At 41.7% G+C, this 136,548-nt stretch overlaps 2 protein-coding genes across 4 annotated transcripts; both read right to left on the bottom strand.

Moving 5' to 3' along the window:
- Positions 1–37,121: 37,121 nt before the first annotated feature.
- LOC130151343 (cytochrome b5 reductase 4) lies at positions 37,122–81,737 on the bottom strand. 3 transcript variants are annotated; one of them, XM_056343494.1, is made up of 16 exons: positions 81,623–81,737; positions 79,785–79,938; positions 76,854–76,954; positions 74,748–74,832; positions 71,148–71,189; positions 65,787–65,841; positions 64,194–64,251; positions 64,002–64,095; positions 63,403–63,435; positions 62,596–62,718; positions 48,195–48,335; positions 46,841–46,993; positions 46,035–46,185; positions 40,172–40,258; positions 38,648–38,812; positions 37,122–37,742 (listed from the first exon to the last, which is right to left on the bottom strand). In XM_056343494.1, the coding sequence occupies exons 2-16, from the start codon at positions 79,909–79,911 to the stop codon at positions 37,688–37,690; spliced, it is 1,470 nt and encodes a 489-aa protein (XP_056199469.1). In that variant the 5' UTR covers positions 79,912–79,938; positions 81,623–81,737; the 3' UTR covers positions 37,122–37,687. The 3 variants fall into 3 exon arrangements, with proteins under 3 accessions (XP_056199469.1, XP_056199467.1, XP_056199468.1); XM_056343492.1 differs by lacking the exon at positions 81,623–81,737 and adding an exon at positions 81,201–81,317; XM_056343493.1 differs by lacking the exons at positions 71,148–71,189; positions 81,623–81,737 and adding an exon at positions 81,201–81,317.
- A 742-nt stretch (positions 81,738–82,479) lies between these two features.
- RIPPLY2 (ripply transcriptional repressor 2) lies at positions 82,480–85,016 on the bottom strand. Its single transcript, XM_056343816.1, is given in 5 exon segments — positions 82,480–82,776; positions 84,481–84,545; positions 84,696–84,919; positions 84,922–84,995; positions 84,997–85,016. Coding segments are annotated over 5 exon segments (549 nt in total). The 3' UTR covers positions 82,480–82,610.
- Positions 85,017–136,548: the final 51,532 nt, after the last annotated feature.

The following is a 136,548-nucleotide window of genomic DNA, read 5'->3' on the forward strand; positions in this document are numbered from 1 at the left end:
ATAGACAAGCCACTATCAGAGGGAGAGGTGCTTACTGAAACCTGGGTCACCAGCTCGCAGGTTAAGCTGTGCCTCAGGCTTTGCAGGACATACAAAATACACCTCTAAACCATTCAGTAGAGCTAAGCATAAGCATTGTCCCAAACTAGCTTACAGCTCACTTTGGACGAATGTCTCCAAAACCTCAGCCTGAAAAACGTTAAAACAAACCTTTTATTCTACTTGAAAAGCCAGCCTAGTGTGGTGGAAGAAGGACCAGCACAGCTAAAGCAGTGAACATTAAGACCTTGCATCTCCTGAGGAAGGGCAAAGCAGGGTGAGCTGGCATGCTAGCAGCCTGCCAGGTGCATTTGCCAGGCTGCACCAGGTCACGGGAGGACTGTGGGGGCCAGATAAGGGCACTTCCCTTCAGGGAAGGAATTCTCCCAGGAGATGCACTCAAGCGCTCTTTCTGCCAGGAATGGACAGCAGTGATTCATCCCACAGCTCTGAGGCATGACAGAAAGCCCCTCTAATTGACCTTGATGGAGGGGTTTTTTGAGACCCACAGGAACTGGTTAAGGCAAATGCAAAAGCCCCTCTGTTGACTTTGATGTGTATGAATGCAGACAGCCTTTCCTCATTCTGGATCTTTTCTTTCGAGAGCAAGTATGGGAGCAACAAAAAGCTTCACTTTGATCACTCAAGAAACCCCAGAGCAGGGCTATGTTCAGCGCTGCCAACCAGGAGATTCAGGCAGGTCACTCCTGGAAACCACAAAGGGCAAGTGTTCACAGCTGCCTTCTGGCACATTGGGTTGCTCTCGGGCAATAATGTCAACAGTGTCCTGGTTTCAGCTGGGACAGAGTTAATTTTCTTCTTAGCAGCTGGTGCAGCGCTGGGTTTGGATTTGGTGCAAGTACAATGCTGACAGCACACTGATGGTTTTGGCTGTTGCCAGGTAGCGTTTATACCAAGTCAAGTACCTTTCAGTTCCTTGGGCCCCACCAGCGAGAGGGCCGGAGGGGCAAAGGAAACAGGGAGGGGACACAGCCAGGACAGGTGACCCAAACTAGCCAAGGGGATATTCCATACCAAAGTGTCATGCTGAGTATATAAGCTGGGGAAATAGAAGGAGGGGGGAGACATTCAGCATTATGGTGTCTGTCTTCCCAAGTAACCATTATGTGTGATGGAGCCCTGCTGTCCTGGAGAAGGCTGAACACCTGCCTGCCGATGGAAAGTAGCGAATGAATTCCTGGTTCTGCTTTGCTTGCGCGTGCAGCTTTTGCTTTGCCTACTAAACTGTCTTTATCTCAGCCCACGAGTTTTCACGCTTTTCCAATCCTCTCCCCCATCCCACTATGGGGGGAGTAAGCGAGCAGCTTGGTTGCTTGACAGGGTTAAACCCACAAACAGGTACCCAGACACCCCCCATGGAGACCCAGCTGCAACTCCTGAAGTTAAATTATACCTTCATTAGAACTCGCTTGTAACCTGTGAGAGTTTGTAAGGTCACAGCTCACACCACCACTGGGGCCACAAAGCCAAGTCTGGTTTTATGTACAGCTAAAACTGACCTTGTAATGTAACCAGCAACAACTACCTCCAAGCCTGACCTGACGCACAAAAATAAATTCATGTGGACTGGTCAATGTACCTACTGTTCATTTCTGGAGCAAAAGAAACTACCAATATGGTAGACACAAGCAACCTGGTAAATTTTCAATCAAAACCTACATTTATTTTCCACATACTTCCATTCTGCTTACTGCCACAGAGTCTAAGCACTTTACAGTCTTCATCGACTAGATGAACAAACCGTTGGCCCTGTTCAAACTGTGAAGACCCCAAAAGCTAGGCAGGGAAAAAAAAAAAAAAAAAAAAAGTAGCAGCATTTCAAACTGTGGGAAGCACTAGCCTGAGAAACCTTAGCACTATGCACTGACACATCAGCTCCATCAGCCAGGCAGTACAATTAACCCAGAAGTTGTTGGCTACGAGAAATTAACAACTCAGGCTGTTCCCATATCCCCTAAGTCCCCATACCAGCAACATTATTCTGCATGGCAGGAAGAGAGAACCAGCCACCACCACATTCCTTTTTACTTCATCCCAAAGATTAAGAGATTAAGTCAGAGGAAAAGTAGTCAATGTAAAAAACAAGCACAAACTTATTCACTCTGCACTGCATCAGCTGAAAGGTAATACAGACCCCATCTTTATACAACCCTACCATGTGTCTATTGCTTTGAACAAGCCGTGCTACTCCCAAGCACCAGCAAGAAGCAAGTCTGCAGGAAATACTTAACCAAATGGCCCTTGCTTCTTGCTAATTCTCAAGATCTTAGATAGGCAGGAATTGAGATCAAGTCTGTGGTCTTTTCAGGGGAATACCCAATCTTCCCACCTGCAATAAAAGAGAGGAAAGCATACTATACAAACCAAGTGAAATTTAGCAAGAAAAATAGAAAGATATCTGAAAACTGACTGTACAATTAAAAATCAATCATATAGGCCAACACCAACTGTGTGATACCTGGGACTTTTCTTGGAGAGAAAAGAAAGTACCAATGTTAACAGTGGTTATGTTTGATTGATGCTCACAAAGAGCATCATCTGCATGAGCTGTTGTACTAAAATAACAAGAATGATGTTAAATTCATCACAAAAGGACTTTATAACAATGCTAAGGAAAACTGTTGATTTAGTCACTGCTTTATCCTGGGAATTAAGAATGAGAAAGGATGAAGTTCCAGACTCATACTACTGTATTACACATCATATAACATACCTTTTTATCCTTATAACTATACAATGTAAACTAGACCCCAACAGTAAACTTCTTATACTCCACACAAATTCTCATGAAAGTGTCTTATTTTCCATGTACTAATGCTTAATATCTTGCGCTGCAATGCAGTGTAAAAGGAGGTCTCCATACCATTGTATACAATTTGGATGCTAATAGAGTAGCTACTGTTTGTACTTAGTTTAAAAGCAATGACACTACGACTTTAAAGTAAAATTTAACAAATAGAAGACCAAAACAGTTTGCCAAGTATTTTCCTAGAGATAATAATGATATAAGTAAACACTAATGCCCACTTAGTACTTCACCTCAGTAGGGGCCACCTAGAAGTTAGGCAGAAACTAATATGAAATCATACCTTACAGTGAGTTCACAGACAACTACATGGATTTGAAAATAGACAGAGCAAATACTATATGAGCTCACTCATAAACCTTGTCTGAGAAGACTGCTGAATTATACTTAACGTAGCATCACAGAAGCTTTGTATTTCTTTTGCTCTCAAAAAGTTTCAGTCCAGCACTGACAGTAAAGGAACATGAACAGTTAGTACAAAGCTACGGGGACTTGCTCCCAAAACACACTGAAGCAAATAGATTAGCCTAAAAAAGCCTTAAAAATCACAGACAGAACATAGAGTCTTGAGACAGTATTATCTACAAATAATAAATGGAATTATGGCTAACATATCTTCATTTCCTGCAGCTAGGGCAGAATTACACAATCAATTCATCATCTGGCTTCAATGTACAAAGGTGAGCTTCAGTTGAGCTCAGAAAACATTTCATTTTGACATTCAGGATGACAAAAACTGATACGTTACAAGAATTCACCCTTCCACCCAAATAATACATCTCTATGCAGGAAAGCCTCCACAAGTTGATAGTTGTTACAGTCACAGTAGAAAACGAGACTAAACCTTTCTTCTAAGTAAAGAAAAGCCTATTTTTTAAGGAGAAAATAAGTTCTAAGTTTCTGAGCATTTTTTAAAGCGGGAAGATTATATTTTCAATAGCCTTCTCCCAGACATGCCCCAGCTGAACCTTTGCTGAACCTAGTTCTGAACATGGCTCGGGAACACTGTTACAGACGCAGCAAGGCTGTGGTCAGAAGAGTGCTCTGGGTATTGCTGAGCCCATTATCCTCTCCCATCTAAAAGTCTACCTCCTCTTTGTTGTGCAGGTATGGCAGCTTCAAAAGCCAAGTTCTCTCAAGACCAACCAGACTAGAAGAAGCCCCATCACTTTTCAGTCCTATAAGGTTACAAATGCTGAGATCAATGATACAATGTAAGTACAGTCAACACTTTCCAAAAGAAAGGCTGCCTTTCCCTCAGGTGTTTGTAATACTGCCAATTCTAACCTTTCACATAGAAATTCTTAACCTTTACCCTTTCAGTAAATACCACAGACAGAGGTCCCAGGCTGATTTGTTACAGAAAACGGGAACTGGAAGAGCTCTGGCATATCTGGCTAATGACATAAGAGTAAACCACAAAGCAAGTTTGCAATTGGCCTGCCCCAAACGCATCTGCTTTTGGGCTGCACTATTTCCCTGAAATTTCCTTGCTTGGCAAAGTAGTCACCTTCTTTCTATTTTATTAAACGTCTCTTTTTATTAGTTTTATTTCCACAGAAATCTCAGTGCCGAGATTCCTTGCTAATCCTAAAGTCTGTCAATCCAATGCCTTATTCTGAATAGAAAGAAAGGAAGCTTCCACATCTCCACAGTCTTGATCAATGATCAGCCCATTGCAGGTCAACTGGAATGGCAACATCAGAAGACGAGTTAGCTGCAAGAGCTGTTTATAAAGTACCTTTTATCTATTATCATGTTAGATACCTATTATCATGTTAGAACCTATGGAAAAAAAACAAACAGCCTCCATAACAGGGACAGAACAAACTTTATTTTTTTTTATAACTAAAAGATGGCATTACATTTGAAAGCAAAAAAAATCTCACTGTGAAGAGAATTTATGTCAATGCATGTTACCCTATGCATAGGGTTACTAGACTAGATTTACTCAAATAAGCTAGTCTGCCAGTCATGAAGAAACACTGGAAGCATAGTACTTGGTGTAGCCAAAAGAACAACTGAATCCAAGAACAGAGGCAGCTGGAAGCATTTCAAATAACCACACCTAAACCAACCATTTATAACAAGGGCAAGGCTGAAAGAAGGAATTACTCCTTCTGGGAAATTCAGCACTGATTAACAGCCAGAATTATCTGGGTTCCCTTCATGTCAGTTACCTGGGCCTGAAGACACCCTGGGCCACGCAGCGGAGGTGCTGCTGCTGCACAGGCCACCCACACCAAGCTTGCGCGGTGCCCCATCGCAACGTGCTGGCCCCCGGGTTCAAATGCAGAGCAGCTCTTCATAGGGTTGCACAGCCCAGAAAACGGATGAGTGGGTTCAGGCCTTATTTCATAGATCTGTTTTGGCTTTGCATCAGTGAAAAAACCACCAAAGCACTGGGGCTGACAAGCAGAGTAGAAGCTGAGTACATTTCCCCTCTCCCATTACAAAGCATGACCCTAATCTTCATGTAATGTCCATCTGGTCTAAGTACAGACCACAGCATGCCCCCATAGCACCTCTTCACTTCTCAGTGATTCTCCCCACAAAACAGTTTTGTTCCTAATCTGCGCTAAAGCCGGCAGAAGATAAACCTGCAGAGATGAAAAAAACCATCCCAGATACAATAGACCGTTTGTTCAGAGCAACTCCCACACTTGGATATCTCACAGCCCCGGTTTGACTGTGCTACGGTGGAAATATCTTTATTTTCTGCTCTCACCCACACAGGGTTTGTAAAGCCACGATCTCTCAGATGCAAAGTTAACGCTCAAGCTTTTCAGTTTGAAAAGTCAGTTATGTATTATATTTCCTCAAGAGCTAACAAAATAAAATGTAAAAATACAGCTTTTCTTGAACACTTCCACACTTGAATGACCAACGTTTTCTGAACTTCTGTAGTTAGCCTACAATTTGATGCAGAAATTTTGCCTTAATTGGTTCAGTGAGAATTTCAGTTGCTGAAATGGTGCTGTTTATTAAAAGTCAAACTGGTCTGGGATTTTTCCAAACCAGAACCGTTTTTTTTTTTTTCCTGTCTTTAGATCTAATTATTCCCTCCAGTGCTGCTGAAGCAGCAAACAATTTATTGTAGCACCTCAAATACAGATTTTATTTCAGGTAAATCAGACACACATCAGGTAAATCAGCAGCACACATCACAATTTTCCCATTCTTAATCCCTGCCACACATCTGTGTTACATCAGGCTACAAACAAGCAACTAGAGACCAAGGAAACATCATTAGAACAGTACAACCAAGGCCCAATGCACTGAGTATTCAGAATATCACCTTCATTTATTTGTACTAAAATTTGTACTACAATTTTGCCAGTAGTACTTTGTATCATTCATTCAAAGACTGGAATTTTGATCTAAACAGTTGAATGAGCTGCAAGAGCACCACCTGTGCTTCACCTTAAAAACCTCTTCTACCACACAGCGTACACTGACAGCCAGCAAAAGAATAGGCAGTAAATTACTTTGTCCAGCTCTAAATATTGTGAATTATACTTTTTTTTAAAAAAAGGGGGAAAAAAAGATTATCTTTTTGGTTGTGATTGATACACCCAGAATGTCTCATTATCTTCAGCAAGAATGGAGCCAGTCAGTGGAGAGCTGCCATTCCCCTGGCATCTTTCCAGGTATTACTCCTGTGTTAAAAAATTATCTTGACTCTCTGATTAGGAACCTCAATAGGAAACCACAAATGGACCAGAGAAAACCAGCAGTATTTGAGACTATTACCTGATTATCTCCAAGCAGAAACCAAAACATCTATTTATTTCCACAGCAGTTATGTAAATCTGCATCCCTTGTATATAGTCTCTGGGGGGCTCAAACAAGAGTAACAGACAGGAGCAGAGGCTCCCAAACACAGCAGTAGGCTAGGAGACACCTGGAAATACAAGTGCCTCAACGTTCTCACAAACAAACCCCAGGCAGCCTCGCCAAGGTAGTTTGAGACAGCATTGCTACTGCTGTCCCATTGCTCTACCAGCTACACCTGTCACAGGAGAAGTGGCAAACTAATGGCATGCCTACGCTTAAAGTCACCATCCAGCATTAAGCACTGGACAAGGTTAACATGCCAGGACGAGCAAGGCAAATGTCAGGGAACAGAGACTGTCCAGAGGGATCGGGGTCACTGGGGTAATCATTGCCAGCAAATGGAAAGGCAGAGGGCTCAGAAGGGACCTCAACTGCCTACTACACCAGTCACTGTCAACAGAGGCTGCTCACCAGAGGATGAGGCTACTAAGTAGGCTGTTAAAAAAGAGACTTTTAAGGGAGAAGGAAGAAATGGGAGGAAGAAAAAAGGAAAAGATAAAAAGAAGTATGAGAATCAGCAGAAGACTAGGGAAAAACACATGGGGGAGGATAGGAAGAGGGCAAGACTGTATAGGAGAAGCAATCTCAGGCTGAATGGAGGACAGATGTTCATCCCTTCAGTCTGAAAGCACAAAGAGAGATATTATCTGGAGAAAAGAAAAAAAAAGGAAAAAAAAAAAAGAGAAACCCCACCACAATAAACGCACCATAAATTTACCTTGTTGGTTGACGGGGGGGGGGGGGGGAGGGAAGGTTACAAACATTTTAGGTTAAATTTTTAAGTTCATTCAAATGCTCGGCATTCAGTGCAAGACACAACAGAGTCTGGGGGGACTGAAAAGAATATCTACGTATTCCAAGCAGCACGGGCTTTCCAGCTGTTTTGATTTTGAACGCAGGCTTCTTAACACGGGAAACAATCACCCCGCTACGAATTCAGGAACGTGACACAAGCTCCTGCAGGGGGCATTTTCCAGACCGCCCGCACGCACAGTGCCACCTCAAGCGTTTTTTAAATAAAATAAGAATTAGAGGAGTACTTCGGACTTCAAGGCTTGCCAAAAAAGTCGGCAGCTCTCGGTTTCGAACCACCCAGCCGTCTGGTAAGGCAGGCTGGGCTACCGCCGCCTGAGGGGGCAGCACCCGCCCCCCCCCCTCCGCGGGCCGCACCGCAGGTCCCACCGCGGGGCAGGCAGGGCCCGGCCGGGCCGCCCCGCTCCCGCCCCCCGCTCGCCCCCCGCCCCCGCCCGGCCTCAGCGCCGTCCCCTCACCGCACTTACCCGCACCGGGCCGGGCCGGGCCGGGCGCGCCACCAGCCCCCTGAGCGCCGCGGCGCCCCGAGGCGAGCGCGGCCCCCCTGGAACGCCCCGGGACGAGGCGGCGCTGAGGGGCCGCCGGGCGGGATGAAGCCGCCGGGCGGTGACGCGCGCTCCCGCCCTCCTACCTGGCCGGGCGGCGGCACCGCCCGCGCCCCCCGACGCCGCACGCGCGCCGCGCCGCGCCGCGCCGAGCCGAGCCGGACCGCGCCTCGCCACAGCCAATGAATCAGCAGCAGCCGCGGCGCGCGGCCCGCCCGGGCGGCATGGCACGGCCACGTGACGCGCGCGGGCCAATGGGCAGCGCGGGCGGGAGCGGCGCCGCGGGCGGCGGCGGGCGGCGGGTCCGGGGTCCGCGGGCGTCGAGCGGAGCGGAGCGGAGCTGGGAGCTGCACGGCTTCTGCAGGGGCGTAGCACCAGCTGGGAGTAACCCCGCTGTGTCAGTTGCCTCGCAGGTGCCAAGGGGGAGCGTTAGTTGTGGGGGCAGAGGCGAGCCGAGAGGGGTGGCTTGCCCGCGCTGGGAGGGGAGGGCCTGGCACCTTTGCACAAGGGTAGGCCCAAGGTCCCCGTGGGGCGACGTTGCAGGTGGGGCAGCCAGGCCCGCTGGCACCAGGCGGGAAGGCTGTGCGAGGCCCTGCCTCCGCTGCCAGGAGGTGAAGGGTGATGCCATAAACCTACAGGAATTGTACAGCCTCTTGCACCGTTTCCATCCCTGTCATCTGCCGCTGCTTAAAACAAAGAGACCTTTAAGAGTATGTGAAATCGGTACCTCACTCTGCTGCTTGCAATTGTTAAAGCACAGGAGACAACAGAATCTTTGAGCATTGGTAGGACATCTGGAGATCATCTAGGCCTGCTGAAACGGGGTCACCTAGAGCATCTTGCTCAGGACATGAGTTGCGTCTTCAGTATATTCAAGGATGGAGGCTACAACCTCTCTGGGCAACCTGTCCTGGTGTTTGATCACACCCACTACAAAAAGACATTTTTGTCATGTTTAATGGAAGTTCCTGTTACTTCAGTTTGTGCCCATTGCCTCTTGTCCTGTCCATGAACACTGCTGGGAAGAATCTCACTCCACTTTCTTTGCTACTGCCATCAGTTATTTATACATATCGGTAAGAGCTCCCTGAGCCTTCTCTAGGCTAAGCAATCACAGCTCTCTTAGTCTCTTCTCATATGTCACACACTCCAGTCACTTCACCATCATTGTGGCTTTTTGATCAGCTTCGTAGCAATCAAGCACTGTAATGCATGACATGACTTAATTTTTCAATCCAGCACTAGGAAACAAGTCTTACACCCCTATCCAATGAAGCCACCAGCTTGCTGCAATACCTGCCTTCAAATGTTATAGAAGTTCCTTGCTAATGCTCCGGCACTTGTCAACATCAGCCTCTCTATGTGGTTGATATTCATTTGTCTTCTTGCATCAAATGCAGGTCATGTGCAAGTTAGGACATCTGTGAAACCACTGGTTTTCACCTGTTTCTTTCCAGGTGAGACAGTGATCTTGGACAGTGTTGTCTCTCTCCAGCAACGGTTATAAAAACTATCAATATAGTCATCTTCACCTTCAAAAACATAGAACTGATGCTTATGCATTGTTGTGGTTATGATCAGAAAACTGAATAAGCACAATGGCAAGTCAGGAACCTCCTATCTCCTGCTAATTCCATTGCTGTTGAAAAGGCAGCATGATTCAGGCTTTTGTTCATTTTTCTTAGCCTTAAAAAAAAAAAAAGCACTCAAATTCCCTCCAAAAGAAAGAAGCCTCATGTAGCATGACCACTTCCACCATATCTCTTGTGCTTTGTCCTTTAAGGAAATATTTTAGAGCTTTTATACCAAATGCAGAAGCCAAACAAAAACAAACCACAGCTAGACTAATGAAACAGAATTGAGGCATTTTCTCAAGATTATTTATTTCATTTCTAACACTTACTAGTGAAAACGCAGAATTAATGACTATTCAGTAATAGCAACATGGCTGAGATTGCAGCAGCAGAAATGCAGTGTTCTTTCCTGACGAGATGTGGAACTGCAGGTGCACAAACACCAAGTGTAGACAAGGGTGATGCACAATCTTTTTTCCATTCCTCCTGTCATTTCATTTTCTGTCTCTTCATGCACATCATTAGTGTCTCGTCCTCCTAATAGAGACAGCAGTGAGAATTTTCAAAAGGCAAAGGAGTTCAGCAGAGGGAAGAAGAGAGGCAGAGCAGGCATTCACATTGCGGCTGACCAGAATGAGGAAGGAGCTTCATCTGCAGCAGCTGCCCTCTTACAGCTCAGCAGCTGCGGCAACAGCCCAGGGTTTAGTGACACACAGCTAGAGACTGCATTTACAATTAAAGCACAATTTTTGCAGAAATTCATTCTAACAGTCCTTCTCACTTGCCAAATCTTTAGATTCATGTGTAGTTAGTAGCTGCCTGGGGTTTAGCAGCCATCTAAAAACCAATAGCAAAGAAAAAAAAAAAACCAAACCCACAACCTCTTCACTGTAGCTTGGTTAGAATTGACCAAAAAAAAAAAACAGTCTTGAAAAGAAGCATAGTTACAGAGTTAAGAGCTTTGCAGTTCTCCCAAATGTGTGGTGCTTTAAATGGAAGGCAAAGAGGGTTTTTTCTGCACCACTTATGACAAGTAGGACTATGTTACAAGAGTGAAGCTGTTTGGTGGTTTCATTTGTATGTTAATAAAAATAGTATAAAGAAACAAACCAGCATATTTTCCATTTTTCCGTATTACACTCTCAAAAAAATCTTCTCAGGGTTGCAGATCCTTGAACAGGATGCCCTAGTCAGTTTCCCAGTGCTGCTGATGGACAAACATACTTACAAATTAAGGGTTCAAAGTTGCCAAAAGTTGATTTTTATTTTCTCTCAAATTCTGTTGAGTTCCTCTGTTTGTCATGTTTTGAAAGAAATCATATCATAGGAGAAAGCATATTTTATATACCATACAACATGAAACTAAATTAAAAGCTTAAACTAAAACATACCTGAATGGACAGTGAAGTTTTAATAGAAGCCATCCATGCAGGTTAGACACAAATCTGCAGATACACGTAACAGTAACAAAAGTGGGTAAGTAATGAACTTTGTTCATATCTTATGGCTATATCACTTTCACAAATGATAATTTAAAAAGTGAAATTAATATTAAGTAGAGGTTGCAGAAAAACTATGAGGGAACTCCATGTTGTGCAAGTGGAGTAGCTTCTGAGAGACCCTCCTTGCCCACAGTAGGGAATCCACCTTCCACCATTGGATCAACTTTCACTGCTCTTACACTCGACTGCTGAAAATGCTGTCTTGTTTCCAATTGGAGTTTGAAGCTCTTAGTACCGTTTTTGTGTTAAAAAGCAAGTTGTTTCCTGGTATATTCTTATGGTAGTTGTGTAATTATAATTAACATTCTTTGGATAAAGTTCATGTCATCATAGAATGGTTTGGGTTGGAAGGGACCTTAAAGATCACCCAGTTCCAACCCCCTGCCATGGGCAGGGACACCTCCCACCAGACCAGGTTGCTCCAAGCCCCATCCAGCCTGGCCCTGAGCACTCCCAGGGATGGGGCAGCCACAGCTTCTCTGGGCAGCCTGTGCCAGTGCCTCACCACCCTCGTAGTGAAGAATTCCTTTCATCTCATCTAAACCTACCCTCTTCCAGTTTAAAGCCATTCCCCCTTGTCTTATCACTACACACCCTTGTAAAAAGTCCCTCTCCAGCTTTCTTACAAGCCCCCTTTAGGTACTGGAAGGCTGCTTTCAGGTCCCCCCACAGCCTTCTCTCTGAACACGGTGCAGATGTTAAATGTAACTTGCAATTATTTTTATGAGCCAAACTTGTGATCTAATTTAAAAATTTCTTTATAATTATTACATAGACCCTAATTCCCTTAAAAATACTAAGTGATACTTCAGCTTTGATTAAACCCATGCCTGTTTTTACTGTCCGTGGTTAAACAATCAGCTCGCTCTGATAGCCAGCAAATATCAGTAATCAGATTCTTGGACAATTATCCCACCCCCCAACACTTGCAGTTACCTCTTAGTCAATTTTAACTTCTGAAAAGAAAGAATATATTGCCTACGATATTTTTAATGTGTGCTTTAATTTATTAGATTAATTCTGTGCCAGTCTTCATGCTCTTTTGCCCACCTGTGGCAAACTATCTAGGCTGTGCCTATGCAGATCCTCTCATCTAAGTCCTTTTGCTGATGTGTTAGCACAACATCCCTTTTTCTTGGTATTTTGATCACAGAATAAAGTCTTTTCAGCTATCAGGTTTCACCCTAATTTGTAGAGCATCTTTCCTTGTTCCTGTAACAGCTCCTGTTTCAGGGAGTAGAGGGGGGAAAAAAAAACTTAAAGGTTTCCAGTTCATTCTTGTATGCAGAGCAAGGAGACAGGGACAGGCAGACTTCATTCCAACAAATTCCAGGTATTGTTTTCTAATTACTATGTTTGATATGAAGCAGCTTTATTCCAACAAAACTACTCATGAGTCACAGATACTACATCCTAGTTTGTATCTTACAGATTACAATTCTGTCATACTTTAGCAAAATAATCTGCAGTGGCCGTCAAGCTCAGCATTAGTAAGTAACAACACAGAAATGTGCTCCTGAAATTTTATAAGCTACAGCATGTAGTTCAAAGCCTTATCAGAAAGCCATGTTTACCATCCGTATTTGATAAGCCATGGCAACTGGTGGAAATCATAAGTATGCCTAACTGGCCTAAGCAATAGCTTTTCAGGTTACATCTACTTTATTTTACAGACTGAGAAACAGGTAAACCTAATTTGCTTTTACTGCACAACTGAGCAGTTCCGCAGCGGAAGCTGAGGCTGTTTCGTCTTTCCAGGGACTGAACTGAAAGGGAAGGAGGGACCCTAGGTTCAGTTCTGCCTTCAGACGTCGGGCTCACAAGGGCTCACAGACCCTTGCACTGAGGTTCAGGTCCCTGAAGTTGTCTGTAAGGAACTGGCTGCTCTGAGGCTGGAGGAAAGGGAATCTCCACTGGAATTAGCCCCAGACTTCCGAGCAAGGGCAGATCTCTCTGCAGCTCTTCTGTTCTCTTTTCACAGATTCATTTTCTTCCCCAGGCAGGGAATATGCCTAGCATATTAATATTGGCATGCCTTGAAGGTATTGACACAGTTTAGATTGTCATAGGCTTGACTTCACCCACTGCCCTTCTCAGTCCATGTTCTCCGTCTTGTAGCTCAAGTCATAGCTCAGGTGGGCCTGAGAGTGGAGCATTCTCATCTGCGAGGGATAGACAGGTGGAGACCACAAAGGCAGAACATGAAAATAGTTCCTCATTCCCTTAGACATGAGAGAGATGATGTTTCGGATAATAATTCTCTGGTCTTATACAAAGGCTGTCATCTTATGTTCAACCCTTAGAGCAAGTTGTGAAGCTTCAGTTTAGCTTAGAATTTGTAGTACTTTCCTTCCTGCTGGCTCCTCCTTATTAAAGGAGAGCACGTAACCTACAGTGGCTATCACTCTGCCAGAAATGTGTTTGCTCTTAGAAGAATAAGTCACTTGTTCACCGCTGTTGAGACGATCTTGACCAATGAGGGCTGCTCCTCTTGAGAAACAACATCATTGAACCACCACACAACTCACCATAAAAAAATATTCCAATACTTTCTGTGAGGCATCATTTGCCGTGAGAGATGATTTCTTTTATTAGATAAACCAATATAATCAGGCAAACTATCATGCACACAGCTCTTCTGGTCTGAAGAAGCTACATCCTCAAAGTTAAGTACAATTTGAATGAGATTTTAACTTGATTTATGTTAATCTCTTAAACAGGTTTGAAAGGTTGCTGATACCTTTAAAACAGAGATGGAGATTAGAAAGACATAAGGCTGTAAAGTTGGTAGCTCCAAAAAATGAGAGAAGCTGTTTACTCCTTTCACAGTAGATCTGTAAGGAGTAAACTAAGACGGCGGGTGGGGGGTGGAAGCTGGCAGAAGCAGTATATACCACAAAACCAGCTTTCTTTTCAGTCTGTGGTTTTCAGTATGCAGCATGGTTATGAACTATAGTTGTCAGACTCTTCTGATTAAGGTAAATACCTTGAGGGTCACGAGAGGTGAGAGGAGCACGTCTCTGAAAATGCTGACAATATGACAGTAAGGAGGTGTTTGTTCTGTGCTGATTGCACAGCAGCAATTCCTTAAAATTCATAGACCAACACACCCACTTCTACAAAAACAGCAGCTGTCCGACATAACCAATACAGATACTGAACAGTCACTGTAATAACAACATCAGTTTAAGAAGGATGTTCCCCTAGGGTTACACATCACGTTTTTGGGGAGCCCCTTATTAGAGCTTACTATATTACAAAACCAAACCCTGTTTATGGTACATGCACAGTTGTCACAGCACCAGTACTGGAGGGTGTACGGAAAAAATATGCAATCAAGAGCGACTCACCATCTATAGTGAAAGAAAAGACCCTCGGTGGGAAGGAATTGCCTCCTTCCTTCAAGGTGATTGATAGAGACCCCTGAAATTTTAACAGTTTCTGTTTCTGTTAGGCACTTACAACACCAAACATAACTTTAGAACTCCTCTCTCATTTAACCTTCAATGAAAATTTTGCTTTATAACAGGTTTGCTGTTTTGAAAAATTATTTTTCAATCCTCAGTTAGCATAAAACTACAGCTCACCGAAGTCTGCATGTAACGTACTGGCTTTTAGCCACCTTCAGCTTTGGGAAATTTTCTTTGATAAAACTAGATGTACTTCCACTATGATCAGTTTTTTAACCTCTAACCTTTGTAAGTCATGTTTCTTCAAAGAAATGATCTTTCTGCTTTGACTAAGATAGGGGTCAGAAATAGCTATTAATATTTAAGTATGTGCTATTTGAATATCAAAGTACTTTTCATCTGGAGGCCTCAGAATTTTGGCCAGCATCAAATCTGACTCTTGAGTTCAGCAGAGTACATTTGAGCTGCCTACTGTGTCAGAGAGAAGACCACAGAATGTTTTATCTTCTGCAAGATGAGAACTAGAGTGCTCCAGAGGCCAAAAAATCTCAGCAGATGAAGAGCATGGAGAACAAGGATGGTCGATACAGGAATCCTGCTGGCCAGCACAAGGACAGGAGCACAGAACTTTTGTCCAGCAACCAAGTGAGGAGCTCCTTTGAATGAGGCTGTCTCCATCATAGCTGGCTTGCTACTAAGTTGAAAAGGCTGAACTTGCTAATCTGCAGGCCTTCCTTCACTGAGGGTCTGGCACCGGGATCATCCAACAGTTTGAAGATTGTTTCACGGTATGGAAAAGTTTTGCTTTGCAGTGTTGAAAATGTTGAAAAGGTATCAAGCAGCCTTACTTCAGTGAAAGTCTCTTGTGTCCGTGGCTATACAAGTGAGGAATTTCTAAGTCTGTACTCAATAAGGAGTTTTTTTATCCATCCAAGATCTTTCTTCGGTAAAACACCTCTTTTCAGCTCACTTAGGTCAAAAGCTCAGTCCAATGATTCTGCCAAACCTCGTACAAGGAACCTTGTGTTTCCAAGTCTGCACCATTCCTGAGATCCTCATTGGCAGGTTGTTCTCAAATGGAACTTAATGGGACAGAGGAGTGAAGGACAGAGGTGGGTGCCACCAGATTCAAGCACCATTCAGACCCCTGCATACTCTGAACAAACATGTGCACAACATTCCCAAGAAAGAGTCAAACAAAACCACTGCCACAAGAACATACTATAGTCAAACATATGGTTTAGAAAGCTAAACTAAATCTTTAATACCGTGTACATTTAAATCGTCTAATATGAAAAAGCCCTCCAGTGACAATAGGCCTGATAAACTAGTTCTCGTGCTGGAGGGGTCTTTGAGAAGGGAATAAAGTTCCAACAGCTCAATAATATAAATAATAGGCAGCTTTATGGAATCACTATACACATCATAACAAAACTAACAAACCTTATCTGTATTCGTCAAAAGAAAATAAAATTGTAGTATTTAAAAAGAACAGAACAGCCATAAATTGACATCAGTTTGACACAGAAATAACTGAAACAATTCACAGTACTGGTTTTATGATTAGTGTGGGTGGAAGTGATATGCCTGAAGTCTTCACATAAGAGAGACAATTAATGTTGAGGTGCTCCAGTAAGAGCTGATTATTAACTTCTTGCCACTTTTGCATATCTTCAGAAAGAATAGGTTTTGGATTACATGGGAGGGAATGAAAACAAAACTGATATAACCCTACATCTTTCTCATAACTCAAGTTCCTGGTGAGCAAGTTATCTTTTAATAAGTCCATTATGACAAAGTGACCCACGTCCTTTGAGCTTGTAGAGTACAGCATCCAGAAAAAAATCTTGACATACAAGAGAAGAGAGCTAAGGAGCTCCAAATGAAGAACTTCAGATCTTCCTTTCCTTTTTTTTTTTTTTTAACATAGGCCTTGGCAATAACTCCAGATACTGAGTTCATTGTAAGAAGTCCATATAATGGGGGAGGCCCTGTCCTGAAGCATGTAGAGGTTAGGGAGGATGTTCTAGCAAGTTGCCCAAAGAGAGAATTGAGAAGCCCAAAGTAGAAAAATATACTACACACTTTGTGTCCAGGAAAGACACCTCAGATATCAGTCCCAAGGGGGACGCATAAAAATGCATTAGAAAATCTGTTCCCCGATTTTACCTTGTGAATATGAGGCAAAATAAGGAATTCATCCACTACTTCCCATCAGCAGGCAGGTGTTTAGCCATTTCCAACAAATCAGAGCTTCAGTCACTTGGGAAGACAAATGTCATAACTCCGAACATTTCCCCCTTCCTCCTTCTTTCCCCAGTTTTTATTGCTGACTGTGACATCATATGAGATGGAACATCTCTCTGGTAAGTTGGGGTCAGCTGTCCTGGCTGTGTCGCCTCCAAAATCCTTGTGCACTCCCAGCCTGCTCACTGGCAGGGCAGCGTGAGAAGCAGAAAAGGCCTTTTTGCTGTGCAAGCACTGCTCAGCAACAGCTAAAACATCCCTGTGTTACCAGCACTGTTTTGGTCACAAATTTAAAACACTGAACTGTAAAAGCTGCTATGAAGAAAATTAACCCCATCCCAGTCAAAATCAGTATTCATGGGGAGAAGGTGAGGCCAGTTAAACACATGTCCACATGCGTTTTGCATGCAAAAAGACCACATTCTGCCTACTCACTAAGTCAACCAGAAGCTATTGGGCCATGACAGCATTGTTGGTGAACATGAGTTAATATCTCTTACGAACTACACAGGTATAGCCTAAGTGAGTGGTTCATGTGCAGCCTGCAGGATAATGTGTCTATCAGTAAGAAGATACAGAGGAAAGCTCCATGTGTTGAATTGCAAGAGCAGAGGCTTTTCACAGTTCTCGAGATGTTTCCAGACATCATCTGTATTCAGCAAGGGTTCAGCCAGTTACAGAATCCACCAAAATGCTCTTGCACCAAGACCTGATTTGAACTCAGTTTCCTTACTTGCATCTTTTGAGATACATATATATAAAGATAATGTAATAGTAATGGTCTTTTCAAACCTTGCGATTGGTATCAGAAAAGAAATAGATGTGGTGGCTGAACTAGCCAGGACAATACTAGCTAGTACTGAAAACTGCAGGAGCCGTGGCACAAAGTCTGTTTCTTGGGTCAGAAGCTGACTCAAAGGTTTCCAACACTGATTGATGACACCAACTAGAATTTATGTCAAGAACAGTATTCATAAGCAAAATACTAGACAACAGCCAAGAAAGATGGAGAAAAGATTGCTAAAGCTTGGAAGTACAAAGTGGACTAAGTATTAAATAGTAGGAGAGTGAAGGAAACAAGTGAGTCAGACAATAAACAAGTGATAGGTGGAGCCCTAAATAAAGTTAATCAGACAGTAAAAATCGTGACAAATTTTGAAGAAGAGTGAAAGGAAAATGCCAAGAGGCTGGAAATGAAATAAAGGTGTGGAGAGAGAGAGTGGTGGATTAAAATTGTCTTAATTTAAAAATTAAACCATAAGGGGAAAATTAATCATTGGACTGGGGAAAAGAGATAAAGAGCTCTCTATCCTCCTTCACTCAGCATGCAATTTGAGCAAGTCAGCTTCAAAGCACAAGAGAAAATGATTTGTAGCCACAATGTGTATGGTTATTTGATCCTGATACTAAGCTTTTCTGTGGCACCCTCCCACTGCCACAGCGCTGGAGCAGGTGGCACGGAGCTGAGGCACAGATCGGAAGGGTCTCTCCCAAGCAGTCCATGGCTAAGCCAGGAGCCAAAACCAGCTGGCATTTGAGAAACCACGAGCTGAAACCGGCAGGCACTTGAGACCATTCTTTCTTGCTCCTGCATGACTCCGGCCTCCATATAGACGTGACTAGAGCGACCGTCCCAAAGCAGCTAGCACTAGAAGACCAGGGCTTTGTAAGTCATTATTTACAGCTGTGGATAGGACCCAGACCCATGCATATGTACCCAGATGCTCATGCCTGTTTATTTTCAGAAGCACTATGACTTTCACCAAAGACAGCTGCTTAGTGTTTGCGCTGGTAGGATTTATGTTGTAAGAGCTGGTTGGCTTTAATGGCTTCAAAGACCTGCTATATACATGCTAAGAATTACTATACTGTCCAGTGCTGTGGAGAACGTGTACTGTTAGGTGTGGAATGAATTCCCTCTGGGAGATGGAAACATTGCAGCCATGCTGGTGTGGCTCTGCGTTAGGAATAATGAGACTTAGTAAGAGACACAGCTAGGGAGTCAGCTTCAGGGCCATGCAGATACAGCTTTGGGGATATAAACTAGTGCTCTGTGTACTTACTAGGTCAGCTGGTACTACCCAAAAGATGCTTAGTAAGGGCAGCAGGGACATAGTGGGATTGTACTGGAGGGACTGTAACTTGGGATCAGTAATTGTTAGCTTCTTTTTTCTTTCTGCTTATTTCAGTTCTTGTATAGGCATGTACACCAGGGCTTCAGAAACTCACACAGCCTGATTTGAAGTGGAAGCTGTCTTCTCAATGCAGCAATGTTGTGTTGTGAGTTTACCCTGGTAGGCAGCTAAGCACCACATAACTGCTCACTTGCTTCCCCCTCCCACCCCCAGTGAGGCAGGGGAAGAGGAAAAGAAGAGTAAAAGCAAGAAAACTTGTGGGTCAAGGTAAATATAGTTTAATAAGTGAAGGAGAAGTGGAAGTAGAGAGAAAGAAAACCAAACAAAAAAATCACTTACCACCTGCCATGGGTGGACTTATGCCCAGCCACGAGCAAAAAAACCTGAAGGCTCATCTCCCTAAACCCCCTCCTGTGTGTTTTGTTGCTGAACATGACATTTATATGGCCTGGAATATTTCTTTGGTTAGTTTGGGTCATCTGCCTGGTTGTGTCCCCTCCCCACTCTTAATCTGTCCACTGGTGGGGGGATGCGCAGAGTGAGAAACCAAGAAGGCCTTGGCACTGTGCAAACACTGTCCAGCAATAGCTAAATGATTGGTGTGTTATCAACACTGTTTTGGTCACAAATCCAAAACAAAGTGTTGTATGAGCTGCCATGAAGAAAATTAAGTCCATTCTAATCAGACCTAGTACATTATGCGAGATGAATGCTGCTTAGAGGGGTGTGTGTTGGAAAGATGCCATTTGACATTAGTCTCCAAGAAGAGCTCCCATGCCAGGTCTGTTCAGCTCACCACACTCCGTACTCTGTATCTCTGACCTCTGCTTGCTCATTGTGTCCTAACAAGACCAGAATGAAGACAACAACATTCTGAAGTAAATGTAAACATAAAACTTATTTTTTGAAGCACAGAGTTATGTAAGTTTCTGAAATACTGGTATGATCTCACCAAGCACTAATACTTTTGTATTCTGGAAGGGGTTAATCTAAATCCCACGTTCAGGCAACTAGTTGAACAGTTGATCTAGGTTTGCCATACAGGGAAAGGGGAGGGAAAGGCGGGACTCCTTGCTGAGTGGAAACATGTCTGTCTGCAATGAGTGCAATGTGTTCTGCAGACACCCTTTCCCATCCTTCTCCCCTTGGCTATACACAGCGGTGAGCTGAACGCCCCGACTTGGCTTCTGGATAGTTAAGGAAGCTGAATCACACCTCTTAACCTTTCTGTCACCCCCAGCTATATATAAAGATAGAAGACCTTTCCATTCATTGATGCTTTTGTTTGAAAGCAGACCAACAATGGCAATTACTGAAAATTTAGATGTGTGGGGTGGGAGAAATTGCATTTCCTACAACATGCTTAATGATGAAGATTGTCCCAGTTCTGGGGCACTCATAATCGGAAGCAGAATGAAAAACTCAGGCTCATGCACTGCATGATAGCAAGCAGATTATATTGCTATGCAACTGATGTGGTGTTTCAGTTCAAATCTTACCCTCCCAGAAGGGTTTTACCTCTGGATGAGCTCCTCGCGTCACCCTGCCATTAGGGATGTTGTAATACTTAAAAAGGAAACAGGGTATGTTGTAGTGCTTACAATTTTCCCGTCCCAAAGTGAGGGAAAATTTTTTGTAAGTTGTGATGTAAAGAAGAAGAAGCTGCAATTCTATTAAGTCATTGCTTTATTACAGTAAAAGCATCTTTTTTTGCCTATCCATCAATGCCAAGTTTAACTCACAGGTATACAGTCTGGGCTTTTCAGCTAATAGATTTATACATAAAGATTTTCTATCCAATTTAACAGCAAACAGCAGCTGTCCATCGTCTGCTTGCTGAATATGATCATTTAACAACCAAGTTAACGGACAGTGTCTGGGTCCTGCCTAATGTATAGCAATGGCAGATTTACAAGTGTTATCTGTCAGAAATAAACTACAGGATACAGCTGACAATAAATAAGAAAAGTCCTGAAGATGTTTAAACCAGCTGTTAGAAAAGGTTAGCTGTATCCTGGCACGTTTTCACTACTTCAGCCTTTTCTTGGCCACATCCTGTCTCCTTGTCCAGACTGGTCTGTTCTGTACTTACTCTTCTCACTCCGGAGAAGACTGTTAAAATTACAGCTGGGAAGGGAACATGGAAATCAGAAGCAACAGCAGTATGCTCCAGGTAAACCATGACAGTTGAATATCTACCCCAAACTAAGGTTCATCTGGTGGCTGAAGGTTCACTGGGGAGCAGACTTCCAGAACGGTTAGCAGGACTCAGTAAAGACACGTTCAATAGTCCATGCTACAGGGCAATGATCAATCTGGAAAAAAATATCTTGTCTTGAAAGAGGGCAGAAAAAAATTAGCTAAAAGGAAACTTCTTGACAATGTCACTCTTCAGTGGCAACCTACCAGCATCTGGTTTAAAAAAGTATCATGCTGCTTAGTAGATAAAATAACAATGTAAATGTAAATATCAAGCTGGTGTTTCAAACAGAACCAATGGCAATACCAGCCAAGTAATTTTATTTATGAGGTGTTTCAGCAAGTGACGTGCACAGGCAGTGAGGACAGGTGCATGGTGTCATTGGCAACTCTGCAATGGTAGGCTGTAGAAGCAAAGAGCAGCATAAAGACGGTCTCAATACGTTTGTCCTGTTAAGTACCTTACTGAGTGATGAGAGTAAGAGAGACACATAGAGTAATTGGAATAAATATAAGACAGCTTTCTAGGAGGTGTAGCCTCAAGGCAGAATAAAGATCTTTTGGATTTAGCCCCTTGCAGAGACACAGAGGCCAACGGTAGGCAGGCAGGACACACAAGATACCCTCCTCAGACTTCCAGGCTCTTTGAACAGATCAGAATTTCTCGGCAGCAGCAATAAAATAAAATATCCAAGAATAGATGCGAAGGAAAGATGGAACATATTACATATGGAAATCTTCCATTTCTCAGCCCAAACACGCCTTACCAGCAGCTATGGCCCTAGGCTGCCTGCTGCCACTGCTCCAGGAGAGCACTGTTTACTATGATCTCAGAGCACTAGCAGAGACTCCGCTTTAGAAGGTGATGTACACAGAGCCTGTTTTCTGCAAATACTGTATATCCATTCAGAACACTGCACGTACCTGCAACAAAAGCTGAAACGAAGGCCCCACACCCACATCTCCCTGGGGTTCACACAAATGAGTACGTGTCTGCTTTGCAATGCTCCTTGGGATAAGGCACCAGCCACCAAAGAACTGAATTTGTTTTAAGAAGTCTGCACTTCCTGAATAATGGGAATGCTTGTAATCATTAGTTCCTTTTATTCCATGAGATAAAGAACTTAAATTATGCAACTCTGACAGTGTCTGTGGTAATTACACCTCTGCAATACAGAACAGATTATTTTCACAGACAAGGTAGTTTTTACTAAAAAAACAGTTTTGGGATTTGTTTTCAGCAGCAACCTAGACTTGAGCAAAACTGTCATCCTTACAAAAGAAAGAGGGGAGATCTGAAGCAAATTAAGAATTCAATTAAATTCTGTCATGCCAAATATATTTTTGCCCAACGGGAAGAAGGGAAAGAGTAGACATACATTTACTGCTTATGTTCATCGAAAGAGTCCCCTGCAGGCCCAGATGACAGCAGGAGAATATACATTCAGGGCCTGACCTTGGGCTCACTGAAACCAAAGGGAAAAAGAAGAAGACAACATTTTGTACCTTGGCATCACCGGTGGATTTCTGCAGGCACATTACAGAATTTCATGCTGGTTTCGTTTACTTTTTCAAACACTTCCGAGAGCACCACATCCCCATCTCTAAACACTCTTGTGAATATGTCAGCAAAATAACACCCGCCGGTCAAAACATTTACATTTAGCTCAGCTCTTTTCTTTGGCATTTTTTGAAGCCGTGCTATGAGGCACTCTGAAATCGGGGGTTGTATCAAGTTCGTGTTTTCCTTAACACCTGTATTTCTCTATTATGCTGCCATTTCTTCTCTTCGGTGAAGGCTGAGGTGGGGGAGGAAGAGAGAACAAATACAATATCTGCTGCCCTGCATCTCCACCAACACACAGAATCGTTTCAAGCTAGCAGTAAGACAGTGGGCACTTTTTTCAAGTCCACATTTTCATAAGTGGTGACAGATACTGAAGAGCCCAAGCCAACTTCAGGTAAGGGCACTGCAGCTCTCATTGTTTCATTCTAATTTTAACTACCGTTCAGGCTGGGTAGTACACTCAGATCCAGCACAGACATCTACACAGTCACTTGTGTTTCTCAAAAAAGGCTTCACCAAAACCGGTGTGCTCAGCAGGAGACGAGCTAGCTGATGATCCCATAGATGCACATGAAGCCAGCCCCTCTCAAGAAGGCACTACGTGAGGGAACACCACACCTACTAAGGAGTCAGAGCCATGGCACCTCACCTGAACATAGCTCTCTCTGTCTCAGCCAGCACAGCCCCAGGACAGAAGCCACACTTGGAGCGTTTTGAGGTCACAGGATAGTCACTGCTGCCCTACAGCTCAGTGGCCAGGACTGCTCTGAGAAGCACGGCATGCCGATCCCGTTCCTCCACAAGCAGAAGGGACTAAAGGTCTCCCACATTTAAGGACACTACCCTGCTCACTGGTGGCTAATAAGTTTCCTACCCCAAAGAAGGAACAGTTTTCAGACTAAGCAGTTTCACAAGTACTAGGATGGAAACTACCACAGTGCCAGCCAGAAGTAGTTTTTTCCAGTGCCTGGGGATTCACATTCTAGTTGCTGGTGGCACCATTGCTAATACTATTTTCACCACATTGCAACACACAAACCTGGACTGGAAAGAAGAGTTCACTCACTAAACCTTACGATCAGGTGCACCTTTTGGTTCCAAAGGGATGGATGACTAGTGGCCATAGAAGTAGGCTAAGCCAATTATAGCTTAGTTGGCTTTTCCAACAGTCTGAAGCCAAAGGATCTGCTGAGGTACACAAAACATAGGCTGCATCTGTATTTGGTCAAAACCATCCTTTTCTGAAAATGGTGCAAAAGAAGAAGTGTGGGCCAGCCTTATCTTCCGTCATATAGAGCAATGAGCACAACAGCTGCTCCACCAAACTCTTGAGTAATTTTTATTTCCAGCAGAAACAGGTCGGGCAGTTTTGCTGAGCAACTGTGTTAATTGTCTTCTTTGGACTAATGGAAGCAGTCTTTAACAAGCCTAGGGCAAAGGCCTTCTCTACAACAGGGCTGTCTTTGAGGACCCTCCTCCCAAGAAACTACCTGCCTTCTTCATACTAAAATCTTTGCCCGGGGCTTGGTTCCCAAACTGTTTGTGTAAGTTCTCCGACAGGATGCAGGTCCCGCCCTGCATGACCAGTGGATATAGAAGTAGGCAAAGCCAATCGTACCCTGCAAGCTGCCTTACAGAGGGCTCTTACATTTTTGGCATCCTCGCAAAGCTCCGCAGGACCTGCTGGGCAAGGGATGGCCAGTGGTTTTCCATTTTGTGAGGAACAAGTTGCCGATTTGATGAGGGAAGTTTGAGAAGACTGAATCATTTTCATTAAACCAAGGTCTCAGCCTAGCTTTGAATCTGTAACATGAGCAGAAGATCGGGACTGAGGATGAAAGAGGAAAGTCCTGTTGATGCTGTGGTCTCACAAAAGACCAGCCAGGTCAGAAGACCCCATCAGAGTGGGGACACTTGCTTCCTAGACTCAATGTGCCTTGAGCTAAATGTGCAGAGAGTCCCAGCCTAAACAAGGGGACTTTCTGAAGCTGCAGGATCGGTCACCTTCAATGTATAACAGGAAAGGAGAAACCCCCATGCCTGAGTGATGGATGTATCCTGCATGAGGCACATGCTTACCTGTCAATCATGATTGAGATTGATTATCAAGCATGCATTGAGAGATACTTCCAGGTAACCCCGCTTCTCTGGGTCTTCGTCTGTCAGCTCCTTTTGCTAGTGTTCATGTTGTGTGAGCATCCCAATACACAATTTACAAGCATTGTTGCCATGCTTAACTCTTAATAGCTTTACCAAGAGGAGATTCCACTGGATCAAAAAATGTATATAACCATTATTTATTGAGTAAAAATTCACTGTATTTGGGTTTCAGCGTACACAGCTTAAAAGGATATAAATTCTGAACTAGCCTCACACTCTATTCTCTCAAGTACACAAAATGTATTTGCAAACACTGCCCCAACACCAGTGTATTTGAAAGAGGAAATAAAAGCTAACACACTTTCACTTAGGAAGCCAATTCCATGTATATAAGGCAGTTGAGCCCTTAACCTGGAGGTAGTAGGTGCCAAGAGACATTTTGAGACAACAGCACTGATGAGGTGAGCTAAGCTAGAGATTAGTCTCACTGGACAAAGGGATGGATGAACAAGTCTGAAAAACAATTCACCGAACATCCCGTATAAGCAGAAACCAGTATGTTATCTATCGAAACAGAATTCCCTTCTTTGCCCTTGCTCACTGACCACTTGTGGCTCTGCAGGGCATGGTTGCAAAGGCCTGATCAAAGCTCCGCTTGAGTGGAGTTTTTGAGAGGCTATGTCTCAAATATAGACAAAGAAAGTCTTGCCATGCAAGCTAAAGCTCAGACAAGATCCTAGCTGCTTTCATCGTAATGCTACTGTCCTGCAAAAAGAGGAGAAGCAAGGTAAACGATTTCCTTCTGAAAGGGGCTTGATACAAGTCCAGAACCATGGTGGATTACCCAGGCTTCTCAGCCTGCTTCTTCTCCCACACAGCACGTAAAGCCCTCTCAACAGCTCTTGCCTACCCCAATGGGGTTTAGCCAGTTCAGAGGATTCAGTCCTGTATATGCAAGAAGACAAGAAAACCCACTATGGAAATTTCCCAGATCTTGTCTTTTAATGTTAGGTAAACAGTATAATTTGTAAAACTATCTCAGATTGTCCTTGTGAGAGTCTAGGAGATGAGTTCAAAAGGCAATCAAACCCTCACAGGTTCACATTTAAAACAACCCACTCTTTTTTTTAATGTGAGTAAAATACATGATAAGGCCTTGGTAGCTCCTTGCATCACCGACCAAGAGAAATGCGAGAACAAGCTGACTCCAATTAGAAGACCAAAGCTATATGACTGAAAATCCACTAGGTCTGCTCTTTTGGAGGAACACGTGGTTTGCTTAAACCAGAGTACACGTTGGGCCAAACTCCTGCTCTGCACACTGGCTCTCTACAGGAGCTGACACACTCCATGTGTTCCCCAGCATGCACAGGTCCATAGCCTCCGGGGTCAGCAGGATGAGCCCTGCACTTCTCCTTAGGCAACTGACCACCCTTTGGTAGATGCAAGAGGAGGTGCAAAGTTTGCAAAAGCATTTTGGCAGTGCCCATCTTTACTGTATTCCCGAAGTCCAAAGTTAGTGGAGTAGCAGCCCTACAGCACGAGCATCCCTCAAGTTAAGAGCCTGAACAGAGCTAAAGCACCCTCCACTGAGCTGTGTGGTTTCCAGGATGCAAGCTGGGGAGGGCTGGTCAAGTCCTTGGCTGTTTCTCAAGGACAGCAGGAATTCAGCATGTGAACTCTGAAGCTTAAATGTCAAGTTTTCTAAGGTTTGTGAAAAAGCAGCCGGAAAGATATTAGTGAACTTGTTTCAATAGTTTCAAATTATGCAGAGGAATCTCTGCATATAAGTCCTACTACCCATGAAGTCTGTTATTTATGATTTCAATATTCAGTATTTTTTACGTATTTAAAAATATGTAATTAAATAATTAAATAATTTCAGAGGATTTTCTGCACTGGAAAAGAACACTGTTCATTTAGGAAGTGTACTGAACGAAATCCTGCTCACAGACTTATTTTTCCTAAGAGGAAAGGTATAGAGTCTCGAAGGGACAGTAGATGGAATTAAGATGGTTATTTAAATACTTTTTTTGGACTTAAACATGCTGCCATATAGAATCTACTCTGCTTTCATTCATTCACCTTGTTGAATGGCTAAGGGCAGAGGTTAGGTGAACACCACCTCACTTAAAACTCACAGTGATGGTGGCATTTAGGAGCAAACCCCACTGCTCCAAATGGTCTGAGCTATCTGAGGCATCGGATGCACTTTTGAACAGCGGTTCAGCCTGCTGCAGAGGTGGGAGATAGCTCTTCTTTAAGACACATGTGACAATTGCCCAAGCCGGTGGGCGCTGAGGTGCTCAGCTGTTATTTGTGCCTTGTAGTTAGCTTTCCTGCCTCTGCACTTAGGTACCTACCTTCAGGTTCCTAATTTTTAGAAGTCTTGCCCCCAAAATTCAATACCTTTATGTACCCTTCTTTTTCTCTCCTCCCAGAGGTCTAAGAGCATCTGTGAAGGCCCTTCATCATTTAGAGCACTGACAACTGTATGGAACATTCAGCACAGTAAGGCTTTTTTTTTTTTTTTTTTCATTTTATACTACACAGAAACCCTAGATCGTAACCTTCCTGGCCATAATTTCTTTCCTTTCATCTTCAAGACAGCTGACATTCAAAGCTATCACTCATATCTCCTTTATTGCCATCTCGGAGCACGTGTCAGAGCAGCACCACCCCTGCATGCTTTTCTTCGCAGTGATCACCATTCGGGGTGCAGCTTTCACAACTTCTAACTGAAGCAGACTCCCCTCTAAAATGGTTTGACTCTCCTTCACCTTTTTTGGAGCTGATACTCAAAATTTTGCTTTGTGTTCTGCACTGCACTACGCGTAATCGAGACACCGGTCAAAGCAGAGATCAACAAGGCCAGAACGGGGAGCAAGACGACCCCGTCCTCCCCATCCTAGGCTGCTCAATCCGTTTAGCAACCTTTTTGCATCTTTACTGGGAATGAGCCAAGCATGTCTTCTGACTTGGTGAGGAGAAAGTTCGTATCATACTGTGCTTTAACTAACATACCTGGCTTTAAATACACATTGGCAAAAGCTTCTCTTGCATGACTAACAGTCTAGTCAATTCGAGCAGCGTGAAGTTATTTCTCTGCCACATGATCTCAAGTCTCTTCCCCACCCCCCCATTTTCTGGATATATATATATCTGTGTGTCTTCCACAAGGGAATCAAACTTATTGGTTTGCTTGCTTTTAAATTCACAGTGGTTAGATCTTCCTCACCTCATCTCAATGTATTTTAAATGGATTCTTCGTTTCAAATAGGAGAAAATATTTCCAACAGGACCTTGTTTTCTGAACCGCAGACACAAATACAGACAGGATTGCCAGCATGTACATTTCAATTAGAAACATTTGCAAGTTGATGACAAAACCCAGACATTCCTTTCAGACCTCTACAAGCCCAATCATCAATAATGGAATCAATAAATCCCTTGGGAAGCTATGAAACACACCAGGCAAGTGTGCTCCTTATGGATAAATGCAGAATGATACCCAAGCTGGGAGGAATATTCTGCCATTCTAAGGTTTAATACCATCACCTGCATCCTAAGGAACTCTTCACTCCCTTCTGGGGCATCCAGCACTGGCTTCTGGCAGATGCCAGATGCTCGGACTTAGCAGCCAGCACAGGCTTGACACTTTTCTGCACCTACTAGAATTTCTTACCTGTGTTGCCACAGCAACTCAGCATGCCCAGTTTGTGTGAAGACAGTAATCTGTTTCCATAGGAACAAAACATCCAAACCTGCACTGAAACTTCAGCTTGGGAAACCATGAAATTTGGCCAATAAAAGGAAAATCAAAGAATGAAAGGCAGGTGGTTAACTAAGGGGAGAATCTGTGATGCATACACAGAAGACTGGAGAGGCAAGCTAGGGAATATTTACTCTGGCCCAGGACTAAGTAAATTTGGACTCTGACTAGAATGTTAAGTCACTGATCACACACGCTAAGACAGCTCTATAAAAACATTGACTGCTTCCCCCCCCCCAGCGACTGGCAACTTTAATATTTACAATATCTGCTCAAGAAGCTGCAATGTGGGGCTGGGCTATTGAGAGTCTGGGGGTTTTTTTCAGTAAAAATTTCTCCATATTTATGCTGCTAGCCTAGGAAAATCACACAGCTCCTGTTCAGAGTAGATTTATGTACCTGTAGAAAAAAATAAAATGAAACAAGATTATTCTTGCTAATGATTATGTGAAAAGACTTATGTTAATAAGACCATTTAAAGTAAGATCAGGAAAGTCATAAAACTGTTAATCTTTCAGTAGTGTATATTTTTTTTTTTAAAATATATGTACAGTAAAACCTGCATTGATTTTTACAAAAATATAAAAAAAAAAAAAAAAGAAAGCAAGCAAGCCTAAACCTGATCTCACAACACTTTGTAAGTACTGTCACAGAAAGACTCCAAAGGATACATCCAGATTACAGCTATGTTAGGAAAAAACTCTGCTTCAGTTCCAATCAGATAATATTACTTTACATCACTAGTGATCAAAGACCCAAGTAATGAGACAGGAGATTTAGGCAGCAAACTGGGCTTCAGGCGCGTAGGCATGACAGGCATAAACTGAAGGAAAAGAGAGAAAAAAAAAGACCCTGTACGTAGGTCTGGCTTGCCACTGAACATCTCAAATGGCACTGGGCACCCTGAATCACACACCCAGCTCAGCTGAACCAGCTCTTGGTAACACACATGGTGATATTCATCTAACTGCAGAACATGTACACACACACACACACACACACACACAAGTGCCATCGATCAAAGCACAAGTAAAAAGCAGAACATGCATTGCATTTGCTTGCCTGCTGCTAGTTTTTCTGCCTTTAACTCTTTGGAATCAAACCTTCCTGGGCTCATGATGAACTTGATCAGACTGACCATGGATCCTAGTGCTGGGAAAGCCTCAGATGAGCTTGGTGATGGGACCACCTTGCCTAAAAATCGGCTGCTGCCAAGAGGACAGGTTCTGCCTGACCAGGGGGTGGCAAGAGCTACAGCACACCAGTTCTAAGCATGAAAATTAAATTCACGATTTAATTACAGCTGTGGTGTAGCAGAGTATCAGTGCACTTGAACCTCTTGTAATTGAACAGTTGAAATTAACTTACTTGTTGTTACAGGAGGTCAGTGGATGGGAATTTGGGACAGTTCTTGGAATTCCCCCCAAAAGCTCCCACTGCATCTCATCCAGTTTGTGTGCATAAACATGTCGATTAACATCAGGGGTGGTCCCTGCTACAGAACCGATCAACTTGTGCGTAGGTAAAATGTTTCTAATTAGTTAATAGAAGTTGTTCCTACAGAAACAGTAACATAAGACCAAGGACTGTCTTTTCTGCATAGTTAAGACATTTAAGAGATGCTTTGTCTGTGCTGCTGACAATCAATAGCAATACATTGTGCACGTTCTGGAGCGTTCATGCAGGAACTGAGTTCGTTAGAAGGACAGAGCAGAACTGGTCCTGCAAGCCTCCCCTGGCCCAGCTGACAACGCTGCGGCAAAGCCCACTGCAACAGAAACTCATCGCCATCCAGTCAGCAGCTGGCTGTCCTGGCTGGGAAACCTGACTCCCCACTGGGAGCCAAGTTTGAGCTACATTACGTTTTCTTTTTCAGCAAACGCTGCCTACGAGTATCTGAGCAACCCCAGCTACATACTTCACCCTCCCCCTTGCATCAGCCTTGATACTCATCTCACTCCTCTTGGTGAGCTGAATCAACTCAAGGTGGTAGCGAACTTACCTAGAAGAAGAAACAGATGACAAAGCAATAGTTGAAGGAGCTACATGACCTCCCGAAGGTCCTTCACTGAGCAGAGTTGTCCACAGCTTGCAGGAGAGGCTGTGGGGGACAGCACCACCCCTTTCCCCGGCACCCAACCCGCAGCCACATGGGTAAACCCAGGCAGCCGTTCCCAGCGGCGGCTCATTGCCGTGGGTCCCCACTAATGGTTGTCTTTGCTTTCACCTACGCATTAAAGGTGCACACGATTTACCCTTCACTGTTTTACCAAAGGAAAACTGTTCAGCTGAGACCAGTGACTTCACTGATAAGGCTTCCCCCCCTTTCTTTGTAATAGATGAGTATATTTCATATAAACTAACACATTGCAAGCTTTCACCTGTAATCTCTATAATCACCCAGTTCCGGTCTATTAGGATTTCCTTTCGTAAAAACCTCTCATCAGAATAAACAGTACCTACATTCTATTACTTTCAGCAAAGACAAAATGATGTGAATTGTGAATTCTTGTTTTTAAAAAATTTCCCTAAAGAATACTTCTCTACCTTCTATTAACCTTTCTACCTCTAAACTAATTAAACATGATACATAGTCTTAATCTGATTTGCAGGTATTAAAAAAGAGTAAACAAAACAGAGACAGCCACTGAATATCCCTACAACTCTAAATCATAAGAATTCTTCCTGTTTAATGAATATAATTTTTCCTAAGTAAACTAGTTATCCTACCACAAGTAAAGGGATGGTATGGAAAAAACTGCTGGATACTCACGTATACAAATTTACAACTTTTGTCCAGTAATCCAATACTATAGGCAAAGCTGCTTATTATTTATTTACAAAAACACACATATGGGTACAACATGCCAACAGCTGTATGCTTCAAGGAAAAAATCAGCTACTGCTGTTGTCATCCTTACTGCAAAACAACAGGTTAAGTGAATAGACATGAAAAATTATGATAAACAGAGGAGGTATGTGGTCTTGAGTATGTGATGGGTGGGTTAATGCTCTTCTACAACAGAATCTGCATGAAACTAAACGATGGATTAACAGGAATTGACACCAAGAAAAAGTAAGTTTGCGGACATATTCATAGAAACCAAGGATAATTTGGGTATGAAGCAACCTCAAGAAGTCTCTAGTCCAGACCAGGCTGCTCAGGGCTGCATCCAGTCAGGTCTGGAAAGCTCCTGAGAGCAGATACTGTACCACCTCTCTCCAGCAGGCCCTTCCAGCCAAAGTTTCCACAGAATCCTATTCAAGAACTGTGCTGGAAGCATTCATCTGAAGTACTTCATTTCTCTGGCATATTTTATAAGTCACAGAAGCTGCTTTGCAATACACCTTATAAACACCAGCTCCCACAGGAACGCAGAACAGTTGCAGGAATGTGCCTGTTTGATCACATCACCATCAACAAAGGTCAATTACAAGGGAAAACCAGACTGTCAGCAGCTCCATTTTACCAGCCAGATAAGGCCATGATGCTACCTAATGCAAACAGGCAGACCGAGAGCATCACTGCCTTCAAAAAATCATTTTCCCTTGTTAATATATATTAGCCTTGATTTTTATGTCCATTGCTTTAGGAATTTATTATGAAATTTATAATCTGCAACAAGTCTTTGAAGTATTAGAGCAATATAAATAAAAATTAAAGTTTCACTTCAGCTACTTGTAACAAATAATGTATCTTGATTAGAAAGTTGAAATAATGTCCAGTGGCCGTTTGCTGCTAAGCTACTCATGCAAAGGAAGTTACTAGTAATAACAGATCTATTCAAAACTTCAAAGGAAATCAGAGGCTTTTAGAAGTATGACAATTCATCCTAGATTGCAGCTTAAAAGTCCTCACAGTGCCTGAAGTATTGAGAGCCTATCTCGGGGGAAAAAAGCAACTCTGCTCATCTCACCAGAAAGTCCACTTCGGAACTTGGGAATGAGTATCCCTCCACTTGACCCCACCACAGATGTCAAGTTATGACTGCTCTCAACTACACATTTGGATGGGATCTGATTTCAGTTGTTGCAAAAAGATGCTTAAATAGGTATTTTCCCAATTGGAAATGTAGCATGCCATGCTTAAAGAGGTCCTCCTGAAGTGGTCTAGAAGGAATCATTGTAGGGATATCATCCTTGCCAAGGTCAGATCAATCAAGACTGCAGGTGGAATCAAAACATTCAGGGACTATTCTCCTTTCTCTAAACCATGCAGCTCAAAGAGCCACATTACAAACCTCTCTGCAAGAGAAGGATGGCGAGAGGAAATACCTCAGTCTTCTACAACAGCATTTTATGAGATAGTGAGTTAATAAAACCCAGTTTGTTTCTGAAAATTCCCATTCAAATTGTGATTTAATGTGCAGATTTCATGGGTATAACTTCCACAGATCTGTGTGGTGGGGTTATGTTTTAATTTGTTTTTGGTTGGTTGGTTCTTAAAACCGAAAAATCAGGATGCAGCAGTCTGATGTAAAAGGCAGAAGATTTATTTCCAAAATATTGATAATATACCTTCTTGTGATGGAGAAGAAGAAAGTGTTTATTTCAACTCCATGTAGCAAGAGCCACTGACGTTAAGAGGTCACTAATGCATAAAGTTTATGACTGTCTTTTAAAATAAGGTGGGTGTTGCACAGTTTTTTAATGCAGGAATTTCAGTACAAAAGCAACTAAGGATTAGTATGATAAAAGATACAACTACATGGATGCTTCTGTGGCTTCTCCCAAAAATCAATTTAACTCCAAAAAACCAAATGCATGGGAGGAGACAACATAGCAAATTTTCCCACTGTACTATGCAATGAATCCCCTCAGAAGAGTTGGAATGACTGATGCAGGGGAATAAACAACACTGTGTAAACAAAACATTTGAATTTGGCGCAGGGGGGGGAGGGTGTTTGGTTAGTGAAGACCTACTGAATGCATTCTTCAAATTTTTTATATTTGCTGTGTGGTTTTATTAAGGATGCTTTTCTATAAACAGTTCTCTCTTAATGAACAAATATCTCCTCGATCAGCAGCAGAGAAATGATCAACTACGCCACTTCACGCTGGCTCCTCTGACCTTGTTTTAATCAGTCTTTGAATACATAAAATTCCAGAGCTAGAACTGATACATTTGCAAGCTGGGTTTTCCTATAAGCAATTCTTTTCCTCACATTTACTAAAGGCAACAAAACCCACGGAACTGAGTTTTAAAAAACACAACTGGCAAATAATGTGACAATTTCTCATCCCTTTTCACTATCAGCAGCATGCAGCAGCTAGCTATAAAGCAGTCTTACTAATGGATTACAATGTATAATTGGGATTTCAATCTGTATGTCTTCAACAACAAAATGCAATATAAAAACTGTATTAACTATTGTAGTTTTCATGTTTCTCATGTGTGGACAAACAAATATTTTATGAATAGTCTCTTAGCAAGCATACATTCCAAACAAAGAGTGGGAGACTGCAGATGTTCCTTTTTCCCTCACAAATGATTTTCCATAAAAGTTCCTTTGATAACCTGACAACGCAGTAATTAAGCCAGTGCCTTTGGTAAATGTTTCGCATTTCCTTTCAGAAAACTAAAAAGAGCTTGTTTCTCGATGAACTACCAACCAGAGATGGCACAAGAGCATCAATTCAAGAGACTGTTTATCTGACATTAATCAGGTAATAGGGGAATATTCTTCTGATGTAATTTTCTACTTTTCATCCTATTTCCTAGGAAAATGCAGCTTTTCCCCAGTCAGTTCCTGCACAGCACATGAGACCTATTCCCTCTCCTCGTCCCATATCCAGTAACTGAATCTGCAGGCCAGCTTCACAGGTATTCTATCATTTTGCTGAGCACAAACGTACTGTAAAAGTAATTTTACAAACTGAAAGCTTATGGGAAAGCCCATTCGATTTCAACAACGCAAGTCACTGAACCAATGTTAAAGAACTGGAAGCTGTACGAGTACACGGCAAAAAAAACCCCATTTTTCAGGAAATTAACATGTTGCATCTCCAGAGATGGGTTAAGCTGACTGGATAACCAAGGCCAAAGAGTGGTGGTGAATGGAGTTATATCCAGGTGGCAGCTGGTCACAAGCGGTGTTGCCCAGGGCTCAGCACTGGGGCCAGTCCTGTTCAATGTCTTTATTCATGATCTGGATGAGGGGATCGAGTGCACCCTCAGTAAGTTTGCAGATGATGCCAAGTTGCAGGGGGAGTGTTGATCTGCTGGAGGGCAGGAAGGCTCTGCAGGGGGCTCTGGACAGGCTGGACACACAGGCCAGGGCCAGCTGTACGAAGTTCAACAAGGCTCAGTGCTGGGTCTTGCACTTGGGTCACCACCGCCCCAGGCAGCGCTACAGGCCTGGGGAAGGGTGGCTGGGAACTGCCTGGGGGAAAGGACCTGGGGGTGCTGGTCAACAGCCGGCTGAACATGAGCCAGCAGTGTGCCCGGGTGGCCGAGGGGGCCGACAGCATCCTGGCTTGTGTCAGACACAGTGTGGCCGGCAGGACCAGGGCAGTGACTGTCCCCCTGTACTGGGCACTGGTGAGGCCGCCCCTCGAACCCTGGGTTCAGGTTTGGGCCCCTCACTACCAGACAGACGCTGAGGTGCTGGAGCGTGTCCAGGGAAGGGCAACGGAGCTGGGGAAGGGGCTGGAGCACAAGTCTGACGAGCAGCAGCTGAGGGAACTGGGGGTGTTTAGCCTGGAGGGAAGGAGGCTGAGGGGAGACCTTATCGCTCTCTACAGCTGCCTGAAAGGAGGCTGTAGGCAGGTGGGGGTGGGTCTCTTCTCCCAGATAACAAGTCATGGGACAAGAGGAAACAGCCTCAAGTTACACCGGGGAAGTTTAGATTGGATATTAGGAAAAGTTTCTTCACTGAGGGGGTGGTTAAGCATTGGAACAGGCTGCCCAGGGAGGTGGTAGAATCTCCATTCCTACAGATATTTAAAAAACACGTAGATGTGGTGCTTAGGGCCATGGTTTAGTGGTGGACTTGGCAGTCCTGGGTTAACGGTTGGACTTGACAATCCGAAAGGTCTTTTCCAACCTAAATGATTCTATGATATTTAATGTATTTAGGATCCATATGCCTTACGATACTAAACATAACTGATCGTGTCAGGGTCTTCCTTACTTCAGGATGACAGTGCTAAAGTCTCCAAGAGCACAACTTCCTTCAAGCTGCAACTGTGAACAGCAGATACCAACAGTACACCAGACTGGAAACAAACTTTCAGAAGACAAAGGGGTTGTGTATTAACTGCAGACTCCACAAGCTTCTAGAGCTACTCTGAAGTAGTTCCACACCCATGATCACCACCTGGACCACACTAAGCTTTCATCATCTCTTGACAAATGTGGCCTACCTAAGGCAAAGGGTAAAATCACTGACGTACTGTCAGAAAAGCTACTTACCCAAAACAGTTTCTTTTGTCCCTCTCATTAAAGGCAGATAAGGACAATCAAAGCACAATGGCCAGAATACTGGCAAAGTAACCTGTTAAAACCAAAAAGCCTGAGATGGAGGCAATTAATGAAGTTCTCATACACAGGAGATCATCCCATCAGATCCTGGTTGATGGGAAAAAGAGGAATTCCTCAGCATCCTATGGAAGATGAAAGTTTGTCATTAACACCAAAATGCCTTTCAAGTCACCACAGTAATCTTGTGTTTGTGACGGAAAAAATAATAAAATTCAGTGACTGTTTTGTTTTTCCAGCATAGCACTGATGCTTCTGCTTACAGAAGACAAACCTGTTCAGAGCTTTTTCGTACAAATCTCCACAAATAAATCACTGCAAAATTATAACTGAAAACATTTAGATCCTTCTAGATGACAAAGTGATGACACCATCACAGTCTTTTCTGAAATAACTTGTGACCTATGGGCAATGACTGACAACCAGATCCTTTTCTAACTTCAAGTCAAATAAATGAGAGGGCACTGAAGAGATGACAGCTCAGTTTAGCATAGCCAGTCCCTGTCAGATAGCATTTAACCTTTTAAAATTGTATTATTAAAATATGTTTCATGAATGCTTAAGTATTAATGCCACAACTGCAAGCCCGGCTGCTTCGGATGAAGAAACACCCATTCAACACAACACGAGGCTATAAAAAGCACTAGTTGTCATATGAGACAATGCCTACACATATTACTGACAACACACAGAAGGCTTTGGTTTTTTCTCCAAGCTACTATTAGACAACAAATCACTGCCTCATGATAACATACTTTTAATAAAGGAGTAAAAAAAAAAAAAAAAGAATCTGATTCAAATAACCTCATTAATACTACCACAACCTATCAAATAGTTTTAGGTGCTTCTATGGTCCTCACCCTGGTATCTGCAGGCCGTAAGCTGCAAGGTTTTTACCTCAGAAGGTCTTGTAACAAGGGGTGCCTGGTATCAGTGAGGCCACACACAGTTTTGTGGGAGACCAAGACTCTGTGCCTCTGTTCTGAATTCCCAGCTAGTGCCCTAAGCTTGTGCAAACCTTTCTGTGTGACATTATCAACCGAAAATACAAATAATTTACAAAAATGCATAAAGTAATGTAAAATTATTTATTATTATTTTTATTTGATGTAAATTTTGTATTTTACCAAAGGTACTTTTGTTTTTTGTTTACAAAGCCAAAAATGTATCTGGATCACTAGTAAGTCAGAAAGAAATATCAGATGAAAAAGAACATTTTTTTAATGACCAGTTACCTGAGTTACAGTGCAATATTTAATTTCAGACAGTATTGCTCTTAAGACTTCTTACAGTAAGAAACAATAAGCGTTTTCAAGTCAAAACCTAAATCAGTGCTTGTCATAAATTTAAGAACTCTCATGAACCAACACCACCAAGCATCTTACATGATGTATACTCTACATTTTTGCTTGCTTCTGCAATAAATTAATACCCTGGATAACTTAAGTATTAGTAAAAATATTTACAAAAAGAAGATAAAACACAGTATAAAATTTTTTCAAAGATACATTTCTTCCAAGAAACAGTTTGGTACCAAGAGTGAAATTTCAAGTCTTACAAAATTGCTTCTCACTTATTTAAATTCATGAAGGTAAATAAATAAGATTGAAATATACAAACACTGATATCCTCATATGGGTTTATGCAGTAAAAGCGTGTATCTCTTCTTGAGAGTATCCGAGATCCTTCAGGTATCTGAAAGTCAGAAATCAAGTCAGTAATATTATTATTCAGAACCCCAAATCCACCACAGACACAGCTGAGGCATCACTTCAGCACCACTATCTTGTTTTTATTCAGACATGCACAGCAAAGTTTACCTTTGCAAATACATTCAGAAAACAATTCATGCCTAGGAGCTCATATGTACTACATGATCTTTTAGGATATTGAAAAGATTTGTAAAAATAAATACAGATATCATTTGAATTGTCTCAGATTTCTCAAAAGGTAGCATAATTATTGGCCAATTCCATCCTCCATTAGATCCATGCACCTGACTTCAGCAGGGCTGCAGAAATGCAAGTGTCATCTATATTGGTTCAATATTTTGAAGCTGGGCAAAAGGAATTGAGAGGGCCTTTTATCTTTAAATATATGGCATATAAAATAAGGAAAGTATTAGGTACAGACAAAAATAAATGAATGCACTAATTAAAAAAATAAAATCAAGATATACACTTATGATGGAAGAACGGCTTTGAATTTTACAACTTGATTTGTCAAGCTAACATCAACATAGAAAACTTATTTCCTATTAAAGAACCTTATCTATGAACATCAAATTAAAAGCAGCATTTACAATCTTGGAGAAAAAAAGTCATTGTTAAAGAGACAGTCTTGGAAAGTTTTGGACAACTTACTGGAACACATGAATTTTACATATTGCTGATACTTAGCTACACACTAAATATACTCTTCAATTGTTGGGGGGTTTTTTTGTTTGTTTGTTTGGGTTTTTGTATTATTTAAAAGTTTTCTTGCAAGGCAGAAAATGTAAAGTTGTTTTTGAAAGACTACCAAGTCAGAAACACTGTAGCTGGTTATATGATCAAACTTTAAAATTCCTTGTTCTCTAGTTCATGATTTAAAATACTCACTCTACTCCTTGTTCTGTAAAAGGTGTTGGACCACAGATGCAGATAAGCACTTTGGAGTCCTTTCTGTTTCTTTTCACAAACTCAGAGAGAAGAGACGGAGAAATCTTCCCCTGTTTACCCACCCAGTCCTTTGTTGGTTGTGAAAGAATGAATTGAACCTCAAACCTGGTAAGCAGAAGAATATTTCATAAATATTGCCTCTGATCAGAAATCTGCTACACTAAATGCTAGTGACCAAATCCTAGGATTACTTTCCTGTTCTGTTCAGCTCCCACTGCACAATAGCAGATGTCACAGACATTTAATTGTTCCTACCAAGTCAATCAAATCACCTCCAGTATTGTGTGTTTGATTATTTAACCCAATCTTACAATCTTAATTTTAGCTGTATATTTCACCTTACAAAGAAAAACATCTGGTACCAATGAAGATACTAAAGCACAGATTTTACTGTTCTGTTATTCACTCATACAAATGTTGGTGTAGCTCAATACGTAAGTAGTAAAATAAGAATGCTTAGCCAAACCTGCAAGAATGTCAGTGCAACTTCTTTAATGAGAAAATACTGTAACTGGCTTTAAAAAACCCATTAACAGAGTAGTTACTGAATAAAAAACAAACACTCTTGTGTATCTGAAGCTCCTCTTGAAAGGGACAAAGGGTTTTTATTGTAAGTTTACACAATGTCTAGACTATCAAGCTTTGAATGTGCCAGACATCACCAGGTAATCAAATAATATTGATTTTTCACTTCAATATTGTGAAGGAACAAGTGAAATTAATTTGTTCACACAATTTCAACTAAGAATTAGGTAAGCATAAACAAAATGTACTTCTATTGTGTAAAACCTAGGCAGTGACAATTTCTTTAGTGATAAAAGCAAGGGTAATAAAATTAAAAGGCAACCTGATATTCCTGTGTCTCCTGACTGAACTACAGCCTGCTAAACAAAGCTGACATTACATGTGCACTTGCACATTTTAACCTGCAATATTATAATTGAGGAAAACAATGCAACAATTAGACCGTAAGTAAAAATGAAAGTAACAGGCTTAATTTAAACTTCGAATTTCTGATTAAGTATTTTCTCAACTAAGTAACACCAAAGAGACTTTTCAAGACTTAAATTCAGAACGTTGCTTCCAGGGTACACTATCCTTTCTCTATCACTTCTTTGCTTCTCTTTGCATATCTGTACTTTCTATTACTAAGGCTAATTTTCTTTACTTCCAGAAAGCTTCTCAGACAGTCTTAAAGATCATCTCATCTAACATACTGTCTCCAATAAACTCCTATTAAACGCTGTCAAATCAAATCGTAGGCTTCCTATGGGACCTACAGAACAAACGGCATAGCCTGCTGCTATGCAGCTGCGACCAATAAAAGCACATCTCCTTCCACTCCCTAAGTCTCATTAAATTCTTAGCTAAGAGTTTCCAGAATCAGGATCTGTCTAAGCCCCAAGCCTTGTTCTCCTATACACTGGGATGGTACGAGCTGTTCTCTACAAGACTTTTGAATACCTTTCATCTTTAAGAGCTAATTGCTCTAGTTGGTTTCTCCAAAGTATATCATCTTCTGTTTTGTTGAAGAAGATCAGCTTCACTGTCCTTAAAAAAGAATAAAAAATTAACTGCAGATTGTTTCTTTATTTGAAAAAAATATTAAAGAACCAGAACTTACTGCATTATACAGAAACATTTCACATTTTTTGCTTGGGTTTTTTTTACAACTCTGCAATCCTCAAATCTTTTTGCCGCTAACCCAGTATAGTTTCTTTCTTGCTGTACCTGAAATTCGGTTGGATTTGTGACCTCTCTCCTAAATGTCATAACCCTGTCTGTGGCTGTAAGCCCTAGCTCAGGAACTGCTGTCCTAAGAAAAAATAAAGTCTCTTGAAGTTACTAAGACATGACTGAAATTACAATATAGCTTGCCAAGTTTTATCTAGTGGTTTCTCAATATTGTTTGAGCACTACAATTAATAGCTGATATATAGACTCAGTACACTTGTTTAATATAGGTGAAACTAGAATTTCAGGAAGGTTATGTCAATATTAATTTCATAAAGATGGAATCTAAACACATAGAAGTAAGATAAAATTACCTCGTATCTTGAAGAGCAAACTACAGCTCTGTACAAGGTCATCTTATTCCTACTTTACTTGTTGGTTTAGAAAATCTACCTGGAAAGCTACTATTTGCAAGCATTATATTTGCCAGATAGTTAACATAAAAAAATAAATGCTCTGTCATTACGGTCAGTGCTATTATCTCTTCAGATTTTTACGCTACAGTAGAGGTAAAACACAAAAAGACCGACTTTACAAAACAGAATTTACCATTTGATGAAGTCGCACAAACCTAACTTCTCCTTTATAACTAACGACAGACTAATATCCTGGGGACAGGTGATATAAGGCAGATGATGTGCTGTTAAATGCAAGCGGTTCCTGAATACACCCCACAGGGCCTTAAGTGACTGTTGGGTCTTTTCTACTCAAGCACAGCTCCGAGCGGAGAGAGCTGTGGTTGCTGCGGTGCCAGAAGCAGTAAGCTCAGTGCCCTGCTTGCAGGGAGCCGGAGCACTGGGATACTGCGCACAGGAGCACGTGCAGAGCCGGATGGGTACCCGTCAGCTAAGCCTGCTGGTCCTGTACGCCACACAGCCCTGCAATTCCAGTTCCGTAACATGGCACTCCACGGCCCAGCGTCCCTTTTACACATGGCTGACTCTGCTTCCAAGGTGCTACACACAGTTTATATGACGCTGCTCAAACGATTAATTCCCACCTCCACCTCCTCTGTACCCTGCAGAGAGCCACCTTTCACGCATGCTTCTCAGATATGCTAGGGTTTCTGCAGGGAGTTTGTGTTCTCCACCTGTTCTTCAACTGCAATTTAAAAGGCTATATTCTCCCAGTCTGAAGATACCACATTTTTTCTGACTTCTGATCTGTCATGGTCAACCAGAAACTAAGTACCACACAGCTGCTCACTTGCTCAATCCCTCCCCCCCCAAGGGATGGGGAAGAAAATCAGAAAGGAATGTATAACTTGAGCATTGAGATAAGGACAATTTAATAATTAAAATAAAATAGGAGGATAAAACCCCCAAACCATAACAATAATATAAATTATAATGAAAAGGAGGGAGAAGGCGAAAGGAATAAAATCCAAAGGGAAGGGAGGAAAAACAAGTGATGCAAAATACAACTGCTCGCCACCCACTGACCGATGCCCAGCCAGTCCTCCAGCAGTGATCTGCAGGCCCTGGCCAGCTCCCCCCAGTTTATATACCGAGCATGACGTTCTATGGTATGGAATATCCCTCTGGCTACTTCTGGCCAGCACAGCTGTCCTGGCTGTGTCCCCTCTCAGTTTCTTGTGCCCCTCCAGCCCCTCTCGCTGGCAGGACCTGAGAAGCTGAAAAGCCCTTGACTTAGTATAAACATGACCCTGCAACAACTAAAACCATCCGTGTGCTGTCAGCACTGGTCTCACACTAAATCCAAAACCCAGCACTGCACCAGCTACTAAAAAGAAAATCAACTCTATCCCAGCCGAAACCAGGACATAACCTTTTCCCCTTCTGCAGTTTAGTAGCACTTCAAGGTATCAGGAAACCTCTTACAAGCTACATCAGATGCCAAAGATAAGAGATCATCATCTACTTATGAGAAGCACGTTCATTTCTCGCTGCCAAAAAATAAAACTGAGGCATGACCGCTGTATATAATACACATCATCAGCAGCATTATTGAGAGAAAGAAGTTCCAGATGCAGTACAGCTCAAAATAAGTTACAACATACAAGCTTTGGAAAACTTGCCTGGTATAGGACAAAACAGTCTCCAAATCAGCTATGCTGCATCTATAAATACTAAAATCATCTTATTCAGAAGCCAGCATGTGCCAAAAATTTAGGTTGCTTACATGCTTCCCAGGGCCCACTTCCCTGAAAACATGGAAAATAAAGCTCACTTGAAGAATGTAGTGCTGTCAAAGCTGGCATGGTGCACCACAGCATCAAGTGTTACTCAGATGGGGGAAAAATGGTCAATTAAAAAGTCAATAGGAAAGCTATATGTTTTGTTCATTGGGCACAGAGGTAGAAATTGGTTATTTGGAGAATAATGCTTTGAGACATCCCTCGCTGATACTCCCCAGTGTAGATAAATGTATCTGCTGCAGTACTGCTCAGTACTCAGCACTATAAGAGAACAAAAAGAAAACAAACCCTCAAAGCTTGAAATGAACTGGTAACAGTTTTGTGAGAGATGAGGGAGAAAACAGCTAAAAGGAAGGGGTGGAGATTTAGATACGCTCCCCACCAGTACAGAAGAGTTGGTTGACAGAATGATAACCAAAGTTTAGGTAACGTATGAGAAACTTCATCAGCCCTTTGGAAGGAAATAGGGAGAATCTAACATACTGGAAACTACTTCAAGGGATGTAGATTTTGATAAACTCAAAAAAACGGGTATGCAAGGTCTTATAGAAAGCTGTACAGAGACAGGAGTTAACGAGATCCTTAAAGGAGTTTAACACAGAGGAAACAGGTAGAAAAAGTTATAAAATCACCTTCAAAACAAGAATGATGAGGAAAGTGGGACACTATATTGAAACTGAATATAAGAACAGAGTGGTTACTTAGGAATGAGAAGCTGGAGACACAACAAGATACAACTACCATGGAGAATCAAGAATAGACTGCAAGATCCCGTACTTACTAGGGAAAAGCGTTAGCCCTCTACCTAGTGTTTAGTGCCTTTATGCCTCAGTCTTCTTTAAGAAACATATCCACCTGATTGCAGTTATACACCACCAGTAAAAAGGAGCAAAAATATCTCATCTTGAAAAGGAAAAAACAGCACAGAAGACCAATATTCTTTTTTAATTACTACTTTGGTCAAATACATTTTGGACTATAAGAGAGAAACAAGGCTGAAAGGAAGAGCATTATGACTTCATGCACAAAAGGATACTGCAGACAGGAAACTTTTTTTTTTTTTTTTTTACATTTACCACAGGCAAGAAATAACAGACTTAAAAGATAATAGGGAGACTTTGGCTAGACAGCAAGAATGGCAATCTAATGATCCAAGCCTGCTACATCACAGCAAATGCTGCCTAGGGAAGCTGCAGATACTCCAGCGTTCACAGTGCAGCCCCAGAGGTTCAGCAGCACTTGCCCAGCGCTGCAGACACCAGCTGCTTCTGCACCCTCAGGTGCCAAGGCAGTCATTCAAATCCTTCCTCAACTTTCTGCAATTCACATTCTAGCATGTGCAATCCAAGTTTACAGCAATTTTACTTTTCACGGTAAGATAATTTAATGCAAATTTATATTGTTTATATATACATATAGTCTCATGTACATAAATAGTATATATAAATACATATATACACACACATATTAAAGACATTTGTAGTATTTTGACAGAATCACAAAACGGTCAGGGTTAGAAGGGACCTCTGGAGTTCCCGAAGAGAAAGTGAGGGTTAAAGAGCAAATCTAAGGCCAAGAAACCAAGTTGCCTAGAGCAGTCAGAAAATCTAAGCTTTAAGAGTCTGCATATAAACAGAACCTGTACCAGATCAAGTTGCTTCAGCACCTAACAAGCCTCCACAGCCAGAATTCATTTACTTTGACTAGTAAGAAAAAAGATGTTGCTCCATCCTAAGCTAACTGTGAGCATTCAATTCCCCTAAGAAATTCTGCTGAAGAGAGTTAAAATGAGCCACTCCGAAGGACAGAGTATATATAAACACCATTTGTGTAACGGTAGTCTTTCACACGTTATCTACTCAGCTTATTCTGGATATGAACGAAATGTCAAGATTTGCAACTTTTACTATGCCCTCCCTAGTTTTACTTTCATATTATCACAACTACCTCGACCTGACAATACTAGTTTTCCCGTTCAGAAGAAGAAAAAAAAAGTATTCCAAATTCACTTAGTAGTGCTTCCCCAGCACTGTGTCAGTTGATAGGTTTATTTTTTAGATTCACAAAGCTATCCAGCCACCTGTTATTTGCTACTAACAATACAGGATGCTTTGGAACAGCCAAACAGCACACAGTCTCTCTGCTCACAAAACAGGATTATACGTAATTGCTGAACAATAAACAAGACAAGAATGATGTCTGGATTTAGATTTTTTTTTTTTCTAGAAACAGATTTCTGCAGTACGTGTCATCCTTTTTAGCTCTACTATGGAGACTAGTGTCCAATTAATCTCTCTATGTTGTTTCAAAATGTGCTTCATAAAGACATAATGAACCAAAACATCCCGTGCTTATATTGCATAAACCTCAGTATTCGAAATAAATCCCTATTACAAGAGTTCAAATTGAAATGGTACAGGAAAACAATAGCATGTTTGTTGAACTGTTCTCTGCAACAGCTTTAAAGAAAATACAGTTCAGGTATATTTTTCATTTTTATACTCTCCCGAATTCAATAGTTTAACATTGACAAAAATCTAACCTGCTAAGGAATTCTGCAAGATGTGATTCTAGAGGAATATTTTTTCTAAAAGCAAGGCAAGCACACCTCATCTCTATCAAAGTATGCCCCTACAGTAACTCTTTGCATTTCCTTCTGAAGTTGAGCTATTGTATACTCCCTTACAATTGTAAATGTACAGTCAGATCAAGCATAACTACTAGTTCTGGGGTTCTGAAGGACCTAAGGAGCCAAAACACCCTGTTCACTTGACCAAGAACAAGTAATGCTTCCTTCTGTAAATTTTACAGTCAGAGTACAGAATGCACAAGCAATACACAGCTTTTTATCCATTTGAATATACATAATACTATGCTTACATAAGTTGCAATTTTGTGAAAACTGGAACTCATCTAGTAAAAATGTGCTACTGTTGCTTAGCAGGTGAAAACAATATATAAGTATGCTACCTACTCCAGTATATTAAAGAGAAGCCATAACTAAACAGTTCTAAGCCTCCTCGGTCCAAAAAAAAGTATCTACATTGAAATATTTCAATACTAAAAAAGGTACTCAAATGCAAAGCTAGTTTAAAACAAACAAAACAAAACACTCACAAAAAAAAAAAGCGCAACACCAATCCTGCCCCCCTCACAAGTTTCTATTTGGTGAGCTCATTTGTATCATAACTAAAATCCAAGATGCAAATCAGTCCATTTTGTTGATGGTAGCCAATACCCAAATGTGTGTGAGTCGCCTAAGAGTCTGACAGACTCTTCCCTAACGAATGCCAGCTTTTGGTATAAGTTGAAGAAAAATGCTTTTGTGCCTTTTTTTGTTATTTTTTTTTTATTAACACTGAGGCCTGCCGATTACATTTCATTCTTCCTATGTATTTCTCTAGCTTGGGGTTAAATCATAAGAAGCATACATACCGGACACAACTAACTTCGGTCAGAGCAAAATTCATCAGTTTAACCATTGGTGTGAAGCCTGTGCCTGCTGCCAGTAGAAAGAGATCTTCTGAAGTCTGAACCTGTGACTTCTTGAAGTTACCTTCAGGACTGCTGACAGAAATATAGTCTCCTTTGTAGGGAAAAAAACCCCAAACAACAAACAATGGTAAATGTTAATGAGATGAAAACATGCTAATTAGTATTCTGATTTTTTTAAAGGCCCCTTCATCTTGCCTTCATCTTTGCAGTATTATGGTTCCTTTCAGAAAGGTACTATGCATTTCACACAAGGATCATTCGTTAAAAGCACAGATGTTCAAGTTAAATATCTTGCCTTGATAGATTTTACACTATATGAGTACACAAGCATTTTTGAAGTCAGTGTTAAAAGATCTGCCTCCATATCTGAAACAGAAAAGGAAGTGCACCTTAAGTCTCATAAAACAGACCTAGCTTTCTTTATCTGAAAGTACAAAGAGTGGCTCTAAGAGTCTATACAATCAAAGTGGTCAACTGTAATTGTAATACAGTTGACACATCTGAACAGTTAAACAGGACTGATTTGGAAGATCAGTCAGAAGAACTTTATATAATGGGCAACTCCCAGTTGCAGTGAGGATAAGCCTGTACATTCAGGACATGGAGAATAAAATTGAGAAAAAAAAAAAAAAAGTTATGCCCCAACGTATAAGTAGATAAGCACATTACAATACCCAGACAGTAAATCTGAAAGAACAAAGCAATCACTACAAAACCAAACACAAAAATCCCCAGCATACACTTACCAATTTGTAGGTGGTCAAGTGCCTGTGTGAACAGCCCACAAGAATAAATTTTAATCATTAAATATATATGTTCACCATCACGGCGAGATGGCTCTTTGAAATCCAGTGGCAAAAAAGGCAATACAGGTGTGTATGGTTTTACTACTTCTGTCCCTAGACAGAAGACAAAAAGATAGCTTAATATGGAAAGTACTCTACATCCAACAAATTTACCACAAATGCCAAAATAAACAAACAGTAAACAAATAATCTGTTTATCCCATAAAAATAACACGATCACATGCTTTTACACAAGCATGTTACTTTCCACTGCACCAGTTCTTATTACAGTAGCCTTCCACTTCCAATGAAAACCTTCAGGCCACTGTATCGTATGTTATTTCTACACTACTTAGCAATTCAAAACATTGGAAGAAAAGATCTAGAGTCATCCCCAAAGAATATGAAAATCTGAACATTTTTATTTCATTTCAAGTACCGCAGTTTGTTTTTTTCTAAATTGGAATATCAGATTTTTAGTACTGCTTTAGTACTGATCATATCTTCTTCCATTATAACTTCAAAAAGCTACTGTATAATGATAGAAAGATTGCAAGACTTCGACACCAGCAAAAAAATTAGGTAGGGAGGAAAAGGGAGGACAAAACAGTTTGCAATTAAAGGATATTTAAAAATTCTTCTGAGAAATCTCTACCATGCTTAGTTCAGCGCAAGTAAAATGACCATCATAAGCATTAATATGCAAATTTTTAAAAGTACCCTTAAAAAAGAATAAACCAGCTGTTTCTTTGACTTCCCATTTTATTTTTTTTAGGTTCACCTTTTACAAAATTTTGAAGAATAGCGCTTAAACAATGCTTTTCAAGATGCATTCCTCTCACAATCTCATGTTATCCATTAACATCTTGCAACTGGAGTGTAAAGTAGTGTTACCATGACTACTATAAATCCCTCAGAAGAGGGAAAAAAAAACCAAGGCAAAATTCAAACACAACCCTTCACATGCCAAAAAGCTGCAAACTAAAAGGAACTGACTAATCATACATAACACACATACAATGGGCTCCCCCCCCCCTCCTACAAAGTAAACAAACACCACTTCAGTAGAATGTTTTAAAGGAAGAGTAGAAAGAAGAGGCATTAAGGTCACTAGTGAATGCCAGCCACCTTGAGAGTTAGCTTTCCAGCAATATTAATCCAGTCAGTTCATTATTAAGCACCGATTGCTATGCTGGAAGCAGAGACCTTCTAACTACAACCAGGGAATTAGTGACCATGGACTTGGCATTCTCCCAGGACTATGAAAAGGGATTTATGTTAATATATCCATGGCCGCATTTTCAATTTTTCTTACCTGCAATGATTTGCTTGAGGTAAACATGTTGTCCAGTGGGAACGTGGAGACGTGTGCTCTTAGGCAACATTAAGCAGAACAGCTTGGTGTCGTGGGTAACTTCCATCTTAGAAACCAACTTGCACTTTCTGTAGAACAGTCCTAAAATCATGGTTTTACTTGTTACTTAAGTCTCAATCTGTCTTTCTATTCTTATACATATTTAAATAAGAGATAGAAGAAAGGTATGTATTTCACTATATACAGTTATAAAAAGACTATGAACAGATACTTCTTACATACTTACAATTATTTCTCTAATTTCAGACTAAGGACTCATTTATAGCCTTACACTAAGCTTACAACAGACTGAATCTGTGTTACCAGCATTGACTGGGAAAAAGTAAAACCCACCAAACACCAGCAGAAGACAATAGCCCTTGTACCACACTGCATGAGCAATGAATTCACCGTACAAATACAGCACAAATATACGTATGCAGACTAAAACCAGCTTGGGTGATGCAAATGAAACCGAAGCTAGGCACAGCACCGCAGTCCTCAGTTACAGATTATCTACACCCACCCAGCAACCCAGGTATTTACTGGCCTGACCGCATGTGGTGGTTCAACGCTGGCCTGCAACCAAGCACCCCACAGCCGCTCGCTCACCCCCACACACACCCAGAGGGGTGGGGAGGAGAATTGGAAAGGAAGAGGGTTGAGATAAGAACAATTTAATAACTTAAACAGAATAAAGAGGTAAGAACGCCACCTCCACGAACACCAACAGTTATAATGGAAAGGTGGGGAACAGGATAAAATCCAAAGGAAAAGGGGGAAAGGAAAACAAGTGATGCACCATACAACTGCTTACCACCCTCTGACCACTGCCCAGCCAGTCCTGCAGCAGCGCTTCCCACCCCCCAGCTAACCCCCCAAGTTTATAGGCCAAGCATGACGTCCCATGGTCTGGAATACCTCTTTGACTGGTTCAGCCCAGCTGTCCTGGCCATGTCCCCTCCCAGTCTCCCGTGCCCCTCCAGCATTCTGGCTGGCAGGGCCCAAGAAATGAAGTCCTTGACTTAGTATAAACATTACCCAGTAACAACTAAAAACATCGGTGGTTATCACATTGTTCTCGTATCAGAGCCAAACACAGCACTGGACTAACGACCAAGAAGAAAGTTAACTCCATCCCAGCTGAAACCAGGACACCGCCCCACATTGCTGCACTTTCACTGCTATTAGCACAATGAGAATTTGATAAAGCTTTGCAGAATTTTTCAGGTACACAACACTGATACTTAAATGCTTACACACAACAAAATTAAATTTAACATCGGTGCCTACGCAGGCAGCACACACTTCAGCATTATCCGTAAATATTTTAGACACGAATGGGTGCTTTTTGGCTAACTAGAAATTAGGAACTCCACTTGTACATTCACATGCTTACTTAAAACAACTACAAGGTCATATGTACAGCACAAATTTTTGTTGAAACAGCTGTTTTGGAGGTGAGGACACAGATTTCAAGTACAGTGCTTTTCAACTTGTGCATCAACTAAATGCTGGGCAAAAGGTAACTGCAAAAAAGAAAGCATTAAAAGAAAAGAAAAAATCACTATGCAAGGCCTGCATTTCCACCAATGTTTTTCAAGAAACTGAGAAAGAAATCAGGGAAAACACATGGCTAATCAAAATAACTATAATCCCTTCTACATTCTTATTAGCAATGGGGATTAAAAAGCCAAAAACAAGGACAGTGGGGAAAAAGGGAAGGAACACCCTGGTATACTTAGCTTTGTTCAGAACAAAAGCAAAAAAATATTTCACCAACACCTTATAGAAACTTAAAGTACTGTGTTTTCCCTATACCCACAACAGGCTCCAAGCCAGATAAGCCATTCACTCTACCTCTATGAAAGGAGCAATAACCCGTCACTCACGCTGGAAACTATCTCTGTGGCAAAGCACTCGGTGTAAGGCTGGCAAGATGTGGACCTGTTTTAACTAAGCAGCCATGCTGAGCTATGTAATCTGCATCATTACAACGCTTCACAGTCTAAAAGAGGATTTGAAAACACAGTGGAGGCCTATGCCCTGCTGATTACAGCCAGAGGCGGGGGATCATAAGTAGGGATAAAGCAGCACTGAAGTACTTCAAAGAACAAAGGGCATAGATGCAAACCTGACCATTTAGTAGCTTTCTCTCTGGAAAGAAAAATGCTTACAAAGGTTAATTTAACAACAAATGCCAAATATTGGAAGGTGTTCCTCAACTCTCAGCTATAATACTCTATTAACTGACATAGGCCTGTTGCCATTGCCACAACAGGTTAGTGCTTGCCTACTTGGGAACAAATAGTAGTTTTTTGCCTCAGCCTTCACCAGCAAGTGCTCCAGCCACACCACCCAAGATGCAGAAAGCAAAGGCAGGGACTGGGGGAACGAAGAACTGCCCACTGTAGGAGAAGATTAGGTTCAAGACCATTTCAAGGACCTGAAGGTGCACAAGTCCATGGGACCTGATGAGATGCATCCACAGGTCCTGAGGGACTGGCAGATGAAGTGGCTAAACCTCTATCCATCAAATCTGAGAAGTTGTGGCAGTTCAGTGAAGTTCCCACCAACTGGAAAAGGGGAAACAGGGAGACCCAATGAACTACAGGCCAGTCAGTCTCACTTCTGTGCCCAGCAAGATCAGGGAGCAGATCCTCCTGCAAACTATGCTAAAGGCACATGGAAAATAAGGAGGCGATGTGGCAGCATGCTCTTCCCCCAAACCCATGCTGATCTTCTTAACAATGATCAAGTGATAACCACCAATAGTGGTTGTAATTCATGTGGCTGGGTGTGATGGGTGTATCCAACTCAAAGTGGATTTGGGGGAGGCAGACAATGACAGGACAGCAAAGGGCTAACTTGAACAATGCGGCCACCCAAGAGTGCTGGTCAAGGTCCAACTCAAGCCAAGTCTGAAAGTAACTTCTGTAGTTGGTATGCACATATGACTATGAGTTAATTATCTTACTTCATAAATATGGATAGTCCAGAGCCTGTTAGTTTCTCCTGCACAGCAACAAGCGGCATAACAGAATCTCCCCTTGAGCAGGGCTGCATCTCAAGGTTACACTTCGAGGCTGAGATCCCTTACCACAACAGAATCTCAGTAGAGTGATTAACAGCATGCTAAACTTTGAAATCTTAGCCAAGTGGTAGAAAGGCTTGATTGTGCAATGTAATCCTTTGATACAAACCACTGACCAAGTCTGAGACTAAGTCTGATCTAGTTGCACCTAAACTACCCTCTGAGGAAGAGTTTAGAATGCGAGGGGGTCCTTTCTGAACCTCATGACTCAACAGAAGGGTCTCCCTGACAGTTTTGTCTGACCACGTCCTCTGTGCAGTAAATACTCAAGCATACCTTGCCACTAAATCTTGCCATACTACTGTCACATTTACTATCAAACTTTGGTAAACTGCTAGTTTATACCAATAAACATATTGCTGCTCCTCTTTTACAAGTGAAGTCTGTCTCTCTATCCATGACAGGTGATTGGTGACAACCAACATGGCTTCACTAAGGCCAAACTGTGCCTGACCAATTTGGTGGCCTTCAACAACGGGGTTACGGCATTGGTAAATAAGGGAAGAGCAACTGATGTCATCTACCTGGGCTAGTGCAAAGCATTTGACACTGTCCTGCACATTCTAAATTGGAGACACATGGATTTGATGGATGGACAGGCTACTCAGTAGATCAGGAATTGGCTGGATGGTCACTCTCAAAGAGTTGCACTCAACAGCTTGATGTCCAAGTGGAGACCGGTGACGAGTGGCATTCCTCAGGGGTTGGTACTGGGACCAGCACTGTTTAATGTCTTTGTCAGCAACATGGACACCGGGATTGAATGCACCCTCAGCAAGACTCTCAACAACACCAAGCAGTGTGGTGCAGTGAATGCCACCCAGAGGGATCTTGGCAGGTTTGAGAGGTAGGCCCACGTGAACCTCATGAAGTTCAACAAGGCCACGTGCCAGGTCCTGCATGTGGGTCAGGGCAATCCCAAGCACAAATACAGGCTGGGCAAAGAATGGATTGACTGTTGCCCTGAGGAGAAAGACTTGGGGGTGTCAGTTGATGAGAAACTCAGCGTGGCCCAGAAAGCCAACCATCTCCAGGGCTGCATCAAAAGAAGCACGGCCAGCAGGCTGAGGGAACCAATTCTCCCACTCTGCTCCACTCTCGCAAGACCCCACCTGGAGTAGTGCATCCAGCGCTGGGGCCCCCAGCATAAGAAGGACATGGACCTGTTGGAGTGAGTCCAGACAAGGCCCGTGAAGATGATCAGAGGGCTGAAGCACCTCTCCTATGAACACAGGCTTAGAGTTGGGGTTGCTCAGCCTGGAGAAGAGAAGGCTGTGCAGGGACCTGAAAGGAGCTTTCTAGTACCTGAAGGGGGCTTGTAAGAAAGCTGGAGAGGGACTTTTTACAAGGGTGTGTAGTGATAAGACAAGGGGGAATGGCTTTAAACTGGAAGAGGGTAGGTTTAGATGAGATGAAAGGAATTCTTCACTACGAGGGTGCTGAGGCACTGGCACAGGCTGCCCAGAGCAGCTGTGGCTGCCCCATCCCTGGGAGTGCTCAGGGCCAGGCTGGACGGGGCTTGGAGCAACCTGGTCTGGTGGAAGGTGGAAGGTGTCCCTGCCCATGGCAGGGGGTTGGAACTGGGTGATCCTTAAGGTCCCTTCCAACCCAAATCATTCTATGATTCTATAAATGTTATTCCCATCAGTATTTTAGAAAAGCTGGGATAATTGCTGTACAAGATAAGTGACAGCATACTGTACAAATCTAGACACAAAACTGGAGGTATTAATTGAAGATGACCAGGAATAATTTTTCCTTTTCTATCTAGAGAAGAGCATTTTTCAGCTACGCCTTTGTTTCAGCACTGCAGTATTTAAGCTCTAACCTGAAACATCAGCATGACTGTAGTATCATACTGCCTAAACAAGCCTGTAACTCAAGGGAAGTTTCATGGGATATAAGATATTGGAAGCTCAGCCCAGCAGAGAAAAAAAAAAAGCAGCAAGCTATAAAATCCCATGAGCAGGAGTACCTAAACTTCCAAAACGAGCCAAAAGAAAAAAAAAAGCAAACAGAAGAAGCCTCTTCCCTACAATCATTTCACCATTCCAGGTTTGTAACCAGTCCCAGTGAATTTTTTCATGTAAAGCCTCTCAAAATTTGACAGGTTCATATATGAGAATACTTGAGCATGACATCCTTCTAACAACACTTTCTGCGCTGAAGCAATTTCAGTGAAGCAACATTTCTTCTCCCCTCTTTTTTTCATGTTATTGAAAAATACTCAAGTCACTAGCATAAATAGTTGAGCTACTCTTGAAACAGAATGAGATGCAAAGGACATAAGCTGCAACTTAGGAAATTCCAGCTAGACATCACCATGAGATGGTCTGGTCAGACACTGGGGCAGGCTACTCAGAGAGTCTCTGTCCTTGGAGATACTGAAACGTTGACTGGAGAGCTTTGAGCAGGAGGTTGGACCACATGTCTTCCAGAGTTCCCTTTCAGCTAAGTTACTCTACGATTCTACTATTTCTTTAGGTCTTAAAGTAGAAGCACCTTGACTTTTTGTATTTTGCCACTGCACCAGCAGACACTTCTTTACTTCCTGACTTTTATCACTTGGTGATTCTTTTGAATAGGAATGGACTACAAGAAAATGTGTAATAAGTGTACATCACTTGTACATGGCCTAAATACCCAAGTCAGCCAAAATTCCTTCTTGAGTCAACACAACAACTCCTCTTAAGAGAGTCCTGCCTGACAGAGGGTTTTTGCAAGTTTCCAGTGAAGTCTTCATCAAATGCAAGAGAGAACATCAAGGAAATTTAAGCATTGCTGCAGCTCAAGTGAGCACTGCCACTGCAGTTAACTTTATCCTTAACTAGGGCTACAGTTCGAGAACAGGCACCAATTGCTGGACTTAAACAGAACAAAGCTTGAGAGGGTCTCAGTAAGCTAGCTGGCCCACTCCCCTTCCCCAGTGTTCTCCAAGAGTCGCTTAAAGACCACTTTGAGTGTTTCAGTAATTTTATCTAATTATCTTATAATAATTAAGTAACTAATAATTAACTAAGTAACTTATCTGTACTGCAGTTTCCTCATTGCAGCATTATTAGCCCAAACATTTTGTTATTCCCAGATATTCTGGATACAGTCAAAAAGCTAAAGACAGCTGGAGACTAGTTACAGAGTGCTCTGACACAATGCCCTCAATTACTGCCTGAAGGAACAGCCTTCACTATTAACATTCTCTTCTTCAGTAAGTACAGGAGCACAACCTGTCAATTCAACCACAACAGAAACAAAAGAATTTTAAACACAGAAAAGCTTTCAAACAACCAGTAATTATCCACAAAATGCCTAAAAGTTAAAGGTTTAAATGAGATGGTCCAGCTCAGCCACCCTTCTTTCTAATTGGCTTTATTTCCAAGGGTATAAATAAACCCTGCTAGAATGATCAAGCATCTAAATACACGTAGTAATGTCTGGAAATATACATTCAGGTTACTAAATCTCAACTGCGTATGCAATTTATGCATGGACTAAATTAGGATCAAATTCATTACATTGCCACAGTAGGTGGTCATAGTATTTTTCTGCATATACTCGTTTTCTTAAATTATTAAAATACCTACTAGTGAGTTATCCACTATAAATGCCTGCAGAGACATGATGTAAAGCCTCTGACATGGAATAAATCTTTATTAATAATTTTCTCAAATGTTCCATCTAACATCCTACAAACTGCTCATTTTGAATGAGCAAACATCTCAGATATACCAAAAGAATGCCTACAGCCCTGAAAAATGAAAGGTAATAATTCCATTTCATACTAATCTAGAATTAAAGCATATCAGCAAGCGTCCAGCTCTATGGGATAGGAGGAGCAGAATAAAGTCCCCACAGTCCAGGAGGAAATGGTCAGTGACCTGCTACTCCACTTAAACATGCACAAGTCTGTGGGGCAGGATGGGATCCACCCAAGGGCACCGATGGAGAAGGTGCAAGAGCTTGCCAAGCAGCTCTCGGTAATTCATCAAACGGTCCTGGCAAACTGGAGAGGCCCCAGCAGACTGGCGGTTAGCCAATGTGACAGCCACCCACAGGAAAGGCAGGAAGGAGGGTTCAGGGAGCTACAGGCCTGTCAGCCTGACCTCGGTGCTGGGGAACATTGTGGAGCAGATAATCCTGAGTGCCATCATGCAGGACAAGCAGGGGATCAGGCCCAGTCAGCAGGGGTTTATGAAAGGCAGATTCTGCTTGGCAAACCTGATCTCCTCCTGTGACAAGTTGACCCAGCAACTGGATGAGGGAAAGTCTGTGGATGTTTTCTTTACCTAGACTTTAGTAAATCCTTTGACACTGTTTCCCACAGCATGCTCCCAGAGAAACTGGCTGCTCACAGCTTGGATGGGTGCACTCTACGCTAGGTTGAAAGCTGACTGGATGGCCGAGCCCAAAGAGTGGTGGCAAACGGAGTTAACTCCAGCTGGCAGCTGGTCACAAGTGGTGTTACCCAGGGCTCAGTCCTGTTTCATGTCTTTATCAATCATCTGAATGAGGGGATCGAGTGCACCCTCAGTAAGTTTGCAAATGACAACAAGTTGAAGGGGAGTGTTGATCTGCTGGAGGGCAGGAAGGCTCTGCAGGGGGCTCTGGACAGGCTGGACAGACAGGCCGAGGCCAGCTGTATGAGCTCCAACAAGGCTCAGTGCTGGGTCCTGCCCTTGGGTCACACCAGCCCCAGGCAGCGCTACAGGCCTGGGGAAGGGTGGCTGGGAACTGCCTGGGGGAAAGGACCTGGGGGTGCTGGTCAACAGCCGGCTGAACATGAGCCAGCAGTGTGCCCAGGTGGCCGAGGGGGCCAACAGCATCCTGGCTTGTATCAGCAACAGTGTGGCCGGCAGGACCAGGGCAGTGACTGTCCCCCTGTACTGGGCACTGGTGAGGCCGCCCCTCGAACCCTGGGTTCAGGTTTGGGCCCCTCACTGCCAGACAGACGCTGAGGTGCTGGAGCGTGTCCAGAGCAGGGCAGCGGAGCTGGGGAAGGGGCTGGAGCACAAGTCTGACGAGCAGCAGCTGAGGGAACTGGGGGTGTTTAGTCTGGAGGGAAGGAGGCTGAGGGGAGACCTTATCGCTCTCTACAGCTGCCTGAAAGGAGGTTGTAGGCAGGTGGGGTGGGTCAGTTTTCCCAGACAACAAGCCACAGGACAAGAGGAAACAGCCTCGGGAGGTTTAGATTGGATATTAGGAAAAATTTCTTCACTGAGAGGGTTATCAAGCATTGGAACAGGCTGCCCAGGGAGGTGGTAGAATCACCATGGTGCTCAGGGCCATGGTTTTGTGGTAGACCTGGCAGTCCTGGGCTAATAATGGTTGGACTTGACAATCCGAAAGGTCTTTTCCAACCTAAATGATTATATATAGAAAAACTTTCTATAAAAGTGAGTTTGTTGTAATTTGTTTTTCTACAATTCTTTTGAAAAATAATACATGCTAAGATTGCAAAGTACAGTATATAAATAAACTAAGATTGCTGTCAATTCTGCAGACTTAAGAATTATTTGAAAGGATATAGGAGGTCAGTAATATAGTCCACAACACTGATCAGCTAATACTCTTCCAGATATTTGGGAGTGGAGAGAGAAGTTTAAAAAACTGATTCGCTGTTTCCTGACAATTTTCTGACCTTTCCAACCTGAACAACTTCCAACCTTTTCCACATGTAACATACTAACCTCTGCCCTCCTTTTTCGTTTTGATTTGCCATATGGAACTTTTGTCCCAGTTCATCCAATTTTTGAAAACAGAGACCTCTCTAGGTCTAAGCAAACCCCTAGTTTCAATTGTCATCTTGCTATATTAACTAAAATGATTTCATTGTCAGTGGTCCCATGGGCAAAACCAATTGGCAACGTAGAAAAGCCTTTCAACAAAAGAACACCAGCCTCCACTAGCAAGCTGAAGGAGAACAGTTGCTTTCAGCAGCCCATGAAGCCAAGTTAACTGTCAGATGCCAAAGACACATGATTTGCTATTATACATAAGCAAAAGGCACTGCTCTCTCAATTTTGGAGCGTGGTGCAAGTGCCCAGCTGCAAATCCTAATTTTCAAAGTAAAGGAAGTACTTTGTGATGAGGTTAGGTTTGATCAAACTTTCTGCAGACATCAAGTGTCAGCATCACAGTTCCTGATCTCTTCTCTGAGAAGCCACCCCTGCAGCCTCCCTGCTACCAAAACTGTGCCACGTAAACCCAACACAATCACAGGCTAGAAACGTCGCTCACTGAACTCAACTTCTTCTGCTGGAATTAAGAACTACAGCACCTTGATTCATATGCATATGAAGTGAGTTTTACTAACTAAGCTGCTGCACAAATAATGCCTTTTAGAGAGTATCTTCCTTTTCCCTACTGTTCTTCCTCATTATGAAAGGGATTTTAATTTAAGATTTTTTCTTTGAATGATGGATGTTTCTTGCTTTTCTTCAATGATAAGACTTCAGTGACAATTCTTATTTCTTCTTACTTGTTAGTCATAATCCTAGTAATAATCCTACGGCAGCAATGTTAGCCTGTTTGCTTGGGATACAGAGCTTCAAACTATAAAAGCCACATCATTCTACTGCCCCTCCATCTCTGGTAGAGGAGTTCCACCCAACCCTCAGCAAGCATGTACCACCCAGCAGTGTCTGTCAGGCAGCTGAAAGTTAACCTTTTTTTTTTTTTTTTTCAGGTTACTTGATTATGGAGCCTCACGTACTGTCAGTGCTAACAAAATGGAGATTAGACTACACAGCTGAAGGAAAGTGGCTGCCTATCATTCCCAGCAGCATCCCAGTCTTGGAGTTAAGACAACCACAAACCCTTAATGCTGACCACCAACTTACCGGTACCCTCAAATGCTTCCAGTTAATTCCTAGATTTCACAAACTTGCTCCTATTAACCAAAGACGTCAGCCATGCTCTTCCCAGATGGTCTCCCTCTCTTCCCAAAACAAAGTTTCCGTTGAATCAATGCCTTCTGTACATTCCCTGGTTATGCAGCAAATAGCAGCCTGTTGCAGCACAGTCCTGGCCTACACACCTTAAGTGCTGTGTCAGCATTCTGTTCTATTACTTCCAACAAAGAAAGTCCATGAACTTCCACTTAATGTGTACTAAAAGCACTGCACAAAACTGTAAAATTACATCCTATTTCAGTACACACAGGCAACAACAACTTGATTCTTTACTGAACCCTCTAAGCATCTGCCAGTAGTTGCACACAACTGCCAATAGTTTCACACTCTTTAGGAAGAGCAGAAGTTGGTGAATAGGTTACTTTCCAAAACAGGGATCTGAGTAGAAGTTCAAAATCATTTTCAGAAAGAAGATGCTTATTCTCCATGGGGAAAAAAATACACACACACCCCGCCCCATAAGTCATCCCTACTTATGTCATTTTTCAGTTGCATATGGTTACTGCTTTTATACACATAGTCATTCCAAACCATTTTCGTAACTGGCATACAAAGTACTTAGAAATTTGTTTCTACACAGTAAAAGTGAAATTTAAAGGAAAAACTGATCAAAGAGATTTCGTATTATCACATACAGTCCCAACATCAGTTGCTTATTCTATTGGCTAAAGCTGCTAAGAAACCACAAGACATACAAAAAATTGTGATTCATTCAAATAAGTCCAAGTTTCACTTTCTGTTGACCACAACTACAGTTGTGCAGCTAACCACAAGTGAAAAACAAAAGCCTTAGATACACAGAAATACTCCTTTGTGCACATGCAATGTTTTCTTACCTCATTCAGAACAAAAAGTCTTTTGAAGGCGCATCATGAACAGATTTGTACTCAACAATGAAGTTTTATTTAAGCGGTCAGTGATGAAGGTCTTGATTTTTTTTTTAGATTTGGTAGAATTCAGTTTTTCTACAAAAACAACTACCACACTAATACAGACAAACTGAAGTCAAAAGATCTGTTTTTTCAGCTAAGATGAACAAATCTGGCTGAAATTCAAGTTCATTTAAAAAAAAAAAATAGTTCCACAACAAAAACTGATTTTAAAACATTTTTCTGTTGGTGTCTTTTTAAACAATCTTTGATAAACTGCAGGTCTATGTAACATTATTATAGTGCTTGCCTGTCACCTCCAAGACTTGGCTGCAATTTCACCTTGATATAGAAGCATGATACGCAGTGGTGATCACAACCTATCCCCTCATGAGTGGGTTTCCATATCTTAATTCCCAGAAAAGGCACCTACAAGAAAATCAAGTCTTAATACCTACGAGAAAAACTGCACTCTATCACTGTGTTGTGTGGTTTGGGGTTTTTTTATGTGGTTTTTGTTTGGTTGGTTGGGTGGGGTTTGGGTTTTTTTGTTGAGAAACTTCTACCTTTTTTTTAATACTGCACTTAAATTTCACAGGATGCTGACACTACAACCATTAGTTTTTGGTTTTGCTTTCTAGTGACCAGTTTCATAATAGCTACTTAAGAGTAATGTCACCAACTTCCCTACACTAACAAACTAATTATATCGAATCGTGCTTCCTATGCAATACTGTTGGGTATAAATAATTATTCCTCCAGGAAACTAAGCACTCAATCCTTTTTAAGAGCAGAAGCAATATTGAATATTCTTCTGAATCTACTGATCCACCCTAAGATACGGTGTAGAACCCTGAAATTACAGTGATTTTTTTAAAATATCCCCCTCAATTTAGAAGAAATTCCATGATTTTGTTCTTGTTCTTTCTTCCAAATTAACTAACAGATACACTGGGCAAAACGTTAGACTAAACTCAGCAGCAATTTGAGAGTCCACAGGCAATTTATCTGGGAGTATGACTTTCCCAGCTTAAGGGGAAAAAACTAAGGGCTTACGTTAATTATTTCTTCATAACAAAGCTACCATAGGCTTCCAGTATCATATCTGCATTATATCATTGTCTCTGAAGAAAGAGTTTCATCACTTTTTTGTAAAATTCAGAATTGGCTGTTGTAAAAATAAAAATTAAACAAAAGTATAGAGGCTTGGAGGAGTGTGGTGGCACACTAGGAGAGCTCCTACTGTGGGCACAAGTAAATAGGCAAACCACATGCATACAACCTTGATAATACTACTACTGTCCCACCATGCAAATTAAACTAAAGCTTAATTTGCATTATGGAGAGCCTCTCTATCTGCAACATACTTCATAGTATGCATTTCTGCAGTTTATCAAAGAACAATCTAATATTCTCTTCAAAGACCTATTTAACTTCATATATAAAGTGCATCAATTCATTTATGAGGTCAGAATTACTTAGCAGGCTGGAAGTCTTGATTATTTTATTTCTGGAATAAAGTGATACTGCTTCAGAAAAAGTAGTTTTGCATACAAAACCAACTGCACGCCCAAAGACGAGGAAATTACCCAGAGTTGTGAATTACTGTTTCTGTGTTTACACTGTGCAAGGTACCAGTTTCTTCACCCGTAACATTATTTTGCTCCTACAGAACTGGAAGCAAAATTGACAACACTGCAATTTACAGTAAGGGAGCACAATCCCAAGCAGAAAACAGGGTGGCTACCTAAGACTAAACTGAGGCAACAGAAGCCTCCAGCACGTAGATTTTATGGCCGAGCTCAAAGCACAGGGTTGGAATAAAGGAAAGACATCTAGCCTGAACATTCTTCCTCTATAAACCTTCTGGCATGTTCAATTTTAAATTAAAATTAAAAATAAAAATTAAAAAACCTGCAGAACAGAAGTTTCTGGAGTAGAGATTTAAAAGCCATAGGTATCAATATATTTGCTAGATTCATCATCTTTGTAATCAGGGAACCGAAGAAACTTGCGCTCAGCAAGTCCTTTAACTTAAGTTTTCTGGAGATTCAATCTAAACTGATCTGAACTCAGTCAGTGATACGTAATAAACTTGTCCAAGACCTGTAACAATTCTCTGCATAAAAGACAAATACTATGAAGAACAACTTCTTAGAAAAAACCCGCAGAATAATCATCTAGGAAGCACTGATGAATGCTCAACTCTAATACTCAATCTGGATTTTTGCCAAGCGCATCTGTCATCCTTGCCTTCCACATTTGCAAAGGACCTACAAAGCAAGTATATTCTGCACTTTATTCTTTCAGGTTATTTTCTCATTTTGTTCTCTGTAATCATGAAAAGTGATAAGGAGGGAGGAAATGAGCAATAGACTGTGGACAACATATCAGTCGAGGCGTATCCCATTCAATATAGAGGATTATATTGAAAAATATCTAGTATTACAGTGGATGACTCAACAGTTTCTGAAACTCTCATAAGGAGAACTACATTCTACATTAGCTAAAGGCAGCTAAAGAGACGTGCTTTTATGCTGTCGGTCTTCCTTTTTGTGCCACAGTAATGTCTCAACTTTTAAAGGCCCAAGTGGCATAACTGAGAGCCAATAAGAGGTATACAACATAGTGATCAACATTTAATTAGCTCTTAAAAGTGTACAGCTTTGCTTTCACGCATAAGGCAGACTAACATCAAACAGTCAATTTTTGAGCATTACTAAAGGGCCAAGAGGGCTTTTGCGAAACTGGACAGCTGCAATAACATCAAGAACGTGCTTATATTATATAATGTAATTGTGCAGAAATTTTTGGTTTTTAACGTCTAAATAAAAACCACACTGATCAGGGTAAAGTTAGGTGCTGCATCGAGTTCATACTATTCTGTTACCACAAAATGAACACCTCTATAGAATCTACTGCTTTTTGCGGACACATCGACCTGCTTAGAGCTGGCTTCGATACCTACACATGGCTTGAAGACACTTATTTAATCACAGTTCAGGTTACAAGGATGCAGTGGGCTGGAACAACATTACAGTGTTGAAAGATGTTACTGCATCTACAGTAACAGTTGGAAGTGGAGGGGTTTGTTTCTTCACTACAGGTACCCCTATAATGACTGACACAATCCATGCACTATCTCCTCAGGGTCTACTGAGTTTTTCATATGGACAGAAACCATGTTAAGCACACAGGTAGCCATGAGACGGAACAACACTCCAGCAGTCTTCACCTTCTCCTATTAGGTAGTTCCAGTCTTTCTGCAAGCCTGGAAGACCTCCGGTTCCATTGCTGGACAAAACAAAACCACACCTCTAAGCTGAACCCTCTCAAGGGGAATTCCCGAGCAGCTTTCAACAAGACCAGAAAACATTCCTGAAACAAATGAAGGTATAACTACGGAAGAAGAAAATCCTGGAAGAAAACACATATGACTAAGAAGCTCAAAAAAGTTTCAAAACAGATGGCATGGCCACGAAACTGCTTACCTCTGTCCGAGTGTTTGACAAATGTATTATGACTCTCCAAGGGCCGTCCCAGTGTTTTCCAGTTAATCTTATCCTTTTTTTTTAAGGTAATCTCTACTTTCCCAACTTTCTCAGAAATATTTACTAAAAGGGAAAAGGTTTCACACTGTTACTTTTAGTTAAATTTCGTTTAAAACCCCCATATTTTACTACTCCATTATAATGAATTTTTAGAATTAGTAATTTCTCAAAACACATGGAATTAATCTATTTTAATTAAAATACCAAATTAAATGTACTTCTAGCTATCTCTTTGTAATGTTTTACATCACATTTAAAAGAACAAGCACTAACTCACTATGCATAATAGTATCTTACTTACTAAATACATTGTGAAACACTTCACAGCCCACCACCTGGTCAAAAAAAAAGTACTCATGAATTCAGAGTCCTCATTTACTGGAAACTGGTAACCACTGCTATTTACTACTTCCTTTCTTTTCAAGGACATTTGAATGAATAATTAAATCCAAGAAAATCCCACTCTAAGCAAAGAACAGTTTACAAATATGTAACAGAACTAACTTCTAATTATTTTAACATTTAGTCATGCTCAGAGGAATTACAGAACCATCAATTTATTACTTTCACAGGCCCAAATGCCACAATTAAAAAATAGTTATTATTCAGTGTTATGGTTTGATTTGACTGCATCAAAACCTGGTGGTAAGCAAAACCGTAAAGTATCTGATGAGTGAGAAAAATAAATTGAAGTTCCACATTCTGATATTAAAGGAATACAGAAGTGCTGCAAAAGGCAGAATTTACCAGCCATGTCTTCTTGAACTGCATGATCCAAGTCTGAAATGAAGAGAAACAAACTCCATGTTAAGCAAAAACAAAATTACGTTCTCATTGTCATATACATACAGTAAAGCTAGGAATACCGAGTGAACCAATGAGCTTGGAACCCCACACATCTTTTACCTGGCCCTGAAATTTCACTCGTGACTTCTGCAGGCCTAACACAGCATTAAGAAAGGCATCATCTTCCCCATTACTTTTAACAAGGACTCATGTAAAGCTACCGATCTGCATTTATGTAAACTATTCCACTTGCCCTTTTTGAATAAGGGCATTTTAATAACCATCAAAAACATACTTGAAAAATTTTACACAAGTTTTACATCAATTTCTTACTACACTTATTCCACATATGAAAAATTCAGTGCATACTAAACAAATGACAATTTGAATTGATAAACAATGTAACTCCTTTACATCAAGGTACATTAAAGTAATCATCTCTAATGAAAGAGTAATAAAATATTAATTGCTATATGTAAAATACATATGGTCTGATGAGAGGGTTTCAATAAAGTAGAACTAAAATTCAGTACTTTCAACTGCAAAATTACAGTACCTACCAACTTCTACAAGATATGAGTGTTCATCCACGATGATCTCTCCCCTTAATCGTTTTTCTTGACAGTCAACTATCACCAACTCTGCATTCATATTCTCTCATAGGCAAGGAAAAAAAATAATTAACTTCGCCCAGAATTCAAGCTGGATTACAACTGCATCTTGTAATTCTTCCTTTCATAAAATACGCTTACCTTCTGCTTAGTATATATGACAATGGTGATCGAACTATCTGTTTGAAACCAGTCATAACTGTAAAACAAAAAAATACAGTAAAGAAAAAAAATATACACACTTTCTTTTGGCATACCAAAATATATGTAACCAGCAGTTTTGAAACAGAGCTTACTTCATGAATTTACAAGCCAAATACATTATTACTATTTTTTGAAGAAAGAAGTCCAGACCAAATAAATTTGAAAATACTATTAAAATAGAACCAGTCTAATTATGCATTCTGATAGCCAGCACATTGTAGCTAAAATTATATGGCATTGGTTTTCCTTAAAAAGCACGTGTATCCTCTTTGCAGGACATGAACCTTCCTAACAAGATGATTAAAATCTCGACTCCAGACAAAAGTAGTGGTTTCCAAGAGTTATAAATTACATGAACAAACCACAAAACCACAGCTCCCTTTCACCTCCCCAAATCAAGATTTTATATTCCTGTGTTCCCAAGCTGCCAACACCTCGCAATAAATACAGGGTAAGGTAAGAAACAGAAAGCCTTCAAATGCTAATTGTCTGTATGGCCTTACACTTCCAAGAAGCAACTTGCCCACCCTATCCCAGAAAAGCTATTCCTTTCTCTACCTGTTTTCACAATCTCGTGCCTGGCTCTCCACCATAGACACCTTAGTCCTCACTTCCAGCTGGGTTGCAATCCCAGCCAGTGAAAGCTAATTCTGTCCGCACAACAAAGCTAACACCTCACATCTACGCTACTGCTGTCTTTTGCCTTCCCCAATGTCCTAACCACTTCTGTCCACTTTTTGGACTCCTGGACCAGAAAAAGCAGGCAGAGGGGGAGGATGCTCTGCACACCATCCAGTCACAACATACACCAGAACATGAAAGACACACAGGAAGAAAGGCAGCACAGTTTGGGGAGCACTCCAGAAGATAAGCCACGTTCCAGTTGCTCATAGGCCACAATATTTCATATGACTGCGTGTAACTGGCCCAAAGATTACACATTCACAGGAGATTTTAATGCCAAGTGAGAAACCAAACCGTGGCAACTCAAGGCACCATGGAGTAAAATGATACCTCAGTGACAACAGCAGGCATATCACAGTGGGGGTTTAGGACCTGCTTTACTTTGCATATTGTAGAAACCTGAATACAGCTGTGACATCTTAATCTATTCCAGCTTGAAGTACTCTTCCAAGGCATGCCAACTCAGCTGTTTACGGACAAAGTAACTGAAGTCAAAAAAGTAATCAGCTTGGTTGCAATCACTTTGCAGGACTTTCTCAGGAAGCAAGGCTGAGGAGCCTGCAAATATAAGCCATATGTTTATATACGAGGCAAGGCAGTGCAAGTGTTAGAAACCAACAGAGCAAGCCAGAAACCTTGCATCATCATCTGCCTGTACAGACAATATGACATTTGGCAAGTTGTTTAAACCTGAACCTCAACTGTTCTATTTACAAGAGGATGGTACATACTCATTTGGCTGAAGCATCAAGAACAAACCCATGGAAGAAGTTGCCTGCATTTACTACGAACTGCAGAGAACTATTAAACAGTATGTACAACAGAGAATGAAAGACAAAGGTTTACCTTGGAGTTAAATCTTTAGCAGAAGCACCCAGTACTTTCCTCTCAGGAAGCATGCCTACGAAGAGCAGAGAGTCGTTAAATTATTTGCTGTGATGCTTGCTTAATACAAAACATAATCAGAGATGTTTTAGTGGTTTTAAATTGAATGTTCTAAACACTCCCTCCACAATATTTATTTCCACAGGCAGCCAGAAGTATCCATGTACTTTTTTCATTTGTTTTTACTCAGCACTTTCTCTTGGAGGGCAAGCTCCTAGAACATGAAGTTCTGCTTCAGAAATAAAGAGTTCCATACGCCACAGAACCTGTGTGTGCTGCCCTTCTGGTACATGTAGCTTGGTCTGATTTTCACCTGTTATTAGCTTGTGTTTTCATATTTTTTGATAGTGAAGCACAGAAAAAAGGGTATCTGAATTAATGTCCTTTAACAGAACTATTTGTTTATACATCCAGATGAACAAATTAAACTGAGGACACGTGGTGTAACCTAATTCACAAGTAAAATTTCACATCAGTCAGGTGAAAATACCAGTCTTAATCTCTCTACTTTGCTAGGAATTTTCATAGAATTCAGCTAGTCACTTTAATTATTAAACAATATTGAACAGTCTGAAAAAGCCTTTGCTGGAAGGTAATACTTGGTCAGTCTTTGAAAATGTCAACTGTACTAATCTCTGACCTAATCCAGACTGAACATACTTGGCAAAAACTTGAGCAGAGATGACAGATAAAAGCAATGGCAATCCTTCATCCATTTTAACACCAAAGTTACACAGAATCACCATGGAGGAAGCTGAACAGACTGAAATATAGTAGCACTTGTAACAGCACATGAACAGCAGGATTTTTCCTGGACCGTGGTTAGGCAGAGGTCTAAGACAGCAGTTGGTGACTGCTGCTTTCAAGCTCATTCAAAGGCAAACCTTGCAAATTTGAAATGGCTTTGCATGAAATAATTAACGTACAAATTCTCAGTTACCTAGATGACTACCTTCTAAATGCCAGTAAGTTTTGTAGCTTGACTACAACGTTAAACACTGTAATTGAGAGGGTCCACAGTGTAGAAAGCAGATAAAAAACAAGACAGCACGGCTCTGGTCTAATCCAATCTGTCAAAACTATTTGATCATCCAGATGGGGGAATTAACCCAAAGCAATTAAAACTCGTTGGAATTACTTATTCTTTGATCCTTAATTACCCTTAAGTACATACCATCTGCAGCTGCCAAGGAAGCTAAATGGCAGAGCCTTCAGGTCATAGCAAAAGAAAACCAACTGCCTAACAATAAAAAGCCTTCTCAAAGGCTAAGCCTTTCTTGAGGACATATATCATATGCTTAGGTTGGCCTCCGTGGATAAGAGGAATTCATGGTCATACATGCTCCTGTTTGCTTTTGCAGGTCAACAGAAATACATGAACAGCCACAATAAAATAGAATGTTCTGGCAAACCAAGTTATTTATGAATTATTCTGAAATACTGTAAGATGCTATGTGAAAACAAGAAGCCACACTGCAATAAGATGACAATGATTCAGGTGATCAATGAACCAATTAAAGTGCTCTACCTGTCACGGTGTTCACAAACAAAAAAAAGCTGATGGTGATGACAAAGGCTGATGGCAGACATGAAATTAAGGAGTTTAAGGTGACCAGGAAGAACAGCAGAATTACAACTCTGAATCTCATGAGAGCAAACTTCAGCTTGGTCTGGGAACTGCTTTGCTGAATCCCATGGAATAACAAAGCTAGTGATAGAATTTCTCATGTTATCCTTGTACGCACATCGGAGAAACCTGGATTTGACAGGTGGATTATAATCTGGATAGAAAATTAATAGACCTGCTAGTCACAAAATGCATGATCAGCAGTACGATGTCCAACTGGTGGCTAGTTACAGCTGGTATTCCCTAGGGAACAGGGAATTCCGATACCATTTGACACTGTCATTAGCAGCCTGAAGGGCACACACTGTCTCACTGTCAGGAAGTATGTGAGCAGTAACAAATCATGGGAAGCAGTTGAAACCCAAAAGGTTATGGCTACCATTCAAAGAGACCCAGAGAGACTGAAGAAATGGGCTGACAAAAGCTCCACAAAGCTCAAAAGCAAATGCAAAATTCTGCACTTGAGGAAAAAAATAAATAATATCTGATACAACGAAACAAGTGGGAGGCCTGACTGGATAGAAAGGAGCTTTGCAGAAGACCTTCCAAGGGCTTAGTAGACAAGCCTAACTTGGGTAGATACTTCATCTTTGTGGTGATGAAGGCCAACTTTATCCTGGGCAAGAGCACAGTAATGAGTTCAAGGGAAGCAAGTCTTCATCTCTGTTCAGCATTTGCGAGACCACATCTGGAGTACTCTGTCCAGTTTTGGCTCTCCAGTGCTGGACAGACGTTGATACACCAGATCGAGTCCAGGGAAAGACCACCAAAATGGCCAGTAGCTGGACCACAGGATATATGAAAAAGGAAGCTGAGGAAACTGTGTGTGCTCAGCCTGCAGAAAAAAAGGCTAAGGGGGAAAATCCAGCTGCACTCTTCCAACTACCTACAGAGAAGGGGGTGGGAGAGAAGGAAATATAGAGAAGACTGTCCTTCTCTGAGATACTCTGGCTAAGACAAGTAACAGCAAAATTTCTGCTTATGTATATGGTGGGGAAGAAAAAACAAAACACCATACCTCTTTGCTTCCCATGGGGGGTGTGTGTGTGTGTGTGTGTGTGCTCATGAGCACTCTGATCTAGTATTGAACTTTACCCTGCTTTGAGCAGGAGACTGGGCTGAACAAGCTCCAGATGTTCCTTCCATTCTAAACTATTTTAGGATGCTCTGAAGGCTTTCTGTACCTATTGTTTTCTTTGTTCTTACAAGGCCCAGAACGAGCATGACCCGTATGTAAAGTCCAAATATTGCTAAGAAAAATAGGAACACCTATATTACTTATGCTAAAGAATTCCAGCTGGTTCAACCTCAAAGTTCAGCTTTCTGTACTTGAAACTCTAGCTCAAACTCCCCTCTGATCATCCTTTTCCAGACTGTAAGATTTTTCAAGGTCTGATGTGCATATGCTCGAACAGCAGCTTGTTTTCAGATGGTGGAACTCCCCAACTAATTTTTTTTTTTAGTTAATACTACTATTACAAAAATCATCATCATAGTAGTTTGGACAAAAGAAAAATTAACTTTAGCTCAAAAGTGCAAAGCTGAAAAAGTAATTTTTAAAATATATCTTTGATACACATCTATTCTCAAACAAATATGAAGTTTTTAGGCATGCTTTGGTAATGGCAGCGTTTTGAAATGTTTATGTCTTTAGTTTGAAACTCAAGTATGAACAGATGTTGAAGAGCACATTAGGCTACACCTACACTGCTATCACTAGCAATATATTCTGAAAACTTCAGCTTTAACTGCCACTAACATTACCTACAACCGATGCGCACAAAAATCAAGGATACATTTAAGTTGATGATCTGAGCACGCTCCAAATATAATTATTATTTATTCATTTTAGATTGGTAAGACAAACACATCTTCACTAGTGCCAACAACTTCCAAAGAAGCCTATGGCATGGGCTCTGGTTTTCTTGCCCACTTTCAGTGGTGCTTACTTCTAAAGTAATTATTCTGACTTAAATTTACAAGAGCTAAGCACAGAGACACAACAACTGAATATGAAACACCTCATGGAAGGTAACCTCAGGAAATGATCTCTCCAATTTTGGAGAAAGTCTTGCCAAATAGGTAAAGTAAATACAACAAGCAAGCATCAGTATTTGGCAATTTCACTGGAAACTACCATCAGAATCATACCCTATGTCTCCTGACACATCTGGACAAGAAATGCTATTGGTAAGAGCGGGGAGAAAGCAAGATGGAAGAGAAACGGAACGTCACTTATTTCTGTTTACCTGGATTCACTGTGAATATGAAAGATGCATAGGAAAGCTCTGCGACAGCTAGACAAGCACAAAACCTAAAGAACTGGTGAACCAAAGTAACCAAGAGAAGAACATTGAAATAGATGGTAAAATCAGTTACTTGAATACAAAATATTTATCATGTATTAATGTGTACTAGCTGCTACCGATATCATTCCAATAGAGTAAAGCGGAGTTTATTTTCTAATCCCCCCAGTTCTTCAAAGCCAGATTAACAGGTTGCAGCAACTTGATCGTTGCTGAAGAGAAAAAGGTAGTCAGGCAGCAGACCCTCTCAAAGTTTAGTTTAACATCTTACAAGGCTATAGAGTAAAACAGGAACAAATAAAATCAGTCTTGCTTATATGATGTATGTTCAACTTTTTGTGTAGCCCAATACTTGTAGCACACTAAAAGGTAAACTGCCTTTTAGAAGTCAGATACAACATTCACAGAACACAATGAGAGTGCAAGCAAGAGGTATGAGAAAAAAGAAAACAAATGGGAACTCAAATTCGCCAGAGAAAGCATGATCAATTTATCTCCCCCTCACTGTGCCTGGACTTGCTGGGACATCACCCTGAGAATTCTCTGGCTTCACCTTAAGACATACCTAGGTTTCTACTCTTCCTGCCACTCCAAAATTTGACTGCTCTAGACTCCTTTTCCAAAGTTTCAGCCCAGACCTTTCCATGACCAATTTGCACCTGTTCCCTTTCATGCCAACAGGTCAGCCTTCGAATTCAAATTGTATTATTTCCCTCCACAGATGTTCATCATATTTGCTCCACCAACACTCTGCCATCATATGCCAGTTGATGGGACTTCATAAGCCATATTCTTTCAGGAAACCTCTTATACTAATAAGACTAATCAGTCTCTAATATCTCCCTAAAATCATCAAAATCAAATGCACAGTTCTTGATCACTAGCAATGAAATCTACCTCCAGTACTCAAGGAAGGGTTCAGTGAAGGCTTGAATGCTTCCCCATCTCTACAAGGACTACCTCCCAGTACACTCACAGGACTTTTTTAGTAAAGCTTTTAGTAGTGACTTACTAATTCTAAGTGTTCCCCAAAATTTTGTCTTGTCTCTGCTACTCCAGTCCCATGGCAACGTAGCTTTTCTGATACAGAGAAGGATCAAAAAGACTGGCAATTTTGTAGTGACAGATTTCATAGCACACAGTATTTTGTGACCTATCTTGTCTGACTTGAGCAGAAATCTTGTTCACCTCATGCCCACTTTATCTATACTGCAGTCTTATAACACTTTTAAACACTGAATTCACAAAGCCTGATTAGGATTTTGCCTTCTGTAATTTCCACAGATCACTAGAGCCTGAACATCAGATGTCTGTATAAAAAATATTAACTTGATAATATTCAAATAAGTATAAGATTCACTCCCCACCTCACTCCAGGTAAATACTTACCATTAAGCTGTTTCTTCTCTTCAGACAGAGTAGAGGAAAACTCTACAAGCATTAAGAAAAAGCAACAAGCATGACAGTAAGAAGTTACAGCAAAGTACTTGCATGCATCATACTAAATAAATAAGCCAAAGCAAGAATCTCCAAATAAAACTTCCATAACACTAATAGATTGACCAGGATGCTTCAGGTATCAAGAGGTCACAAATAAATGCAGCACTGATTACCACTCCAAAAGATTAGGGATCATTAAAGAAACACTACGTTAAAAATGCCAAAAGTTGCACAGCACTAAAGGATAGGAAACGTAAGAACTCTGGCACTTCAAACGTCACAGATTATCTTGTGCAATTACAAACTTCATGGCTAAGAAGCTCACTAGATCTGTCAGACTTCCAATGACACTTGCCTCATGACAACATATAGCGGGCACTGAATCTGACCAACACAATCCTTGGAAGTCTAAACTCACTCCTTGGCAGAAACCCAGGAAAAAGAAAATCTTTCTATAAGCTCCTTCTGTCAAATGATTTTATTTTGACAAGTTATTGTCTTGAGTTTTTCCTTAAATCTACAGTAAGCTGCAAGTATTCCACACAAACAAATACTACCAGGAAAAAACAAAGAAGATAAAGACCAAGCAGGTGAATTACCTAGCGTGGATTCATATGTAACATGCTCAACTCCAGGGGAAAGGCACTGCACCTCTCAGCCACAAATACTTCTGCTCATAGCAAATCTGAGGGAAAACCAGTCCTCTGGATGCACGCAGGCCCCTTTCTGCCTTCTCTACATTGCACATCTCAGAATGTCTCAATATGAAGGCCCATTTTATACTCTCTTTTATGAGAGCCAGGTTTGGGGAAGTGAGAGAGACCAGTTTGTTCTTCCTGCTCCCTTTTACGAAAACTAAAACGTGAACGTTTTTCCCCCGTTCTAAATCCCTCCTAGTGCTATACATCACAGCAGCCAGTGTTAGAGGGGGAAAATGCCATTGTGAGAGAACTGAAGAAAGGCTACCGGAACAAAGCACCAAGCAGACAGTATTGCCACCAATTCACACCACTTCAAGCTTTCTGCCAGGACAGGCAAGTCATTCACAAAAACTTGTTTCTTATTACAGGCAATTTTTTGTGTTCAAAAGGCTACACTCATTTCACTACACTTTAGCTCACATGCTGAAATTGGCATTGCAATTTTAAGGATAGCTTGAGGCATTTTCAAGACACAGCCCTACCTCTCTTCCTCAGATGACACCATAGCTCTCAGTCTAATCTCACTGAATTAACAGTAGTACAGCATGTGTTCTGACTCCCAAGTTATGTTACCACTGAGGTAACACAGGACATATACTAACACGTGTCTATGAGAAACATTAGCAGTATTAAAAGATGGTAGATGGCAAACTAGTGCCCGTATTAGTGTTCACAGCTGCGTACCCTGACAGGAAGGCAAGCAGTTTAATGCTGTATGGGTTTGTTGAGGGAGATACTGAAACCATCTCTTACATGCCTGGGTACTGCTGCAGTTACTGCACTGGCCTTCTCAGCAAGTACAAACACTACACATTTTTCAACACACAGCTCCACTGTAACACCACTGAAGGGACACTTCAGAATTTCCCATTAGTGAACACCATGCCATCAAGCAGCATTCCCAAAAGACAAGATGACAAAACATTAACTATCACCAGTGTTTTCAAAAGACTCTTCTTAAAAAAAAACACCACCCTAGAGCATTCAAGGACAAGCTTCAGATTCCTTAAACAGTTCAGTAAGCAAATAATTGTACCATTTTCCAAAAAAACACCAGAACACAGGAAACAAAAGCTAAGATAAACAACCACAAATCTTCCAGCAATGCCCCAACAAACCTACATCTGCCTTACCTGCCCTGTACTGAGCCTGTAGCATCAAGGACTGATGCTTGCCCTACTGCCAAACACTCACCCTCTGCCACAAAGAGAAACCCATGTATTCCATAATTCGAAGTCCTGTCTTTCCTCTATACTTATGGGCCCATTTAATCCTGTATTTAAAACCATGCACCTTAACTTAGTATTTTATTCTTCTATTTTTCAAATGCAAACTTTGCTTAATATGGTCTTCTGGAAGGATGGAAGACTAGAATTATGGCTGGCTGACAGTGAAGTCAATCACTTTTTTGGATAATTCAGAAAAGGAGGATACATAAACCTATCAAGAATCAAAGTAAACTAACAACTCTACAGTGAAGAATTTCAGCAAATCCAGTCCCATCGGTTTGGTGCTTAATTAATGAAATTACATTTTTTTCCAAGCCTGAAATGGCTAAAAGACACAAAGGCAACAGAACTGGTTTTATAAAGCCAACAAACGTCATCCTGCAAATATTACTACAGCAAGATAGACAGAACAGTCCTTTAATAGAGAGAAGCAGAAAAAGTGAACAGCAGAAAATGGACTGTCATAGCTGGCAGGGGCAAAGATATTTATTTTTTACTGACTGGCTGTCACAAAAATTCCCTCCAGTTGCAGAAAAGTTAGATTAAAGAAATCAGCAAAAGTCAGGGTTACTTTTAAATTGCTAACTCAGCTGACAGAGTAGCTGTAACTTATCTGTAATACCTCAACTCCATGAAGCAGATATGCTGTCAAGGTTTCTTCATACTTTGCAGCATTTACCTTAAAAGCTCCATACTGGAATTAGCTACCTAGCAACACGGAGGTGTAAAATACTATTCCCCTTCATGTATAGGCCAAACTCAACTGTTAGGCAATGTGATCTAAGCACTAAGCAAGCATGCAGTGCACCTTGTCAGAAGCTGAAAAGCTACAAGACGTGGCTGAATTTGTGAACTAAAGGATGCCACAGAATTTGAGAATAATAGTTGCAGCCATTAATTCTTTCATTTTTTCAATTCAGTTTTGCTAAGGGTCAATATTCAGTAACAGCATCTGCTTCCTAGGTATAGGAAATTTTTGCTGTGTCCTACAAACCAAAACAAATACCGAAGGTTAAAGTCTCTGGAAACTACTGCCGGTATTTTAAGACAATAAACTACGTCTCTTGCTATTCTGACTGGGAGGAGTCTTGTATCAGCAAAATTTTCTCTAAGTAAATTCAAACTAATGGACCCAACAAAGTGTTCAGAAAGGATAACTGCTCATAAAATGTATTCAAATAGCTTAACACATATGCGACCTGCCAAACCCATGTCTGGTGCTGAAATCACCAGACTGAAAATACTGACTTTTATTTCAAGATCTGAGAGCTGCCTACGACAGTTTGTCCCCTGGGATCAGAAGAAGAAAGAGGTATCTTGGGGGAAAAAGAATAAATTTATTTATAGATATATATACACGCATAACACAGACATGTCTGTTTTCTGATGACTAAGAACAAAAGAAATGTAGCAGTACATTACTTATACAAGTCTTAATGCATAAAATAGTTTCATCTTCAGGTGTCTCCTGTAAAAAGACTGAATATATGCAACAGCCTTCATCTCTATGCAAGAACAGAGACTCTCCTCATAAATAGGATAATTTAGGATTTCTCATAATTTCCAGATAACTTTGGAGTAAAGCACAACAGAATTTTTTTCATTCTTAAAAACCTCACCTTTTGGAGCAGCAACAGACTTGACAGCCATTCTCCCAACAAGACATTCCTTCAGCATTGATTCATAATTGACCCAACGATGAACCTATATTAACAAAATATGTTTTCACAAAATCTGTAATTCTTACTGTGTTGTCCTATGAACTACAACAGAAAAGTTCATTTTTGTACAGTGGCTAATGTAATTAATTTAGCAGATTTTTTTTTAAACAGTCGCTGTTACATTGTTCAGTACTCATTTTTACTTCTATTCCAGATGGCACATAATTAAGTGAAAAAGTGATAATAGTTTTATTTATTCACTCTATGCTTTGCAGTATCTGAACATCATAACCTTGAGCTACGGAAAATATTTCAGAAAAGCATTTTTATGACATGTGCTACACAATTAGCAGAATAAAGACCTTGTCTTTACCACAAGGGTAATTAGTCTTGTTTAGATGCAACTGAAGGGATAAAGGAAACAAAGATAAAAGAACAGTGGTTTAGACACACAAACGCGTCCTACCAAGATGGCATATTTCTGTTTCTGTCTTAGTATCAGTGAATTATTTGGAAATTTTCGATTATTGAAAGTCAAACAAAGTGATGAAAAAAGCAACAGCTTTACAGATCAGAACTGGAAAACTTGCAGAGAAAATGGATAGCAGAAAAGCCAATTCTGATACGGCATCCACGATAACATCACAAGAAGAGAAAAGGAATCAAAGTGCTGCACAACAAATTTGAACGCTATCTAGAGATTTTAAAATAAAAAACTTAAACTGGACAATCCAAGGATAGGAGATAAAGAACCCCACCCACAAGTTGTAGTTTCCTCAACAGAGATAACAAAGAAATGAAGAAATTTTGAATGACAGTTAATTTTCCCAGAAATTTGACAAACACTAACAACGTACCAAACTCTTAAAGAGATCAATATCCAACAGACACAGAGTGCTAAAGCAGAGGGGATAACAACAGAAATGTCTACAGAACAGGAAAGGCATGTGAACAAGAGTATTTTAAAGATCTGAACACTGCTTTCCATTCCCATGACAAAACAAACAAAAAATAGAATAAAATGTAGCAAGTATGTATCTCAACTTATTACCAACTTGACGGGCTTCCCCAAATACTCCTGATGTCAAGACTCCTGTTTCAGAGTACAATATACAATGATGCAGCCACAGAATTCCAGGCCAGAAGTTGATGCTGGATGAACTTTCAGGAGAGAAACCCCAAATTCCTTGAAACCAAAGAATTATGCCCAAATCCAGCACTCCATTTGTGAAAGGATTAACCAAAGACAAACTTAAAGCTAAAACTTCACCACATCTTTATTTACCTTGCTAAAAACATTTTTTGCGATTAAAGGCATAACATACTGTGATCCACAAACGGTAAAGAAGTAACAGATTTCCTTTCAGAAACAGAGGAGGTTTCTTTTCTGCTCTTTCTCCATTTCTCAGATGAGCCAAGGAGACTAAAGCAATGTCTCTTGCTAAAAACCACCAACTCAGTGAATCATCTTTTGCAGCATTAGGCTTGCAAGTGATTCCTTACAGAAAGCAGACCCTTTACTTTTCGAGTCTTTTCAAAATGTTTAAAAAAAAATGGTAAACCAAGAAAAGACCAATCGTCATCTTGTGATTTGTTCACAACCAGTTAACGGCAGCTCCAGCATTTTTTCTTAGTACTTTGTTCACCGATAACGCAGCGGCCAAGTTACTACTACAAGCACTTTTCAAAAAGTGAAAGTTCTGAGAAGAAAATGCCTCTCAAATGGCAGCAATTAGTCCTCATAGTAATTTATTAAGAGGGCAGTATCTCAAGTTGTTGCTAGCTTTATTGCTATTTCTGCTAAAAAAATAGTAAAATAGTTCAATTGAAGCATCATTACAACAACACAAAGGGAAATTTTCATTATTGTCTTTTGGTACAAAGTTTAAACCACATGCCTCTTTCAGCACATGCCATTCTAAAAAGTAACTCATTGCCTTTCCTTAGACCTGGAAAAGTTCAAATGACTGTTTCCACTGCAATGCTCTAAAAATAATCAGAAACCATACATTTTTCAAAATACCTTTCAGTAAGCAAGTGTCGTTCATAGCTAGCTGTTCTCACCTGGTCAAAGAGATCTGTACCATCAGTTCCTGCTGCCTTCATTAGTTCATCCTCACCACCGGGATGATATTCCATGTACGGTGTGACATTATATACAAATCCTGTAGAAAATTAAATATAAAAACATATGAGCAGCATTTATATAACCACTACAACTGCCCCTATCTCCAAAACCATCAGAAAGTTTGGCTTATATTAAATGGTGCAATGGCAAAGAGTAGGTATCATTGAAACAAACAGTATGACTTCAGAAAACCAGAAACATCAGTTATACAATTGTATAGAGCACAAGACACATCACATGGAGATGCCAATCCTACAATGCCACACCACTTGTCCCAGCGAACATCTGAGGAAACCTACAGGGTTAAGAGGTTAAAACTTCAAGCCTGAAGACAAACACGATGTACCCTAGCTAGGAGGTAAAAGAACCAGAGACTGGTTTAAAAGGAAACAAAAAATTGAGCCAGTTAGTGCACAGAATTGTTTTCACTCTCTCTTTAACTAAGTTACCACCCATCACCTACAGAATAAAATGCCTATGGGAATGAACTGTCTCCCATAAGGAAAAACTGCTGCCACAAGCAAAAAAACCTTCCGTACTTCAGATTCAGCAATATAAAAGACTTTATATAGCCTATGCTCGTTAGAGGTTCGCAATGCTGGTACCAAATTTGTCCCAGTAAAAGGGCTCAGCATTCTTTCTACATAAGTACTACTCTTAGTATTTCCAGGGAGATAAAACAATGATTCTTAACAGGTCTGAAACTGATAAAGTCTAATTATTGTTGCTATGCAACCAGAGCAATTAGAGCCTGGAGAATGCAGCTATAAACAAATTTAACAGGACTACTGCAGACCTACCTAGCACAACATTTGAAGATATATAACATTATCAAAATAAGAAGCTACCACAAGTGGAAATGGGCCAGTGTTTTCATAAGCAGCTTCTAACACATTAAGTGTATGTTAATTACTTCACAAGGAGAGGTAGGCATTCAGCACTGAGCCGGGGTGGGGCGGGGAGGTGGGGGGTGAGACATACCTGGGACAATCCTAGCTGGTCAGAACAACCATCCCAGACAACAAAGGCAGGATCTTTGCATATCTTACTGACCTGATCATCTGATGGATGCATTCACTATGCCATCTTGTGTGCAGCACTGATTACTGCACACAGTAAAATACAAGTATCTACATAGTTAGGACCTCCTAAATATTAGTCATATGTTCAATTTACCATCAAACTTGCAGAGGCAAGAGTAATTTCATTTATATACCCTTCACACTTTTTTAAACTCCCTTGACAGTCCACTTATATATAAATTTGTGGCCTACGACAACATTGGTGATCATCATACTGGGGTTTTGAACAAAGTTTGCTTTTGTTCCTCCTTTACTTCACACTCCTCTCACCAATTTCTGCTCTTTCTTATAGTGACACAGTCTAACTACCAACACAGAGACCTCATTTAGCTTTTCCACAGTGGTGTTATTTTACTGCCTGTCCACGTATCAGGTCTACAGATACTCTTAACAGTATTCTCAGTTATGCTGTTTTTTTTCATCAGTAGTCCAAGAAAAAAGGAAAGAGATGGAAAAATGTAAAGACAGATACAGACACAGCATGATGGAATTCTTGTAAAAACCAACCTCAGAGATGCAGTCAAGGGGAATAAGAGATTAAAAACAAAACAGAAACATTTTTAAGCAGTGATTCTGTCTGCAGTAGTAATGTCCCTTTTTGAGAGAGAGAAAAGAACAGACCTCCACAGTAAAAAGCTTGCTTTAGCTTTCCTCCCACTATAGTTTTGCTAGCATGTGCAAAAGCAGCGCACAGAGCATTAACAATCCTATTATCTTCTTCAAAAGCCAGTACTGAATAACATTTTACCCTTACTTTCACCCTCATCCCCTTCAACACCCAATAAAAACGCAGTCACCCTCACAGAGAAATTCTTAACTTTCTTTTGCTGGAGTTCAGAGATGACATTACGTCAAATATTAATGCTGCTCCTTAACAGATCAGTTGCCACTAAATGAACCACTCTTCCTAGAGAAATGTCACAATAGCTCCTCTGATCTTCTTAGTCTGCTTCATAGAAGTGACGTTACCTCACAGCAAATTTAAGGCAATATTAATGTATTTTAGTTTCTGAATGATCAAACTAGAGAGCGAATATTTTACTGCTTTCTGCAGGACAACAACAAACTTCATTTTCAGCACTGCAAATACTCTTCTAGCCATGGCTACTGCTCCAAACCACCTCTCACACATTGTAAACTTATAACATATGATACTTCCAACTACTGAGCTAAAGTTCCATTAATACCATACATAGAATAGCTTAGTTACCACAGATATTTTTTATGCTAGATCGGGATTACAACTGTTCTATGCGGCCACTGCCACTTGCCTCAGTTTTATGAAGTAATATGTGGGCTTGCACACTTATTTCCCAAAGACCATTCTACGGGTTAAGTAACATTTTTAATATTTTTGTGTCTCTGGAAGCTTTACAGCAATCACTAAAAATGGTCAACTGCTAAGGATAATAAACTCTCCAAGACTGAGGAGTGTAAGTACATGACAACATTTTTAATGCCTTATTCTTGCTAAGCCCTTGTTATCTGAGGCATCACCTACAATCTTCTACTTTACATCTGCATATAGAAATAATAACATATGAGTAAAATATGCCCACTTGGAAGACTTCTTAAGAAAGGCTTGAAAGTAGAAAAAATATTGGTGACAAAATCTTTAAGAACAAAGTTGTGTCCAGTTATATTACACCTGCCCTAAACACAGAAGGCGCATAGTTTGTTCTGGCATGTGGGTTTTGTTGTTGTTGTTGTTGGTAGGTTTTTGTTGCTTCTCCTTTCAGTACAGAAGAGAGAAGCAAGGCTAGAAGCAATATCACAGCAACCAACCTCTTATACATATCCAGCAGTCCTCCTTTTTGTTGTGTTTAGCAAGCTCATCTTCGGTCACTTCAATTAGCCTCCCTTTTAAACCAGTCAAGTCCTTCCCACTTTTAGTTAGTCGAATCCAATCCATAAGACTCCTTCCTGGTTTTAAAGGTACCTGAAAAATAACAAATGTACAAACATTATTAAACACTAAAGGAAGAAAAGAGCGCTTCAATACACTTCTCCAAACTCCCTAGAAGGACTCAGACAAAAGAAGAAATAACACAACCTGTATTCTTTGCTGATATTTGGGAGCTTTACTCAGCAGTAAGGGTGCTTAAGGAAGCGTCCTATCTAGTAACCCAGACAAGGGTATTAATGAACATCAACAAACATTTAGATGACTCTTCCCAAAGCAAACTGCAGATACCAAGTGCTCCTGTGGTGGTAAAGAGTTTTTGTCAGCATCATTTGAGATACAGCCTAGAAACCTGTAAGCAACACAGAAGAGAGATTTGAAAATCGTGGCCAGATAGGACAAGGTAGGGAAGTTCACCTTCGCAGCACCCATAAAGACTTTCTGCAAGCCCTACAGCAACTGGAAATCTCATCCAGAGAAAGCTGGGACTGACGTCTTCCAGCTTACCAGGGATGTATTAGCCATAGCCAAAGCGAGATCTTCAGGGTGTCTAGTACCTTTCTTTTCAACATCACCACAGGCTGGGAATCCCTGTGACCCAAACTCTAACACCAGGGAAGAGGGTTAAAGAATCGCAGTCCTACAAAATCGCAGCAAAACCAGAAGCAAGACATCTAAAGAGCACATCGAACCATATTGTGTGATGCCACTTTAGCCTAAGTAGGCCTTTGCTTTCCGAGTGAGGTCTGCAGACACCAAATGCCCCCCAAACCACTCCAAAGACGAAACCCCAACACGTAAAACATAAACTGCATGCAACAATTTTCAGGCTGAAAGTCTCCGTCCCTGCACAGGAGGAACCCGAGACAGCCCAGGAGGGCAGCGCAGGAAGCGCCACCGCCACCACCACCTAAAAGGAGAAGCACGAAGCCTTTTTGAGCGACGCAGCGAAGTCAGCCCCTCGCCCGGCGGCCCTGCCGCAGCCGCCGCGGCCCCTCCGCGGTTGCTGGAGCCTGGGACCTTCCGAAGGAAGGGGCCAGAAGCACCCTTGCCCCTGGCCCCTGCCCCAGCCGCGGCCGGGAACCGCCGGCAAGCCGCGGCAGCTCCGCCGACAGCAAGCCAGGCCACGCAGCCGGCCGGAAAGAAGCGGCGAAAACGCTGACCCCCGCGGGCCGGGGCCCCGGCCTCACCCGCGCTCTCCACCCCCCCAAGCCGCAGCCACCGGCAGCCCCGCCGCGCTCCGAGCCGCGGCGCCGGGGAAGGCCCGGACCCCGCGGCGGCGGCCGAGCCGGCCCTACCTTGGCGCGGCCGCCCGCAGCCACCCGCTGCTGGGAGCCGGGCGCGGGGAAGGCCTGCGGCGGCACGTTCAGCATCCTGCCGGGCCGCGGCCTGCGCCCCGGCGGGCGGGCGGAGCGCTCCGGCACAGGGCGCAGGCGCGGCGGCGGGCGGGGGCGGGCCCGGGCCGGGGCGCGGTGCGGCAGGGGCCTACCGTTGCCGGCCTACGGCTAGCGGCCCGGCCGCGTCGCCTGGCGGGGGGGTCTCGGTGGAACCCCCCGGGACTAGGCGTCCCTGCTGGCACACCTCGGGGCCTGGGGGTCCCGGCGCGGGGCGGGGGCGGGCTGCCCCGGGGCAGCGCGGGCGGGCGTTGAGGAGAGCGCGCCGCGCCCCGCGCCCGGCCTCCCCGGGGAGCTGTCTTCCCTGGCACTAAGGCCGGGTTTACCTGCAGGTGTCCCAGCGCCAGGCACGGTGCTCCAGCGTTATCCCGGCGGGCACAGCCGGCCGCTGCCACCCGCGCTGCCAGGGAAGAGCGGCGGCGAGCGGGGCCCGCGCCTCCTGCCGCGTCCCCCGGGAGCGGGCGTGGGGGCAGCCGCGCCGGGGGCTGCGGGCACGGAGCCAGCCCCGCCCGAGCAGCGCACACCCCCCAGCATCGGCCAGGGCTGCCCCGGGCAGAAGCCCTGGCGTTTGAATTAACGTTTTGCATTTTTTTTTTGTTGTTTGTTTTTATCTTTAGAGGGTTTGGCCTGCATGATGATTCATACCAAACTTCAGTTATCAAAACTAAACGCACCATCAAACTGACTCACGTTAGACCTTTTTCCTCATGTCTACTGTACAAGCAAAACTGACAGGTTCCACACTGTATTTATATAGAACAGTGTAGCTCATGTACATCAGAGCACCTGAGTGACACAAGTGAAACCCCTTCTTTAAAAGCAAAAACCAGAGTAAAACTTGGACCCTTCTCTCCATCCGGAAGACAGCTGTATCATTTCTCTTTCCATGTTTGAAACTGTTGTAATAGCTGGCATAACATCGGGGTACTTAGTCTGATGATTCCTTGATACGCTTCCAGAGGGAGCCTACCAAATCACAGTAAAAATGCTTTCCTTGTGTCCTCCAACCTTTGAGAAAGTCACATAACCACAGAGCCCTTTAAAACAAGGCATCCATGCTCTGCTCCTAGAATTTATATTTTATATATAAATATATATAATAAGACCTGAAGTTAAAAAATACCAATGAATACTGTCCCTGCCTATAGCAGGACAGGAAAAGAACAAAGGGAAAAGGCTCAGATGAAATTACAAGACATTTCAGTTTTATTAAGAATAATTTACATACAAATAAATTATCTTTAAAAATACTATAATATATTTTTATAATAAGTTTAATTTAAGTCTTAGAAATTGCATTGCCCTTTGCTGCAATCAGCAATCTGATTCTGTTCTTGAATCTTGTTCCAGATCATCTTCATCATCTTCGCTATCAGAGTCTTCATAAAAGGAGATTGTAGCTTGGACTGGGAAGTTCTTCAGAAGTGCTTCAGCTTCCTGATATAAATAATCATAGCACCTTGATTTGGGCCAAAATAGTCTGAAACAAGTACACAATAGGTTTGCTTATTGCTATTACATAGTCTGCTTGGAGGCTGACAGACAAGAAACAGCAGTGAAATTCTGTTAAGACAAGCATCCTACAAAGCTCTTCCTCACATGCTCAACTGCTAAACCACTTTCTACATTTAAATAGGAAAGAAAATATTCTCCGAATTCTGTATTTTCTTCTGAATATATAAAGATGCACAAAGTGCCAGTTTTGCAGCACAACTACTCTAATCTGAAACTTCCCACTATGGTACCTTGTTAACAGTATTATGTGGGGATCTGATCCAAGTACTGCCCCCATTGGAACTATTCCTGGGGAATATAATGGGCGTCAAACAGGATCCCCAATATACTTTGAGTTCATTTTGTTACTGAATGTCCCCAGCCTAGGTAGTTGTTTACAGTGCCGTGAGACAAATCTCAAAGTGAAGGGAATGATTAAGGCCTGGGGGGAATCAGACCTTGATATTTCACCCATCTTTCCAAGAAGAATCATCTAACAGATTGTGTTGTACCTGGAAATTAACATAAAAAATTGCTGATAATAACACAGCAAGGGCTATCAGCTAGTGACACATTATACTGTAATTACTGTTAATATACTCCACCGTTCCCGTTCCTTTTCATCTAGCATCCTCTTTTGCTTACAGTTTTGAAAGTAGCTGAAGAAACAGACAGTAGAAGCTCCAAGAGCTAAGAGACTAACAACTTGCAACATAATAAAACACTGATTACAGATTGTTTATAATAGAAATACATTAAGAAACAGAACTAGATTGTTTTCTAGAGATTGCAAGTAGTGCTTCCTAGGCTACTGTTTAACTGTACTGTAAAAGAACACTGCTTCTTTTGCAGCACAAAGTAACTGACACTTGCTTTATAACATGTCTCCATTCCCAGTGTTCCCTGCAACATTCTCTAAGAAATTGTAAAGACTGACATCACTGACTGCTCCGGTGCTTTGGCATGAGGGAGTCTGTGCATCAGCCTAGATTTGGGAGAAAGCTGCATCCCGTCTGGAACAACTACCCATGCAATTACTTCAAGCGCCTTGCAACACCTACTAGTACTTCTGAACATAGACTCTCCTGCAGATGCAACCATAGTTATTTTATTTGCTTTTCAGAAATGACAGTGCAGGTACTACCATTAGTTTCACCACTAAAACAGTAGCTACACCAGTATTTTCTTCGGCAACGCTGGCTTGGTCAGCCCATGCCCGCTCCTCCTGCCACACTTTTCCATGCCTGCCCCTGCTTCCCTGCACCAGCACACTGGAGGCTCGCACAGCAAAGCAGCCTAGGAGCCACAACCTCCCCAAACTCCCCTTCCTTTTTTAATTCTGAGCATGGGAATGAGCAGCAAGGTGCTCCAGCCAACACTGCCACCACACACACACAAAGAAAAACAACAAGAAAAAAACCCACCCAACACACCACAACACAAAACAACAACAAAAAACCACAAACAAACACCCCACCCAACACATTAACAGTGCGATATGCCCAAGTCCCACACCACAGAAGCACTTCAACGTCTCAAAGGTCTGGTAAACCCGCAAGTGGCGGCCCGGTTTGCCCAGGGACCCGCCAGCTCAGCAGCGCTCACTCCGAGGCACTTTCCCACCTACAGACACGTTATGGGTGGGAACAAGCGGGGCGGGGGGGAGCGCGGGGCCCGGCGGCGGCGTTACCTGACGGGGTGCGTGTACTGCGCCAGCTTCCGGGGGGCTCCGGCCGGCCCGCGGGGGCTGTGAGGCTGTGGGGAGAGAGCAGAGGTCAGCCCGCCGGCACGGGCACGGCACACGGCACGGGGGGCCCACCCGAGCAGCCGCCGCCCCGCCGGCGCTGCCTGGGCGCTACGGCGGCACTGCCGGCGGCAGGCGCTGCGCCGCGCCGCCCCACTCACCGCCGCGGGGCCGCTCGGCCGGGCCGCCTCGCCCGGCGCGGGCACCCAGGGTCTCCAGAAGGGCGCGGGCCTGCGGGCCGAGGGCAGGGCCGTGAGGGCAGGGCCGGGCCGCGCCCCGCACCGGGGCGAGCGGGAGAGGGGCGAGCAGCCCCGGGGGGGCAGCGCCGCCGAGGGCGGGCGGGGGCCGCCGCGCCCCGTCCTGCCGCCCTCCATCCTCCGCCGGTCGCGGCCGCTCGCCTGGCCCTACCCGCCCCGGGCCCGCAGGCTTTTATAGCCGGCGGCGGCCGCTGCGCGCCACGGCGCCCACCTCCCCCGGCTCATTTGCCAGCGCCATCAGCAAAAAGGCTCCGCGCGAAGGCGCCGCTGTGTAAACACGGGGTGCGGACGCGTGCAAGCCCCAAATGGCCGGGGGGGGATGTGGCGGGTCGGTGTTAATCGCACTTGAGCCGACACATGGCAGCTGCCGGGCGGGGGGCTCCCTGTGGGAACGGGGCGGGGGGCGCGGGGCGAGGCGAGGGGAGGCAGCCCCGGGGACGTGCCCGGCCGCTCTCCCGCCCCGGCGGCGGGGGTCAGGCCGCCCCAAGCGCGGCGTTTCGTTGTTAAACCCCCGTTAGCCGCCCCCTCCGGCGGCACGGCGTGCGGGGAGGCAGAGCCACCGCCGGGCACGGCCCGCGGGCGTAGGGATGCGGGCGGCAGGGACCCCGCGGCGCGCGCGGCACAAGGGCACGTCACCCTGGGGTGGGGGACATAGCGACCTTCCTTAGGGGGGTGCTCGTTTCGGAGCGCGCCACCTCCCAACGCTCTCCGTGCCGTGTTCCCCTCGAGATAAGACTGCTTCCCTAGCATAATGGCTGGGGTTTTGTTTGCTGGTTTTTGTTTGGGGGTTTTTTTGTGTGTGTTTTTGGTTGGTTGTTGGGGTTTTTTTTGTTTATTTTGTTGTTTGTTGTTTTCTTTTTAAAGGTATTTTTACCTAGGAGTCGTGCTGCCAGCATCAGATGCTGTTGCTACAGGTGGAAGGTTTCGTGCCAAAGTCATCCGTTTCCACGTTCCCCAGCACCATGGGAGCTCTTTTTGGTTTGGGTTGTTTCGGGTTTTTTTCTCTCTCTTCTTTCGGAGATTGCAGTCGCTGATGCATGTGATGGGGATGGAAACAGTGATTGTATATAAGAGTAGTAAACAGTAATAATATCAGCTCTGGGGAGGCTAGGAGGTTGGTGGGATAGAGCTGCCCTAGATGCTGAAGGAGGGCTTCAAACCCACGTAATCTTTTGTCTCTTTAAAGACTCATATTACTGAGGCACCATGAAGACTGAGGCACTGTACTCTTTGAAATAATATTTTTTTCCTTTTTTGAGCATAGCCATAAGGAGTGTGTCTGCCTCAGCACTGCCCAAGAACACCTGCAGATAGGTTACTGGTGTCTTCTCCACAGGATCTTCAGCACAATCCATTTCACTAAATAGTGTCAGCAGTACCAGTTGTAAAAAAATTTTTACATGTTAGAAGCTATTTGGGAATGTAATCAGATTAATAGCATTAGATTAATAGCATTTTTTTTTTTCAGATCTTTAAGTCAAAACCAGATGTAGACTGAATTGCCTTTCTGAAGAAAAGCAACCTCTTTCTTTGGAAGAGAAATAGGTGGAAGAGTGCATGCATTTAGGCTTGCACACGCTGTTAAGCATACACTCCAGCTTTGTCAGTGGATGTATTGTCATTTTTGAAGTTTCTGCCGCTTCATCACTTGAAAAAAATTGATAATTAGGACTTTAATAGTTATTAAAGGAAAATGTATTTCACAGTGAAAAGCCCGATTTAGTAGGACATTAGGGTTAAGCCAAATGGTTAAAAGAGTAAGATTTCCAGAGTAATTTTACTACACTGTGATGCTTGTAGCTGTTTGCGGTTTTTTCCTACCTCATTTTCACTGTGGCCTACAGTTAGATTAATTAAAATCAGGGTGAACAAAAGGCTCAGACTCCCAGTAAATAGTCATCTTACAGTTAAGAAATGGAGAATAGAGCCAAGTAGCTTGTGCAATAAGCTGAGTTCTATCATAAGCAAAATTGTATCTCTTTTTCCTTTGTTTCCAAATGGCTATTGTGAAACCTTGTCAGATGAGGTAAAGCGTAAAACAGATGTTTAAAAGCTGTCTGATGGTAGATTCTTCTTTTGCCTAAATGAAGTGAGAGCAATAATTTTTGTAGTTGGTATTTCTCTTTTGAGAAATATAACACAGGCTGTGTAGAAAAAAAAAATAGAAGCTAGGTTTGTTACCTAAAAAAGAAAAGCAGAAACATCCTCCATCACATTAGTAGTTACACAGGGCTAAGAGAACAGAACAGCTTTATCTGTTTGATAAAGCATAAAACCGAGTTTCAACATCTACAGTAAAAGCAAAAAAGAAGGGGTGCCTGTAGCTCAGGATTCTTTTCAGTACCTGTCTGAAATGAGAAAAATGGCCTAGGGAGAAAGTGTGATTTACCCATTAGAGAGCAAACTGAAACAGAGGTGTTGAAAGGATAAGGAGAAAATAATGACTAACAGCTGTTGTTCCCCTGCATATTTTCACACTATATGACTCTTCTTGGCTTTACAGTTTAGTAATACGGTTCTGTTTATTGAGAGAAATACAAATGTCTGTCTTTGCAATAATAACTTGTTATCATTGATGCCATAAAAATCCCCCCAAAATCCCTAACATTTTGCCATCTTCCCACTGGCCTTGAAACATAGGCTAGAAATCGTTAGATCAAGGCTAGAAGATTCTTTGGTAGGGCTGTCTTGTCTTTTTCAGTTTGTGCATAGAGCAAGAGTAGCACTAACTGTTACCATCCGAGCCACAGTGTAATTGTGCTAAAACCTTTGTAGGCAGGAGCTACATACAGCTGCTGAGCAAATACTTGGTCAAACAGGAGTGATGGAACACACTTAAAACTGTTTTTTTACCTATAGTAGTGAAAAGCATAGTTCTGAATTCAGCATAAAGTCTGATAGAGGCAGTTCCCTCATGCATTCTTGACTCATCTAATTAAAATGGTGTTCTCCTTTCTGTACCTCAGTTCCTGCTTTTTTTGTATTTCAGCTTTTAAAAAAGCAGTGTAACTCCTGAGCGGAAGGTTGTTATTGGTTGTACATAAATAACTAGACTGCCTTTAGTAAAGCAAGGCTGGATTCAAGATCTAATACACTGTGCTTTAAATATTATAGTGAAATTAAACTGAAATATGATTTGCTCTCTTACGCAATAATAAAAATACCTAGGCATTCCATCAATTCTCAGCTTCTTGAAAATTTCTCTCAAGATCATTCTTTTTTTAAATTTCCTTATACCACATTCCAAGCAGGTCATAGCTGGCAGTTTACAGGGTTCAACTCTGTTTAGCCACAGTTTGATTTTTATAGAAATTTTTGTATAATTGCAGTTGAAAAATTTCAAATGCATTACAAATATTTCTTGTACAGTCACTCTGGATTTACAGCAGTAGAACCAAAACCCGGTTTTGTTTTCTCAGAATATATACCAAGCAGTATTTATCCAGAATGAAAGTACTTCACTTGGTTTGATTTAGATTGATTAAAAGTGCTTTTGTGGCTTTCTGCAGTATGACAACTCGAAATGTGATGCACTGTTAATAGGATACGCAGAAGAGCAAACACAGAAGTCTGTGCAGATTGGAGTGTGCTAGTATAAACAAAGAAGGTGTTCACAAATGGTTTAGAGCTAAATTTGACAAGACAGTGCTAATCACACATGGACATGGGAATATCTGGACAGAGGACACTCAGCTGGCTTCATATTAGCCTCTCTGAAGGCAGTGACAACTCTCACTTATTAGTAAAACAGGGACATTTTGTGAAAATTTGCGTGAGTTAATACAGGGAGAGAACTGGATTGGTCTTGTTAGGACTTTGTTTTAGTGAGAAAGGCAAGGTCAGATGTGGAACTGCTCCTCTGCTTACTGAGACTGGACTGAGGAAACTGCTTAACAGACAAAATTTGATCTTGAGTATTTTCTAGCCTACCTTCATCTTGATGCTTCCAATTTTGGCCACACTTTAGGGCTGGGTTTTGGAAATTAAGCGTATGCCTGGCTTTTCCATACAGATACTGACTGTACATGCGTACGTTGCTTATTTATGTTTGGTTTATTAGCCCATAAATGGGTCGGGGTTTTGCCAGTAAGTGCAGAGTTTGCATAGGAGATTTATGTGCACAGCTTTGGTAGAGGTTCATCTGTGTGCAATTATAATCACTTTACTGGAAACTTTGCAGTCATGTCTTTATGAGGCATCAAGCATTTTTTAGTTGTGTTACGATATTTAGGGCATTTTTTTCTGTTATAATTTGAATGTAAAACATCAGTTTGTAAAGAACAAAGAACAAAGATGGTTTTATCAACCTCCATCCTCACCATTATTTATTTTTTATACAGTATTTTCAATATCACCAATGTACCTGAAAGTGGGCTTGGCTCAACATTTCCACAACATGAATTTTTTTGTCAGTAAATAATATGTGATCCAAATTAAGTCCTAAGAAATAAAATAAATACAAATTAATTTTCCTTATGGGGGAAAAAAAAAAAAAAAGGAACAGAGCTTAATCAGCAGATTGGTCTATTCACATTACCAATGGCTATAAAACTACTGCTCTGGCTAATAAAGACCATGCTTGTCCTATTGCTGTTGTGTGTTTTTTCCATCTTATCTATATACAAAAATGCAGCATATATTCAGTGTAATTCCACTTAACCCAAGTGCCTGGTGTTTCCTACAGAGGAGTACGTTTGAAGTCCTAAGGATGGAATGCTCTTTCGTGGAGACATCCCACTTCTCACCATCTCTCTGGATTTTGACTAGGCTGTCACAGTATTAGCCAACATTCTTTCATTTTATGGAGAAAATTATTCTTCCCTTTCCTGTATTCAAGTGGACATGAAGGGTTGCAGGAACACTGGAAGGAAAACTCTTTGAAAAGGAGGGCTGCATTTCCAGGAAAGCACGTGTCCTTTTGCCCTCTTTGTGCTATTGGGAACCTAGTTGCTGGTGACTTAGGGTTGGAGGGTTCAACAGCAAAGATGCACAGCTTTACAGTCCGCTCTGTCACTGAGGCTGAAAACCTCCACCTTTCCCAGACTGATCTCGGCCCTGATGTCATTACAAACTTTGTGGTCACGTGAGCATGTTGGGGTGATCGTTGGCATCTGCTGGGGAATAAGCAATGCATTTGTGTTTGTGTGCGTGGTACATGCACACCTGCTCGAGGCCCCTGCACATCCATGTGGCAAGGTGTTGGGCTTCTGCATTTCCCTCCCCCATTGCACTCCGTTCCCAGGCCCAGGCTGGCAAATGGTAAAGGATAACATATCCACATGGGGAAGCGACACATTAAGGGACTGAGAATGTGTAATGGGATCAGCCACCGGCTACAGGGATCTTTTAAAAAATAGGAATATAATTTGCTGTTGAGTTATGGGCACTTCAAATTCTGTGCAGATAAGGAACGGAGACATCAGTGCTAAACACCAATCTTGTAACTCTTTTTAATAGAATGGAAGTCAGTGAAACACTGATACATCATTAATGCTGGGGCTCAGCAGAAGCGTCTGGCTGGCTCAGCATAATGCAGCATAATGTCACAGCGTTTGCTGCAGTTGGAGCGCGTGGCACTGCAGCGTGGCACTGGCAGGGTTTGCCCCCTTGCCTCTAAAAAGAAGTGAGAGGCAGCCAAATGAAATGAAGTCACTGTTGCTCAACAGCTATTGACAGGAGAGATGAAGAAATTAGATAGTCATTGGAATGTCCTGATCCGACTCCTCTGGTAATACAGTCCCTTAGCAGTGATCTCTCCTCTTGCAACGTTCCATCCAATTAACTGTTTCTTCAGATTTATTGCTTTCCTGGCTAAAAAGATAGCCATGGAAGCAGAGTGGTGGTTTTTCAATTTCTCCTGTGTCTCTAAGACATCAGCACAGCATCAGGTCTCAAAAAGGATGCATGCCGCTAAGCTGGTGATGTATATAGTGCAGCATTTAACATCTAGCAGGAGGGAATGAATTCCAAGAACCAGTGATGTGCGAGCTGTACCTCTGACAAACAAGCACCTGAGAAAGGCAACGTGAGTCCTAATGACAGCAGTGGCAGCGCTGAGGAGTACACACAGTACACTCGTACCGCACTGCGGGGATGTCAGAGCTCTTACACAGGCGCCAGGAGACAAGCGCTGACAGAGACCACCTAGCCCTGTGGTTCCTCCCTGGCTTCTGGTGACGGATGTTTGGAAGCTGCAAATTCCATTATGATGGAATTTCAGTACTTCTTCATTGCATGTTCGCATCCCAGTGATCCTTAACAGTAGCATTGAACACAGGGAATATGGAGCTTGGTGTATGGGCTGGTAGTCTGCCTGTCTTAATGAAGCTGCAGATACATGACAGGGGTACCAGAGGTAAATATTGGTGCCGCTTATTTTTAAGGCTGCCTGTCAGTACCCTTAAAAATCACAATTTACATTGCTTATAGCTTTCCAGATTTTTTTTTTTTTTTTTTTTTTTTTTACTAAATTTTCCCATAGTAGATTTATTCAGGCTTAGTTTTTGGGGAAACTATGATCTAAATAAGATGGCTCAAACTTCATTGAACCATTTCCAAGAATGAGGGAGAAATGGTAGAGACATCATCTTGCAACATAAAAAACTTACAGTGCCTTTTTTGAGGAGGAGTTTAACAAGTACAGGAGCACTGCATGGTTTTGGACCATGAAGTTTGCTATTGCACCAGGTTTTTGCCTTTTGTTTTTTTCTCTGAAAATCCACTCATATTCAGCCAGTTTCCAGGTCTATAAAAATGATAGTTTGAGTGGCTCACTGAAATGACTTTGAAGAGTTTACTTACTAAATTCCTCGAAGAATTAAATCTGCCTAGGGCTTATTTCACCCAGAACTGACCAAGGCTATCCTTGCAACATAAGTTTTGTGTTGCTGGAGGCTGGGGTAGGTTTTGAAGCAAGTTCTCCAAACTGGGAGGCGCTTGCTCTTCTTCTGCTCTCTTCCACTTCCTTTGCATGGCTCAAACACTTGGGCTGCAGAAAGAGGAGGGTGACAGAAAGATGAGGAGGAGGAGAAGGAAGAGGAGGAGGAGGAGGAGGAGGAGGAGGGGAAGAAGTGGACAAGTGCTGTGGGGGCACACACACACTGGGAAGTGGGGCTGAGGTGGCGGTTTGTGGGATACTGAGAATCAGGACTAGAAATGATGTTCAGTGGAGGCAGTAGGGAGGTTTAATTAGCCCAGTGGAAGACTAAGCCTGGAAAAGGAGATGAAGAGGAACTCGGTCTGCAGCCTCTCTTGTCTCCATTCCTCTGCTTACAAGAAAAAGACCTTTTTTTTTTTTTTTCACTTGAAGCAAGCAGCAATACATTGCTTAGGAGCCATGGCAGACACCAGTCCCCAGCCATTGCACCTGCAGCCAGGCATGGTGGCTGCTGGAGGACACCACCTGATCACTTGGGCAGACAGGTGGCCCAGAGTGTGGGCTGATGTAGTTGATTACATCCTGGCCTGCGAGACCTATGCCCACACCAGTGGCCTCTGCAAAGGCCCCGGGGCTCTGGGAGACCCTCTCCCCTCCTGCCCATCTGTGGCAGCTTGCACCCAGAGGTTTCACAGTACACCTGTCCCCTCACAGGGGAATACAACCATTCTGGTAGTGGTGGACCTGTTTGCCAAGGCAGCTCGATTTTTCACCTTCAAGGTGTTACCTGTGGCCCTGTTGACTGCCTGACTTCCTACCACGTTTTCCCGTGACATGGCCTCCCACACTGTATCATTACTGATCAGGGGAGCCTGTTCACAGATTTTGGAAGGAGCTTGTGGGCTTCTTTTAAGGCCAACTCACCTCTCCTACTCACACCACCCCCATCCCACAGACAGACCGACAGAGACAGTGAGATCCTGGAGCAAACCCCCCAGGGTCACAGCAACTTCTTCCATGTGAAGTGGGTCACCCTTCCCTCTCCAGCATGCTCCCATACCTGCATGGCAGAGCCTGTTGGTGCACCCAGAGCCCTGAAACTGGAACCAGGCTGGGTGTGGAGAGAGGTGAGGAGAAAAGGAGACCCGTGTGTGCTGAGCCCAGGGGACAAATGGACTAGGGCTTGAGCTCACGAGCGACATTGTGTCCGGCTGATCAAAGAGCTTAAGTCCTGGGGAGGCATCCTGGAGGAGCTTGCTCCAGTAGATGTGGGGAAAGATGTGGGGAGAACAGACCGTGTTTGAACAAGGAGACTGGATCCAATTCCCTAACGGGCAGTGGAGAACAGGAGGAGGGAAGGAGCAGGACAAGTCACCAAGGAGTGAGGCTGCAGAGGCAAAGCAAGAACGGCTAGAAAAGGAGCTGGAAAAAGAAAGCACTGAGCATGGGAAGAACAATTTGGACTGGAAAAGAGGAATGTCGTGATGCCAGAGAAGAATAGGTTCTGTGTTAAGGGTGAAAGATAGATGGGAAGAGAAACTGGAAGAGAGAAATAGCACTAACAGGATAAGAAGAATGGGGTAAAGGACTGAGGACAGGAAGAGGTCTAAGTGCTGACAAATGGGGAAAAGACTGGGAAAACAAAGGGCGTGAGACAGGTTCTTCCTAATGAATGACATTGGGCCTGGATGTCTTGGTCTCAGAGGCAGTCTGGAGAGAGGCCTGTAGAGCGGAGTCTGGGACCTGTAAGTAAGAAGTGAGATGAAGAGCTAAAACTGGGAAGAGACATGACTAAAATATTAATACATTTGAGGGGAAGGGAGAGAAGCAGCAAGTCTGGAAAAGAATAGGTATAGTAGTTGTGGGCCCAGTGTCCGTGTGCTTCCCAAAGCCTTGGGGGCTTTCCACGGACCTTGGGAGACCCTACCACAGCAAAGCCTGAGAGAGCTGCTGGCAAGGTTCCATCACCACCTAGGGAGGCTCCAGGCTGGTACTCTGTTAGTTCAAGTAACAGGAGCCTGCATCGCAGACCTGACATTTTCTTATCTAGGTACTACTATTGCATTACCTGACGATTTTTCGCCCCCTCAGTCGTTCTGTTTGCATTTGTATAAACATAGGAATTCACCTGCAGACTGTGATGGGGAATACTTTTTAACACCACAAAGTCTATCACTCAAAAATCCCGAAACTTTTGGAGGGAAAAAAAAAAATCGGTGAGGTTCACATGTGAGTTATGTCTCATCCAATTTAAGTGTTCAATGGTTAAACATTACGTCTAACAGCTAAGATCTAAGTGTAAAACATCTAAGTCTAAGACAGTGAATTCAGGATGCCATTAGATAGGAACCTTCAGAGGACAACTGATTTCATCCTAAGATGAGTTGTCTGTCTGAAATGTACAGGGCAGGCAAGACGACAAAGTCTGTGGCACAGTCTATGACTCTCTACTGACTCTAAAAGATGACTGCTTTAACTTAGAAACGTTTAGCTGAACTAGTTTAGCTTGAAAATAGCTTTTAGGTGTCTCAGGCTGGGTGATGTGAATCCCAACGTGTTTCTATATTTGTGTGTCTGATACAAGAGTCTGCAGTACGATTTGTAGAAGTGTTTACGTCCAGCCCTCCCAGGGTTTGAAGTGCAAATTCCCCCTTGCATTTGTGTGTCCTAAATAGGTTGGACACTATGGATCTAAGGCTTATGACAGCAGCTGAAATTAATGAGAATCTTGCCTCATAATTCAAGGCTATGGAAAAACAAGATCATCATTATCTCAAACTGGCCAGCCAGGTTTAAAGAGCCTTTTTAACATTAGGATGTGTCCTTAATTACCTATGTATAAAATGGCAGCAGTAGTAAGGCACGCCCAATCCTTAAAGGCCCTGTGAACTTTGTTCATTTATTCTTGCAGCCACCATGGTTACTGGCACTGCAGAAAACCCATCAGAGCAGCATTTTGAAATCCGGTCTGTAAGTTTTTGCTATGCAAGAAAACCGTTGGAGCGTGCAGGCTGTACAGAGAACAAATGATATATTGAACAGCAATTCAATACATTGTCATCACCTATTCTGGGCACTGCGAGGGGGAAGGAGCTTGTGAAAAACAGAAGATGGTGATGCCATTGACTGCCTTAATGCGTATACGCACGTGAACTGAATCTGTGTAGACAACGATGATTCTGGTATTTTTCTAACTTCTTGGTGCTCACTATCACAGTCTTAATAATGTTGTTTTGACACATGATTGTCTGTGAGTGTGAGACAATTGTGTCTGTGGTTTATTCCATCTGGAGATTTTGCCTCAGATCCTCCCCTTTTTAATTTCCCTCAAAAACTTCTGTGCATGTCTTTATATGCCCCACCTTAATATTCGAGATATTAGAGTATCCACAATAAAATATATGAAAATATTCAATATATTTTATATTGGGTGATAAACTAGGAGGTGCAATGTTTGGTTTTGATATAAATATATGTATATACCAATTACTACAGGGAAAATTTCTAAAGTAGATAATAGCAAATTTTCTCTGACGGGCATAAATTTGTCATTTCCAAAGAATCCAAAGACCACTATCACAATGTTTTTAAAGCTGCATCCTCAATATTTTTATCAGCTTCCTCTACTCAGCATTTTATTTATTTATTTCCTCTCTGACCTGCAGCACAGTCTCATTATCACACATTGCATTCTTGTACATCCTAGCATTCACGATACAAAGTACAGAATAGCAAATCATTGTGATATCACATTATTGGAAATTTTCTTGTCTCATTTTTTAAATTTTCTCCTGATGGATTTTCTTCATTAGCGCCCTTTAAGAACTCCACAGATCTCATTTTCCAAGTTACTGATGTGGCTTTACTCCGTGGAACAGAAGTCTCCAAATAATTAGTATTTTGTTAGTCGGCCAAGTATCTCACTGGCCTCCAGGCATTGCTGGAGCATAAGTATAAAAAAAAAGTCTGAATTTTTTCCATTACATTTACCTCCTGTCTTCTTAAACTGGTTCTTTCACCAAAATATCAGTTCATATCACACACTTTTTGTTGTTGTTGTTGTTATTGAAATACTTTATGGCTGTACTAGGCATTGTAAATTCTTGCCTTTTGGTTTTCCTTACCTTCAAAGACCATATATTTATATCTATATCTATATTTATATTTATACTGTGAAAATACATTCTATATAAAATATATATAATATAGATCTATTCTTACCATCTCATAACACGTATATATATATTATATAGATAAATACTGTGAATACATATATGGTATGTTTATTTTTATATATATATATATATGAAATACATACTAAATTAACTTTTACCTGAACTTATATGACCTAGTTGGAAACTGACACATAACAAATCTAAACATTGTTATATATCTCTTCCTAAGTATGTAAGTTTTGACAAATATATATTTTTTAAAATAGTGCTGCTACTAAGAAGAAACGACTTAAAATGCAAAGTATGTTCAGAGGGTTTTCCAGATGAAATGCAGAGCTCATCATGGAAATGATTGCCTTGGGTATTCATTATCTCAGCACTGCAAGAGATCATTCATATTGTCTGTGACATTAGTGTTCAGCAAATGCTCCAAAATAAAATGTTGTCTGACATGTGCACCAAGTAGGTTTTTGCCTGAAATAAATATTTTAAGTAAATTGAAACATATATATTTGATGGTGGGTTTAATTATTTACTGTTTTTCTTAGAGAGGATTCAGAGGACATGAATAGAGAGTGCTAGGCATAATTTGTACAAATACTAAGTGAACGCTCTGTTAAAGCAATTTCTATACATATACATTCTTAAGTGCCTTGTTGAAACAGTCTTTTTCTTTGAATTTGGACCCATATTAGTAACAGATAAAAACCAGGGCTATGTAGTAACTGCAGAATAGTTGAGGACTTCATTTCCTGGTGCATTTTTTGCCTTTCTCAGAAAAAAACCCTCATGTTGACTGGCAGCGCTTTGGCGATCTAGAAGGGATTCAATGGCCTCAAAAGGAAATACGGTTTTAAAGCCTGCCCTGACTCCTTCTGAAACCTGCGGTGACTTTACTTTGAACCACAAGGGAGTTGTATCGATTCTCAGCAGATGCCGCAGTGCCAATAAACACCTTCCCACTGGAGGGAGGGAGAGAAAGCATGTCTTGACATTGCAAGACCTGGGCCTGCTCAACCAGACAAAGAGAAAACACCATCTTCTGAGGATCCATCCTTTCATTTCAGTTCTTCAAAGAACTGTAGAGCTGAGATGCTATTCACAAGATTGCTTATATACATGAGCAAGGGAACAGTGGAAGAGCTGTGCTTTTTTCTCCCCACACTGAGGCCAAGAAAAAAATTGTTTGAAGAAAAACCGACAGAGTTTTTCTAAAGAGGTTACTATTTTTCTTCCCTTTCCTGCTGCAGCCTGTGTTCTCTCTCACTGCTCTCTTTCTGTGGCAGGAGAGCAGGTGCAAGGCAGACGCTTTGGCAGATAAAGATGTTCCAGTACTATAATTATAATCAACATTTCTGTGTAAAATACCCAAGGGTTTCTGCATGCACAACACACATAGGAAGTTTCACACAGAGTTTTCAGCTCCTTGCTCTCAGTCATCATATCATAAATGCTAATAGCTTTAATCTTCTGGAGAATTCCAGATTTGGGGGGTGTGGGGTGGGGTGTCTGTAGGTAATATGCCTGAGAAGTACTGGCTTGACCAGGCTTAAACCTCCCTTGCATCCAAGATGCCCTTGGCATAGTGGAATGAGAGAGGAGGCACTGGGAATGCTCTGCAAAGACTTGTATCGATGAACAGCCTCAGCCTCCCCAGCACATCCTTTATGTGTGTGTGTGAGGCTGATGGTGGAGAAAGAGCAGAGGCACGCATGGCATAAGGCTTTGTTATTTCATGGGCTTTACCTGGACATGGGATTCCCTATCACAGGCCAAGCAGCAGGACAAATCTGGACAGATGTCAAGGACAGAAAGGAGCAGCAGTGTAAGCTTTCTGGGAGCGCTCCCTGGAGAAGGAGGATGTGGGTTTTGCATCCTCCTCTGTGCTACACATGCAAACGATAGTGACAGTCGGGGTCACGGCTTTCTGAGTCAGACACAAGAAATTAGCTCAGTTTAATAGCACACCTCAGTGATCACTGGAACTGAGGGTATAATTTTCAATAAATCATTTACTCCAAAAGGTTAATCTCTGTGTGCGCAGGTGTGCGTGTTCCTTTATTTTCATATGACTGAGAACAGGCTGAGAAATACTTGAATATTGTTTATTTTTAAAAATGCATCTCTGTTTTTAATAAATTTGGTTTTGAAGTTCCTCCTAACCATACTGAGCTGTGTCGAGGAAGTCTGTCAGCAAGACGGACAGACTCATCACACCTCTCTGCTCCCTTTGTTGAATTGGACTGCTATGATCAAGTTTCCCCTTGAGGACGTTACACACATTCATAATAATCAGTTAAGATTTCTGTTCCCTGAATATCTCCAGTACTATCTTTGTTTACATAAACCGGCATTCTGGCAAACAGAATAAAGGCAAACACAGCCCCCAGCTTTCAAGGTGGAGTGGAAGGAGCCTCCTAACACTCAAGATGCAAAAACATATTGTAGGAGCGTTTTTAAATGGAGGACTGAGGACAAGGCGACAGGTGCAGGAGAGCATGCCGGTTGGACTAACTCATTATGAAAAGAGTGAAATTAAAAACACCCTGCGTGCCTGAGAGAAGACGACAAAATCCAGATAGGAAACAATCAAGATCAGTGCAAACAATCCAAAGAAAATAGGCCATACAAAAAGCAATTAGATCAATATACCACATAAAAGCACTTTGTGGGACTGCTGGGAGTCTAAGGATGGAGATTAGTGAACTGGAACATTTAATTTTAAAAGTTTGCAATAGTAGGCATCTGCTAGAAAATAATCAATGGGATACTGTAATAGAGTAGAGTACAAATATATCTGAATAACAGAGAAGATTACACCATTAGAGAGAGGAGCAGAAGCAGTTGTTAAGAGAAAGCTAAGTTTCAAATTAGTAACAACGAAAATATGCTGTAAAATCCATTTGGGTTGAAATTCCCTATCCAAGAAGGAGCAGTAGTGAAACACCTGTTGTCCTGTACTCGGAGGTCAGACCAGCCTATCTAGAAGACAGCCCACCCCATCCCGAGACAGGGCTCCACATAGGTGGAACCAGCCCCCCTCTGCAAGTGCCCATCCCTCCCTGCTGACAACGAGCTCAGGAGCCTGCCTGGCAAGCTCTGAGAAAATGTTTGCCTGTTCAGCGGGTAAAGTTAAGCATGTAAATTCACCTGATGGTCAAGGCTGTGGTGCTAGTGACTTGACTGGTGACAACAGCTGCAAAACACCCTCAGATTAAAGGCTACAAAGGTTGGGTAGGTGCAGTGGGAGACTTCAGCTGTCTGCAGGGGCATTAGGAAATGTTCAGAGCATGGTATTATTTGGACATGACAGTTGTAGACAGTTTTACTTCTTGGCCTAACTAGTCAGTTGATCCGCAAGAGGAAAAGCCGCTCTAGGTTTAATCCTGAGAAGTCTGCAGGAGCTATTTCCACATAGGACTACAGAGGAATAACTCTGTAGCAACGAGCCCGAGGTACTCAAATCCAGTATCCCTGCAAAAATGGAAAAGGCATCAACATCCCAAGTTCAGGGAGGGAGCTGCTTACAAATGGTGAAGTTAGTCAAATGTTAATGACAAGAGTCATAAAAGAATGAAGAAAAGGTAAATGTTTTATATGTGAAGAAGTAAGCATGGCTTGTAAAGGTTGAAGTCACGTTTCACCAATGCACTAGACCTTGTTTAAGGTATCAACAACTCATTAAGTGAAGATATCAAAATGAAACAAACCCCATAATTATACCACCCTGTGAGCCATTGGTGAAACTGTCTCTTGAGTATTGCGTGGACTTTGCTCCACTGATAAAATATAACTAGAAAAGATACAGAAAGGCAGCAATTAGAATCAGAGACTGGAAACAGTGCTGGGGCAAGGGGACTAAACATTATAGGACTCTTCAGCTTAGAAAAAAGGTGACATAAATAATTATATTGCATCTCTGCAAATTATTAATGATACAGAGATAGTGAACAGCTATTTCTCATAACCCAAGATCTAGAAGCACCGTATAAAGTTGCATATAGCAGGCTTAAAGTTAACAGAATATGCTTTTTCATACATTGTGTAAATAAGCTGAGAAACTCATTGCCACAAGGTGCCATACAGACCAAAAGCATAGAGAAGTTTTAAAAAGTATCAGACATAGATAAGGCAGATACATTCCATCCTTTTCAGCATGCACTGTCAGAATCGTGCCTGGACAGGCGCCCTACCTAGCCAGGGGTAGCTGCTATTATATTCTGACCAAAGTAATTTAAAAGTTGGAGGAAAACCCAAGTTACTATTTTCTCCACTTCTACACGTCAGATAATAACCTTTGATTATTGCAAACTGGGCTGGATTCCAAGTGATAATTTCCAGACGAACAGCTCCAGCTAAGTTATCATATCCCAGGGGCTTTCATTTGTAAGTGGAAAATAAACATGAATACCAAGTCTTCCTTAACTGAATGAAGCACAGCAACCCCCTGTCTGGTTATTTCAATGAGGATAAACATCTTTAATTCATATGAAATATATCCCTCTCAATGCACAGCTCAATTATTTCCACCTTCGCATTCTTCTGTTATAGTGAGAATTTGGTAAGAAAAAATGTTAACAGTAATAGAGTTATTTTCAGACTGATACTTCCCCTCGTTGCAGTTGGTTACTCAGAAAACATGGAAAATGTGGTTGTGCTTATCTGCCTTTTTCTGATGGCTCAGTGCATTCTGTGACTTGTCTTGAGACACCATGAGGCAGGAGTGATAAATTTAATTAAGCTCCTTAAGCAACAGTGTTCTGACTCAGTAAACATTAACACTTCCCATTATGCCTGAGCAAACACAAAGATCTGGTCTCAGCTTGGGAATAGCTCAGAGTGCTAATACAAACAACACAGCTTCAGCTATTTTTACAAATGGTCCTGCAAGTTTTTCTAGCAAGTGTTGATCACGCTTCTTACTTAGGAAGGAGTGGAGTGGAATGACTTGTGTGACTACATGAAATCATTTCTTTGGGATAAGGAGGGGGATCTATGCTGAGAAGCTTCTAAATGGTCCTCCCATAATTAAACCAAACCAAACCAAACCAAACCAAACCAAACCAAACCAAACCAAACCAAAACCAAACCAAACCAAACCAAACCAAACCAAACCAAACCAAACCAAACCAAACCAAAACCAAACCAAACCCAACCAAACCAAACCAAACCAAACCAAACCAAACCAAACCAAAACCAAACCAAACCAAACCAAACCAAAACAAAACAAAACAAACCAAACCAAACCAAAACAAAACAAGACCCACAATGAAACCCAGCTCCCTGAGTAACTAGAACTTAAGTCTGCAGATATTTCCCAATGACAGGGAGTAGCTTGGATTTTTTGCAGACCCCCTGCCACAGTCTGGAGGAGTTCGAGTTACTTTTGTCCAAGTTTGTATCCCCCCAATCTACCTTTTACACAGATATGTAAAAGGCACACGTACACAGGCATGTGCATCGTTATAAATGAGTTTGTATATTGACCAACAGGGGCCAACACTAGCAGAGCAGCGTTTCCTAGAAATTTCAGGTGGCCTTATCAGCACAGGGATTGCATCTCTGTGCCAGTCCAATCACTTGCTCACACTGCCCCAGCAGACCCTCCTCCCCATCTGAGGGGCTGTGTAACACTCCACTCTTCAGAATTCACTTTATTTGTGTTGGTTTTTGAACCGCTGACTGGTGTTTGAGGTGGGCAGTTGGGGGCACAGGGGAACCATGTGCAGGAATTGTCCATGCTGATGCTGTGGAAGTGCCATATGATCGCACAGGTTTGGAGCTGATGGGTCTCTTGGGAAAGGAGGGCTCTGCTCAGGGCGTACTCAGAGGAACGGCATTGCAGCCATCAACTCTTCAACTCGTTCACAAGAAGGGGGATTTGAAAACAACGATGCGATAGAGCAATGGCTTACCAGTGGCAGCACAGCTGAGGTCCTGTGGGTCTGCTGGAGGATCTGTGATGCTTCCCTAGGGGTTTTGGGTAAGGTAGCTTTGGAGCACTGCGGGGATCTGTGCCTTGCGCGCTGGCCCAGTGATGCATCAGAAATGCAATAATTTGAACTTGGAGTTAATGAGACTGAGCAATGAAGTTGGATCTTGTTTCTCTTTGTAATTAAGCCATGTTTAATCTCAGCAGTGAAAATATGGTAAAATGGGATTTTTGTTGTTGTTTCTTATGCTTTTGAATACTATGTAGAAAGAGAAAGCTCAAGGGGTTTCTAAACTGTCAGTATTTCTGCAAAAGGAAACAAGAACACCTGCATCCATTTGCACTGGAAGACATCAGGCCTTGGCCTGGTTACTTGCCATGGTACTCTTTATTATTTCTATTTCATACAAACTGGACGCAGAAAAAACAGGTTGACTTACTAAGTTTTTGTACTTGCCATTTTGTGTTCTATTGCTAAGTGGCAAAATCTGTGTTGTAAAATCTGAAAATAGGGAAATGCTTGCATCCAAGATTATTTTTCATTTGAAATGCAGGCTAGAAATATATTTAAATAAGTCTTTGAAGTTTTATGAGCACTGAAGGCTGAATTGACCCCATTAATGTTCCATTCAGCCAACACATCATCTAGACCTTACCCTTTTCCTGCCTCCAAACTACATCTTGTTTACACATGCATACATGTTTAGCCATCAGACTCTCTGGCCTATGTGAATTTTGTGTGTTGTAGGTTCTGCGGGAAAATGCCAGCTGGTTTAAAGGATCCCTATTATTTCACTATCTTTGTTTGCAACTGTGTTTTGTTTCCTCTTAGAAGTCCCACTCTCATTCATCACATTTCTTTTGTTCCCTTTTATTATCAGGCTGTTGTCTCAGAGAACATGAGCTAAACACCAAACGCCCCTTTGTTAGTTAGTTGTCCTTATCGTTATCATCAGGATCAGTTCCCTTTACATTTTCACATCTGACCAGCCTTCCTGAAAGTCCAAATTATATTACAATTAGAAATGCCGTAGACGTAATGTGCACAGGAACTTCCTATTCATATCCACAGAGTTGTGTATCTTGAACTGAACAGAAAAACAAATCGCTGTGTTTGGAGGCCTAAATTCAGGGATAGGACAGGGTGAACCATGGACTGCTGTGGGATATGTCCATTTTATCTGCCTTATTTGTCAGCTGAAGAGGGGTTGGTGAGTCTTGTAAACCAGCCGGGAGATCTCAGCTGAGTTCTGCCCCAGGATATATCTGTTTAACTGTTATGCCAGGCTGAAAGAATTGAAGCTCAGGTCTTCAACTTTCCCAGAAAATAGCCTAATCAGGAGGCAACAGGCCATCCTGATGGGGGAGGGAGAAGGTTTCTAACTCTTGTGAGGACATTTTTTCTGTTGTCCAGAAAATATTTCAGGATTCACTGAATCACATATGATAGCATCCCCTGAATCGCATATGATAGCATCCCCTGAATCTGCAGAGGCGAACAAATCACGAGTGGGCAAGAGGAGCCCAAGCCCTCTCAACACATCAGCTACATCAGCTGGGGACATGGGTGTAAGGAGTGGAACACAGGGAAAAGCACCTAAGGGGGGGTCAGGGGAAAAGCCAGCAGAGAGGGAGCAGAGGCACTGGGCTGGCAGGAGGAGGACACAGCTGTCGGGTGTGAGTGCCTTACTGCTGAAACCTCCGCCTGCAGCCCACGTGAGGAGGTTGCTGTCAGGTGCCTAAACGTAATTTATGTCTATTGGCATGATTATCCTGGGAGTAGGAAAGTCACACTATTCTCAAGATCCTCACGCACAGCTTAGGTAGTTAAAATGTATTTTGTAGCTCATATATATATCTATTTTTACTTGGCTTTCAAGGCTTCCTTGTGCAGAAGCATTTCCAACGCCGTCTCTTTTCGTCCTTGAGGACCTCCCTTGTCAACTGTGTCACTGATACAGTGTCTTTCAGCGCTGATTTTACCTCATTCTCCTGCTCACTCACCTCCCCTACATTCAGCGCAGGGTTTCTCAGTTCCAATTTTAACGCTCCCTGTCGGCATTTCTTCAGAATGAGAATGACCTGCCTTTCCCCCAGAGATCAGCGGAGAAAAGCTGAATGCGTGCTGTCTGAATCTCTTCCCTCATTAGCTCAGCTGTTAGTGTGAAACCTCCAATTTTTTCCTTCTTCACTGTAAACCTTGAGAGTGTATTTTGATAACCTTGGCAATTTTCCGAGCAGATCTGGCTCCACCTTCAATCGACACAATGCACAAAATGAGGCAAGGAAAGCACAGAGTTTGCAGGTATGATCACTTGCAAGTATAGAGAATTGCTTGTCTTGGGCAGAACCTATGGAGAGACTCAAGGTGAGCTGTCCTTTAGAGGATGATCTTTACGTACACGGAGATTCTGTGTAACTTCTTAGTTACTTTTGTGTCTTCTTAGGCTGCATATTTCCATAATGTAAAATAAAAAGAGGTTGAAAGTACATTCCTTGCTCCAGGTGCACAAAAAGCATAGTGGGAAATCTGCAGATCGTTGCGTTGCACCCAGTACCCTGTATATTGTTACTCATACAGCATTTCCTTTCTATTAAATATCCTCTGTGTCTATAAGAAAAGTTCTGTACAGTTATTGATGTTTTGATTTCTCTCTTTCCATTTTTTTAATAGATCAAGGTTAGATGCCAACATTCATAAGCCAAGTTTCACTGCCTTTGCACCTATTGATTTAACAAGAGGGCAGTGGGGGAAAACAGCGATCGGGACTGAATAAGGTCAAGACTTCTTCGTGATGAAATGATATCAAAACTGGGGTCACACCCTGACAAGAAAGCAAATGACATAAGGCTGGTCCTGGGGATTCATTCAGTCCCCAGAGCATCTCTCTGCGTTGCCATGAGCTGTGCTACGCTGAGCAGTGCTGGTGCCTCTCTGACTGGGGGATCCTGCTCCACTGCAGATCACATGCTTCTGCAGGACAGTTTGCACAATCTTATGCAGAAAGCATAGAGCCCAGAATGAAATTTTTGTTCATAGTCTCTGATATTGTGTTTCTCAATCCTGAGGAGCCTTACATAAGATATTCAAACGCCTTGAGCCTGGTGAATAAACTATCTTTCAGTAAGTAAGGGATGCTGAACACTTTTTAAAAATGCCTGACACAGAAACAGATAAATTTGAGAGTATTTTTCTTATACCTAGAACATTCTGCTTATTCTTCTTATCTGAGAGTGGAGTATTTTACTTTTTTTTCCCATTTGATGACTTAGGGCTGACTCTATATCATGTAAACTGAGGAAAAAGATTACACAATGTGGTTGCCTGTGTTCCTAAGTCAAAAGGAGTTTTGCCGTCAGTGAGAATGGCTTAATATCATAATTCCCACGACAGACTGTGATGACAAACAGGATTACAATCTGCAGCTTAGTATAGGAAAGAAATAGTGGAAGGAAACAAAGTCTTAAGAAACAAAGATCCTGTTTTCTTTCAGCTAGATTTATCAGCACAAAATAAAGAAATGTCCTGAGAATTTCACTTTGGGGGTCCCTGGCAGGCATTTTATCCTGAAGTTTTTCATCATCTCACATTTGTCACAATCCCTGAAGATTCAAAATCGGAGTTTGCTGGTTGTTACATTTAATGATATGAAGGAAGATAAACAAGAACTTGAAAAATGAAAGCCTAATAACTAAATCTAAGGTAGAAGAAAAAAAATGTAGGTCTTAGACCTGTGATTAAATCTCCCCTAGTTAACTTCAGTAGAGACCAGGCCTCACAGGGGTATTGGAGCACCTAAGGTAACAAAAGCTCTGCAATGTCACAAATCAGGATCCATCGTTTTGACTTCTTAGCCATGCAGAAAGCCTCAGAAATGCCCATTCAGCCTGTTGTAGCACAGACTGACTTACACTGGACACTTGACTAACAAACCTTGTTAATGATAATGTTTCATTTGAGCATGTGTTGTACTTTAATGCTTATTCTCTTTTCCTGCTCTACTAGCTGAGACATGTTAGAGAGTAATATCCTTTTTTTAAACTTACTACAATGAAATCTTTGGTTCAGAACCAACTACCAGTGAGGAGTAACTCCTGAGTTAGTCTCACGTCTTTTAAGTAAAGCACTGCCATTTAAATAAGTTGTACCATATTATAGCTATAATTCCTGTGTGGTATACCCTGGGAAAGCATCATAAAAAAGATATTATTCTTCCTGTACTCAGATCAGCTCACTGAAAGAAACTGCTTTTGGTTTCAGAGTTTGCTGATCTGTCACTCAAAGCATTCTTGGGGATTGCTGTTGTTTCAGGCTGAGGTGCTGTGCCGACTGCAGAAGTCCCGTGCCCTGTTAAGAGGATCTGGGAGCAAAACCTCTCTGTCACTTGCCATCTTCTGTAGCTCTACTTGAGCACTGTAAATTTTTGCATCCTCCATGCTACCCACATAAGGAAGTAAGTGATGGTTTGGAAAGCTAATTGCATTTCTAACAAGAGGCCAGAGAAATAGATATTCTCTTCTCAAACTGCATGGTGTTTCATTTGATATTTTCATTGTTCCCTCTGTGTCTTTTGGAAAAAGGAGTGGAGGAGCTCCTACACAAAGCAAACGCATTTACATATTTGCTTTATAATAAAAGCAGTGCTTTCCCAGGCATACACTAACAGTTTTATTGCCCTGTGAATGCACGTGTGACTCGTGTTAATGTACCCACGGAATCACTGCTTGTCTAGGGAACCTGCAACTGTCATGTATAAAAAGTAGAGTGATGTAAAAAGGCTTAGTTGTGATATTTAGTGGTTTTGATGCTATGCATCTTTAATATTTTAACAAAACCACAGCTCAGCTGAAAGAAGCGCCAGGCTTCTTTGGTGGACCACTAACTACTCTTAGCCTGTGCATGGATCCAATGTCAGTGACAGTTCCCACGTTTTGCAGTTCCTTGAAAGGCTGGCTTGGTTCCTTTAGGATGAAGACTTCACCTTTATGTTTATGATTATATTGATCTTCAGCTGTTTCACATGCTTGCCCAACATCAGCCAGCATTTAATCAACATATTTTAGCATTTCTCACCTGTACTGGCAACATAGCTATTAATTATAAAAAATAGGTTCATGTTTAATATTTCCCCTTAGTATTATATAACTTCCTTGAGAATGTGTCTCACTTAACATGACTGAGAGATCATATATGAACTCTCTAACACATTAAAAATTAAGTAAGCTCACACATGTATGCCTTCAAAGGCAAGTTAACTCAGAAAGATGTTGTCGGGTAATTGATGTCCAAATTAATGTAACCCAATATTTAAGTATATCCGAGCATATCTCTTTCTCTTAGCTGAACATGGTTTTGTCGACCTGCTTAGCTCTCGTGGACAATTTGCTTAAAGCATCAGAAGTGTTTCACAAAACCAACTGACAGCAGAAAGCCATCAGTATTTACTATTAATATTTCAGTTAACACAGCTGGTGCTTAGGTTCACATCCATAGTACACTGAGAACCAAACCAGTTCCTGGCACTTTCATCTCATGCCATGAATTTTGTCCTTCAGGTTAAGCAAAACTTTCTGAAGCTTCTGGAACAGGTTGCCCAGACAGGTGATAGGTGTCCCATCCCTGGAAACATTCAAAGTCAGGTTGGATGGGGCTCTGAGCAACCTGATCTAGTTGAAAATGTCCCTGCTCATTGCAGAGGGGTTGGACTAGACGGCCTTTAAAGGTCCCTTCCAACCCAAACCATTCTATGATTCTATGAAACAGCAAGCTTTTAATTGTTATTTTTCACTAGCAATGATAGTCCAGAGGAAAAAAACCAGCCAACTACTGGCTTTCATTCTGCAATGTGACAAGAAAGAAACAACTGAAGATGGCTGTAGCTCATGTGGAAACCTCTGGAGTACACAGAGTGATCTCAAACCACTCCAGCAATCACTTGGTCAGGGTTACTGTGGCCAAACTGTGATGTGTCCCCAAAGTCCACTCCAGTGGTAGATGTAAGCTGGCCATGGGAAGCCTATTTCCACACCTAAGGCAAAGTGATTTAAATCATCTGCTCCAATTTATGTAATGTAAAATTCAATATACTAAAAATGATAATTAGTATTTCGTGCAATCTGAGAGCAAAATGCCCTGCCTCAACAGAGAGGCAGAGCTCCCAAAACACAGTCATCAATAACATCAATATCAGTTAGGGTCTGTAGGGGAAGGCCTGTTATAGGTATCATAAGTAATAACTCTGGAGAGAAAATAAGACTAGTAATGCAATCACGGCAAGATAGATGGTAACTGCTTTGTAATCTGCTAAAATTTGTAGGGTTTAAATGCACCCTGAAGATCAGAATTAAGTGTTGGGGAGAGAAAAGCTGTAGAGCAGGGGGGAAGTAAATGCACAGCATGTCATTAAACTGTAGTTAGAGTACTAAAACCAGAAACGCTGCTTTCTTTGTAACTCTCTGAATGCTTAGAAAAATCATCTGGTGAATCACATGGTAGCTGATCAGGATGTAAATCCAAAACCTGCAAATCATGTAGCTGAAAGGGAATTCAGAAGATGGAATAGCCATGAGTGCTGTGCGTGTTGGTGAACGTGGCAGGTACCAAGGGATGTGTGGTGCAGTGGGCAGCCCTGAACACCCCCTGCCACAGTGGAGGGAGGGTTCCCTGAAGCTGCTGCCTAAAAGCTTTCAGGTGAAGTTCTCACATGAGACTCAGATTTGCTCCATAGACTTCAGGGGTATTAAACAACCAGCTCTCTGCTCAGCCTATGTAGTGAAAAAGAAAAACACAAACCACAGCAACATTTTTTCAGCTGGCACAGAAACTTTCTTTTCTATTTTTATAAAATTAACACAGGAGAACGCAAAGTGGTACCTACTAAAACATTTTCAAGTGCACAGGTCTAGAGATTTCACACCAAGGACTTCAAAGGAAGTATACGAAGAGATCTTATAACCACTAACAGTAATATCTCAAGGTATTGAAATATTTCAATGTATTCATTTGCAATATTAAAAAGAGGGGAAAATATATGGAAGGTAACAGGCAAAACACTGGAATGATTTCTGTAAGACTGTAGGAGCAAAGAGGTAGAGGCTGAAAATAGAAGTAATAAATGTCGTGGTTTCATGGAAGGTAGATCTTAAATGAAATTTCACTGTCTTTGACTCGGTTACAGTTTGGGCAATAGCAACAATGTGTCAATGCAATCTACATGGGTTTCCACAGAGCATTTCTATATAAAAAATACATATTTATATTTGAAATATAGTTATTTTTTAAATATAATTTTATATTTCTATTTAGATCTAAAAGCTGTTATCTGGTGAAATTAAGAAGGCAAGTGGTAAATCCAGATGTTCACAGACAGGTCTCAAGCTAGATGAGAACAGAGACCTCTGATGAACCAGGCTGGTTTTGCTGGGTCTCCCAGCGTTCAGTTTCTAGTCCAAGGCTACTCAGCATTTATGCTGATGATTCACAGGGTGAGTCACAAAGCCTTTGCTGACAAGATTTTGGATCTCAGAAGACTGCATCGGTAATATGTACTAGGAATTGGCTACATAGTTCTCTGGATCTGATGCGTACATGGTCCTGATGCAGTAGGGTTTCTTCTAACATCTACAAAAGTAAGAACCAGTTATTGGGGGCAAAAGGGTATTTCTACACATTCTCAGTGTGAAAAAATATGCTGGAAATGAGCGGCTCTGAGGAGAACAAAATGGGAAAGGGAAATGTGGGGGAGAAGACAAATTGTGGTACAGCACTGCTTCTAGAAGCAGCCGCAGGGAAGGAGAGGTCGCCTGGGGAGGGAGGTGGCCTGTGAGTGAGGAGGTACACCTGCCCCCCATGCAACCCAGCTGGGAGAGCACCTACACTGCACCGGCCTGGAGGATAGACCCAGAAATAACACAGAGATTAGGAAAATCCTTTCATGAGAAGAAGCTGGGAGGTGACTCGATAACCTTGTCTCATATGGAGAAGCTGGGATCATTTCATCCTTGGAAACAGGAGCAAAACGCGGTCCAGCAATTATCAGCTGAGCTTAGATGAAATTAAAATACTTTAAAAAGAAAGAGGAGTGAATGACTGAACACTTTACCCAGGAAAGCAATAGATGCTGCTCATGTACTTTCAGGTGAATTAGCTCTCTCCCTCCTGCCTGAGGGCATGGTAGGGAAAGCTGTGTGTGTTGTCTGCACATGTGTGCATTTGAAATCTGGGGCTTACTTTATATACCCACTGGTGATCTTCTATAGAGAAAAGGAAACTCGCTGCTGTGTTCTTAACGCTCATAAATTTTGCAGCTCTGCAATAGGACAATGATTATAATCAAATCTCATGCTTCAAGGCTTCAGGGTCAGGAAAAAGAAACACCCTCCATGCCACCACCAGCACATGCTCCAAATCTCTCCGGGACCTGACTCTTTTCATTTTCCACGAGCTCAGACATGCTGGGGACCTTGGGAACTTTCTACCTGCCTGTGCATAATGGAGATGGTTTTACTGCCTGAGATCATACTAACCCACCCCTAGCGCTGCTAGGTTCTGGGAAACGGGTAACACTCAGCCTATCTAAAATGCATCAGTTTGATATTAGGTGTCCTGGGATCTGCAGGAAGGCAGGTGGATTTATGTGGTACTCTGCTTTAGAATTAATTTATGTGAAGGAGATGACAGAAAATAAATTTCAAAATGAAGCTGAAAACATTCTTTTTTTATATGAATATTAATTCAGGAGGGGTCATTGGTAATACAGAAAAGCAAATCAGAAGAAAAAAAGAAAAAGACTGAAAGGTTAAAAGGAATGGAAGGACGGATAAGGTTCAGGGAAAGTTTTTAATTCATAAAATAAAATTGCTATTACGTTATTAAACAAACAGAAAGAAGGATAGAAAATGTTGGTTTAATTCCACCTGGCTCAGATAAAGGCCAGTCTAGTCATACCATCTCTCCTTTCTGTTTTCCTGTAGTGAGCTGATATAAATCAGCATTTCATTCTGTTGGACAGAAATGTACTTTAAATATGAAAATATACTAATATGAATTGCAGAAAGCTTGTGAATATGGACTACAACTGTTATTTGGACATATCACAGTTATCATGTATGACCAATAGCAAATACGGTAGAAAAGGGATGCTTAGGTTAATTTACTTTGTGCTAAGTGAGAGAAGAAGCTGTGATATCAGAGTCTGGATATAAATTTATCTATTTTACATAGAATTTGTGCATCTGCTCAAGTAAATGTTGGTGTTAATCAGAAGCCTTGAGACTATATTAGCTTTGCCTCCACCACCTGGTCAAAAGGAAAGAAACACGTCAGGGACGTGAAACATTTTACTACAATGTTGAGACGAGTTGAGTGCAAGCAGAATACAAACCAGAGCAAGAGCCAGACTCTTGAAAGCTGCAGATGTAAAGCACTATCCCTTTACATTCCCCCTGTCCTTTTGCCTTCTCCTAGGATGAAGACCCTATATGAATTATTGGGCTGAGCCAGTTGAGCCTTTTTTATGTTCTAGTTCCGTACTTTGTGTTCAATCTTTACTGAGGCAAAACTCCCAACAGAATTGTTATTGTTTTCATAGCTAAATTGTGCTACAGAATACAGAAGACAATCCTTGATTTCTGGAGCTTATAATCTATGTTTAATGAGAGACCTGTGCTGAACAAAGTCTTAAAAATTCAAATTTGTGTTTACAAAATGAATTTGCCCATCCTGTTTTCATATCCACGTGGCACTTTCCCCTTTTTAGTCCCAGAAAAGGTCACTCAGTATCCGTCAATGCTCATTGACTAAAATGAAATGGAAATGTAATGAAGGGCAAGGAGTCCTCTCAGAGGTAACACTGCACATCTGAGCTGAGGATTATGAAAGCAGACCTTCAGACCCAGCAACATGCCAACTTCCCAGCCCCTGTTCTTAACTATACACAAAACTTCACTTCAGTACGTGCATTTAAGTTTGCAAAAAGAGTAGTAGAGATAGGCCAAAGCATAGTAGCTATGGCTGGGGACAAATTGCCCCCCTCTGGGCAAGTGAACACCCAGTGTTGTCAGTACACCTGTTTGTTGGTTAATCTTACTTATTTTCAGTTTCCTCTTTCCAAAATAAGTTACCTATTTCAGAGAGGAGGGACGCCTGCGTGGACCTCTGCAAAGTATTTACTAAGGCCTCCACACAGGAAAAATATTAGCTTAACTGTACAAGGAAGGCATGGTGAGGGGAGTTTCCAGGCGTCCATAGCTGAGGTGGAGGGAAGGAGAAGGAGGGATGGAGAATAACAGCACATTGTGCTTGAGGGCAAGCAAATGGTTTGAAGGAGGGTGCTCTGGGAAATGCTGCAGGATCACCATGGGGATCCAGTTTAACTGTCAAGTTTGGCGAATGAGTGGTCACCAAGGTGCACACAGCTGCAGGATGCCAGCGGGTCAGGAGAGCATCTGGTTAGCAAGCTGTAGGAGACTGATGACCCTAATGGCAAGACTCCAGGACAACAGGCAATAGCATGAAGTGAATTGAGAAGGGCCTTGACCTCACACGTGGTCCACAATGCCTGTTTTCTAGCCTTTGTGGTAGTCTCATAATAGGTAGTGACAGAAGCCTCCAAAGCTAGTTGAGAGACGCAATCTCCCCCAAGCCATCTGCACCAGCGCTCAACCTCATTGCCCCTTCTCCAGAGATCTCATCCCCTCACTTCTTTCCTTGCTTGTTTACTCCTTACTCATCTTTCCCCTGTTCTCACCTGGCTCATGCCCTCCGAATGGCCCTCATCAAGCTGACGTCCTTATAAGCCCTTTACCCGGCCTGCAATGCTCTAGTCCCAGTGTCAGCTGAGCCAAGGAGGGAAAAGCTCTGGGCATATCTTCAGGGTAGAGAGATGAAGGCTAAAAGAGCACATGTCTTCCTCCCAAGCCAGTGAGCCCATGGCTGGGAGTCATGGAGTCTAATGGCTCTGATGGGAAGCAGGAGGTACCAGGTAGGGAGGAGAGCTGTTTAAGTTAAAGCACAGTGTTGGTACAGGAATGAAATAGGATAATATGTCCATGAATTAATCTAGGTTGGAAATTAAAACCTTTCTAAGTTTTGGAGAAGCACAGGAGCAAAACGCCACCCCAATAACTGTTGTGAGAATAAAAACCAGTAACTAGATTTTAAGATAGAGCTTCATCAGTTTATGAACAGAATTACTTCCCCTAAGTGCTTACAAAAGCAAAAATTAGGCTTCATGACGTACAATCCTATGCAGCAGTCTGCTAGGTCTTCAGACCAGCAATGGTCCATTCCTGTGCTCTTTCAAAGTGCCAACATACTACATCCATGACTGTGATAGGGCTTTTTTTTGTGCTGCTGTAATTAAAGAAAAAAACTACTAGGGGAGGGGTGGTGGTGGTGGAATTAAACAGGAACAAATGATTGTGAAGCTCAGAAAGGCTATATGATTTTGAGGGGATATACAGGATGGTGTCTTGGCAGCAGAAGTTGTGAAATTTCTAGGCTCTCATGGCATACAGTCTGTTGCTGGGGCTGCCCGGGGTGCAGCAGCAAGCCAGCAGCCTCAGCCAGGCTGCTCCAGCAGCAGGAAGGGATTGCTCTGCTCGTGGTTGTCTGGTGCCATCTACGGCCAGATACTCGTTCACACATCCCAGGATTATTTTAGGAAGGCAAGCATGCAGATGTGTTTTAATGAGATCAGCAACTACACTGATATGCAATGCATCTATAAATATGTCTATGGATATTCATGTATCACTTCTCTACCAGCTGTTGGACACTACCAGTGAGCTCCTAAAGGCTTCTGGAGTTGCTAAATACTTTTCAGATTGGCCTTCACAGCCAAGCACAATATATTAATTTGGGGTTTGGAGTTAGGAAACTTTACTGGAGAAGAGGAAACATGGTGCTACAGCATCTGGTTTTGTACACAAATGATGTATTCATTACAGACATTAGTTGCTGTGTCATCCCCTTCTTACTCCCATGCATCCTCAAGGATGGGCACCAGCCAGTGCCATGGCCAGTGGTTGCTGTGTTCTTTTGGGGGATGCTGTCTGGCTGTGACCATGGCTTTGCAAAGACAACTCAGATGTAAAGACTACTGAGTAGCTAAACAGAGGCCTTGACAGCATCGTTCATCCCCGACAATGCTGCAGCACGTCTGTGTGCCCATCTCTTGGCAAGCAATGCCAGCCGTGCTGCCTACCGGCTCCCTTCCCAGCAGTAGCTCTTCTGCAGGGGGCAGCCAGCAGTGCCAGAAAGGGCATGTGCACAAACTCAGCGCCGCCTGGAGAGCTTCTGTGTCCCAAGGAAGAGGTCTGTGTCTCTTCTCTCTGCCCTCTGGGTTCAGCCGCACTGTCTGACTGCATTTGTGGGCAGCTCTGAGTTTTCCCAAAGAAATTCTGGAGAAATTTAGGGCACATCAAGGCTAGGACCAACCTTGGGTGTTGCTAAACAACCTCTTGAAATTAGTCTGTCTTCTAGATGACACACAGTGAAGGATGCAAACACCTGCACATAGATGTCTGCATCTAGGTCTACATGTGGGCCAAGTGTCCAAACTCCCACCGCCTCTGAAAGAGGGCATGAGTGGGATGCAGCGCCCACGCCCAGGCACCTTGTGCAAGGTGCCCTTGCTTATCTCACTCTTCCACACAGAGCTGCCACATATGACAGTGGGACCTGCAGGAGTCCCAAACCATTCTGCAGCAGGAGCTCGTGGCCCAGCAGGACAGTCAAGGGATGTTCACAAAGCTCTAGATGCCTGTGTGGCGACAACAGTAGGCACTTAAATTCAGGTGTGTTGACCTGGAACTGAATCCCATTGAGTGCATTGCTATCTTTTCAGAGCTACTGACAGCACACGACCAGCTGGTGCAGTCTTTGTATAAAACAGACCTCTGAATCTCCTCCAATAACTCATAATATTGAGCCAATAATTCCTACTGACCTAATTAACGGCTGCAATGCTGGTTAGTCAGTTTGGGTTGTGGGAACTTCTACTGAATTTAAAAGAAGAGGATATCTTAACTGATTTTTTAAATAGCCAAATGACTCAAAAATTGTCTACAGATCCATATCTATAGTCTCAGTCATCTGATGTTTACTAATGCAGGGCATCTCCTGACAGCATCAGTGAGGTTTCTGGTGTAGTACTCGAGTGAAGAAGGTGGTGTGCATCTGCATGTTTGTGAGCCAGAGAAGGGGGCTGGGAGATTCATTCCCATATTTTGACTAAGATCAGCTGTTTCGCATTGATAATAAGATTGTTCTAGATTACACAAGCCAGAATTTTACTAGCCAGGGGTTTGAAGGCTCAGAATTTGAAAGTACCACACCACTGGTGATTTTTACTTTGCTAATAGGCTGTAAATGACTTTGTTGGATTTAAGAAAATGACAATACTTAGAAAGAGGTATTGCTTCCAAGTATTCCAGCATCTGTAGAAACCAAATGTAATGAACCAATGGTAGTTACCTAAACTGTTTAAGGTATATATATATATATATAAGGAAAGCAATAAATGTAGGTGGGGAGTAGGAAAAAAAAAAGAAAGAAAATACATACAAATGACATACAAAATACACAAAAAAATTAAAGAGACCCCCCCCCAACTGTGAATATAGCATAAGTATCTGCAGGATGACTGAAAGAGAGTTGAATACGATGAAGCTGTCAAATGGCAACATTGTGCTGCTGGGACCTTTTCTTCTCAAGGCGAGTAGGTGTAACGTCACAGCAGCACTTATAAAGAATTTTGATGGCTTTTGTAATATCAAAAGTACAGGCAATAGGATTGCATATGGCACTGTTAAGAGTGTCTGAATTTGGTCAGTGATAGTAAAACTATCCCCTGATAGTCTAACAACCATAGGAATTTCTTAAGAGGTCTTTTACTCAACTATCCTCTTCCTTCCCAATTTAGGCTGGAGGCAGAAGTAAGGCTGGACCAGGCAGACCTCTCTGACATGCTGTCATTCTCTTGCCACCTGACAGAAAAGGGAAAAACAGAAGAGGGGAAAACAAGGTACAATGAACTTTAAAAATACAATTATTTTCATGGAAGTGACCCAGTTGGCATGGCACAATTGGCATTGTTTGTGGTTTGAGTATGGTGTATAGAAGCCTTGAAGAGGTGTCTGGCTTTGGAAAATCAAACTGATCAATAAATAGCCAGAGAAATAACATTTTAAGCTTTACAAGTGCAATTACTTTAAGGGTAGTAAACATTGTGGCCAGCCTCAGCCACATACATCTGAAATGATGAGTTTGCTCTTCTTCAGACGACAGGATTGTAATACTTGGCACTTACAAACGCACTTATTTCAACAGGAAGGAAAACCTTTTATGGTTTTGGATAAGGAGATGAAGCAGCACTGACACTAAGTGAATCCTTTAGATCATAGGTCATTTCAGAAAGAGCAATGCAGAATTCATACATCCCGGGTCTAATTATCATGAAAAAACACAGTGATTTTATGCAAATCAAACAGGTGAAAGTGAATGCCAGTATATGAATGCTGCGTTGTCTTCATTTCCCTTTGGACCTCAGCATATTCATACCATTTTTTTGTTAGGCTGTTCACTGCAGGATAAAGAGGTTCTAAGTCCTTGCATTATAGGTCATAGAATTTCTTTTCTGGATTTATGGCCTGACATCTACATTCCTGTGATTAGATGATAGATTTTTAGCCTCACCATTTATAAGGAATTTATAATTTGTTTCTTTTGCATGAGGGCGTTCCAATCTGGGATCTGTAGCCCCAGCAGAGACTCACAGTAGATCATGCAATGATACAACCTCCACTGGTTCTTTCACGACATCACTTTTAATGAAGGCTACCCTTCTTTTGACCTTTTTTTCACACAACAGTCCCATAAGAGGATGGAGGAGGGTTTTTCACATTGCTTCGGTGCAGTGACTTAAGTTGGCTGTCTTGTCTTCCTAAGCTCTGCCTCTGCTCAGCTGCACCAGACAGGCCCCAGCAGAGGCCAAACTAAGTCACTGTGGACCAGGTCCTAATGGCTTCTGCTTCCCAAGAAAGACCAAGCTCTGTATTTGGATGGCTAAAGCATATAGGTGTATTCATGTAATCTTTGTTCCAGGGTGAGGCTGTTACAAACTCAGTTTGGAATTTAAGGGTTTTCTGAATGAGAAAGTGGGTTCCAGATTATCAACTGTCCCTGATATAAGCCTCATTTATGCATTTTTCCTCTCCACGCTCATGGGAGGAATCACTGTTTTCAAAGAGCTACAGAATAAAATGAATCATTTTTCTTTGATTATTCTGATGGCTTACTGTACATACTCACTATCACAAATCTTTGAAATATTTAATGTTGAAATCCTTTTGGGGGCTACTTCATAGTCTATGATTCTAAGACTTTCTGATCAGTTGTACATTCGTGGTCTTGCCTGTGGGTATGCATCCATCTCAAATATACGTCCGTATTTTACTGGATTGTGTCCATATCTTAGAGGGATCACTTACATTTCATGATCTGGTGCCTCAAAATGCCAATTTATAAGAAAACGGGAAAATCAAAAGTATGCTTTCAATAGCTGCAGTATTATCACAGTATTTGTGGTACTTGACCTTTAAACCCAGTATTTTTTATTATAGAAAATATTCCAGCTCTTCTTAACTGGGAAGGGGTAAAATAACTGATGAGCCTTTTATGTGCAGGGTATGCTGCAGAGATAGAAAGGAAAGAAACACTTGCAGATTTGTAACATTTGAACATGTCTTTATTAAAAGAAACTAGTGCACAGCCAGCGGCTTCACTTCTGGCAAAGCATCTAAATGCAGCTACACAAATAAGCCAGTTTCTGAAGTTGAAGCAATAGTCAACCCCGCTGAAGCAGAAGAATCTATCTTTTCTCTTGGCTCATTGACAAATATGCATCATTTCCAAAGTCCAGAATTATCTGCTGCTGTTAATCCTGCTTCCCTTCACTGAGAACACAGATGACCTTCAGTTTGCCCCATCTTTGACAACATCGCTCACCTTCAATTACTAAAATTGCATCCATTCTTTTGGCGAAATCTGAATCACTAGGATCTCCCCTCTCATCTGCTGCTTTCCAAGGCCTGTGATGCAGCCCTGGTTCCCGCTGTACGTGGGGTTGCATCCCAGAAGTGTTCTATAATTAGAACTGACCACACAGATGTGCCTCAAGACTATGCAGCTGAAATGCAGAAAATACTCATTAAAAAAACCCCCACAAAACAAGAAGATGGTTTCAACTTACATCATTGCTGCTTTCTGTTGGCAGCTTTCCTCCACGGTACTGCACATCACTCTGCCTCCATTCATTTGAGCAGAGGTAATTAATACCTTTTCCATTATTAAAGCCTTGGGAACAGAAGATGAAATCCTGCCTTCGTTAAAGTCAATGGCAGAACTCCCATGAACTTCAGTTCCTTCAGTATCAGGTCAAAAGGGATCATTAGATCGTCCTGTATATCACTGATGATATTGATATTGTGTTGGACTGCTGCCTATCCTCCAGGTGGCATCCAAGCTGTGAATCCAAAGGGACAGAAAAATCCATCACTATCCTTGGTGGTGACATGTTCTCATGATTAGTTACTATCCCACTAAAAAGAATCCTATCTTCTAGCCTATTAATTTTGCCCAGTTTAAAATTCTAGGCACTGGTATTTTATAGCTTTCCTTCCCAAACTGAAAAGAGTTATCCTACCTATCATAATTTCTCTGGAAAGATGCTGATTCACTGTAATTTAACCTCTTTTTAAAAATTCTAGCAGCTTTAAGTACCCCAAGTAAAGACTGCAATTTCTGGCACCTTACCAGATATCTCATTTCTGTGTCTTTTGCTTGCACTTTTTTTTTCATTATCCCCTGCCTTCTAAAGATGTGTACATAGACTCTGCGTGGTGTTTCAATATCTGCTTCACCAGCCACACCTCCAACATTGTCTTCCCACACTTCTGATGGTTGCAACCCCATGCAAGCACACTGTGTGTGGTGCGGGGTTCTCACGGTGAGCTGCTTGCCTGCCGTGGTCCTCACATCCCCTCCTGGCCACATCTCCCTTACCAAGACACAGTCTGAGTACATTGTTCCAAGGTGCGTAAGACTGCTTTGGGCTATATTGAAGTATAATTTGGTGCAGTTAACTAAATTGTTCAGAGCACTGTGTATGACAGCCCAGTCCTCATCATAAGCATATTGCCAGTCCTTGTCCTCTGCAGACCTGGAGTGTTATAGATCTGCTATAGATCATGGAGAGCATTGCATGTGCTGCAGCCATGCATCCCATGTAAAGCCCCATTAGAAATATTTACATTTGACAGTAACCCCCAAGGACAATTCTGAAATGCTTTGTTTAGCTTGCTCTCAATCATGTTTAAATATTATTTATTGGTATCTTGCACTGCTTAACCATACTTGGAAAGCCAGGTGAATGTCTGTCACAGCACTCTCCAAACCATCAAGCTGCAATGAAGTCTTTTACCATCTCATACCAGCGTACTCTTCATACAGTCCCTCTGCTGCCTTTTCCTTGTCTCTCCTCACCCATGGCACGTGTTCTCTCTCCTCTTGCTTCTTCCTCTTCTCTGCTTCTTCCTCGGCTGCTCTCTCTTCGTTGGCTCTCAACCACTTAACTTCACCAGCCACAGCTACACCTTGTCTACATCGGCCAACCCACCACCCCTGAAGCCAGCCCACAGCTGTATATTATCAATGCTAATTAACCCAGCTTCATTCCACTACAAATGTCCTTAAAAACGTCTCTTGGGTGGCAATCACATAGCTACATTTATTAACTAATGTTAGACTCTTATAGAAAAAATGGACTATGTGGGGGCTAGGCTCCTGTAGCCAAGACTCCTACAAAGTTGACAAAGCTAAGGCTATAGCAGTAAATGAAAAAGCTAAAGAATTTGCCAGAAGCAGGGTGTGAAATACATAGAACTACAGTGACTTCTGTTTGGACTCCGAGTCATCCCAGTTAAAGTCAAGCTGGATGTATTTACTTGGTGTTCTGGGTAAATGCAGCTCTGAAGCTGGGCAGTGATGCTGGACAATTTATACTAGCCATCAGAGCCTTGGTATCTAATCATCACAGTCAGGATAAGGAGAAATCAGCAATTAAATGTATGTAAGTAAATTTATTTAAGTAAAAAATTTATGAGGACTTATCTCCTAATACATTTATACCATTATTAGTGCTTCATAACACCACTTGGTTGACACTTCTGTTGCAGCACGGTATTGCATAATGCTTCACACTTCAATAGCACACTCCACCTGAGAATCTGACCCTCTACCAAGAATAATGAGTTGAATTCCACAAAACTACCCTGAAGCAGACCTTGTGCTAGTCCTCAAGATGATTAAAGGGAATGACAGCAAGGATAAGGAGTGCCCAAGGTCACTAAGAAAGTTTATGGCAGAACCAGTTGTGGAACTAAATTTATTTCCTTGCCTTAAGCTTTCACTACAAGACAGTTCTTCTCCAGAGCATAACACTAGGGAAAAAATTTAAAAACCTTTTATTAATAAATAATTTCAATATTTTGCATGGAGGTGCCCCCTGGATATTAGTGTGATGATGCACTAGAGAAGGCTTAGGTAGCATGCTATAAAAGAAAGCAGAGTTTGCAAAGTCAGGCTCTCAATATCTGGGAAATGCTAGAATGAAGCTTCATGTACAACTTGGTCTGTTTGCATTATGGTATTTTTCTGAAGATCATTCTTTCTCCACACTAAATAAGCAGACAGAACTGGATAAAAGCCTATATGCAATCAGATAATTAAAATGGGTTTTGGGGTCATGTAACTGGTCTAGCTGTTGTCAGTGTGACTCCTGCTTCCCTGCCTCCAGAAGTTATGAAATGTGCAGCAAATGAGGCAGGGGACTGCAGACAATTGAATTCAGTCCTGGAGAGATTGATGTTATCCCTGCCTCTGTCATTTCTCATTTTCTTGTGGCCCAACGGTAGGCATCTGGGTCTAAATTAGAAAAGGGCTGAACATTCACAGCTGCATTTAAAATTGCTAGCTGCAAATTGAACACATGGAAAAAAATCAGGCTCTGAGCTTCTAAAATTGGGCACCCAAATTTGCATAATACTTGATAATTCTGGGTTTAACATCTGTTCTTCAGGTCTCTGTCTCAGGTCCCTGGGCATAAAACTGAGGGAAGAGTAACCTCAAAACAGAGCTGCAGGGATACACTGATTAACGTTGGTAAACACTGATAATACTGCAAACAGTAAGTCTCATAAGGAGATTAATAATTCATTAGAGGATTTGAATAATTGTGTTAATAACGTGTAAGTAAGGCCTGAACTTACTGAAAGCTGAATATTTGATTAGCTTGCCCCTCAGTGAGGTCTGTCCATTCTCTAGACAAAATGAGGCAGAAATGCTGTGGGAAAAGGATGTGACTGTGTCGTTAGGTACGGTATTATTAACCATATGCACAAATGAGCTAAATTTGAGTTACTTTTCTAATTTTGGCACTCCCTAACTTTTCAGAGGCTGAATAGCTGGTTAAAAACATTAACATTCTTTAATTACATGCCTCTGCACACTGAACTCTATGTGTACTAATTTTTTAGTATAATTTGGGTGTAATTGCCGTATAGCCAGTGGCAAATAGCAGCTCCCATGAACTCGCAATTTATATGACAAATACAGGAAATTATGTATGAAGAAGGTAAGCCAGATTGCTGTTGTGAGCAGACTGAAATATAATGTACAGATAATAATCATTAACTCCCTTTTGTTTTAAATATGTACTTTTTGTGCTGCCTTCCTCTGCTCAGGCTTATTTACTATGAAAATCACATGTTTCTGCTGCTCTTGAGATGCTGGTACAATTTCCATATGGAAAAATCTTTGGTCTTATGGTGGGAGAGCAGGCTGTTACACATGATGTACAAATACCACTGCCTTCAATTACACAAGTGCCACCTTCACAGTGTTACACACCCATTTCCATAAGGTCCTTGACATCTCACTCGTGGGTTTTGGCAGACTGCAGCCCAGGAGTGCCATACCAGGCAAAACTGCCGATTTTAAAGGGTTTTTTGCTGAGAAATGCATGGATATTGTGTTTCAGAATACACATGGTGGAGGGATGCTAACAACTGCTGTGCTGCTGTTCCTCCACCCCTGGAAAAGTCCTTGCAAAGCTTTGCCACCACAGGCTTCATATTGCCTCTCTGACAGGCCCTTCCCATCACCAGAAGGAGTTTCCTGCAGTTTAGGGATGCAGGAATCTCATCCCACTGTCAGAAAGCACCAACACAATAAGGCAGGAATTCTCTTCACTGACAGTCATCAACCTACCTACCTCATTGCCCTTCAGCTTCTGCTGGAAATCAGGGCTATGCAGACCTTTGGCCACAACCGACCACTGGGTACTGTATTGAAGGGACAATGCGGCTCCATGGAACACCACACTTTGGGTTTATCTTCTCTCTAGATGGTAAAATAATCCAAGCTCCAGTCGATTCTTTTGGTGCCACCAGCCAGCTCTCTTCAATTGCCTCCAGGTATCAGCAGCCCCCGTTCCAATTTGGGGCCAGACCTTGCAGACTGACTTCTACATCAATAGGAAATCGTGCTGGCACTTTTACTGATTTACATCTACCCAAATAAGAACAGGACTTTTTGCTTTTAAAAAGTTTTTTATCCATATGCAAAATTACACAATGACAAAAACTAGAATCCTGTTATCTATTCAAATACCAAACCAGATACATGGTATAACTTGATGCTGATGCCAATTTGTAATGAAATAATCTGTTTTATATTATTTCTGATTTAACTTCATACAACAGATTTTAATAGCATAGTGTTTTTTTTACAGTATGTGCTTTAATTTGGAGAGGAAGGACTTTTTCTTCTAGCTTCAGAGAACTTTTAAGGCAGTCAGCCAATATCGAAGGTGTATTTGGAAACTTTCCCTTTGTTCAATTAAGACAGCTGGGAGCAATCCAGATTCAATGCAATGCTTTCTTTAACCAGCTCTCATCAAATTTATTATTCATTTTTCTAGCCTAGCTTTCAAGTAAAACTGATAAGGATATTAAAGTATGAAAAAAACATTCAGATGAAGGACTGACTTCATCTCTCAAAAAGCAAGAGAGCCAAGGCTAAAACTGTCACTACTAGGAGACCTCTATAATATTAGAGACACAATGAGAGCAAGCTAAAAATAGTATTTCAGGATTCACTCCATTTTTGTGTGCCTGTTTGCAGATTTGTTACAGAACCAGCTCCCACTTACGTTAGGTGACTGATCTCATTGCAATGTAGTAACTCACATAAGTAAGGCAAATTGGACTTAGCCTTTACTGACTGTTAGCCCCTTGAATTAAATTATAGCTTATTTTAATAACTCTTGAAGTGTCTATACTCTTATCTTAACAACTGCACTGGTTTATACATTTGATATTTGGTCCTATCAGTGACAGAATGATTTGGATTTTCGAGGAAAAATTCAGGAAGAATAACTGTGTAAATCACGTTAAACAAGCATTGCTTCGCATGCTCTCAGCACTGCCATCACAAGTGAGCCAGAACGCAAGCATATAAAATCAGTGTCATATCTCACTCTGTTCCTTGGCCTTACAGATTTTAATTAAAAAAAAACGGGGGGGAGGGGGGAAGATTAGCATCTCTTACGTGTGCACAGATTAGGCTGAATTAAAGGTTTAGGGTGGTGAATTGTTCCATGATTGTTTTTTGATAGTAGAATTAGTATTATGTCTAGCTGTGACTTTAAAACCTGTAGCAAGACTGCTGGCTAGCTGGTGGTCAAATACCAGTTTGTTCTATTATAGAAACATGAGACAGTAATCTGGAATGAATATGTACCTTATTGGTCATTTTTTAGCATATAAAATAAAAAAATTGTCAGAATGTAGAACAATATTTATTAAAGTGTATGTCCTGGCAGTGAAAACATTCCTTTTGTAAACTAAAGTACTAAATACAAGAAATCTATGTATATTTGTCAGCAATCAAATGCATCTTGAAATCACAGAAGGTACTGAATCATAGAAAGAAACATTACATGAAATGAAAATTATTTTCAGTTCTGAAAGATTATGCATCAGCTATTTGTTGCAAAAGTGCTGAAGTAGTGTATGTTGTGATGATCTATGTCTGCCACCTCTATGCAAATAAAAAAATTGAGGAAAGCAAATCTAAACATATTCAGGATGCTCTCTTAGATCCAAATTCTAAAACTTTTATTCACATCAAAGAATAACTTGTTCCCTTTGTAGTCCCACAGTCAGCACTCACCTTCCACAGTGAGGGACTTTTCAGTAGATATACACACCGACCTGAATCTTTCCTACCAGTTGCTTCCCCAGTGCTTACATATAAGCGGATCAGATTCCATTCTGCTTTAAGGAAAGATTTTTTTCCCCAAGTTTGTATGAGCTTAGAAAAAGCACCAAGGGCTAGTGTGTGTGCACATCTTCATATACTTCCCATGTGCTGTGATGCCTTCTTATTCTGTGAGATCATGATCTCTAAAATTGCCATCGCACTGTGTGTGCTTGCTTGCACACTTGTGAACATGCACAGAGTCTCACTAAATTTTCTTCTGACACCCCCCCTAGCTAAAAGGCACTGGAGCTGCCACTGGGTCTGTCACTGAACTGGGTACAACAGTACAGCATCTTTTTCTAAATTTTGCAGACAGTTTCTTATCCAAAGATAAAATAGCCATGATTTACACTGGATTAAGATCTTAGTGTTGTATTTCTAGTAAGATCTCTCAGAAATAAGTGAACTTGCTGAGGGAATGGAATGGTAATATTAAGGTAAACCCCTTTTGCCCATCCTACGCAGCTGCATGGACAGGGTGGGAATAGCCTGTGGGGTGCCTGAGCAGTGCAAGAGGGAAATCCCTGAAACAGGTATGTAGGCAGCTGGATAAATCACAGCAACTTCCTCTGCTCTAATATTACTGGATCATGTAAGTAGTAGGATATAAAGTAGGATATAAAAGGACATGGCACAAACAGGTCAGAAAGTCTTTTCTAGGGAAGCAGCCACTACTTCAGCCCACCGGAGGAGCAAATGTCCTGTTCCTTCTCTATCTGCAAAACAGAGGGAATTTTCCTCCCTTTCTCTTTCCCCACCTCTCCCATTGAGTTTCAAGGAAAAATGTGAAAGCCCATTAACTCAAGATTTGTGGAGAGCTCTAATTTTGCCCTCTCTAAAATATCTTTTTTTTTTTTTTTTTTTTTTAAAAAAAAAAGGACTGCAGAGGAGGAGAAGTATTTTCAGCAGCTCAGCAGGTGTCAGGTTTTGTGACCTTTGATACAGCCTGGAGCCTTTATTATTGCTAAAGACCAGGTGTTTGTCCCACACTTGAGCAGCCTCTGAAATTGTCAGCTATAAGGAACTGGTAATATCCTCGAAATCCCTGGCAGAATCATATGAAGATACTGGAGAGGCTGCAGTATGTTATGTGATTTCCAGACCTAATACTTGTCAAATGTCCTATCCAATCATCCCTGCTTTGCATCATTCATTCAGGGGTTAAAACAGTGTTAACAGAGAATTAAAGGCCTCAAAGTTTAAATAAATTGGTGAAGCTGTAAGATTTGCCTTAGGTCACTTTAGATGCCCACACCATGAATATTTGTGTGTAGCTCATTACCTGGCTTTCCTTTATTGTTAAAGGAGAGAAATATGTGGGATTCATCTGATCTTTATGAAGGCATCTGTTTTATGAAAAGATGGATTGTACCTCAGAATTGCCACTTCTTGGCTAGAAAACAGATAAATAGCTCAGATAGATGTTCACATTTCAAAAAATGAATCATATTCCTAGAGCTAGATCTCCATCTCTTCAAATTTGTGGTATTGCCAGCACAATGAACTCTGTTGTAATGATGACAGAAGTGTAAATGACAACTAAAGCTACACATAACTTTGAAAAAGGTTATAGAATATGGAAATAGCCAAAGACAAGGACATCACCCTTCTGAGTGAGAACTGAAGAGCAATGTTTCTGCAACGATCCTGTGTTTCCCGTTACAGGTGTCTAGCTTATTTTCATTTTATACCCATGTTTTCATTTTTTATTTTTTTCTCAATGATTGTTTTTCCAAGAAAATTTCAGTTTACTCTTTTCAAGACAATACTTACATGTTAGGTATTGTAAAAAGCAACATGAAAGTGTTCCTTGCTTAGGTAACCCCCTCTCAAGAAGCTACCCCAAAGTATCCTCAACTGATTTCAAGCTGAGAATACGTCATTTAGATCATTATATGTTAAGTAGCTGTTTTTTTGCTTGTCCCTCAAGTGGGTGCCTGAAGCAGGTTCACTGCAGTTTCTTATTATTTTAAGAACACCCTGTTCTTTGATGTGAATTTTTATGATTTAGTGTTGTCCTTTGGGGAGAACAGAAATATGATGACCCACGTTGGAATATATCCAAAGCCACTCAGAAATATTACTTATTCTTTATTTGCTATGTATTTGACATAGAGAAAGAGATGCTTAGCTACCCTTGCTTTAAAAAAAAACACAACCTGAAGATGCGTATGTACTTGAACAGATGTCTTAGCTATATAATTTTCCCCAACAATACCAAAAGAAGTTTCTTGTTACTGTCGATTGAACATGAGCCAAAACCAAGTTTGTGGACTCCTATTGCTTAGCAATCATGAGGAATCCACCTCATCCAATTGTTCAAAATCAGCAAACAGTACAAAATTTAAAGATTGCTCAGTGAGTTTCAGAGAGAATTTTTATTTGTTTATAGCTTTGTGTGTGAGGGTTGACAGCAAATGTTTTAACTAGACCTGACTTCCTATTTCACCTGACACGAATAGTGAAATTTCTGAAAGTTTCAATAAACCTCTACAGCAACGCAAATGACAAAACTGTAATTAAAAAAACCCCAAACATTATTGTATCCAGGTTCTTTGGATTCCTGAATTTGTGTGGGATTTTACTTTGTAAAGAGAGTGTGCTTGATTTCCATAAAGACTTTGGTGGTCTTCCTTAACCACACTTTGTCTCAGAAGAATCACATCATTCTCACAGAGCCTTTGTGCAAGGTCTTACACTTCGTGTAATTTGGACCACTGACTGTGAATGAAGCTAGTAAGACCAAGAAGCTTTTACTTCTGCATCAACACACACAGAAAATCCATCACATCTAATATTACCCTCCTCTTACATTCCATGCGCTTGTAAAGCATCTATATGAAAACTTTTTATAGGAATACTGGTCCAGAGCATGGCTGAATTGTAAAACAAGGCTATCAGACATTAACCCTCCAAGGTAACTAGGGCAGAGAATTGTAAGTGTGCGAGGGGTGAGTGGGCAAGGCTGCCTGCATCAGATTTATTTGTGTAAACAGGTGTTACCTCAGGATCTTTTGCTACTAGTGCACAATAGAAAAGAAAGCTTGAAGAGTTCTGGTTTTGTTTTCCCCAGGTTGTGAGCCAGTGATACAGAAGCAAACTTCTTTTTCTTTCTTCAGATTTTTTTGAGGCAGTTCAGTAACATTTCAAGGATGTCTGAGGGCAGTGAAGAACCAACATGCTAAAAATCAGAGCATGCAGGGGCACTCCTGCGCTGTCTCGTATCATCCAAACAGTCTAAATGCTATGGTAATCTCTAACAGTTTGAATTAACTCTACAAACTGCGCTGGCATTCTAAATAAAAGCTTACCACATAATTTAGGCCTCGCTTCATTGGTACAGCTGAGCTATGGACTATTTGATGCATTGCAGTGACTGCTGAAATTCTCTTTGGTGCCTGATACAGGTTAGAGAAACCATGATGAAGGGCTGCAGCATCCCCATTACTGTCATTCATGGTTGAGATCAGCCACCTTTCCTACTGAATGGCTGGAAAGAGACAGCATCCCATGCACTTATTGCTTTTATGCCACTAGAAATACTTGTGGGATGATCCTGGTGGGCTTCCAGACCCTTTATGGGGCAGGAGTGGCATGAATGGTGGCAGCGGACTGGAAATCCAGCCCCACTGTTCTGCTCAGTTCTTTCTTTGCCAATGCAGATCATCAAAAGCTACTTTAATCTTCAAAAATGGGTGGTTTGAATTAATAATGATGTTGACAAGATGCTATCTAAATTAGTTATTCCACTTCATTACATCTATTCCAAAGTCATTATCAGAGATCAGAATGACTATCAGGCATTCTGGATATCAAACTTTAATAATGGATTTAGTAAATTACCCAGTGTCAGTCCTGAGAGAGAAAGACCTGTTCATCCCTACCAAAAAATTAATTTCTTTAACAATGATACTACTATTAATGTACATAAAATGCATACATTCCAGTTTTAAAGGAATGGTATGCATGTTTTGTCTTCTTCACAAGCAGTTATCAAATAGCTTTATAATCCCAGTGAAATTCAGTGTAAATAAAAAGCAATATCTAATCCTGCATGTTACACAGAAAAGGCTGTTTATTCCTATGAAACCTTACTAAAGAGACAGAAATGCATACAATTAATTATTGAAAAGACATATAAATATGTTAGCATTATGCAGTGGGCTAGCCTTCCTCTACAGCAGTCCCACTCAAATTCATCAAGACGTAACACCCACAAATACTGAGTGTTCTGCCCTGATCTGCCAAGTCTGACACAGTAAATGCAAAAAAGATGCAAAAAGATAAACTTACATATTCTCCACTGTTAAGTGCAGCAGTAAGACTTACTAACTGCAGTTTACACAGCTGAAAGACACATATATATGTGTCCACATGTTTATCAATACTGTTTGTACACCAAAACATAAACGGAGTATAACATGATATGTATATTTTCTATATGACATCTTGCTGTGCCTTTTTATATTATTTTTTTCACTTAGCTGCATTTTCCTGCACATTTTTAAACTTACTGCCTAGAGATTTACTAGCAGAATTGTTTCACACTGAACAAAGATAGGCCATTATTGGTTTTGCTGCTTAGGTCTCTAGCGCCACAAACAGCTTATTACAGAAGGTCTCTAGCAGTGCCAGCAATGTAGTAAACACTTCCTCCCCGTAAAGCGAAGGCAGTCCCTGGGGATAATAATACTTACCTTCCACACAGTGAAGCTGGGAGGTTAAATTAGCATTTGTGAAGTACCTGGAGTTCTCTGAATGAAGGATGCCATAGAAATGTAGGCTAAAGCAAAGTACGTTGTGAAGCAAAAATGTCAACAATCAATGCTATTCAATAATGGCCATAATTTTTCTATTAGCAACACAGAAATGAGACTTATGCTAGATCTGGATCAGTTATGATTTTAGACTTAAGTCTTCCATACAGGCACTAACTATATACCCAGGGATATAAATAAGTAGCCCAGTAGGCATGGTCAGATAGACAGTCTCTGTCCACATCTTGGTCTTGACACGTTTGCTTCTAGAGGCTGTTCCTCTCTTTCAGGTGTAAGAATTTGTAATCATCTCTAGCCTCCTGCTCTTGCAGGCCCTACTACACTTTTATGCGGCCTCACTCTGGGAGTACCTGGTTATCAAGCCACTTCTCTTAATCCTCCTAGAGATCCTTTTCCCTGTTCTGCCCACTGGAAGCAGCATTTCTTGATGAAACCATACATGCTACATGTGCAAGTATGCATGCTTAAAAGCATCACATTTTTTTAGTTCTAGACTTGAATCCCCTACTTCACACCAAATTTAGCGCAATATTAGCTCCCACATAAGCCATTTTTAATCTGAGGCAGGGTCAATAACTTTGCGCCTGCCAATCTTTGGATCTTAAAAAAACCAACAACACTTTCCTGAGCTGCAAGATACTCATAGTACCATCATTTACAAAGAGAGCTCTGGCACTCAGCACTTATTGAAAACAGTCTGTCTCATCAGACAGTTGAAGATTGAAAAATCTCAATAGTGTTTGGCTCGTTCTTCTCATAGGCTGAACTCAACATAATATCATGAATATCTTTGGACGATGCATACTTTTTAAAGCAGTAATTTATACTAAGATCAGGTCCTGCCTCTCTTGTGGAAATTATGCTTTCTTGTGATAACCTAACAGTGTAGCCTCTAAGGAAACATCCCTACCATGGTTTTAAGCATAAAATGAACTCACCTGTCTACCCAATGCCAAATCCATGACTGTTTTTTATAGTCCTGATTTTCAAGAAGTTGAGGACTGCTTTTTCCGGGTTTCTATTCTAGTGTAAGCAGCTTTGATGAAACGAGAATATCATCCCAGAACCAGAAAAAAAAAAAAATAGGGAATGCCCCACAGGCAAGCAAACATGTCCACATTACATGCGCTACTGGAGAGAACTGTTGGAGGAAGAGCAGCAGTGAGCATCAAGGTTGCACTGGGCAATGCCTATGCTAAATACTTACCTTCATGGTGTTCGTGCAAACACAGGAGTGGCCAGTTTTCATCCTGTGCCGGAATATATGTTTTTTCCAAGTAAGTGGTAATTATCAGACTGCACAGTGAGCTAAGGAATGGGCAAGGGAACTTAGATTTGTCAATGTTCATTACAGTTCTCTCTGTCAGGATTGGAGGTTGCAAACACCCTGAGTAGAGTCCTGCCCCTGTGAGAGACAGTGGAAAATCTCTCTTTTGGCTTGGAGGCAGCTTGAACCAACCATCCTGTGCAAAGGATGCATATCTCTCTACAGAAATAGTAGCAACATCTACAGCTGGACAGAAAAAAAATGCCAGAAATAAAATCATATCTCTTACAGATGCTCCTGACAAAGAAAATTATTTGTCCTCTTCTGTTTCCTCTTATCAAATGATTTAGCTTATTTGGAGAAATAGAAAAATTCTTCCCCTTTGTGGAAAGCAGCCTATATCCATGGTCCATATGTCTATCATGAGGGGATACATGGACCTCTCTATCAAGAGGACAGAAAGAGCTTCCTAACATTAGTCATTTTCTCAAAATTGTTTAAAGAGGGCACGAAAATCAGAACTTCAGTAGTCTTGGATTGCCAGTGTCATCCATGCCATACACAGAAATGAAAATTACACCCCAGTCCTGTTGGTGGTATCTGATTATAAAATTGTAAGTCTGACCAGGTCTTTCCACACAGCATCACACTGGAAGGTCAAATATGTTGTTTGCCTGCTATGACCCCTAATCCTTTTTCAGAGTAAAAGCTTTCCAGCAAGTAATCTTATAGGATTTGCTTCTAGATATATGCACTTGACTGTATTAAAGTGTTGGTAACGATCCCAGTTTGCCAAGCAATCAAAAATCAGAAGGCCTTAATCCTTTGTATGGCTGTTACACAGTCAACATTGTGCAAGACCAATTAAATGTGTATGGCATGAAGTCAAGAATAAGGAGCTGACTGACTACATCCCACCACCGCAATGGCCCTTAGGTTGCCACTGGAGGCCAGTACAATCAAAAGCGTTCTCCTGTGGGTGGACAGATTCAGTTAAAGAGCAACTTCAAGCTTGGAAGAGTAGGAAGTGAGAACTTACCAAGCCATACCAGTCATGCTACCACTTCAAAAGCATTGCAGAAGAATTTGGTCTTACATTAGCAGACGGAGCTTTCTGTTCAGAGGCCTTAGCAAAATTCTAATGTGCACTGAAAATACCAGAACTATTAAAAGATTAAGTATTGTAAAAAAATAGGAAAAAAATCACTATGATATACATATCTGCATATATGTTTCAGCATACATTAATGTATCTAATTGCCTAATCCAGTTTCTTTTCAAGTGGACAGAGGTCGTATTTGGTCATTTATGATTTCAAGCCTCCCCTATTAGATATGTGCTTTTATTTTTGCCTAAAACTTATTCTACCCTCTGGGTTGCAAAATATTACTTGTATTTGACATATATCTGACACCTATTGAACCTCTGCTGAACAAATCTGTCACTGAAATTATAACTTCAGAAATTTCTTAGCAGACTTTGACAATACTTTGCTGTCACTTTCCTGTGCAGATGTGTATTTCTGAACCTAGAGCAGCAGCAGATGGGGCATATGGCATGTGGTTGAGCTCAGCCCTGAAGTTTGCATGGTAGCACACTTCCACTGACCACGAGGAAAATGCATTATGCTCAACCCCAGCAACCTCTTCCTTGTAGTTGGGCTTCTTTCTATAATACACCAAATTCTTATTTGGTTTAAACCTGCTTCTAGGATGCAGAAAAGCTCAAATAAACAGTTCACATCATCTGGCAGAGCTCTTGAGCAGGGCTGGGGTTGTCCTTCCTGGCCTTGACTGAAGGCCCACGCACGCTCTTAATAGCTTTTGCCTAACACTCTCTGTCCATCAGCTCCTGCAGATGCTGGATAACATGTACAATAAAAACATGTTGTAAATGCACATAGTTTACCAAAAAGTATTCAGCATGTTAAAGTTACTGTTTAACGGCAGCCCCCCTTTTGCAGAAATGGACAATTTCCCACCTAGATTTGCTGCCAAGAGCCAAACAAGCAGGTGAGATGCCAGGCTTAGGTTTCAGGATGGTAGCAATGCTTTACTGATTTAGCACAGCAAATAAATGAAATTGCCTTCTCCTGACAGCCTTTTCTTTTTGGAAGAATATAGAGCTGTTTTCTCCTTTGCAAATCATTGCTAACTGCCTCTTAGCCATAGTTTGCGCCACTTATGCTGCTTCTCCTCAATGTAAGCTACAGCAGCATAATGCTTGCACTGGCAGAGCAGACAGAAGTTGGACAAGTGACAGTCAATGAAGCATCCCTGGTTCTGTACATGATGGCCATAGCCAGGCTACAGCCGCTACTGTACTAAAATACAATTACCACAATTGTATAATTATTGCAATTATTAATACAATAGCAATTCACCATTGACAGCAAAATGTTGGCATTTTGTGAGTATGAATAACAAAATAATACACCTTTACCCAAAAAAGCTGGGTTTGCTTGACCAGAAAAATTCAATGAGCACAAAGCCAAGGTAGGTTAGACAACAGTCTGTTGTCTGTTCCATGGATCACAATTTCTATAGCACATGGAGAAATGAAATTTGGGCTTTATTTCAGGCAGCATTCTTCTCTCTGAGGAAATGATGCAGCTGTGATCAGTGCCTTCAGAGTTACTTTGTGTTCAAAGACAGGACCATCAATTAGTCAATAAGTAATAATTTTTAAAAGTCAATTAGTAGTAAATTATCTGTCTCTGTATGCTGCTGCAAATCTGTTTCATGCTGATGTCTGTGAAGCCTAGCATGACTTCACCTAAATTGTTTGACAGATGTTCCCCTTCCCGCTATCAGCAGCTTCAATGGAATATTAAATATTTGTATTTAAGATAACCTGCGGACTTTCTTAAATTAATTCTCACATCTGTCTAATACCAATATACAGCTGCTATTTCTACATTGAATATATTAGAATACACATTACCTATAGAAGCAGCGAGTTAGGTAGCTTTTGGTACACAGAATAAATTCATAGAATGTTTAAATAAATCCATAGAATAAGATTAACTCTTAGCATAAAAGAAAAGGTAAAAAATAGACAAAAATAAGCCTAGCCCAAGTCTGTTGTGTGGAAATTTATTATATTTCATAACTCCAGACTTTTGCATTGGAGGCTCTACCAAGATTATAAAACGAATGACCAAAATCAATACCAAATAGCGAGGAGTTTCAGAGGTACTTTTGTAATTAGAGGACTTCCATCCCATTTCTGATACATGTGTCCACCTGTCCCATTTCTGGTCTATTAACCTTTGTGTTATTGCCAGACCCAAGCCAAAAGCTACTCCAGCAGCAAAAGTTATCCTTGTGATGTGGATGATGAGGACCACTAACGCATCAGTCAACAGAGGTCTCAGATTATGCAGATGTTAAGGTTGTCCTGGTGGGAACCAGCATGCTGGATAAGGGGAAGGAACACAGCTGGTTGCTCTGTACAGAACAGTACAACATATGCCAATCACCACCTTTCTGTAATCATCAACACTGCAATATGCCAGTCGCTCCATATTCTGCAGAACATGACCTTGGTTTGATATGGCTTATCGACCAGTAGAAGAGCCTGTTAACTATTATTTGTATAACTTTCTCTCTCATATCAATTCTCTCTCTTCTATAAATGACAAATTTTAATTTTTTAAGTTCTTCAAAAACACAAAAAGGCATTTTCTATGGGACATAGAGTGTGTACTCACACCTCCTAGCCTGTATTTGTACCACCGTGTATTGTTGTTCTCGTAGATTCAACTAGTTTCACAAAATTTAGCAAATAGTCTACTTGGATTGTATGAGCACATTCAGGCTAGGTCTTTCATGGCCCATCATTCTGACTGGAAAATTGACAACCTGCTTTAATTTCTCATTGGTGCTTTTTGTCACAGTAACCAAAGGAACTACTGGAAAAGCTGCCATTAAAGAGGTACAGAGGCTGAATGAATTGTTGTGGACAGACACCACCCAACACCAGGCGATGAGGTTGTATTTCACAGCAGAAGCACAGAAACTCCTGGGTATTGCATGATTTGGGTATCTACTGGTGTTTTGCAACTTCTGCTGCAGGTACCATAGAGGGAGAATACTGGCTCCATCAACCTGATACAAAGTCAGGAGGATGCTCCTCCTTTCAAAAGTCCTTTTCTCCCCCTTCCCAGAGCTAAACAGATCTGTTGAGGACTGCTGGTATCACTATGGTTACAGCCAGCCTCTCCAGGAGCGCTGTTTGTACCACTGGCCCTGAGAGCATGAGGGAGAAGCAAAGCGCTGGGCCCGACGCTGGCCTGGGCACAGACAGGATGGGGTCTGAACCTCCGCCTGGGCTGCGAAGGCAGGAGGAAAGGGCATCGAAGCTGGCAGAAGAACTGGAAGAGCTGAGAGGAAAAACTGGGAAATAAAAAAAGCAGAAATACAGTGAAAGAAAACCCTAACTTAAAGTGCATGAAATAGAGCCTATATGTTTTACATCACCTGAGACATGGGCATCTCTGGTGCAGAATTCAGGTGCCTCTAGACGTGCCTCCTTCCCTCCATGTGGGTTTCACGGAGCCAGCTCACCAGAAAACTTTGCGGGACTGAGTCTAAAACTACCTTGCCAAATGGTTACCCCAAGCCCCTGTCTATTTAGGCCTGGGGAGCTCCCGCCATGGCCTCTCCTTATTCAAGATGGTTCCTATTTCCTGTGTGGCTTTTATTACAAACCTGAAATACTGTTTTGTGGGGTTTGTGGGGTTGGCTTATTATTTTGGATGGTGGTGGTTGTTTTTAAATCCAAAAGCAATACAGCTTCAGTAGAACACATCCCTTTACTCTGAATTGTTAACTCGGAGTCTCGTCTCACTCTCTTGAAGCGTCTTAGGTTTTCAGAAAGATCGTCATGCATCAAAAACTCAGGTGACGTGCTTGTTGAGAATGAGATTTGCCTGAAATACCTCTTGAACCTCTCAGGGTCAAGTGATCCTGCTTTTGCTTAACAAAGTCTTTGTATGTGGCTGTCAATGGAAGTCCATCAACCAACGCTGAGAAGAAACAGAGAAGCCCCATGTAGAGCAGTACTGACCAAACATGGTACAGATGTAAACAAGACAAACTTTCATAGTGGTTTTTATTCATGACACTGGTTATTTGTTGCTGAATATACAAGTATTGGCAGATAAATTAATATCTTAAATTTGCTTCTGTAATTGCAATCCTGCAATTTGTTCCTTTGCATACTCCAGATCATGACTTGGCCATCTGCTGGCTTAGAACCAAAACACTGGAAGAACTCTATTCTTTGCATTTAAATTCAGTTTGCAACACATAAATTTTAAGGCAATAGTACAAATTGTCTGGCTTATCTTCTGCTTAAATATTTTGACAATATGAAGATATAAAATGAGCTGAATATTAACAATCATAGTTTCTGGTAACACAGCTGAGAATCTCAGTGACAGAAGCTACTGATAACGATATGGAGTAGTTCAGAAAGTATCCAGACCTTCACACTTGAAGATGTACACTAGTCATTAATAAAATGTCACATCACTAATTAAGTACTTTGTGTAGCGTAAAATTGAAAACTATCTTGCTTGTGGCAAGTAAAGCTACTCTAAATTCTTGTGGGGTGGAATCAGCAAACTCCGAAACAGTGTCTGTATTTTTTCTTCTACTATATACCAGTTCAAAAGAAACCTCCTGTCTTCTTGGAAGTCAAGCCATTCTAAAATCCTGTCAGTATTAGCGAGAAGAATTCAGAATCACTTTTAATGCCATTAATGGAACATGAAGTATCTGTAGATCCCTACTGTTTCTCTTCTCTGAAATCGATTGGTGCTGTGACCCCAATAACTGACTGTGAAGTACAGAGGAAAAACTGTTTGTGTGCCTCTGCTAAGACAAGCTTTGAGGTCCCCCCAATCACTCCATTAAAGATGAATCTCTAAGAATGGAAGTTAACATTTCTGTGGTAAATTAAACATGGTTTCCGAATATTACTAAAATTTCTCCGTACTTGAAAAATAGGCTATAGTAATGCTAAAGAACAGTGTTATATTATCTTTCTGTGCAACTCCAGCATTTATCCATTTGCTACCGATTATTGAATAGAGCTGAGAAGCAGAGGCACGTTTGCACTATTGGAATATAAGTGTCTCACTTATGGGAACATTCCAAGTTTGCAGACCCCTCATGCCTATTGCTAGCGTTTTGCGACATATGCTTTACATCTTTTTTGGAATGAAACCCCTCTCTGTATTCAAGCACTGCATTTGAGAAAACATTTGAATCTTGAAATCCAAACATCTCTACCTGCTCTGCAAAAAGGAAGGCAATTTAACTAGTATTGAAAGCCTG

The sequence above is a fragment of the Falco biarmicus genome, chromosome 6, assembly GCF_023638135.1.
Source record: "Falco biarmicus isolate bFalBia1 chromosome 6, bFalBia1.pri, whole genome shotgun sequence".
NCBI classification, from domain to species: domain Eukaryota; kingdom Metazoa; phylum Chordata; class Aves; order Falconiformes; family Falconidae; genus Falco; species Falco biarmicus.

What these genes read in the sequence shown, in the direction of transcription:
- LOC130151343 (XM_056343492.1), bottom strand. Translation starts at nt 81,275, where the DNA reads ATGCTGAACGTGCCGCCGCAGGCCTTCCCCGCGCCCGGCTCCCAGCAG. An exon ending in CTGCGGGCGGCCGCGCCAAG is followed by an intron (nt 79,939 to 81,200) that starts GTAGGGCCGGCT and finishes GTTATTTTTCAG; the next exon opens with GTACCTTTAAAACCAGGAAG. An exon ending in GTACAGATCTCTTTGACCAG is followed by an intron (nt 74,833 to 76,853) that starts GTGAGAACAGCT and finishes TTGTTAATATAG; the next exon opens with GTTCATCGTTGGGTCAATTA.